The 144,179-nt window shown below is 38.5% G+C and overlaps 3 protein-coding genes and 1 long non-coding RNA gene across 4 annotated transcripts in view; all 4 read left to right on the forward strand.

Annotated features, from left to right (window-relative positions):
- The window catches only part of slc25a24l (solute carrier family 25 member 24, like), a 15,239-nt gene extending 11,871 nt beyond the window's left edge, over positions 1-3,368 (forward strand). Inside the window, exon 10 of the mRNA XM_082174043.1 lies at positions 2,572-3,368. Coding sequence (XP_082030169.1) covers positions 2,572-2,762 — 191 coding nt within the window. The 3' untranslated portion in view covers positions 2,763-3,368. The remainder of the gene's footprint in view (positions 1-2,571) is intronic.
- A 1,438-nt stretch (positions 3,369-4,806) lies between these two features.
- On the forward strand, positions 4,807-13,561 carry cope (COPI coat complex subunit epsilon). Its single transcript, XM_082174094.1, has 10 exons — positions 4,807-4,953; positions 5,153-5,215; positions 5,455-5,555; positions 7,640-7,792; positions 7,878-7,931; positions 8,749-8,830; positions 10,487-10,642; positions 12,983-13,051; positions 13,200-13,274; positions 13,384-13,561. The coding sequence occupies exons 1-10, from the start codon at positions 4,852-4,854 to the stop codon at positions 13,429-13,431; spliced, it is 903 nt and encodes a 300-aa protein (XP_082030220.1). The 5' UTR covers positions 4,807-4,851; the 3' UTR covers positions 13,432-13,561.
- A 14,245-nt stretch (positions 13,562-27,806) lies between these two features.
- Positions 27,807-102,141, forward strand: st6galnac3 (ST6 (alpha-N-acetyl-neuraminyl-2,3-beta-galactosyl-1,3)-N-acetylgalactosaminide alpha-2,6-sialyltransferase 3). The gene is made up of 5 exons (XM_082174092.1): positions 27,807-28,018; positions 55,472-55,666; positions 76,136-76,545; positions 97,422-97,529; positions 101,427-102,141. The coding sequence occupies exons 1-5, from the start codon at positions 28,001-28,003 to the stop codon at positions 101,614-101,616; spliced, it is 921 nt and encodes a 306-aa protein (XP_082030218.1). The 5' UTR covers positions 27,807-28,000; the 3' UTR covers positions 101,617-102,141.
- An 11,533-nt stretch (positions 102,142-113,674) lies between these two features.
- On the forward strand, positions 113,675-117,275 carry LOC309501876. Its single transcript, XR_014207024.1, has 2 exons — positions 113,675-115,556; positions 116,289-117,275. It is a non-coding gene; the product is annotated as an uncharacterized lncRNA (long non-coding RNA).
- The last annotated feature ends 26,904 nt before the right edge of the window (positions 117,276-144,179 follow it).

Here is a 144,179-nt window from a genome sequence, read left to right on the forward strand (position 1 = left end):
ACGGATGCTTCCCTCACGGGTTGGGGAGCGATCCTAGAGGGTCGCTCATCTCAAGGTCTGTGGGAAGACCATCATCGTTCCTGGCATATCAATCGGCTAGAGATGTTAGCTGTTTTCCGGGCTCTGAGGAGCTTTATCACAGATCTCAGGGGACACCATCTCCGAACACGTCGGTAGTCGCCTATATCAACCACCAAGGGGGTTTGCGCTCGCGCCCATTATCCAATCTGGCACGCCATATCCTCTTGTGGTCCCAGGGGAAGTTGCTGTCACTCAGGGCAGCCTACATCCCCGGGGTCCAGAATATAGGAGCAGACACTCTGTCGAGACAGGGGCCGAGGCCCGGGGAATGGAGGCTCCACCCCGAGGTGGTGGAGCTGATATGGAGGGAGTTTGGCCAAGCACAAGTGGATCTGTTTGCGTCTCGAGAGACGTCTCACTGTCCACTTTGGTTCTCCCTCACGCATCCAGCTCCTCTGGGACTGGATGCTATGGTACAGACGTGGCCGAGGCTACGTCTGTACGCCTTTCCCCCAGTTGCTCTGCTCCCGGGAGTTCTGGAGAGAGTTCGCAGGGACCGGGTTTGCCTGCTTCTTATAGCCCCGCGCTGGCCGGGAAGAGTATGGTTTCCCGATCTTGTGTCCCTCCTCGACGGGCATCCTCTGGAGCTTCCTGTCAGGAGGGACCTTCTGTCCCAAGCAGGGGGCTCGATTTTTCACCCCCGACCGGAACTGTGCAACCTGTGGGCTTGGCCTCTGAGGGGGCCCAGCTCATAGAGTCAGGTCTCTCAACTGAGGTTGTTGAGACCATTCTACAGTCCAGAGCTCCCTCCACGAGGAAACTTTATGCCCTGAAGTGGAGAGTGTTCACTTCTTGGTGTAGTGACCGTCGGTTGGATCCAGTCAACTGCCCAATTGGTACAGTTCTGGAGTTCCTGCAGGACCGGTTCACTGCAGGTCTGACCCCGTCCACTTTAAAGGTTTATGTGGCGGCTATAGGTGCTTACCACATTCCTTTGGGTGGAATGTCTGTGGGGAAAGACCCTCTGGTATCTTGTTTCCTTCGTGGCACTTGGAGGCTGAGGCCTGCAGTTCGCTCTAGGGTGCCACCTTGGGATTTGTCCATTGCGCTGCAAGGCCTTTCCCTGGCCCCATTTGAGCCCATCGAGGAGGTTCCTGAGAAATTCCTAACTCTGAAAGCTCTGTTCCTTCTCGCCATTTCTTCTCTCAAGAGAATAGGGGATCTCCAAGCATTGTCGGTTGCTCCGTCATGCTTGGAGTTTGCTCCGGGTATGGTTAAAGCTTTTCTTCATCCTAGACCAGGTTATATCCCCAAGGTCCCCACTAATGTGGCTAGACCTATTGTTCTGCAGGCCTTCTGTCCTCCTCCTTTTCAAAATGTGGACCAGGAGGCGAATAATTTGCTTTGCCCTGTTCGGGCGTTAGACGCTTATGTCCACAGAGCTGCCCTGTGGCGTAAAAGCGATCAATTGTTTGTATGCTTTGGGTCCCCTAACAAGGGAGGTCCAGTGTCTAAGCAAAGGATGAGCAAGTGGGTGGTTGAGGCTATCTCACTTGCTTATGAGGCGGCTGGGCAGCCTTCTCCTTTGGCTGTCCGGTCGCACTCTACTAGGAGTATGGCGGCCTCTAAGGCCCTTTTATCAGGGGTATCTTTACAGGACGTTTGTGATGCGGCAGGCTGGACCTCACTGCACACCTTCGTCAGGTTCTACTCTTTAGACCTAGACTCTACTCCAGGGTCTCAGGTTTTGTCTTCCTAGTGCTGCTCACTTGATTTCACACAGGACAGACATTTGTAGCTATGGTGGCGTTGGTATAGACGTTCCCCATAGCGTCAATTTCGACGCAACGCGAGTTCCCTTGAAAGGGAACGCCTCGGTTACGACTGTAACCTCGGTTCCCTGAAGAGGGAACGAGCGTTGCGTCACCTTGCCATATCTCCTTCATGCCTGTCAGCACGACTTCAGACTCTACGAAGCTTTCGTTTTCTGTTTCGGGCTGGCTTTTATAGCTTCCTGGTACGTGACGTCACCCGCCTCTGACGTTCCGCCTCACCATTGGACTGATTTTACATGTGCTTCAAGACGTCATCACGCAAAGCGTTCCCCATAGCGTCAATTTCGACGCAACGCTCGTTCCCTCTTCAGGGAACCGAGGTTACAGTCGTAACCGAGGCGTTTTGAACGCTTATATCTTTGTCGTTGTTTTGGAGCACACTAGCTTATAGATAACCTTAGGCTACCATATTCATACTAAAAGCCAAATAACGTCCATTTTGATTTCATGGGAACTTTAACGTTCATAATTATAAAAAAATAAATAAAAAAACACGTTTTTAAAGCATTTAAACAAACTAAACTGACTAAATTAAACATTCAGAAATAACGTTTTCATAACTTAATTGGGACATTAGCTAAATGTTCTTATGCAGGATACGTTCATCTCAGACTGCGTGAATGTATCAGTATTTGTCTTGTGAATCTCTTAGGCATTTACTAAATATATCTGTAATTTGATCACTGTGTTGTTGTCTTTTCTCTCACAATCTCAGCTTTCTGTTCGACCTCACAGAAGACTGCGGATGCTCTTCAAGGACTTGTCGGAATCTATGAGAAAAATGGAGTCCGAGGTTTTTATAATGGGATGGGTGCTAGCTTTGTGAGAGCTGTTCCTTGTGCTTTGCTGAATTACACCCTGACCTCAAAATTTGAGACATTGCTTTCTTCATTGTCCATAATGTAGAATAATGGTTTTGAGTCAATGTTTTTTTGATTGGTTTTTATTTATTTGAATTAATTCAGATCACATACATTCTTGTGTTACCCAATGTTATGGTGATAACATATGACTATGAGTATATTGTGTCAGTTTTTGATATCTGAGCCTTTTAACAAGTACACAAGCACCATATCAGTATTTTGTTCATCCTTGTTGTCATTTGGGTTAATATTTTAAAGTCTGCAACCATATGTTTTTATGTCATGAAATGTTAATCATGTTACCAACCTTCCTGACATCAAAAATCATTATTTGCTTGGTGCTATATGATGTACTTAATTATGACACAGGTGGTAAAGTGAAAAAGTGTTTTTTTTCTTTATAATTTGTATCTAAGCCCTGGACGTCACTAAAGTCTTGAGACACCTCTGCGGAATATGTGCAAATATTAATTTCGCTGTGAGTAAGTTTAACTTGTTGCATTTAGACTTCTGTGCATACGTTTAAATTGTTGCTTTTCCTTTTTATCTAATTATGTATTAAGAAAATTTGAACTTGCAGGAGAAGGGAAATATTCACAGTGTTACAAACTGTAATAAAAATCTACAATTGGCAATATTTAAACATCCCAAAAAATTTTCAGTTTTCCATTTTTTTCACAAAGAACCAAACTATACAGTTAATTAACTGAAACGAAAGAGCGATGGTTGATGATGGAAGTGGAGTGAGTCTCAATGAGTTTCAATGAGCAAAAAAATTATAAAATAAAAATAAAACAAGAATAAGGAGTCGGACTAGCGAAATCCAAACTTGTAATATAGTCACATACGTCTGAAGATTTTTAGAAACATTAAATTTGAATTATTTGGACAGAAATTAGTCTTTATAGGATATAGGGGAGTCTGGGGCTATAGGCTAGGCTACATCGCAGTATAGTTTTGAGACAAAAGTCCAATTACATAAATTCTGGTTATCTTTTTTTGGATGTTTGGTACCTTGTCTTAATTTATATATATATATATATATATATATATATATATATATATATATATATATATATATATAATTTTTTTTTTTTTGTGTGTGTGTGTGTGTGTGACTTCAACACAATAAACACAATAAAACCAGTACATTCAGACAAGAATCAACTAACTTCAAGTTTAACTGTGTTAATGACAGTGTTCATAAATTTAAAGGGATAGTTCACCCAAAAATGAAAATTCTGTCATTACTCACCCTCTGCAAGACTTTCGTTCTTCGATTAACTTCGCTCAATTCATATGGATTAGTTTTGATATCTCTTTAAGAACTTTCTGAAGTGACAAAGTTGTAGTTGCGTAGCTGTCATTGGAAGGTCAGAAAGCGCTCACATTTCATTAAAAAGATCTTCATTTGTGTTCCGAAGATGAGTGAAATTTTGGGTTTGGAACGACATGATGTAAATTATGACAGAATAAAAAAATTGTGTGTGAAACTATCCCTTTAAGGTTGGGGCAAGTTGCATATGTTTTATTTTAATATTATACAAAAGTAGGCCTAAATTAAAAATCACTTTTACATTACTTTCCAAAATCCTTTAAAATATCGTCATTTGCAGACAGTGAGCACCACTGGACGGAATAGTGGCTTTATCCACAAATGTAAAACTATGAAAGTGACCCCCAATTTTTCTCATTTTCAAGAAGATGTTAAGGTATATATATATAAATCCTTATACCTCCTGTAACAAAAAGACTAGGCTACTAAAACTTTGAATGTATCGGTATGCTCACTTTTTTATGTTTTTGTAGGCTATAATCTTTATTTAATATTATTATTTTATGTTTTGTGGGAGGATTGTATATATATATATATATATATATATATATATATATATATATATGATCTGTTTAATCAATATTTCCTCATTTATTTATGTATTTATTATTATGTATTCTGTAAGTAAATGTTTAATAATCATAAAATTGTGTATATATAAAAGACGGAATAATAGCTGTTCGCCTATTCCTTACGACGCCACAAGAGGACACCGTACACATTCATCAGCGAAACGAAGCAAACTGTTCTGGTTACGTGGCCATAGTGACGTCGACAGAGTTGACGTTTCACAAACATGGCGTCGCAGCAGAATGAAGTGGATGAGCTGTTCGATGTTAAAAATGCCTTTTACATCGGCAGTTATCAACACTGCATTAACGAAGCCCAAAAAGTAAAGGTGAGTGTCCTGAACATATTCTCCATGGCACGAAAGCAAGTCTTACTGAAACGCTTAACGTTAATGTTATTGATTCTAGAGTAACGTTATGTCTGTTAGCCTTTGGCTAATTCATTATAGTTTCTCTATATTTAAACAAGACTGTAATTTACAAAATAATGACAACCAACCACGTGTAAATGTCTTATATTTCTTTTAGACATCAGGGCCAGAAAAGGATGCAGAGAAGAACATTTTCCTGTACAGAGCATATATTGCTCAGGTAAGTTCTGTTAGCATCAGTCTGTTGTGGTGCGATGTTGGTTTGATGTTAATGAGAATAAACTAATCGAAGGCCAACACCAACCCATGTTAAAAATAAGATTGATTTGCATTTATAATTCGGTGTGTGTGTGTGTGTGTGTGTGTGTGTGTGTGTGTTCACAACATATACTTATGTTTTTGATTTAGTGCTGATCATTTTGAGTTGTAACTAAATGATGATTTGTGTTGTCTTCTCAGAGGAAGTATGGTGTGGTTCTGGATGAAATCAAGCCCAGCGCCTCTGAGGAGATGCAGGCTGTTAGGATGTTTGCAGAGTACCTGTCTGATGTAGGCAAGAGGTTTGTGCAGTACAACTGTGACATTTTGATTTATTGTTTCAAGCTATATATAACAAAAAACCTAGATACATACAGGTTTGCCATTTGGTCCATCAATCAAAGGTATACGCTAGTTCACCCCAAAAATGAAAATTCTATCATTCATTTTCTCATCCTCATGTTGTTCCAAACACGTAAGCCATTCATTCATCTTCGGAACACAAATGAAGATTGTTTTAGTAAAATCTGAGAGCTTTCTGTCCCCATTGACAGCCTATGCAACTACCACTTTCAAGCCACAGAAAGGTAGTAAAGACATTATTAAAGTAATCCATGTGACTAGTGTTGCTTTCGTCAACGAAAATTATGACGAAATATTGTCGTCAACGAACCGTTATCACCTGACGAAAATGAGACGAGACGTAAATGCTGGTCATGTGACGATGACTAAAACACATGTATAATGCAATATCGTTGACGAATAAAAACGAGACTAAATGTGGTTTACAAAATAAAAACTATGCTAAAATGTCTCTTCATTTTCGTTGACCAAAACGAGACGAGACGAAATGTTATAACGTCACGACGAATGAGAGAGTTGTGCGTGAACCCATAGCTTTGTCGGCTTTAAATTCTGGTTTGCGATCTGGTCACCCGATTATCAGCGAATATAACAATATTACTATGTTAGTTATTCTATTAAAATGTCTCATTGATATATTTGACACATTCATAATCATTACTTTTGCCGGTTCTTTGTGACAGCTGTATGTTGGCAGCGTCTCTGGTTACATGAACGCGTCACCGCATCAGCACCAGAACATGGAGATTTTATTTTAGAGAATAATCGCACAACCTATTCGATATTCTATAATTAAATAAACTAATCGAATATCCAAAATTCGTGACTCATCCCTGCATGGCATCTCTTGTTTCTTTTCCCAAATCTTCACTCACGTCTCACGCATTTTCTAAAGGGATTATAAACGTTTCTTCATTGGTTCGCTTTTAATTAGGCCTATTATATTCGTATTCTTTACTGTGGTAAAGTAGAAAAACGCTGTATGACAGCTAGCCTTTGTACTTGCATGTCAAATTCTTTTTAACACAGTTTGTGCTTTTTAATATAGACATAGGGCGCGTCATAGTTGTAAAGCGCGTTTCACACGCGCGGGTGATTTTTAGTTTCACTTTCTCTGGCAGCGCAATCTCAAACATAGCCTAAATATTTCGCCCTTGTGGAGGATAAAATGCACTCTTCAGACCAATTTACATAAAGTAGAAAACACGAAGATATCATGAAGAGATCGATGGTCTCTTTCCTGCTCGTGTCCCACATCCCTCTCAGAGAGCAGAGTATAGGCTATATCACGCGTCTTTGTGTGGAAATATAAAACGAGTTTAAATTTTTTTTTTTTTTTTATAACCCCCCAACCACCGCCGGTAGTTGGTCCATTACCGCGGTGGTAAAAAAAATGCCACCGTCACAGCCCTAAATATACTAAATATAATAAGATAACCTTGTTTGAAATTCTATATTGACTGGGTTAAATAGAATTGCATTACTAAAAAGAGACTAAAATACAATTTGCATTGACTAAAACTAGACTAAAATGTCATCAGTTTTCGTCGACTAAAACTAGACTAAAATGTCATCAGTTTTCGTCGACTAAAACTTGACTAGACTAAAAAGAGTATGAACGTGACTAAAACTAATAAAAACTAAAACGACAGCTTGACACAAAGACTAGACTAAAACTAAAATTAAAACAGGCTGCCAAAAACAACACTACATGTGACTACAGTGGTTTAACACAAGTGCTTTGTTTTTTACTTGCCACAATGCATGGTTGTTGTGTTGACGCTAGAGCAGACGTTGCGTGAACGTGTGTTTGAGATTGATTTTTTTTTTTATAAAAAAAAAAATCTCTAAGATGTCATTCAATAAAAAGATCTTCATTTATGTTCCAAAGATGAACGGAAGACTTGCGTGTTTAGAATGACATGAGGGTGTGTAATTAATAACAGATTATACATTTTTGGATGAACTATCCCTATAAATGATAAGGCATGAAGTGAACTATACCATACAATGCTTTTCTTAGGGATGCAATAGTGGCAGAACTGGACAAAAAGATGGCTAAGAGTGTTGATGTTTCCAACACCACCTTCCTGCTGATGGCGGCCTCCATCTATCTGCATGAGACGAACACAGATGCTGCGTTACGTACCCTGCACCAGGGAGAGAGTCTGGAGTGGTGAGGCTGGAGTTTTCATTAATAGTTTATGAGTGGGATTACAAATGTATAAGTTGCTCACTGTCTATTTGTATTTCTCTAATAGCATGGCCATGACTGTCCAGGTACTTCTGAAGTTGGACAGAGTTGATATGGCAAGGTATGGTTTGTTTATTCATTCATTTATTTTAGGTTAATGTGTGTGCGTGCTTAAATGCTTAGCTATTTGCATGTTTTATTAAAAATACCTTTTAACCTGCTAAATATTATTTGACAATATATTATGTAGCCTAAGTTCTGACTTTAAACCACAAATATGTAAGATTTTTGTAAGATCCCAAAATTACTAGAACAATGTTATATATTTTGTTGACTTGTATACTTACAGTATACCAAATGTTTCCAGCAATGTATTTATCATAAATATACTATTTTAACCAGTGTAACATCCCGTATCATTACGTCTCCTGTCAATGATGTCATATCCAGTTTCACTTCCGTAGAAACCATGGAAGATGATTTAATATATTATGTTTGTTATTAGACAGGTGAGCAACTGTTTGGATAACTTTATAGACAGAAAACAAATCATCTTTAAATAGTCTTCTTGCCATTTAGCAGCACAAGTCATCCAGCTTTTATTAATATGATACCGATCAGCCACCGATCTAACGCACATATAATGTTATAACGTTCAACACACTCAAATATAATATTTAGATTTTTATTCGTCAAATAAAGTGACCTGTACGAGTAGTAATTCAGCGAAACTTTCATACATTAGCTCATCCATGAACAGGAGTTTGCATTCCATCGACTGTGGAGGTGAAGACGACAACTCCCATGATTCCACGCTCATACATCAAGCTACGCCTTTGTTATTGTTTCGAATAAGCGACCTCTAGCGGTGAAAACTTGCATACTGTGCCTTTAATTCCTTTAAAAATGTTATTTTCATGGATATGTGGTGTTCACAGAAAGGAGCTAAAGAAGATGCAAGACCAAGATGAAGATGCCACTTTGACTCAGCTTGCTACAGCCTGGGTCAACCTTGCCATGGTGAGTATACAAGTCAATGTGGAATTAAAATAATTGAATTTCTTAATGGGCTTGGTGGACTGCCTTTAAAAAAATATACAGTACCAGTCAAAAGTTTGGAAACGTTACTATTTTTAATGTTTTTGAAAGAAGTCTCTTATGCTCATCAAGCCTGCAGTAAAAAAAACAAAAACAAAAAAAAAACACAGTAATATTATGAAATATTATTACAATTTAAAATAATGGTTCTCTTTTTTAATATACTTTAAAATGTAATTTATTTTTGTGATGCAAAGCTGAATTTTCATCAGCAAGTACTCCAGTCTTTGGTGTCTTATGATCCTTCAGAAATCATTCTAATATGCTGATTTATGATCAATGTTGGAAACAGTTGTGCTGCTTAATATTTTTTTTATAACCTGAGATACTTTTTTCAGGATTATTTGATGAATAAAAAGTTAAAAAGAACTGTATTTATTTAGAATATAAATCTTTTGTAACAATATACACTACCGTTCAAAAGTTTGGGAACAATAACTTTAAAAAAAAAAGAAATTAGTACTTTAATTCAACAAGGATGCGTTAAATTGATAAAAGGTGATGGTAACGATTTATATTGTTAGAAATGTTTTTATTTTGAATAAATGCTGTTTTAATGAATAAATGCTGTCAACGTTTTACTCATCAATGAATCCTGAAAAAAGTATTCCAAAAAAATATATTAAACAGCACAACTGTTTCCATCATTGATAATAACTGAGTATCAAATCATCATATTAGAATGATTTCTGAAGGATCATAAGACACCAAAGACTGGAGTACTTGCTGATGAAAATTCAGCTTTGCATCACAAAAATAAATTACATTTTAAAATATATAAAAAAAGAGAACCATTATTTTAAATTGTAATAATATTTCATAATATTACTGTTTTGTTTTTTGTTTTTTTAACTGCAGGCTTGATGAGAATAAGAGACTTCTTTCAAAAACATTAAAAATAGTAATGTTTCCAAACTTTTGACTGGTACTGTATATATATATATATATTTTTTTTTTCTCTTTCATCAAAATGTAATAACTTTGCAGACTATTGGGTAAAGTTAACTAATTGCCAAATTGATATTTAAGCACTATTTTAGCTGATTTTATCTATCTAATCTCTAAAATCTATGATTTTCTTTATTTTTCCCACCAGATGGTCTTGCATGCATTGGATTTTTTATAAATTTGCTATATTTTTGTGTAAACATAAATTCATATTTTGTGTAGACAAATGCTGCATAATTTAGAGGTGATTATGAGGTGAACATGGTCTAGTACCATAAAAGATTTTGCCTCAAAATATTAAAGTAAATATTATTAAAACAAAATATTGTGCATTAATTTAATTAAAAAAAAGTATTACTTATTGTCTTCAATCTGTTTTGACTGCCGAGGTTCAATAGCCTTAATCATGAACAAATACATACATGCATGCTATCCAAAAACACCCATTTACTGTACATTTTTGCATTTAGACATGTGCATTGTTGTAGCGAGCTGAAACATTTGAGATGATTTTGTTTTCTTTAACATCTCTCTGCATGCCTATTGCCTATTCAGTGTTTGCTGGTTTTGCTGAATGATGTTTTTTCCTTGTCGACTGGGAATAAAATGTGTTTCTCCTTCTGCCAACAGGGGGGAGAGAAATTGCAGGATGCGTTCTACATCTTCCAGGAAATGTCAGACAAGTACTCGCCCACACTGCTGCTGCTGAACGGTCAGGCTGCCAGTCACATGGCTCAGAATAAGTGGGATGAGGCTGAGTCAGTACTACAGGATGCTCTAGACAAAGTAAGAGCCTGGGTTTCAGAACAGCAAATGCCAGGAAGTTTTGTCTCCCACTGCAAACAAAAGTTTAACTTTTTTAGACTTTATTTCCATGGTCCACTTTAGACATCCTACGAACTATAAGTAACTTTGCAACTACATGTCAACTAACTCAGAGTATTAGTAGACTGTTAGGTTAGGGTAAGTAGAATATGTTGACATGTAGTTGTAAAGATACTTAGCAGATATTAAGCAGACAGTCTACTAATACTCTATTGAGAGTCAGGGTGTGTTCACACTTGCCAGGTTTGGTTCGATTAAAACGAACCCTGGTGTGATTGCTCTGTTAGTGCGGTTCATTTGAATAAGTGTGAACGCTGTCATCTGAACCCTGGTGCCATCAAACAAGCGGATCGAGACCTCTGAAAAGATGAGTCTCTGTCCACTTCTAAACCAACTCTGGTGCAGTTCAAATGAAATATGAACACAATACGGACCAAAGACATGTAAACGAACCACAATCAGGACATGATGTCACAAGATGGGACCCTAAAAAGGACAGAATGCTCAAGCAAACCTGTTTTTTCTCGTCATTGTCACTGTTGCCCATCACAGATCGGTACAGGCATCAGAACCGCGTCTCCTCACAGCAGATCTGTGTTTGTGTGTGTGACGGAGGGATTCCTGCCGCTGTTTTGACTCCTTTACACATTTCATAAGCTCTTCACGAGTTCTCAGCTGGTCAAAATACCATCATATGTGCACATACAACGAGCGCATTTATCCCAGCAAACAGCATTGTTTCGGATGTCCGGTAAGTTTCGTCACAAAATAGGCAATACGTCATAAAAGCCGGATAATTAGGTTGTGAACGTATCCCTATGCTTTTAGGTTCTGTATCTTTAGGTTTGGTGTTAAAATGCCAATATGAACACAAAGCGAACCAAGACTAAAAACGTTTCTTCTTTTTTTTTGGTCTGGACCAAACGAATCAAGTGAACCGAACTACAAGTGTGGACACACCCTTAGTTGACATGTAGTTGCAAAATTACTTCTAGTTAGAAGAATGTCTAAAGTGGACCATCAAAATAAAGTGATACCAGATTGACTTCTTGGCTGAATTCAAGACAACTTTAATGCTGACCAAACATCCCAAACTCAGACAATACTAGAAATGATATCGTTAATGCACACTTTTTCTGATCTGGGACAATTCTGTTTTATTTTTCCATTAGTCAAGTCACTTTTATGTATATAGTCCTTCATCAATTATAAAACACATTCATTTTCAGCTGCCAAGCAGCTCTACAGAAGATAATAGTGTCTGGATTCAAGCTTAATTCAGTTCAGTGTTGAGTCAATTCAGTTCAATAACAGTGTCAATGTTGCAAAGTTGCTGTCATTATCCAGCTCAATTCAATTCAAATTGTCTTCTCATCTATCAGTGCAGTTACATCGATAATATTATTGAATATACATTTTCTTATAAATCCCATTAGTCTCTTATGCTGACCTATACAAGGTTGTAAATTGGATGCCATGGAGGGAAAACAAGCATTTCCGGTTAAAAACTACAATCACTGTTAAAGTCCCCCTGTAGTGAATCAAGTTTTTAATGTTGTTTATGTCTATGTGGTGTTATTTCATATGCTTTAAGACAAACCATGGGCAAATTCATCACCATTGCTGAGTATTTTCTCCTTAAAACTGCAGTGAAAGAGTCTTAAAAGTGCGGTTTGAAATTGCAGGACTTTCTGACGTCACACCCTCACCCTTCTTACATCACAAACTAATTTGAACCAATCACGTGAACGTACGGACAGCTTTAGCATATCAATAACTATGCTTTGAAGCAGGGGAGACTCAAAGAGATGCCAGGTTATCCTAGTATATTTTTCTGTTGATATGAAAAATCATGTACATTTAGCAATTTAGTGGGTGAATTATGTATATGATGATGTTATGATGAACTATATGCCTTCCACTGACTTTCTAAGTATTTCAAAGCGTTTCTAAGGATACTGATTTTTAGAAGGCAGCTGACTGACTCAATAGCAACACATTATTTACATTTACATTTATGCATTTGGCAGATGCTTTTATCCAAAGCGACTTGCATTGCATTTCAAGGTACACATTTACATTCTTATCAGTTCTTACTTTCCCTGGGAATCGAACCCATGACCTTGGTGTTGCACGCGCCAAACGCTCTACTGTTTGAGCTACAGGAAAACTTAGCGGTTCGATAATGTAGTCAATCAAAAGGCTAATCATGGCTAATAATTACCGTTACGTGTCCAGATCTGTCAGTGGTCCAGGTTTAACTGCAGAGAAATGTAATGATCTGTCCTTTCTCCTCTATAGGACAGCAGCCACCCGGAGACACTCATCAACCTCATTGTGTTGACACAGCATTTGGGCAAACCTCCTGAGGTAAGCTCCATAAATGTACATGTTAACATGTCAAGATTTCTTTCTTTTTTTAAATTGCGGTCTTCAATGTATTTCAATGAGTTTCATTTTACACCCTTGAGAAATCAACACAGATGCTTATATTGTCTGTGTTTGTGTTTCTGCACAGGTGACAAATCGATATTTGTCTCAACTGAAAGATGCACACAAATCACATCCTTTTATTAAGGATTATCTTGCTAAGGTAAGGTTATTTAGTATGTTCTGTTTTGAAAAATGTATTGTGAGAGCATTATCTAAGTAACTGTGAAAAATAACTACTAAGTTTAATGTGAACTCAATTGTTTCCACAGGAGAATGAATTTGACAGACTTGCCATGCAATACGCACCCAGCGCCTGAAAGAAGAATGGTTTCTATTTATGTCTCCTACGCTGCAACACAATGTTATTTCTCCTCCTCTTTTTTTCAAACTCATTTTGACACTCTACAAACATTCCTGTATCATGGTTAAATAAAAATGTTTATCTTACATGGTGATGTTTCCTTATTGAATATTCATGTTGTGTTAAAGAAAAGAAAGAGGAGGTGTAAACGGCTTTCATAACACATCAGTTCACCCTATTGATCGCCTGTTCATAGAAAGGGTATATATAAATATGGGGTAACATTTTTTGGTACTGTACAGCCGTGGCCAAAAGTATTAAAATAATTTAGTGTTTTGCAAAGTTTGCTGCTTCGGTATTTGTTCATTATTGTTTCACGTTTCTGTGGTATACTGGCAAAAAAAAAAAGCATTTCATAAATTTTAAAGGCTTTTGTTGGCAATAAATAATCAATATATATGCAAATAGTCAGAGTCAATATTTACAGTGTTGACCCTTGTTCATGACCCTTGTTCATAACACCTACAGTGTTGACTTCCTTCTTCAGAATCAGATTTCAGATTCTGGAACAAATCCTGACTGATGGCAATCCATTGACTTGCTTGTCAACTCGCCTTTTGAGGATTGAAGACAGGCTTTCTACGGGCTCTCCCGGGGAGTTTCCTGGCCACAAATTCAACATTTTAATGTAATGATCTCAAAGCCACTTCATTATGATTCTTAGCTTGTGACATCATGCTGGAAAATGCACAGGTCATGACCAAAGTGCTCCTGGATTGTTGGGAGGACATTTTGATACCATTCTTTATTCCTTGGAGTGTTTTTTGGCCGAATTGTGTGAGAGCCACTCCTCTGGATGAAAGGCAACCCCACACATGGATGGTCTCAGGATGCTTCACTGTTGGCACGACAGAGGGCTCATGGTAGTGTTAAACTTTTTTTAACCAATTTTCCACATGTCCCAAACAGTCGGAAGGGAGCTTCATCATATAAACTAACTATGTAAACAATATGCAAACCTTAACAATATGCTAAATAAGTGTGACCTTATTTGTAGGCAGAACAGAAAGTGTTATAGGACACAATGCTGACTCAGTTTATCACAGTGAGGAGGAAATTATATCTTGTCTTTTTTATTTATCTAATCATGACGATTTTTGAAGGAAAATCTCTCGTATTACAATTTTGTCCAATGTAATCGGATTCCAAAACAGCGAGTCGCCCAAAAATAATTTCCTCTGTTTTGCTGACGTCCAAGTCTGTTTTAGACCTCATTCATCACTGATGAAACAAACAATAGTGGTGTCATCAGTATAAATTTGATGATGTGGTTGCTGAAGTGGAGACACAGTCGTAGGTGAATAGTGAGAAGCTATTATTTAGAGCTGAGGCAGCAGCTCTGTGCAGTGCAGGTGCCTGACAAAAATGACCATCTATTTAGTTTTAGGACTCAGGTTAAAAACAATGCATTTTTATTGTAGTCAGAGCCGATCAGCCCTATACGCACACTACGCAAGGTGCGTAGGGCCCCGCAAATTACTCAAGGCCCCGCCTCCTTTCGTGTCAAAGCGCGTCAATCAAAGTTTACAATATCGATGAGAAAATGAAGCGGAACTATCTTTCTGGTCACGAAAAGAGAGAGAAAAAAACACCATGAGAGTTAATTGCGGCAACAGTTATCAGATAGACTTGTGTGCTCTCCTCTCAAAGTTTGATGTCAGCAAAGAACAGTAGGCTAAAGTTAAGTTGATGTGCGTTGATTTATTATGTTTAATAAACGACAAAGGACAACGATGTTTGTTTATAAACTGCAGCTCGGAAAAGATAACCGCGTCACGCGTTAACATGCGATAATATGCACGTGCATGAAATGAAACGCGCACTTTCCAGCAGAAACATCTGTTGTGAGTCGGGACCAGTACAATATGGGCGTGATGGCACTCCTCATTATAGTTTTAAAACAAGACGATGATTATTGCTAAGTCAAGGTTTAGTTACAACTCTGCACTAATGCAATATGGAAAGCAATGTATTGACATTGACTATTGATAGGCTCCATTGAATTTAAAATGTTGATTGGCTGGAGATTCTGGTCAATATGGATGCACATCCCTCAGTAAATAATAACCATCAAGAATCAAGAGTATCAAGAATTACTTTTATCATTTAAAAACACAGTGACATGCTATGGCGCCATTTTAGCTTTTATTCATTCACAGGATATGCATTTTTGATATCAATAATTCAATTTGTACTATTTAAAATGTGAATTCTTGATATTAAGAATGAACTTTTTACTTGTAACAATGTCTTCTGATATCAGGAATTACATTTTCACTAGAACTAGTTAAAGGAGGGATTGTAATGGGAACACTGGGGTGTCAGGTGTGACTGTGTGGCAATGGCAAATAGTTCATGGCCCACGGGTCAGGTATGAGGGCCCCTAAACAGAATTTTGCTTAGGGCCCCAGGGAGGTCAGGATCGGCTCTGATTGTAGTTATTATATTTCAGTCATTTTAGAGTTTGGATGTAGGCCTACAGGGGTCCAAACATCCAAGACACGAACACAGCTTAACCCAGTAAAGAGACAAATATGAACAATCACAACCATAATTCAGAACTGAAGTTCAATCAATTACCAGCAGGGATTAAAACAAAGTTTCATTCTGAGCAAAAACTGTATTTTTTTAGGTCTTGTTTCCAAAAAGGTTGCCGGTTAACTAAATAAAGTACATACAAAATAACAGTATTGAATACATCACTGCTGATTTTTTTTCTTATAGCTGATTTTTTACTTTATTTTCATATCTTTGCCTTTGAAGGCTGAGTTTTGTCAGGACTTCACTGAAACAGTGTGCAATACATCCACACAGAGCAAACTAGAGCTGATGTTCACTTCTGTTTAAGATTCATTGTCATATATTAACATATGCTTATGAAAGAAAGTCACAGAATTTCATTTGTTCTCTGGTTTTTGGACTTTACAGGTATGTTATGTACCTCCAGATAAGCAGCCAATATTTTAAAGTAATATTCCAGTTCAATACAAGTTCAGCTTAATCGAAAGTATTTGTGGCATAATGTTGATTACCACACACATTAATTGATGTACCTTTACACAGAAAAGGTTTAGTAAGCAATTTTTCACATTAAAATCATGCTAATGTTTGCATGTGGATACTTTTGAAATGGTGAGTAGTTAAACGTTTATGAATTGGCCATATTCATTTTCATTGTAAGTGTCCCGCTGTGTATCACAGATTTTTGGAGGGGATTTTAAAGCAAAAAAGGGAACCGGTGGAGATTTAGCCTATATCAACATTATCCCACAAGTGTTTTCGATTGAGCTTAACTTTAATTGAACCTGGCAGGGTTATTATAACTGAGACTAAATCTAAAACCATAGGAAAAACCTTGAAACAAAATAAAACGTTAAAAAAACATATACAAATGACAAAAACACTCAACAAATTTATTAAACCTGTAAATGAAATTAAAATTAAAATGTAAAGATCTAATTCAAAAAAATAAAAACTATAATACTGTAGTATCTCGATGATGCTAAAATAACACTAGAACCTGGAAAGACACGTGTCTGTAAGACAAGAATGACTAAACGTCAGGTTATTCTCACCGATGGGTCACATTTTAAGTGCTCCTGTGATTATGTTTCCCATATTGACCACCTGGAGGCTGCCTGATAAAAAGTCAAGTGCCCAGTTTCAGATAGATTTACTGAGCTCCGGAAGTTTTAAGGCCGGTTTTGACGTATTTATAATGTTGAAGGAGGAGCTGTAGACAATAAATCAGTACACACATCCCAGAATATGTATGAACAGCTCAAGGGCTGTTTGCAAGGCTGGAGAAGCGGTGTCATGCGTTGATTTGTTAGTTCAGTATGCAACTGCTGAGTGTCTAAGGGTTCATGAATGATGCGGTCAGTAGAGGACATTACTATTTATAGTAGTTACATACTACAGAAGTAAAACTGCAGAAGTAACCACAGTTTGACAGTAGTTACAGTAGTCTGTTTGAAACAGACTGAAACCTCAAGGTGAGTCAATGAACTCTTGAATATGTCAGTGTCCGACTCCTTTACATGGGTTTTGAGGACTAGTTTTGAGGACAAATGTTGAGAACCCATTTGGTTGCATTACTTGTCGTTATATGAAATATTTCCGCCACAGAATAAAAAAAATAAAAAAGGTAATTGCTACGTTTTGCAATTTTTTCTCAGAATTGGGTGATATAAACTCACTAGTGTTGTCAATCGATTACAAACTAATTAATTGTGATTAATAAAACCGAACATTAAAGTTTTCAATGTAGTTTTATATTTTAATAATTTCACATTTACTCTCCAAATAATATAGAAACTACATAAAGACAGTAGCCTTTATTAAATTTTTTACGAATGAAGGCCAGTATCACTGATACCAATACTGTTACTGACATCTCAATGAAATATATATATATATATATATATTTAGTAGTAATAGTAGTAAGAACAACAGACAATCTGCATTAATAGACAGTTTTAGGCAATAGTGGCCCACAGGTGATTAGCAGAATATTTTGTATTGGCGGTTTAGAGTCGATTTTTTTTTTTTGGGAGACAATAACTTTAGTTACAACTTTGCAGAACATTTACTTTCACAAACAGCTATATTACACACTGCATGAAAGGGAATATTCTAAAAACCATAACAGGGTTACTTTAAGTGAACTTAAAACAATCTTCACAAAACCCATTATAAATCTCACATTTACCAGTAGCCTATACTTTAATATATCAGGGCAAATTTTTTTTCTATTGGCCCAGTCAGACCAGTTCAGATTTGTACTTGCCCTGTCAAAATGCACAAAAAAAGTTCTTGTTTTTATTTTGACCCATGTAACCTCGTAAACAGTGCTTTAAGATTTTCAGGTCTAACAGGTAGGATATAGAAATTGAATAAAGTTATCAAACACTTCACAGTCTTCACTGCATAAATTATAAGTAATTTAGATTTAGATTAATCCTTATTAAAGCTACATAATTTTCAGTCAAGAGCAGTGAGCGATTTTCTCTGTCTTTTGTTCTTTTGACAAGCAACACTAAGTAAAATTTTTTACCTTAAAATAATGTTTCCAAAATCGTATCAGCGGTTCATTAAGTCGTAACAGGGTTAAAGGCACTTCTGGATTCGCTTTGCAGCCCTATATCTGCTATAACCACACTATGCAAGTTTGCCAAACCGGGTCGCGTTTCTGTAGTTCGAATGAGACATAAGAAAACTACAAATTTGACTTGCTTTACGTCAAGCGTTACAATAGTCATTATTTCGTTTTTCTTCGTTTCTGATGTCGCAATACATCATACTTTCATGAAATCATGCAACATACTCTACCTTGTCTGTGGACATCGTTCATTCCAAAGCCGGTGCTAGATAAACAGCGAGCGGAATTATTTACGACAGCGGTAATGGACAATTCCGCTTCCAACCTGTAGGGGGACCGAAGAGGAAAAGTTCCTTAGTGTTGCTTTAATGACAGACTTTATCACTTTAAGACCTGCCGCACATAATGTGGATCTGACACGCATCCTATTTTCACACAACTCTTTACATTTAAGACTTCATTTAACTCATTTAAGACTGTGCTTGGTAGGATATTTGATAAAACGGGCATTTTGGCATAATTTTGTATTTTCGTCTGTTTAAGTGATGTCTGAAGCGGCTTTCTGTGCGAACGAGTCATGTGTCCCACAGACAGGAGATAGATCAGGCTATCATATAGATCATATAGATCAGGCTATTGTAACTCTAGCTAAAGGTTGACGGAAATCAAAACTGATGCTGCGTTAATTATTTTTAACATGTTAAAATGAAAAAATTAATCACGTGCGTTAACGCGTTAATTTTGACAGCACTATAACACGACATTGTGAGTTTAAAAGTCAGAATTGTGAGATATAAACTCGCAATTCAGACTTTTTTTCTTCTTCACTGTGTCATTTTTACAGTTTACCCACTTTTTACAGTTTACCTACCTGTGTGGGTACAACTGAAAAAGAAATGGCTGGAAGGAGATGAGTGTGTATAGAATCAAATGGACAAGTATGGAGACTTCTGTCTCCGAGAGCGGAGAGAAGGAGGGGAGAATGTGTGTGTAAGCTGTTAAGATGTGCGTGTCAATTTGTGGTGTGGAAAATTGGCAGCTGATGGATATTTTATTTATGAAGAATGTGGCAAAGCCGTCAGCTGATGAAAGGAGGAGGAGGATTGAGAAGAGAAGGTTTTGAAAACCGTGCAAGAGTCAGAAGAATTGTTAATTTTGTTGTGGTATAAGTCGTTTTAGCAATAGAGACATTAGCAGAGAAGGAAGAGAGGAGGGATTTATATAAACCAAGATCAGTGGAATCTTTCGATTTGCGCCACTTCCTCTCAGCAGCCCTGAGTTTAGAACCATGCTCTGGGAGAACATCAGATAGCCAGGGGGCAGAGGGGGTGGCGCGGGCTGGCCTGGATGAAAGGGGGCAGAAGCTGTCTAAATAAGTGGAGAAAAAAATGTCAGTTGCATTAGGGGGAGGAAGTGTGGATGAGACCAAAGAGGATAGGCGGGAAGTTGATAGGTTACGCCGAAAGGTGACTTGTGGAGGAGTGTTTTGTCCCCTGAGACATATTGAGGTTTAGAGTGAGGACAGAGTGATCCAAGGTGTGCCGTGTAGTGACCAGCGTATGGTCAGTGGAGCAGTTGCATGTGTAAATAAGGTCCAGTTGTTTACCTAATTTGTGAGTAGCCACAGTAGACACTCGCTTGAGGTCAAACTAGGGAAGCAGAGAATGGAAATCAGCAGCCAGAGGTTTTTCTAGGTGGATGTTGAAGTCTCCAAGAATTACAAGAGGAGTACTATCCTCAGGGAAGGATGAGAGTAACACATCCAACTCCAAGAAATTGCCATGGTGACCTGGGGGACGATAAATAATTACAAAATGGATTTTAATAGGGCTGGTGATAGTAATTGCATGCGATTCAAATCACACAGAGATGGTAAATGATTAAATTTCCATTCATTGGAGTTGAGCAGACCAGAACCCCCACCCCTTCAAGTTAGGCGGAGGGTGTGTGAAAAAGTGACATTTGTGGAGTGTGTTGCAGGTGTGGCAGTGTCCTCTGGACTGATCCAGGGTTGAGACCTGAATGACTAGAAATAGATGTAATGAAGTCTGCTTTGTTTACTCTGGACTCACAGTTCCAGAGACCAGTTGAAAAAGAAAGTAATGTACTAGAAGACAGAAGGTTGGCTTGGAGAATGAGATATTCTGTTTAATATGAAATGTAAAAAAAAAGAGAAAAGAAATATTGAAAACTAGAAAAAAAATCCACCTTATTGGGAGCAGACAAAAAAAAAAGAAAAAAAAAAGGTATAGGCCTACTATATCCTCTCATCATTTACTCACCCTCATTCCGTCCCAGATTTATATGGCTTACTTTCGTCTGTGGAAAGACAAACAGAGTTGATGCCTCAAAAACCAAACAAAAGAACACCTACAGTAATCCATACGACCCCAGTTGATGAACCAATGTCTTGCGAAACAATATTAGTCTATGCTTGGGACACACTTATTCTAATCCCACATTTAGGATGGATAGTATGCACATTAGGATGCAGAGCCCTGCTGTCTGGAAAAAGCCTGCTGACAGCCACCACAGTTGTGGGCTTTCCATGGTACTTGCCCTCCAAATATTCAAGAGGGCAGTGTGCTGTTGTCCCTGGATGAAAGAGTTTGTCATTTTTATTAGGTTTTCTTCCCACTGTACTCTGGCTGAAATGACATATCATTGTAGGGTATGTTTACACAACAACGATGTAGGCCGGCCTACTAAAAAAAAAGTAAACGTTTTTCCTTCGCGTTTTGCGTACAGCCAACAGCTTTGTCAAAACGAGTAAAAGTATGTAAAAACTTGCACTTAGAAACATGTTTTTAAAAGCTTGCGTTTTCAGGCACTCTAAAACGGCGTTGACGTGTAAATGAATGGCAAAATGCATAAAAGTTTTCCACCCCTTTGTTTTATATATCATCATGATCCACCTTTTTTGTCCACTTTATCTCTGGTAAAACTAAAACTTTTGTCAACAAACATCTTTGTCAGTCCTTTTGTTCATGAGATTAACATTAGGTTATGAAAAAAAACTCACATGATGATGTATGGGACAAACACGGTAGACTCATTTGTGTTTTTCCAAAAATCAAATGTAATGTTTTTAACAATCTTTAGAAGCATGATCATATGCTTACCAATGTAGGTGATTTATTTCGTTTACTTAAAGTGGCTGGTGAAAGTGGTTGTGTTTTCTCTCACCGCCACATGAGGGCAGTAGATCTCGCTTTCGTGACACAAAAGTCATGATCATGATCATTAAAGATTTCACAGCAAAAGACGTATACCATGAGGGGACATTTTTATACTAAAAGGCATTTTACCATCTAAAAAACTATAAACTATTAATCAGACATCAGAGGGCATGTAGTAGATTTTTTTTCAGCAAAGTTTTGATTATGTTGATAGATTTAAAGGCCTTTGAGATTAATGTATCAAATACTGTATGATAGGGTTAAAGCACTTCTTCAAAAATTCAGATTCTAAATGTGATTTTGTGTGTTTCAGAAAAAGATACTTATTTTTAACTGCTTTTATAGCGAGCCTTTAGGTATATGTGAGATTATATTTCTGAATATATATATACTGTATATATATATTGTTGAGATGTGAGTGGAAAATCTCAGTTGGTCGTCAAACACTACCGCCAGGTTCTTTGCTGTCCTGGATGATGTTAGTGTTGTAGACCCCAGTTGCATAGTGATGTTGTCAGGGATTACAAGGAACTCTGCTTCGCAAGGTCGAGCTGCAGGTGACGCTCCTTCATCCAAACAGAGATGTCTGAAAGGCAGGCAGAGAAACGTGTTGAGACAGTGTGGAAATCAGGTTTTTAAAAAAAAGATAGAGCTGTGTTTCATCTGCATAGCAGTGAAGCCACGTTCCTTTTAATCATGCCCAGCGAGGTTGTGTAGATGGAAAAAATAAGAGGAGCGAGCACTGAACCTTGAGGCACCCCGGTGATTAGCTGATGTGACTCAGACACACCTTCTCTCCATGAAACCGTGAAAGATCTGCCAGTGAGGTATGACTGAAGCCGCTGAAGTGCAGTAACTTTAATATTATTGCATCCTTTTTGAAACTCCAAAAGTTTAGTCCCTATTAAGTGTAAATGCGCGGAAAAGAGTGACCAGCACATTATTCAAAAGTTCTCTATTTAGTTTCACAGAAGAAAGAAAGTCATACAGGTTTGTAATGACATGAGGGTGAATGAATGAATGGCAGAATGTTGTTTGAGTGAACTATCCCTTTAATTGTTGTTGACGGATTAGGGATGCAGTCCTAATTAGTGGATGAATAACTTCAAAGCAAAGTTCAAAGTGATAGTTGCTTACCCTCTTTATTGGATAATCCAGTTTCCAAACATCAAATAAACAACACAATACTTCAGGCCACAAAGTGTCTGATTATGCCTTCACTCAGAATATCCGCTTTATATTTGACAAATATGCTGTTTTATTTGTATCATTTGTTTATAATGTATGTTCCTTTATCCAAGAATCCAAACCCATATGAAAACATACACTGTAAAAAAATTTTTTATTTTACTGGGAAATACTGTAAAAAGGCTACAGTAAAAACCTGTTAATTAGTTAACAGTAAGTTCCATTACTGTTTACAGGGAAAAACAGTAATTTAGATAACCTTTCTTTCTTTTTTTTTTACAGTAAAATACCATTAAATGTACAGTTTTGGAAGTAAAAAAGAACTAATAATCTTATAATTTACACTAAATTGGCATTTCCACCATTCCTTGTGTGACACTTGACATTTGAAGCTTTTTTAATTGTAATAATTATATTTCTTCTTAGTTATTGCATTAGGTTGTTACATCTTATGTTGTTAAATTAATGTTTGCTGCATTATTTTAGTGTTGTGTGTTTTATTTGTGTGTACAGTATACTCTGAAACTTATATTAGTATTTACTTCAACTTGTGGAACTTTGATTCATCATGTGGTTTTCTCTACCCTCTGTGTTATTATGGAGGTTGTCAGTATATGCTAAAAACACTTATTACATGGCTCTGTGGAATACTTGATTCTGATTGGTCAATCGTGCCATCCAGCGGTATGCCGATAACAACCGGTAAAAACACAGGCTCATCCGGGATACTGTCACTGAAGTCGGCGCTTTACACTTGCTAGGAATGTTTTTTTCCCTGTGGAAGTTTTGCGTTTGGTGAGATAATAAAATATTGAAACTCAAATCAAATGTTTTGTGTACAGTTATTTAATTATGTCACCCGGTATCACGGACTCTCTTGTTTCATACAAACGCAGCTGCTGCCATTTTGCGACGATTGTTTTGTACGCTGTAATGGATTATAAGATAACAAACAGGTATGATTTTAAAACAGTTTCTCATATCAATGTCTCTTATTCCCATAATTATTTATGTGGTGAAATGTTGTGCAATAAGTGGTATGACTGAACCATATCCCTTAAATGTCTGTCTAGTTTGAACTTGCCGCTTGCTAGCAACTGCTCTCTCCGCGGAAGCTTTGTGTTTAAAGAGCTAATAAAATATTTCAACTCCGATCAATATTTCATGTCTAATTATTTACTTATGTGGCAAGTAGCCGTGTAATAAACGGTATAATGTACTTCCAGCCGATTGTTATCACAGAATAAACCCCTTCAGGCTGATGCAAGACAGTCCTGATCACCCTGTCAGGGTTTATTCTGAGATATCAACCGGCTGGATGTACATTATGCCTTACAAAACAGATATTAGTAGCATTACGGCCCTGCTAATTCAGCAGAAAAGGGGTTTTGGATTTACCGTTTTTAATTTCTCTAATGTAAATTACAGTTTTAATTTGAAATTTACAGGTTGTTCTGTAAATATGTATACTGCATTTTTTTTTTCAGTAAAATCAATAGGATTTTTTGATAACACTTTATTTTAGTCTCCTGGTTACAAGTTACACGTTACACATGTACTTGCTATAGTAATAGCAGTAAATTATACATAATTGCATGCAACTAACCCTCAACCCTATGGAATGTACATGTTATTTGTTCTTAATGCTCAGTAGTGTACTTAAATGTATACTTGCACTGTAACACGGATACCTTAAAATAAAGTGTAACTCTTTATTTTAAGGTGTCTTTGTTACAGTGTAATTATACATTTAACTAGTAGTAATATTGATTAACTACATGCACTTTCTATAGAGTTAGAGTTGGAATCAGGGTTTGGTTTAGGGTCAGTTGCATGCAATTATGAATAATTCATAGTTATAATTATAGTAACGTGTAACAAGGAAGGACACTATAACATAACATGTTACTGGAAAGCCTAATATTTCTTTTGATCACAATTTAGATGTCTGTATTAAAAATGCCTGCATGTAATTATAGCTGTTATTGATTCTGCATTTATACATCTATAATTACACTGTTGACCTTCCCTTCACCTTAACCAACCTTAAACCTACCCATACCACCAAACCGGTCCATAACCATACCCTTATCCCACCTCAACAGCAGCAAAAGTGTTTTACAATACAACAACAACACAAGAAATACATTGTATCAAACATATTTTTTGATGTAAGAGTATATAAATAAAGACACCTTCTTTTATTAGTTTGAGCAATTGCAATATTCTTAAGTTATGTGCTTATATTGCAACCCGAAATGTTGAAATGAACTGCGCAGGCAAAGAGGAAAATGGAACAAGTGTGTGCTAAAACTAGTCTATCTTATGATTTAGTAGGCTTAGGAAGTGACTAAAAATAATTGTATCTGCTTATTATGCTTGGTAGGTGAGTATAACCAATCAAACGGAAGACAACCTTGCTGTTTTTATGCATTTCCAACCATACATAGTAAATATGTGTTATTTTTTGCAGCAGTTTAGTTTTTTTTCTGAAGTGACTCTCTGCTGGCCCCTATAAACCTTACCTTATTCCTGTAAAGAGTAACTTGTGGCTGGTGTCAAGATGCTGCTGGAAGGGAAGCACTAAAGATTCAAGCACTTATATTGTCGACTGAGACAGTGGCTTCTTCCACATGGGTTAGGACCACTTGAATAGGCAACGGAAGGTTCCCTGAGCACATTAAAGCCACGATGTAACAGAACAGAACATTTCTTACATATTATAACGTACTGTACATCCGAGTGTAACTGATTATTGAAAAAAAAAAAATGAAAAAAAAAATAGTGGGATCTTGGTTTTATCCATCCGTTGTTGATTGGATGGAGACAGAAATTAATCTGAGTTTGTAGTTGAATATAAGAAAGGTGCAGGGCTGACTAAACGTGTCTGGCACACGTCACCAGAAAGAAGTCTGTCGTTTCACTGGAAGATCCAGTTATGGCATTTTGATTAAGTAAACATAGGCGGGACAACCTGTCACTCACATGAGATCGACCAATAGCAAACCACAACCATTCAGTTACCCAATTAATTCCCCATGGACAAAATCCAGTCCCGCCCATTTTTTATTTATTTTTGTATTCCAGAGGCCGTTTCACTCAGAAATACGTCACAATTTAGGGAAGAAAAGATTCGCAACTTCTGCTTCATGCCGACTTTAAACATTCATTGTCACTGAGATAAATCAAATAGATTTCATGCTCACTTTAAGTGAGATAGAGTGGATAATTGAATATGTCTACAACAATTTTAGTAGTTTCCATCTCTTCTGTTAAATCTTGACTAAGACATGATTCAAAATGCAATTCCTGTGAATTTGTTGTTGCTTAAGATTTTCTCATTGATATACACTTTCTTTGATCATTTTGAGTGCATAATAAAACCAAATTTTAAATAGCCTAAATCAGAATTGGCCAGCCATGTGAGCTGTGCCAACCCGATCTAATAATATCACATCACACACACTCACACTCACACAATCACACGCACATGCAAACTCACACTCACACTCACACACACACACACACACACACACACACACACACACACACACACACACACACACACACACACACACACACACACACACACACACACACACACACACACACACACACACACACACACTCACACTCACACAATCACACGCACACTCACACACAAACTCGACTTTGTGCAAGCTGCTACTGAGAGAGTATTTTGAAAAAAAATGAGCATTCTCGTGCACTGTTTGTTTAAGAAGGGCCTGAAAACTTAAGAAGGGAAGTTTCTCTGGTCTAGCTTTGTTGAGTCTGTCAGTGCCGGCAGAGAATTACAGAGCCCAAGAGAGACCATCATTCAGAATCCATCTCACACAGCCTCACAATGCCCGAATTAACGCAGAGCCAGAGCTGCATTGTGCTGTGCACTTCATGACCTTCAGTGCTGTGTAATCATGTAGAATCAAGCACAATTCTCACTGTTTCATGTTACTGTGACCTAGTTTAGCCTCAATAAACATTTGCACATTTCATCAAAACTTTCACCATTTTGAGTTATTTTCAGCATGCGTTACATTGTCTTCATATGTAACTGTTTTTAATGGTGCTGGTAAATTTTAGATTCTAGGCACTATTTTTTAGAGAATGATTATCTATACATGATGTATATTTCTTTTATAATAATGCATGTATAGTGTATAGTAATGCATGTATAGTACATGCATGTATAGTAATGTATATTACATGTATAGTAATGCATGTGCCTCAGTGTCATATTTTATGGGGACTTTCCATAGACATAATGATTTTTATACTGTATTCTCTCCTAACCTATCAACCACAGAAAACTTTCTGCATTTTTACATTATAAACAACAACAACAACAACAACAACAGCAAAAAATGTATAAGCTGTTTCCCACATGGGACAAAAAACAAAATTTTCCCACGACATTCCCAAAAAGGTTATGGGAGATTTTGTCAGGTTTAGTTTACTTCTGAATACAAATTTGAACAAATTTACAAACACATAATGTATTCACATTTTGTATCCACATCTGACAAAACATTTTTGAATATCCTTGTGACATGATGCTTTAGACCTATAACAATAACTGTTTGTATTTACAAGCGATAATACTGTGAGCACATTGGTTTTTCTAACAGCAACAAAAAATGGTCTCATAAAAAGACAACGATTGTGTTATATATGACTAGGCCTATATATTTTCTTGAGTACAGCATAAACACACTCTCTTTGGAACAATAGTGAAGTACATCACTGATCACCATTGCACTGAATAACACAGGGATGAGAAATCACAGTCACATGATAAAGGGGGCGGGGCTCTCGTAGCCACGAGCCAATAGGAGCGCACGTCAACCCGAGCTCTGTAGATCAGGGAATAGAGCATGAATAACGGTACTCCACAATATTTACTGAAATGTTTCATCGCCTCACCGACGTCGGGCATCCATGGCGCATATAATTAAACCATTAAACAGCCAATACTGGTCTTTTCGCGTGTAGATTGATTCGAGTACTTCAACGCTACGAGCTATTTATTCAGTGTTAAGATGGCCTGGATCTGGAAGGTAAGTCGAGCAGCTGGTTGTTTGCCTCGCTTTATATTCAGTAATGTATGAAAGCGCATTAATGTGCTGCTCAGATTACATTATTCGCATTGTTGGTATTTTAAAATCTGAAGTGTGCAGCGAGAAACGGAGGGTTAGTGCAAATATCTCGGTGCTTTTTTATTGAATGTAACTGTGGGAGAAGCTTCATGTCTTGAAACATTGTTCAAGTGCGACGACACGTGTGATCTTCCAGTTCACTGCTTACACTTTACAACCACATTTACTTGATGTATGCTGGTTTATGCAATGATGATGAGACTTAATGTATCCGAAAACACCAATGACTGTCTGATTCTGCAAAGACTATTGTTGTAAGAGGCATCAAATGCAACAAAGTTTCCCCGTTACATGCACTTTATTACAACCAGTGATGTAAAGTCACGCTTTTTATATCGTCTCCTGGAGGTTTTACAACCTTCTATTCTAAAACAAGTGAAGACCTTCATGGATTATGAGATCATGTTTTGTTAGGGTGAATCATTTTGTCCATTGTGATTTGAAAAAGGACAGTAAAAGCTTCCAGACCGAATCTCTGTTCTTGATTTGTCAGTCTGAAGAAAAATCACACAAAAAAAAAAATCACAAAAAAGATTTTGCTTTGTAAAAAATTGTCTTTGCAAACTGTGAAACTTGACATGGCCAATAAATAGTTTGAAGAAAGTTAGTTATGTAATACCAAACAAATGATAATATTTCTTTAAAAAATAGAAAATACAATTAATTCAATTAGAGTCTGGACACATTGATAAAAAAAAAAAAATAAAAAAAAAAGGAATTTTCTGCAGTCGAAGTTGACAGATTTTGCAGAAAATCATGTGATTTTTTTTTTTTTAATCTTCAGACTATAATTCCATAGTCTGAAAACATTATTATTGAGCTGATTTTGAGCCGATTTTAAAACACTTTGTCCTGAAATCAAATACTTTCCTACTATATAGTAAAAAACAGTACGCAAAAAGATTCTGAAGTGTGCATACGATAGAGGCCCTGTCCCAAATGGCACCCTAAGCACTCGCGGTCTTCCTACGAGTCCGCACTTTCGTGACGTAATGCCGCTTTGACTGTCGGGAAGAAGTCTGCTGCGGAGACCGCATCAGTGCAGGCTCGGCAAAAGTGCGCATCGGGGGCGCATATCGACTTGCGAGCACCCTTCTGAGGCCTAAAATAACAAATGGGACACCCTACGGTCTTAACGGACACGCGCACACGGCAGCCATTGTAAGTCCACAAGACCGAAAGTGCATATGAAGTATGCCATTTGAGACAGGGCCTCTACTATCCCATGAGGCAACGGAGAGGATGTATGAATGGCGGTGAAGCGACACAACTGATGCTAGGTCACGTGACAGTAAAAACATGGCGGATGAAGTACGTCAGAAATTCATTACTATCCATATTCATATCATACTATATATAATGTACTTTGTAACAGTCGTTAAGTAATTCAAATTAAAATTTTGTACCAACTCAGACAGTTCGTGGGTTTGCTGTGTTGGGAACGACTTGAAAGTCTGGCAGTGTGTGATCCTCTGTTGTTTAGTGTACGATGCCCAGTTTTTCTCTGTAACCATTTACAAAGTCGGCAATGTGCCTAGCGTTTTAAAATCTGCTTAGTTTATAAAAGTTGTGTATTCCAGCCTTAAATCCCAATATTGTATCACTTCTAATTCCCTTTGTATAACCATCTTGTAGTACTTAAATAAAAAAATTAAAAATGTAAACACTAGTTTTGTTCAGCTAGTGTTGTTCATCATTGTGATCCAACCAGTATTAAAGCAGAAGTGTATTTTTTTCTCTCAATGTTTTACCATCGTAACAAGCAAAGACAACCTTTCGTAAGTTTAATTTGTGATAACAAAACATTGCTTTGTTTGAGCATCCCAACCGGCCCGACAACAGCATCATTGACCCATGTTAGGGGCGGAGCTATCTGTGTGTCTGACCAATTGCAGATGAGAGTTGTGTTCAGGAAACTTGTTTGAAAAGCAATAATTGTCTTGCGTTTCTTTTTGGTGACACTAGGGGTGCAGAAATCATTTCCAGGGAACCAGCTGTGTAAAATTGTGCAGACTATGCATAGTAATTTATTTTGATTTTGTGATTATTCACAGTGAATGCAAAGCCGTGATTAACAGTTTGAAAGAAGCAGTGATGTCTTACATGCGAAGGGTTATTTGCACAGAGCAAGCATGTTCAATAAGTAACAATTTCGGTTTAAATTACAATGTTTTATGCCATTGGTGGAAGCTGAAGACATATAATCAGGAGATTCGTGTGCCTCAGTTGATTGAACTGTCTGATAAAGAGGTGCTTCTGTCAGCGCTTTATCGTCACCCTAAATCTGTACGTCTGCATCAGACAGCATTCAGTAAACAGAGAAGAGAGACAGATTAACTATTTAAAGCTGCTCATATAAAATGTATGTTCCTGCTTATGTAGATGTGAAGTGCTGGAGTTCTGTAGGAGCACACTGCTGTACTTCTGGACAGTTTGGACGGTTTTGTGATGGTAATGTAACCTTCAAGAGCTGGTCAGAGTGCAGTGTGCCACTGAGAGCCTCTTTGTAATCGCTGAGAATCAGTTCCAGTGTTGTCCACCTCACATGGCTGCAGTGGTCAGTTCTGCACGTCTGCACAAAAGACCTTAAGGAGCAATTTCTGCTTTATCTAACCAATTCATTTTGTTTTGTTGGTGTAACTTTAACTTAATATATTTAGGTTGATTCAATAATAATTTGGTTATTTAGCTAAATCAAGAGCTCCAAACCCTCTGCAGTGAAAACTGAACAAATAGAGTCTTCGCGTTTACTTGGATCTGGACTTTAAAGTGGTCTCAAACCTCTTTTTAGTTGTTGATGAATCAGAAAGAGATTGTTTTATCATTTAATCAATCCTATTTTATGTAATCATATAATGTGTTTATCATTATTATCATTTGAAATGTATGTTCAAAGCAAGATTCTGAAAGTTTGCACTAGACAGATCACAATGGAGCGAATGTTTTAGTTAAAGTGATAAAAGATGTTATCTTAGCTATCATGCTTGCAGAAAAAAATCTTGCATATGGGGGAAAGAGAGGCAAGAGCAGTTTCCCTTTTTGTATTTGTATTGAGATAACGGTTTTACTGACGTATTTGGTCCAGAACGACATATGGTCTCACCCTCGGGTGCGAAATCGTAAAAGCTAGATATGTTTTATATCTGTTTCTCGTGGGGCTGCTTCGCTGCAATATACTATGAAAAGAGGAACTTGGCTCTGTTCCGCTAAGTAAGAGAGAGATCAGTTTCTGTACAGGTCAGTCTGTCCTTTGGACCTTTGGAGTCTTTTCAAAAAGAGATCTCTCAACAACTTTTCCTCTGGCAATACTCAGAGTGTGACTTACATTTTATTTAGAAAGAAGTGATTTTAACATGTTATGTTTCTTTATTAATCCTCATCATGGATGATATATATTAGTATTTCTCATTTATTATTTGATCGTCTGCTGCTGAGAAAATAAAATAGATTTTACCATCTGACTGGATCTCCTCCTTGCATTAGTTGTGGTAGTTTTTCAGTGCACATTACATTAACACTGGTGTTTTTAAGCCAAAAAAATAGACTAGAATAATACGTAGAATAATTATTACTATCCCTACTTTCACTATTACTATTGAACAAATTTTTTTTCCTAATATGTATATTATTTATTTTATTTTACACTCTTAAAAATAAATGAAGTTTTATGTAACAAAGTTCGGGAGGAGCATGTTCAGGTATTCATCCAATCAGCACAAGAAGAAGCCAGTATAAATAAAGCCTTCCCTTACCTCCTGTCTCATGACTAATTTCTCAGCATCCCGCCACCACCCCATCACCTCACTTTCGGCTGGGTCTACTCATAGATACCTATGAGCTATACATTCATGGGGGGAGTACTCTGGGGTCGGGCCGAATTCCGAGCTCGGAGCCCTCCCCCCGGACAGCAAGCCAAATACGCATTATAATATTACATCAGATTTCATTAACATGTGAACTCGTGAAAGGTTCTTTATTGGCATCTATGGTTCCATGAAGAACTTCCATTTAACCTTTTTATTGCATAAAAGGTTAGTTATAGTGGAAAAACTGTAGATCAAATAAAATGTAATTCACACCGAGGGGCTGTTAACACGACACCGCTTTCAACTAAAAACGTAAAACTTTTTATGCGTTTTGGCCATTCATTTACTTGACAACAGCGTTTCGGCTGCCTGAAAACGCAAACTTTTGAAAACGGGTTTCATAGTGCAAGTTTGAAAACGGTCTCTGTGTAAACAACAAAAACACGAAACATACGTATTACATGTTCAGTCTATAGTGTGTCATCGCCATCTACTGACCTGGCAGCAGAATACAGCATTTTTAGTCGTTTTCTCGGATCCGTGTGAATGGGGATCGTTTTGACAATGGTGTCGTATGTATGCGGAAAACTCAAAGGAAGAAATTCTCAGTTTTAAGCAAATTGGTGTCGTGTAACGTACCCTAAGACAACCAATTGTTCTTTTAAGAACTGTTCACAGAATGATTTTTTGGGGAACCAAAAATGGTTATTCAATGGAATCACTGAAAAACATTCGATATTCTGCTTTAGACATTCTACTAACTATAAGTAACTTTGCAACTCCATGTCAATTACCATTCATTAGAGTATTAGTAGATTGTCTAAAACTTTCATTCTACTGACTATGACTTTGTAACTACATAAACTTGTCAATTTAACACAAATCCTAACACCTAACTGTCTAATACTAGTTAGTTGACAAAGTTACTTAGTCAGTAGAATGTCTAGTGGACTATCGAAATAAAGTGTAACCAAACCCCTTTTGGAAGATTTGTTTTCAAGAGTGTATTGTGGTACACTTATACTTAGCCCTGTATAGCCTAGTTTCTTCTATTTTCTTTTAGCTTTTATTTTGGTGGAAAACACTATCATGAACTGCACAGGTGTAAATGAACACAGTGGCACGCTTCACTCTGAAACATGCAGCAAAACAGACTATATTTATTCAACTGAATTAAGTATAATAAACTACAGCCTTTTGTGATTTGATTATTACACTATAAGCCATATCGTGATTTCAGTTTTAGTTTTTGCTGATTATGAAACTGTTATGGTATACAAATGATGTAGGTGATTAATGGGAAACACTGGTGTATAGCAAATCCATATTAGATTATTTTCTTAGTGTTTATTCTGACTAATTTGCTTGAAATGACCCACTGATCTTAATCAATAGATTATTTAGACACAACAATTGTAATGTGTTTCAAATAGGAAGGATGTCTTGTATGGATCTATATCTAAACACAATGTTTATCTAATATCTACTCTAATGTATGTTGCTAGACATTAGTTGTTTTAGACTTAAACAAAATCAAACTTGGGGTTGCAGCAAACAATGTTAAACATTTCAGAAAGTATTAAAGACCCAAAGAATCTAAGTCCAGAGATTAACAGTAAGATGATGAGAAACAGCCAGTTTGGATGGGATTACACTCAATTCTATTAGGCTAATTTTAAGAGGTTTAAGTTCTGAGTTGTGCAACAGCCAGAAATAAGCATTGTATTGACCTACACAAAACCAGAGAAATGCAATTTGAAATTATTCAGCATTGCAAACTTTAATATATATATATCTTTTTTTTTTTTATGGCACTGAGTGTAGGTGTTGATAATTCAGAAAAAAAAAAATTATGGCTACCAATGTCCTATTTATTTGATAAAAAAATACAGTAAAAACTGTAATATTGTGCAATATTTTTATTTGAAAAATTATTTAAAATAAGGAGTTAGGACGATTCTAAGGGCCCACGGACTTTTGGGCCCCCAGAGATTGATTTTATAAATGGACTGGGTGCTAGGGGGCCAACCTCATATTCTTTCATAGGGCCCAAAATTGCTAGCAGTGCCCCTGCTTCAGAATCACATGATCCTTCAGAAATGATCAATAGCTGTGCTGCTTAATATAAAATGTTTTTTTTTTTTTTTTTTTAACTGTTATACTTTTTTTTAGGATTCTTTGAGAGTTAAATATAATCTTTACTGTAACTTTGGATCATTTTAATGCTTACATTTATTAATTTCTTAAATCTTTAAAACTACATAGTTTACCCAAAATGAAAATGTACTCACTTTCATGTTGTCCCAAACTTAAATGCTGTAATATTTTCAGTGGTACACAAAAAAGGCATTTTTTAAAGAACCATTACATAGTTCTTTCCCATGCAGGTTGAAGGTCAAGCTCCATAAATTACCAAAAAAAAAAAAAGGAAGAAAAAAAGACTTGTGTGCTCTATTAAAATTGATCTGACACCAAATGATAGATTTGTGTGATAAACTGAAATTTTATGGTTGTTATTCATGGGAAATGTGAAACATGTATATGTAAATATATTACAATTATAATTATTATATTTTTTTTCTTTTTACCTATGATAACATCAAACTGTCTCCACCAAAATGCTTGGCCCGTGCAACACTTTAAAGCACTTGTTTAGCTGTTTATCAAAACCAAGCTTAAAAGGTTGCAGGTAAAACGGATTAGCAAGCACTTTACACATTAACCTTCCTGGAAGACGGTTTACCCTTTATTAAGTCCACTTTGGCCCTTCTTTCATTCAGATGTCCAACGAGAACTCTCTGTTGTCTGGGTGTGTTTAGTTCTGTAATGGTAGCTCGGCTTTGTTTATGAGGTGGAGAAAAACAGCTAGGCCAGGAAGTGAATGACATCTCATTTGACTGGTAATCTGGCTTGGAATGGTAACAGTGTTGATGTGGGTAAGTAGCTTAGCAGGAATGTGAGGAGGCCAGGGAGAGATATTGTAGGCATCTGCTTGTGTGGCTTTTTGAGGATTTACACTTCTGATCCATGCGCACACAACAGATGTGAATCCAGACCAGAATTTCGTTTACCTTCTTTAATAAAGTTTCATATGTAATGGATCATTTTGGATTGTGATATGCAAATCTGGTGTCATCATTTAGTGTTGACATTGCAGCTCACTTTTATTGTTTAATAAGATGCAAATCAAATATTAATTTAATAAAAATGAGATTTTTAATATTTCTTGTCCTACGTGGCTTGACTCAGTTAATCAGCACAGAATTAATCAACCCCATAATATGCAGTGAATGACGCAGATCAGTTATTATTGCTATTATTGTACTGTATTTTTCCATCCACATAATTATAAACAGTATGTGATGAATTATGGTGACATCTTGGACTGTCAACCCAAGTGTCACTTTTGATTTAGATGAATTTGTAAACAGTATTACTCAATGTCCCTGCATGCCTATGATTTGAACAAAGAGTCTTACAGATAAAAGACAGGCAAAGAAAGGCTTTTGGATACCAACAATTTTTTCATTTGTGCTAAATCAATGTTTTCTCATAATCTGGAAGTTTATAAAGCTATTTTGATGAAGTAAGTGGTGTAATTAAGTAATCAAGTCTTCTGACTCATAAGACAAGCATCAATGGATCAAAATGTAAAAAATGCTTTCGATTAACCGGCGAAATACTGGAAGTGACGTATTCCACAGACAAGAATCCATAAACCAAATTAGACCGTTTTCAAAGGCTGCAGGAATCGATATATTAAAACCATTTAGTAAAATCAATTTCTTTTGTCTCAGAGCGGCTCCACACAAGTTCAGTCTCTGCATGTGCTGTTTGTTTGGGTTCCCAATAACATGCATTTGGAAACGCATAAAGTCTGATGCGCTATGGGTTTCATAGTAAAGTGTGGCACTGTTAACATGCATGAAGCGTCTCTCAGCAGCTCGGTTAACAAACTCCTTCTCTGCATATGCTGTGAGTTTGGGTTGCTTATGACGTTCATCTGGGAACGCAATGTGCGCCATTTCATCATATTTGTTCGGTAACTAATTTATAAACCCATGCCAACACAGGAGAATACATCAATACTATGTTTCTAAATATGCAAACTGTTGTTCATCGTGATTTCAAAGTAGTTTGCATGTTTTGATGTCCACATGTTCTTGTCCAAGAAATTACAGTGGCTGTTGCATTTTTATCGTAAAGAAGTGGCCAAATATTAAAGATTAAGTGGATGTTTGAATTAAATGTTGGTTGGCCAATATTAAACAAAGATTTGATCTTGCTCTAAATTGTAACAACAACAATCACAGTTGGCACTTCATTTGTTATAATATGTAATGTACATAAGTTGATTAAGTTTGTATTATTTATTATTACATTATGTATTTTAAGTGTTGTTCAATAAAACCATATGATTACTTGCTTTTTATACTTTATCTGAAACAATTATTATTTCCTCATTGTTATTATACGTGTGTTGGCCTTTTTATTGTTCGCTTTGGTCTATTTTTACTACCACTAAAAATATCAGATTCCTCGATTAATCATCAAAATAATCGACCGTTAGTGACAGCCCTAATTTCATTAATTTAATTCAATTCACATTTATTTGTATTGCGCTTTTCACAATACATATTGTTTCAAAGCAGCGTTACAGAAAATGCGTTATCATGAGGTTCCTGGTGAGATGTTGATGTGCCTTTAAAAAAATAAAATAATAATAATATATATGTATATATATAAATGCATCTACGTTCAAGCTTTGTTGGTGAGCTTTGCACTTTTATATTACATTTAAGATATTTTCACTGCTATCACTGCTATCTAGACTTGGAATATTAGTGAGTCATATGGACTACTTTAATTCAATTATTCATTTAGCAAATGCATTTATCCATAGCAACTTCAGGGGGCCTTTAATATTTCTCCTCTTGTTTGTCAGTCCATCATGACCTTTTATTTGTTGATTATGCTCACCTGTTTCTAGTTTGGTTCTTTTTTATCCTGTATATATATATATTGCCCTGGGTAGCACGGTGGCTCAGTCGGGTTCCACTGTTGCCTCACAGCAAAGAAGGTCGCCGGTTCGAGTCCTGGCTGAGTCAGAAGGACTTTCTGCGTGGGTTTCCTCTGGGTGCTCCGGTTTCCCCCAATCCAAAAACAGTTCTGAAAGTTCCGATCAGAACCGATTTTTAGAAATCACATCATGGTGTTAAACATGTTACCTAATGCATTAAATCATTAAACTAGTTTAAATCTCTTCAGGTACTAAATGTTTTATAGAATATGAGGGAACCTGTCCTTGAGTCCTCAATGAAAGGAGTCTTTTTGGAAGAAAACTATGTGTAATTCTATATTCACAGGGTTAGAAATCTTCATTGACTAGACTGACATCTAATACCGGGACCTTGACAGAGAAAATGCCAGTTTGTGTGTTTGAATTTAACATTAAGTACGTATGACTAGATGTTTGTTACTGTACTGTTGCTCAAGCTCCTAAGTGACATGGCACTATTTTTCAAAGGAATAGTTTGAAATGTCTATTTAAGCAGTGACACCATGTGAATTTTCCAGAACAAATCCAGATGCTGTGGTGTTCAAGCCTTAAAGCAGCACTCAGTAACTTCGGGACTTCTTCGCTGTATTCTCGCTTTTTGCTCGCAGGTTTCTCGCTAGAGCTCCCCCCACAGCTTCGGAATAGATATTTGACAACACTGTCGTAAAAACTCGTTGTTGATTCTCAGACACCATGGCTAGTAGATCAACGACATCAAAGCAGATGGGACATTCTTTAAAACGTCTTCTTCATTCGGGTTCGGACAGCGTGAGGGAGCGCAATAATGACAGCATTTTAGCAGATTTCTTTTTGCCGTAAAGCAATTGTTTACATCGCGAGACCTGATATCACGCGAGACTTCCTGACGCAGCGGCCGGCGGCCCGCCGGCTCAAAGTTGCTAGTGCGTATTTTCCGCTCACGGGCACCAGGGGGGTGCGAAACGACCACCATTCAACCCGAAATAAGTAATACAACCATTCCAATGACTCCGAAGTTGTTCAGTTAAGGTAAAAAAAGTTACTTAGTTCACCTTTAATCTCGCCCTCAGAGAATAAATAGATTTACTAACTTGACTTTTCAATCTTTTAGTAGTAAGAAAATAGGAGATTGGCTGGAGCCATTCTTAACCCTCTATGTTAAAAAATATATATTTGAATCACTTATCTTGGATTAAATGAGTCTTGACATTTTTACATTTTTGTGAGGGTGTTGCTAGAAGGCTACATAGTGTGACAATGGGAAACTACAATGTTTAAATGTCTTGTTCACTCAAATTTTCTATATCTGTTTCTCGTCATGGAAAAAGTCATAGATTTCAAAACCTGCACTAAAAAGCATTTGAAGCATTTGATATCGCATTGCACTTTGTCAGATATCATACAGTGTTTTCAGAATCGGCTTAGTATCTCTCTGACAGTGTAACTATTCCCTGAACCAGATGGTCATTGCCGGGGACCTGCCTCGAGTACACGGCGTCCTAGATCTAAAAATGCCACGATAATTTCACAAGGCAGCAACTGAGCTGATATATGTGTCCGGGCAAAGTTCCAGGTCATACCGAAACACAAAGCCTAGGAAGTACATCAGTGAACGTGAACCTTTTTTGTGTGACCGTCACCAGGAATAATGGTGCTCAATTGTTTTAAGTGCAGGGTGTCAGAGAACAGCTCAGTGCTCACATTAATCACACACAGAGCTGACAGACATTGTCTTGGCCTTGGAAAGCACAGCACAGAAATCACTGACTGTGTCGGCTGTAGTAAGTTATAAGGTGACTGAGATTGTTGTAGGCGGCGGATTGACTAAGACATAAAAAGGCTATAGCAAACACTTTTGAATTTCCAATTTGTTTTGTCATATTTAGACTAAACCCTGAAAATGTCATAGACTGCAAAATGTTTTGTCAGGCAAACTAAAATGTGATTCTTATGGTCTAAATTTACTAAAATATTAGCTAAAATGTTATTTAATATGACTAAATCAACCTGACTGCATTAGGCTACACAACCAAAAGTTGCTTTTAAATAAATGCATGAAATAGATACACCAATAAATAAATTACAAACTGATTTGTGAGGACAACCACACGTGGGAATGATTGTTGCAGAAATTGGGAAAAAATTAAGTTAAAATGCAGTGGATATTATATTTAGGGTAAAATGGTGCTTTGCAGGCTGATTAAATCGGGAAATATGTCAATGACTTTTTGCTGCGTATGAAAATGACCATTATATCATTTTTTACATCACTTTCTTGACACTCAAGGGTGCTGTAACTGCAGTGACACAAAAACACAAGATGTAAATTTAAATCGTACCCCAACCAATATAACTATTCTTTTTATTGAAGAAGATACCAAATAAGATCCTTGATTCTCCATGGATTAACAAAACGAATTGTGGTTATATCAACAACACTTTAAGTTTCTGTTAATAAAACAAGTGGTTACTCTTAATTTTGATGGTCCCCTTTAGATATTCTGTTGACTATACATACCATTGCACATACATGCCAACTAACTCTTCTTAAGAGTATTAGGTGAGTAGACTTTTAGGGCTAGGATTAGGGTTAGTAGAATAAGGGGTTTAAGGGTTAGTAGAATAAGGGGTTAAGAGTTAGTAGAATAAGTTGACATGCCGTTGCAAAGATACTTAGTCAGTAGATTGTCTGTTGAGGGAGCATCAAAATAAAGAGTTAGCGGATATTAAGTAGACAGTCCACTAATACTCTAATAAGTTAATACAAGTACTAAAAAGTTGCAAAGTGACATGTAGTTGCAAAGTTAAAGTCAACAGAATGTCTAAAGGGGACCATCATAAAGTGATACCAAACAAGTTTGAAAACAAACAGAATTGTCATAATTACAGTAGATATTCCAGTGGAAATATCTTTACCAAATCTACACTGTGGTGGAAATTCACCAATAAAATTAAAGTGAGGACACTCAATGGTAAAACAATTTAATACAATTTATTTTTCTTAAATCAAGATCCAGGGTAGTCTCTCTTACAACCGAAACAAATCTCTGCGAGCTACAAAATGAGCTCTAAGCAAAACAGAGTATTTATTCAGTAAAATCATACATATTTATTTATCATTGAACAAAGTTGATTGGATAAGCAAAATTACAGTTTCTCATAAGGCCTCCTACTTACTTTTATCATGTACACTCTCCGGTTCACCTTCATCCACATTGGTCTTCCTCAGGATCCCATAATATGCCCACCTAACATACTGTACATAAATATTTTTTAATAGAAAACATTTTATCGGACTCCCTAGACTGTTCCCAGGCCTACTGACCTTGACTACAGAAAGAAGCAATATTCACAAGTTGTTTCTCGCAACATTTGCAATAAAACTTGAAACGAGAGAGAGAGAAAAAAAGAGATAAAAGAGGCAATATATCAGTCTTCTACCAAGAGTGTGATGGAAGGAGGGGGCTTGTGTTCGGGAGTTATCTTGCATTTGAGTGCCTCAGATAATTTACATCATCTCCATACTTATCAGTCAGAATATAAACCTTACATGCATGCCTTATCCTCCGTTGGGCAGCGACCTTCAGTTTATCCCCTTACATTCTTACGGTACGCTTACACGACAACGATGTACTAAAACGGGACGTTTTTTCTTTGCGTTTTTCGCATAAAGACGACAATGTTGTCAAAGCGATCCCCGTTTACACGGATCCGTGAAAACGACTAAAACACTGCATTATTCATGCCAGGCCAGTAGTTGGTGATGTCAGTTTGTAAAGAAACACTGCTCGCCTATATTCAACACGTAATACGCATGCGTCATGACGTTGCTCTTTGAAACTTTTTCAAAAGTTTGCGTTTTCAGGCCTCCAAAACGCTGTTGACGTGTAAATGAACGTCCAAAACGCATACAAAGTTTTCCATTTTAGTTGAGAACGGTGTCGTGTAAATGGGCCCGCAAACTGTTAACATTTTCTAGAGGCAATTACTTTGTCCTCCTCCTCTAATCCCTCTGTCTAAAACATCATATAATGAGTAGAGTGTCTGTTTTCAAAACATACAATAAAAAAATATTGATTTACACACACATATATGTGTCTATGTCAAAACGAAATGCATCGTTCATGATTAAAAGTTATGCAAGGAAATCTCGGTAACACTTTAGTTTACAGTGTCCATTTAGTTCCTGTAGTAATTATTATAAATTGTGCATAATTACACACAACTAACCCTAAACCAAATCCTATTCCTAACCCTAACCCTATAGTAAGTACTTAGTACAGTAGGTACCACTTTCTATGATGCTTGTATTTATAATACATTATAAATTGTACATTATAATACATGCATAATTCCTCAAAAAACACCTTATAATAAGTTGTCTTATCTGATAAATAATCATAACAGTTACAGTATTATAATACTTACCTAGGCCTATTTGTGGTTATAACTTTTAAGAGTACAATGCATTATAACACCAGATGAAGCCTGCATTTATGATGCATCATAAAGGTATTCTTAATGAGTTATAATGCATAATAAACAACCTCATACACAACATTCACAACACAACATTTAGAGCATGCATGGAAAACATACAAAATGGATATACTAAAGGACAACTAAACTTTTGAAAGAGCATCTCAAGGTTTTTGACTGGGAATACTGTCTTACCAGGAACAGCCTTCACACATTATTGTGACCTAACAAGATAAATCATTAAAGTTGTTCCACACTATAATCTGAATTTTGAATGAGTTTATTTTTAGGCATCTCTATTATAGGGATTATGCTTTGACGTCAAATACTGTGATGATCCGTGAGTATGAAACGGTAAACAATGAGCTATAGTTTATAATGTTTTATATTTTGAAAGCTTAAAGCCACAAACTCTAGTCTTTCTCAGTTTTACTCCCCCTAATGAAGTTTTAATTTGGCTGATTGGTGGAGAATTTGTGACAGACTGGCTCAGAGCTCTATAGTGATGTGTCATGTCACCAGGATTATATCTTCAGTGACCTCGTTTATGAAAGCCCTTTAAATGCTAAACAGGGTGTCATAGTGAGCATTCAGTCTATGAAAGAATGTGATATGAAAAACTGAATAAAGGAAGAAAAATGCATTGGATGACTTCAGCATGTAGGGGTTTGTCACTTTTTACAAGGCTTACATTGGTATAGTTTATTGAATTTATATTGTTTAAAGGTAACATTAACAGTATTGCAAATGTAATGTTAAACACACAATACAGAGTAAAATAAAATAACATTTCTAAACTTTTAATATAGACTGAATTTTCTTTTATAGTTTGGCCTCCTGGGGTGTTTAAAAGGGGTTTAGTGGTCCAAGACACTCTCTTTGATGCAGTCACTGAAGGCAATGTGGTTATAAATAAAAGTATTCATTTTCATCTTTTGTTGTTTAATGCACTGGATCACAGTGGACTTAATTTGTTTTGTTTTCTTTATAAAGTGATCTGAAACAAATAATTAACAAAAGGAAAAAGTATGACACAGCTGTATCTAGAACACATCCTCAAAAACTGAGTGACCATGTGATAAAGATACTACTGAGGGAGCCACCAATAAACCAGTGACATCTCTGAAGACAATTGTTGCCCGGGTGAAAATCATAGGAGAGGATCTGTATGTCATCTAATTTGCTAGAATGCATGTAGGAGAAGGGTTCATGGTCTGGTGAAACCATAATGTGCTGACCATAATCAGACTAAATAACGAGTTTGGTAGAAGCCAAACACTGCTCATCACAACAAACACCTCATCCCAACCGTGAAGCAATGTAGTGAAAACATCACATGCACTGTGAGGATGCTTGTGGAATTCTGTCAGAGTTTTAAACTACAGAAAAATACAATTTGGACAAATTTGGGTCTTCATGCAACCTGACTAAGCAGTTGAGCAGTTTTGCAAAGAAAAACGGCCAGGACTCGAAGGTTGAAAGATATTTCCGGTGTTCCTGCTGTAATTATGACAAATCTTTATATATACAGACCCTTTCCAAAAAATTAGAATATCATGGAAAAGTTTATTTATTTCCATAATTCCATTCAAAACGTTAAACTTCCATAGATTATAGATTCAGGGCCCACAACTTAAACGATTTCAAGTATTTAGTTGTTTATTTGTACATAATTTGGGCTTCCAGCTCATAAAACCCATGAAAACAGGATTTCAAAAAATTTGAATATTACATGAAATCACACAGTAATTGCACAGTAATACCATGGTCATTGAACCAGGTTTTGGTTCTTTTGGCAGTGTGGACAGGTGCAAATCCTGCTGGAAAATGAAGTCAGCATCTCCATAAAGCTTGTCTGCTGAAGGAAGCATGAAGTGCTCTGAAAATGTCCTGGTAGATGACATGGCTCCCCAAACCAACACAGACTTCACAGACTGTGGAAACTTCACACTGGACTTCAAGCATCTTGGATTGTGTGCCTCTCCATTCTTCCTCCAGACTCTGGGACCTTGGTTTCCAAATGAGATGCAACATTTCTCATCAGAAAAGAGGACTTTGGTCCACTGTGCTTTATTAAACCCAGAGTCAACGCAGCCGTCTACCAGGACATTTTCAGAGCACTTCATGCTTCCTTCATTTTCCAGCAGGATTTGCACCTGTCCATTACTGTGTAATTACTGTGTGATTTCATGTAATATTCAAATTTTAGAAATCCTGTTTTCATGGGTTTTATGAGCTGGAAGCCCAAATTATGTACAAATAAACAACTAAATACTTGAAATCGTTTAAGTTGTGGGCCCTGAATCTATAATCTATGGAAGTTTTGAATGGAATTATGAAAAAAAAAAAATATATATATTAGTGCTGTCAATCGATAAAAAAAAAAAACTTGATTAATCCAAAAATAATTCTGTGATTAATCGCAATTAATCGCGTTTTTAGGTTTATATTTAGCTTATATATTTTATAGTGTAATAATTTCACAGTTAATCTCCAAATTAATGTAGAGACAACATAAAGACAGTATATTTTAAATACTTGTTTAATGGCATCTTTTTATGAATGAAGCTCTGTATCACTGATGCTAATACAGCTATTGATGTCTGGATACAAATTATCCCACATTTTAAACATTAATTAGCCATTCAACATTACAGTGTAATTGAAAGCTATCATTTTTTTTTTTTTTACATTTATTAGGCTTCAAAAAATATAACGACTTTACATTTAAGTGAGCTTCAAACAATCCTCACATAAACTCAAGGAAATTCCCTCGTGGACCCACACCATGCAGGCGTGCCTTTATCTTCGCGTTGAGGCTTGAATGGTAGAAGACACTCAGCAATTGGTCAGGGTCGGTTGGCCGATCGAGAAACGCATGGGAGTCTCGAGGAAATTCTTCTCCTGTCTATTAAGTCCATTTTACAGTTTGATCCGTCTTTCTGTCTCGTGTTAGTTGCAATAAGGAACCGCAAGGCTTTGACTCGGAGAACAATGAGAAAACAACTAAACTCAAGTGGAAGCGAGGACGGACAGAGAATAAGGGAGAACTCAGGGTATAAAAGCAATGACCAAACAAAGGGAACTAATGAGATGATTAATTAACACCAAGTGAACTGAATGACTAATGAAAACTACAATCAAAGGAACAAACTAGAAACTGTGTCAGATGATAAGGAAGACAGACAAACAAACATGTTACATGTTCAGTATGTTTTACAAGAACAAACTATTTCATTCTTTCTACTTTAAACATTTCACGTTTGATTCAATGTGTTGCTGTTTCTTTGCAATTATTTGTAATGTGAAAAGTTTAATTTTTGTATGGTTAAGTTTTTAATTGTGTGCTCTGTGAAAGTAAACGCCAAAGTTGAGGGCCTTTAACACAATCTTGCAATAAGTTTCAGCATTCTACTTTATCCAGCGCCACATGACCCTTTTACTAAAAAGGACAAACTTAACTTAAATAGCAAAAGCAGGCATATATATTCTCCTCTTTTGTCTCAGATGGAATAAAAACTGAACTCTGCTTGTGTTCTCTGGTTGGCAAAGCATGGCATACAAGCAGAGCAGGGTTCCCTCTGCTGATCACTGTCAGTACAGCACTCGGGCATTAACTGCACTGTACACAGCTCTAGAACTGTATTTCAGGGCAGATTTCTCAATACTATTCACACAGTTAACACAACAGCAGTCTATGCGGGCTAAACTGTGACAATTTTCCATTGCAAATATCGGCAATGTCCTACTGTACGTGTAGGCTACTATTTTTGACATCTATTGTTGTCCAACATATAGGCTAAACAGACAGAGTAAAAAGCAGATGCCTGTTAGTAATGGTGTGGCTAAAGACCTACTTTAGTTGTTCTAATGCGCTGTATTCAAAGTCTTAATATTCACTTTCATTGCATAAAAAAGCAGGGTGAACATCCTCCCTAACATCTCATTTTGTGGTCCTGAAGAAAGTAAATCTAATGGGGTTGTAATGAAATTCGATCAATCTCTGCAATGCAATCACGTGATTAAATCCACTTCATTAGAAGACGAGTTTTTGTTTGCGAGTTGTGCCGTCTCATTTCCTTTGAGGGCTAGTAATGATTCTTGAGAACTAGTTGGGGACTGGAGGAGAGGATAGTTCAAAAACACTCACTAAATATTTCGAGAATCTATTATTAATTGAAATTGGACTTTAATGGCTCACTTTGCCATGGGTGTGGAAACAGTTTGCCGGGGAAACATCTTTGCATTGAAAATGTAATTTCCATGCTTGCTATCACTGTGAAGAGCTCTGGAAATAGATTCTGTGTAAAGCTTGTGCTCTTTCTTTGTCTAGATATCCAATGTAACACCACAAACCTGCTCGAGCAGCTAATTTAATTTAAAAATCATCTGTTAGTCAGATGTATTCCATGAATACATTAAAAGAAAAGTAATGAATAAATATGGCAAATGACAATAATATAAAAAATACAAAAAGCATCCAACAGCCTAGACTTTTTATTAATTATGAGCAGAGCAAAGCTGTAAAAGTGTAGAATTTAAACAAAGTAATAAATATAGCTAATTAATTATGAATAAACCACTGCTTTAGAGTCAGTGCTTTTAATTTGATCAGTTACAGTATGTGCTTGTAGCAGTACATTGTTTCGTCACAATCTCAAAAATCTCACATCTCTAACAATTGTGTTTGAAGTTCACCTTTCATTGTCATTATAGCGGCTTTATTAGAAAGATTTGGACTCGTTCTACATAAATATTTCACTATTTCTCAAACACATGATAAAAGAAATATAAATGCACCCGTCAGAATTCCTCTCATGCATTATTAGCATGCATCTCAGCATGCCGTCCATGTTTTTGCTCCTCCAGATGTGTTTAATTTCCCACCGTATATCTGGGAGGAATCCAATTTCTCTCTCCCTCTCTCTCTCTCTCTCTCTCTCTCTCTCTCTCTCTCTCTCTCTCTCTCTCTCTCTCTCTCTCTCTCTCTCTCTCTCTCTCTCTCTCACTCTCCTTCTCACACATACTTACCGGGCTGACAGGATGATTCTAGTCAGTGTATGGGATTGCTGTGCCGCCTAGTGCTCGGTCTGTGAGCGAAGATCAATACTAGGTGAAATGAGTCTGGTCGTGGCTCTAGAAATAGCCCTCAGCAGAGAGATGTTCCACGGAGAAAGCTTTGTTAGCCACAGTGTCAGCTGCAATCTCCAGCACTGTAAAACTCCCTGTCAGACCCAGTCGTAAAGACGCTTCATAAAAAGAAACAGAATATATCCAAACGAGAGTCCAGCCCTGTAGAGGAACCTTGAATTTTATGGTGTCTCTTCATACTTGGGTGATTGGATATCCCTCGAAATAAGGAATTATTTCTTTCAGGGTGTATTTATACTTCTATAGGTCAACATTTCATGTAAATTTACACATACACACTAAAGTTGCACACACAGTTAATTGTTAAAAGATGGCGGTCACACCAGTCTTTTCAACCGCACAGTTATGCTATTTCAGTGTTACAAAAATTCATATTATCACAGAAGTATTGGGATAATAGTTGATAGTTCGGATATAATCCCTGATATCTACGGAAACGATCAAGATGGAGCAAATCACCTTTTATCGTGGAGCTTCAAATAACAATGGTGTTGACTACATTGTTTCACAATTAGGTGGCGACAAGTGGCTGTTAAAAGCATTAAATCACTCATTAAAGAGATTTGTTTAAAAATGCTGATTTATTCAGTAATGAAACAAGTGAAGTATTTATGAGTGAGTCATTGAATCATTCATTTGAATAATTTGGTTATTAATAAGAGTGAATGGGGAATGGGGTATGTGCTTTTTTGACTTAAGCAACCAACCACTTAGGAACCGTCCAAAGCACCCTAGCAAACACCTAGCATTGCCTTATAGGGATGGGCGTATTGATACGAAGTATCGATATATCGATACTAACGTCGAGTAGCTACTTTTTTTTTTTTTTTTTACCAGTGATTTTGTTTATTTGACAAGAAATTGAATGCGTACAATATGCATTGAATTGGATGAATAACCTATGTTAGTGAATAATTGTGTAGTAAAACCACTTCCCTGCTCATCTGAACTGAACACACGCAAATGCTGCAAGTCAGAACCAATCAATCACAGAGAGCGTTCACACACTGCCGACAATGCATTCACACAAGGGCTGCGTTTCCCAGAACATTGCTTAACAGAAGACAGAAAAACATATGTTTGAGCTATTTCACAATAAACAAATTGTAACCTACAAAGTTTGTGCAATTACATTGTTTTAAATTGAATGTTAAAAGTTCATACTGATGTTATATTCTGTAATTAATTTGAATATAAATCATACACTGTCAGAATAAAAAGGTCACTGGCTGTCCCTTATGAAAATGAACATTACAGTGACCATAGTTCAGATAGGCCTATAATATTTTGTAGATTGCCATGGTTTCCACAACAAGTAAACATTTTAACTATGTGTAAATACAAATATAATCGAATAAATTCCAATTAAGGCATATTGAATGTTAAAATCCCTTTCAAATATAATGTTAAGTGGGTATCATTACCCATTTTAATCTTAGTAATTAAATAATTTAAGAATTTTTTTAATTTAAAAGTTCAGTTTAGAGGTATCGTATTGGTATCGACGATACTGGCCTTGAAAGTATTGGTATCGTATCGAAAACAAAATAAGTGGGATTGCCCATCTCTAATGTGCCCTATCAATAACCCAGAATTACATAGCAACCTCATAGCAACACATTTATTGATATATGTGAATGTTATTCAGTTGCTAACTAAAAATTCACACAGAATACCTTATCAGTCACACAGCAACACACTAGCAACCAACCAAAATACCTTAGCAAATGCATAGCAATGGCACTAGCAAACACTTAGAACAACTTTACAACTACAAACCTCACAGTAAATCTTAGCAACTGCATAGCAATATCCTTGCAACAACCTAGCAGACGTTGACAGCTGTATAGCAATACCATAGCAACAGCTTAATACACATTGCAACCACATAGCAATAGAACTGCATAGCAACTGTATGGAAACAATCTGGCAACTACTTAGAACACCTTAACAACTACAAAAAAACACACCATAGCAACCTCTGAAAGTGCCTTAATAACTGTATAGTAAAGCCCTATAAGCTACCCAGAAATGTTTGCATAGTTTCTTAGCAATGTGCTAAGGAACTATGCAAAACAACAACAGTCCAGTACACCTAACAACCACATTGCAATGTGCATAGAACACCGTAAGAACTGCATACCGATATCCTAAAAAACACCCAGAACCCCTTAACAACTGCATAGCAATGCCATAGCAACCACTCATAATATCCTAACAACCACAAGCAATGTGCTAAGAAACCACCCAAAACAACAGCCCAGTACACCTAACAACCATATTGCAATGTGCATATAACACCTTAAGAACTGGACACCAATGTCCTAGAAACCACCCAAAACCCTAAAGAACTGCATAGCAACACCATAGCAACCACATAGAACACCTTAATAACTGCATATCAACACCACAGCAACCACTCAGAACAGCTTAGCAACCACAAGCATTGTGCTAAAGAATTATGCAAAACACTTTACAATTGCATAGCAATGCCATAGCAACCACTCAGAACACCTTAGAAACCACAAGAAATGTGCTAAGAAACTACACTAAACAACAACAGCCCAGTACACCTAACAACCACATTGCATTGTGCATATAACACCTTAAAGGAACACTCCACCGTTTTTTCATATTAAACTATGTTATTCCCTTAAAGGTGCTCTAAGCGATCCCGGGAGTCGTAACTTCTTGTTGACATTCGAATTGTTGTCAAACAAAACGGAGGCTAGCTAGACCCTCCCTCCTCCTCATCCCGTCTACTCCCTCCTCCCCTCCCTTCCGGCATTAAGGAAAGTCAAAATAGTCACTACAAACAAAGTTAAGTTTTACTGATATTTCATTCAATGTGTAATGTCGCCAAGTTAGATAAATGCTTTTATATATTGCAGAACAGAGTGCAGAAAAAGAGAAACATTATCTTAATCGTTTCGCCACCTGAGGTTATAACTATAGCTCCTGTAAAAGGACGCTATAATAGCAAGATAACGTTAGCTTTGCGTTTCCCAGTGAGCATAAACAACTGCGACGGCGTAAACAAATTTAGTCAAAGTTGTCAATAGCCTATAAATGAACATTCAAATCCATAACAAACCGTGGGTGAAAACAGTCATTCACACAAATTGTCGCCCTACTGTGAATTTGCTTGATCATTTACAATAGAGATTGATCGCTAGCTGAAACATATATGTTGTATTCACCAAAGTTAACGCTGACTGCATAGTTCTAGCTAATTACATGCTTGTGTTGGTTTGGCGAACATGAACGTCAGTTTAGAAAGAAAGATGGATTTACCTGTTCTGCAAAAACAGAGCAACTGAATGTCGGATTGGAAGCCCTTCTGCCGGCGGAGTTCTCGCCACCCTTCGAAGGTTTTTCCGATGTAAATTTGGGACTTCACGCGTTCCTTATCCTTGTCCCTTATCCTTGTCCCTCTTCTTTGCAATTTGTTCATCGAAACGTCGTCTCTTTGGTCGTTTGTCGGCCATAATTCAAACTTCCCTCTTCATGCTTCTCTCTCCTCCACACCCCCTTCATGTGCACGTGCACTAACCCCCAAACCCCACCCTCCAATGCTTCTTGTCGGTGATTGGCTGGAGCACTGTTTGTTATGTTTCGTGGTGCGGGTGAGCCCAGTTTGTTTTTGTTGCAGTTTGTGGAGCCTGTGGTGTCTAGAGAGACCGCGTTTTTTTACAGTGTGTTCAGGGGACAGGCAGCTAGCGGATAGTGAGGAGATGTTTGCTGTATGTGACAAAAAATGTTTGGGCCTAAAAAACGCGTCGCATCACTTAGAGCACCTTTAACTAAGACGAGTTGATACATACCTCTCTCGTCTCAGTGCGTGCACTCAATCGCTCTGGAGCGCGGAGACACTTTGATAGCACTTGGCTTAGCCCAGTTCATTCATTAGGGGCCAAACAGAGATGAAGTTAGAAGCGACTAAACACCTCCACATTTCCCTATTTAAATACAGTTACACGAGTAGTTACACGACCAAGTATGGTGACAGAAAATAAAACGTGGCGCTTTTCTAAGCGGGTAAAAAGGATTACTATAATGTATGGCAGAATAGCACTTGGGAGCACTTCGACTCGGCGCAGTAAAAAGTCATGTTGGTTCTAATGACAGGAGGGAGAGGTGGAGAGGATTTTTCAGGAGTGACTTTTTGCTGCGCCGAGTCGAAGTGCTCCCAAGTGCTATTCCGCCATACATTATAGTTATCCTTTTTTGGTCCCAAATGAATGAACTGGGCTAAGCTAAGTGCTATCAAAGTGTCGCTGCGCGCCAGAGCGATTGAGTGCACGCACTGAGACGAGAGAGGTATGTATCAACTCGTCTTAGTTAAGGGAATAACATAGTTTAATAGGAAAAAACGGTCGAGTGTTCCTTTAAGAACTGCATACCAATGTCCTAAAAATCACCCAGAATCCCTTAAAAACTGCATAGCGACACCATAGCAACCACCCACAACACCTTGATAACGGCATAGCAACCACATTTAGAACACCTTAGCAACTGCATAGCTACTCACTAATCACCCACAACACTTTAGCAGTCATATAGCAATGTGATAAAACACTCAAAACACCACAACAGTCACTCCCACATTGCAAGCCCTCAGTTTTTTTTTATTTTTTTATTAGTAACAATATATGAATGCCCTAGTATAAACCCAGAATGCCATACATAAATAAAAAACTCTAAACACCTTAGCAACCACTTAATAAAGCAGGAGCAGCCGCCCACAATACCCTGGCAACCACATAGCCTCTCAATCACATTTTTACATTGTCACCACTCACATTTTCTTCAGAAAACATGAACATCTAGTTTACCAAGTCAAGTCAAGTCACCTTCATTTATATAGCGTTTTTAACAATATGGATTGTTTCAAAGCAGCTTTACAGTGATAATAAATTACCGTAACAGATTGTTTTGGCTTTACAACAGCTCTAGGATAAAGTTATTGTCCAGCTAAAGTTAGTTTTGATTGACTCACTTCCATTGCGAAGATCATTAGTTATTAACTTAGGGGCCGCTAACACAACACCGTTCTAACAGGAAAACCCTTAACGCGCCCCGGTGACCATCCGCACAAAACAGTGCCTGGTGTCTCGAGAACGCACTCCCGGAAATAGGTTCCAAGGTGCAAACGATTATCAGTTATCTCTGCGCAAACCTTAAAAACGCAAACCCGCGAAACGCAGATGTCGCGCACATGCGCATTGCGTGTTCAGTCCAAAGATGCGCGTTTGAATATATATGTGCGCAGGCGTGTAGTCCTTCTTTACAAATCAACCCTCAATAAACTACTTGTCTGGCCTTAAAAAAATTATAATACAGAAATTCACTATTTTCTTCTCCTCTTTTATAACTAATGTCTGTAATAGCTCTCTAATGGTAGCATTGGTAGCATTCAGGATTTTTTCTATTAATGATCTCTCAGTTGTCCATAATTTGATCATATTGATCCCTTTTTATTTTGAGTATCATAATAGTCCTATGATGGCGCTGTTATCCCTCCTCTCTCTCTCCCTCATCTCTCTCTCTCATCTCTTTCTGTTTGTTCCTGCTTTTGAATAATTCCTCTCCACCGAAATGGGTGAGATTGTGCAGAACACAAGGCCTGTGCAATGATTATCCTGATGGATAGTACAACGATGAGATGAGTCATATGCTGTTGCTGATGGAAGTTCTTCGACTTACTCCCTTCTCCCATGAGCCTTTTCCCGAATCTGACACATCACTTTGCCAAGATTTGTGGCCACAGATTCAAATCAAGGTGGAGGGATATTTTCATTTTATTCCCCCTTGCCATGAGAACAGATGAGATGAGTGGTCAAGCAAATGTTTTTTTTCATTTCCTTTCCCTCTCTGTTGGTTGAGTACTGAAGTGCTTTAGGGGGTACATCGGTTTTGCTCTATGACTTGGATGCTTGGAAGATTGTCAAAACCAAACCAAATCAAATCAAATATATATAAATGCAAAAATCTAGTTCTATGCAAGGTGCATTAAACAGGGATATTGGAAAGGGTTTTAAAATGGTGTTCTTTTTCAAAACACTTTAGTGAGAAATAAATATACACAAATATTTAGATTCTATCCAAGGTGCATCCTTTCCTTTGAATCTTTACTGTTCATCTCAATGACACGATGTGAGTGTGAGACCGTTGATAATGATGTAACATTCAAGCAATCTATGCAATGCCATTTTTTTAGTCTGAGCTTTAAATGGTCATTTTTAGAAATCATCTCTTCATGTTTGATGTCTTCCAGTGAAGTGCAAACCCAAACACCATCCCTGAGATGTTTGATGTGTCAGATTTGAGCCCCACTGGCTCAGAAAGATTTGCTGACAACCACCTTATTATTCCAGACACGATTCTATTCTAGATGGCAAATTTCAGGGCCATCAAACTACATCAAAGAACATAGACATCCACACCTTAGCAGTGAAAGAAGGGGCTTTTTGCTTTTATATGTCCCTATTGCATGGAGATGCATCCGTTTCATTGCTTTACACATTTGTTGCTTGAGGCATGATGCAAAGATAAGTACTTGAACTAATAATTCAATCATTTTAATCCTATTTAAAGATGCAGTCGTATCTAGTGTTGTTTGGTGAATTTTCTCTGGGAAAACCAAGTCATTTAGGAATCCACTGTATCTGGAATTGTCCATGAAAGATTTCACCATGCAGATTTTGCTTGGTGATCAGGTTCAGTTGGTCATGAAAATTTGCAACATTGACAGGCTACTTTGGTTTGAAATGGACTTGTGAGCTGTGCTTCATACATCGCTACACTATTGACAATAGACAATGAATGGACCTTTTTTGTCCTCAAAATGTTACTAATTAAACGATCAAATGCCATTTCACTTTTACTTCATAGGGTTCTTAAAAGTTGAATTGCTAAACTTTTATTGTATAAGATGTTTAGACAGTGTTATTTCGAAGAGAAATTATTCAACCCTGTTTATATTACATAATATGTCATGTCTAGCATAGGAATGTCCATAATATTCCAAGTACTTGTCAAGAAACTGTATGCATTCAGTCTAATCGAGATAGGCATGTTTTGAGTAATTTTTCTCAGAGTTTTAAACATTTCATATGCATTATGTCCGCGGGCACATCATTACGCAGAGACAGCTTTGAAAGTTCTCCATCTTTCACTGTGAAAAGAGAACAGAGAATGTAAAAAGTCAAATCTTAAGTGCTTTCTGACTTTTGAATACTCCGTGGAGAATGTGTCATATCAGATAAATGTAAAGGAGGAGAATATTCCGTTTTAATGGGCAAAAACTGAACAATTCATTGGCTTGAATTGTCTTCTGTGATCAGTCGAGTGCAAAACAGAGAAAAGAGCTTTAGTTTCTGTCAAGTTTAATCCTCTTTAAGGAATACAGACAGATTTCTGCAGTACTTCTGACCTCTGTTTGCAAGGGTTGAATTTTTTGCACTGCTTAGACCATTAGGACATGCAGTGAGAAATAAGAGCTTTGTTCTATTAAGATATTATTGATTTGACTTATTATCATTTCACTTGTTTCGTTGTATGGCTGTATAAAGTATTATCTAACATATAAATAAATGTGCATAATAAATAGGTTGTTTTAAATACATTCTTTCTCACCTCTAGGGTAATGAACTTTTCGATGATATATTCAACAGTTAATATAATACAACTTTATATTTTTATTAGAATAATCTGATATGAATTGATACAGTATTTCATTTGTATGACCAACAACATAATATTTAAATGTATCCTACATTTTGCATGCAACCCTTTTACCTCCTCCCTAACTAAAGTTAAACATTGACTATACATTGCACCTTTTAACCCTATCATTATTTGTCTTTAATTTGTGAAAAATATATCCCATCATATACCAACCAACATTTCATCTCAAAAGCTTTGTTGCCATCCATTTTTAAAATTTCATTAAAACATTAATATATTAATATATTTATATAATATATTTAGAGGGAGATAAAGATGAATATCATCAGCCTAAAGATGATAGGATTTATTGTGTTTTGGACAAACATGAGCCAATGGAAGCATATATAAGGACAATAAACTGGGCCCAACATATAGCCTTGTGGAACACCTCAAATAATAGATTCAGGGGAATAGGAAACCATTTCCCAATTCTACAGAGAAAGTTATTACATTAAAAAGGAGGGAAACCAATCAAGAAGTTCCTTAAATTCCTGCCCATTGTCATGAATTTACCAGCAAAATTGCATGAGCTATGGTGTCAAATGCATCTGTAAGATCAAAAAGAAGTAGAACTGCACACTTTCCTAATTCATTAACCAGCAACAGGTTGTGACACACCTCAAGAGGGGCTGACTCAGTGCTGTGATGTGCTCTGAACCCAGATTGCAGTTTATCAAAAATCCCATCTCCATAAAAAAGAAGAAGATGATAATAAACCTTTTTAGGGTTTTTGATAAAAAAAAAAAAAGACAGTTTTAGATCGGTCGATAATTATTTAGCACTGCCGGATCCATTTTTAGAAGAGGTTGAACCACAGCATGTTTAAAGCAGAATGGCACGATACCACTTAATAATTCTGATGTTTATTTGGTGTTTATTACTTTGAAAAAAAGGTGCTTTATTACCTTCAATGAAATGAGTAGAAATGAAAACAGCTAATAATCTATTTAATTTGAATTCTTGAATTATATTTATTTGAAATCTTAAAAAAGAATCTTGAGAGGCCAAGCATCTCTTTTCAAAAAGAATAACCACGACTTTCTGACTGTGACTATGACTAATTTGCCTGAATGTTTCAATGCTTCATTTTGCCCATGAATCAGAAAAGCTAAATGATCGTGTTTTCTGTTCTTCTTTCCCTCCTCACAGAAGAAGTCAGTGATAGTGACCAGTCTGATTGTGGTGGTGTCTCTGTTTTTGGTGGTGATTAATTACTCAGAGAAACCCTACTTCCTGCTGCAGCCTGTTTTCGGCCAAAGCTTCAGTAGAAACTGGATGTTCTCACGGCCACCGCATAAAGCCTTCAAACCCCACCGCGGCTACCTCAGCGTCCCCAACCAGGAGGTGAGACTAGAGCACTTCAAATATTTAGTGATTTGTCCTTGCTTTACACTTTTGAGCTGCATTATATTTCAAATGGTACAAACTGGCTAGTCTTGCAGTCAAAGCTGCATAAAAATACTGTACATTTCACTTATTTCACCAATTATTAAACAATTATTAATAAATTAGTATCAGGTTATGAGTTACTCATGCTAAGAATTTTCTTAGGTGATTATTAAAATACTCTTAAAGCCTTTTTCCACTTAAAAGGTTTACAAAAAAATGCTTTTTAGTGCTAATGAGTTTGTTGTAAAGACTGAATTCTAGTACTAAATATTTTTTAGGATGTTAACAATAGTTTTAGTCTATTTTGCTTCAAGATGTTTTCAAGGATCTGTGGATGATGAAAGAATCTGCAGAAGTGAAGTTTTGCCAAGTCCTCTATCCCATATTCAAGGTCATTGAAGAGTTTTCCCCACACACATATGAGGCTTTGACTCATAACTGGCAAGTTCATGTAGTTTCAACTGCTCAGGTGATTTATTGGCACAATTAGCGCTGAGAGGCAGGCTTGTTCTCCTACTTACAAAAGAAAAAGAAAAAAGAAAAAAAAATATTAAAGAAATTAGAGGACATAATAATTTGAATTTATTGTTCCAGTCTGGTCTCTTAAAAGCATCCAGCTTTTTGAAAGCAATTTAGTATAGATGAAATGCATCAGGAGGGTTGGAATTATTTAGTTGTTTGTGCTTTTGTGCTGCTTTATGCACAAAAACAGGGGCAGAGAAGGTCCTAATGCTAATGCTCTGCTTGAATACTTCTTTCAAGGTTACAAAGTGCTGCTACAACAGTCGTGCCTGAATGAAAGATCTTTTTGGTGCTGAGCAGCCTCTCTAACCTCCAACTAATTGAGCTCTTTCACAAGTCACAAAACTCTCCACACCAAAAAAAAAAAACTGTTTATTTTTGACCATTGAAAACCAGAATGAAAATAATATTAATAATTAAAGCTGCTTGAAATCTACACCGCTGTAATTTCACAGACACCAGTGATTTCACCACAGATTGCTACAAGGCAATTTTGAAACGCTTCAGTGAATCAAATCTTAGTGAAATGGGCTTTATTATATAATGTTTTTTTTATTTTTTATCCTTGACTGCTCTAAATAAAACTAACTTTTCTCTTGAAAAGAACTCCTCATTGAAATAATAATCTTGAAAACTTCTGAATGTTGATAGTTTTTAAAGGGTCACAACAACTTTTTTATTGTTACTGGTGTAGTGAACAATTCGCTCTGCCTATCTTTTTGTGTGTGTGATAATGTCTTTTATAATGCGTTTGCATGTACATATATATATATATATATTAGACGTGTCGATATACTATATTACGGTAATGGACATGCACTGCATTGTTATCGTGGGCACTTCAAAATACAGTGAAATATAGAATTATACAGATTTTTAGAATGCATTTTAAGAATACTTTTCCATCAACCGGTTAAAATGTATAACACAGTGTATATGCTGCATCAAAGAGGCATCTGCAATCTGATGTAAACAAGCCCAACATGGATGAGAAGCGCATAGCGGAACGAGTGAAGGAGAAATGCACTTTCCCTCTCTGACAGCAGATGGCGCTGATAGAACAGCAGAAATGCAGCCGTTACCCCGGCAACCCCGTAAACAAAGCATCTGCGCTACTTTCTGTTTCTGAACAGTATTTAAATGTTTTAAACAGACATTGACAATGTCCCTTCTATCCAGAATGGCAGCACAGAGGTTTGTAAATTTGGATTTCCTTAGCCTGAGGCTTATTCATTTCATTTTTGGTGCAAAAGGATCTTTACATTTAAACAAACAAGCAAGCCCAGCCCAGGTGAGAAAAAGTAACGCAAAAGTTACGTAATGCATTACTTTTCATAAAAAGTAACTAATACAATTAGTTACTTTTTTAGGGAGCAACGCAATTTTATACTGCATTACTTTTCAAAGTAACTTTCCCCAACACTGATCATGATAATACCGTATAGCGTGATAAAAGCTTCAGCAATTATCGCAACATGAAAACCATCACAACACTAATATACATAATATATATATAGTATCTCACAAAAGTGAGTACAATCCTCACATTTCAGCAACCATTTTAGTATCTCAAGGGACAATACTATAGAATTGAACCTTGGATATATTTTAGAGTAGTCAATGTGCTGCTTGTTTAGCAGTATATATTTACTGTCCTCTGAAAATAACTCAACATACAGCCATTATTGTCAAAATAGCTGGCAACAAAAGTGAGTACACCCTAAGTGAACATGTCAAAACTGTGTCCAAAGTGTGACCATTGTTATCTAGCACTGCCTTAATCCTCCTGGTCATGGAGTTCACCAGAGCTGCACAGGTTGTTGCTGGGACCCTCTTCCACTCCTCCATAATGACATCACAGAGCTGATGGATGTTAGACACATGGCGGTTCTCCACCTTCTGCTTGAGGACGCCCCACAGGTGCTCAATAGGGTTCAGGTCTGGAGACATACTTGGCCGCTCCATCACCTTCACCTTCAGCTTCCTCAGCAAGGCAGTTGTTATCTTGGCGGTGTGTTTGGGGTCGTTATCATGCCGTTCGGCCCAGTTTCTGAACGGAGGGCATCATGTACTTCTTCAGAATGTCACAGTACATGTTGGAATCCATGTTTCCCTCAATGAAGCACAGCTCCCTAGTACCAGCAGCACTCATGCTGCGCCAGACCATGATGCCACCACCATGCTCGACTGAAGGCAAGACACAATGTTCTTGGTACTCCTCACCAGGGCATCGCCACACATGCTGGACACCATCTGAGCTTAGTCATAACCATCTGATAACTATGTTTATCTTAGTCTCATCAGACTACAGGACATGGTTCCAGTAATTCATGCTCTTGGACAGGTTGCTTTCAGCAAACTGTGCAGGCTTTCTTGTGAGCCAGCTTCAGAATGGGGACGACGGCCATGCAAACCGACTTGTTGCAGTGTGCGGTGTATGGTCTGAACACTGACAAGCTGACCTTCTGCGACCTCTAAAGCAATGCTCGCGGCACTCATGCATCTGTTTTTTGAAGGCAGCTTCTGCACCTGACGCACAGCACGAGGACTCAACTTTGATTGACCCTTGCAAGGCCTGTTACTAGTGGAACCCGTCTTGGAAAACCTCTGTATGACCCTGGCCTGTACTGTAACTCAGTGTCAGGGTGTAACCAATCTTCTTATAGCCTAGGCCATCTTTGTGGAGAGCAACAATTGTAATTCTCAAATCCTTAGAGAGTTCTTTGCCATGAGGTGCCATGTTGAACATCCAGTGGTCAGTATGAGAGAATTGTACTCAAAACATTCAATTTTAACTGCTCTAATACAAGATACACACATTTGTATGGTCCTGTCAAGCAGACAAAAACATGAACATGATGAATAGGACATGTGGCTTTGCATGGTTAAACGACGTACAGTACAGCTATTATCACTTAGGGTGTATTCACTTCTGTTGCCAGCTATTTTGACAATAATGGCTGTATGTTGAGTTATTTTCAGAGGACAGTAAATATATACTGCTATACAAGCAGCACATTGACTACTCTAAAATATATCCAAGTTTCATTTCTATAGTATAGTCCCTTGAGAAGATATACTAAAATGGTTGCTGAAATGTGAGGGGTGTACTCTCTTTTGTGAGATACTGTGTTTATATATATATATATATATATATATATATATATATATTATGTATGTGTGTGTGTAGAGATAGTGAAGCTAAACATTTCTTGATCTTTTGTTCTTTTAGTTCTTTAGTACTTTTTGTACTACTGTAGCCCCCCTTTTTTTTACATTTACAAAACTGGCACCCCAACAGACACATCAAAAATACATATTCAGGGCATTCCTTCACCGACACGTTCCTTTGCTATAATTCTTGCATCCTTATCCTTATGATTTTTTTGGTACTCATAAATAGAACTCAGAAACCGTCTGTATGTTTTGGTCTGAAATGATGGAGTGTGGGCGTTGTAGTCGAGCATCTCACATTTACAGTGGAGCAAGCTTACCTGTCAGATCAGTGTCTGTCTGTCAGCTCAAAGCGAGATGAATGCCTCTCATCTTCCTGCTGATGTTCTTGTCAATACTTTGCTCTGAACTTCTGCCATACAGTGAAATAGATTGGGTGGGTAAGTTTGTTCCAGCACTCCTATCATTATTCATTGAAATCAAGGCATCTGCTGTAGTATTTGTCTAGCACTAGGATAGAATTTCATATTACGCGTGCAACCCCCAACTTTTATTTAATGTTATACTTTCTACTTCCTGTAATATTTCGGCGATAACATATTCTGGATATTGGCAAAAAACTGAATTTCATCCTGCGTTTAAATTTTTCAAACCTTTCCACTTCACAATTTCAAAGCTTAATGAAATGGCTGTGAAATTAAAAAAAAAAATTGCAAAATGTGTCTGTTTTAATACTTATTGGAGCAGACTGTTTGAGGAGGTATTTCAATTTCCCCCGTGTTTGATGTGCCAATAGTTTCTTTTTATATTTCTCTTTTAATTATTTGCTACTGTACATTAAACTTTGATCATGACTGTGTCTGGCAGACTATGTCTGTCTGTTGGCTTATTAAACATTTCTTGGCTTAAGTTAAAATGGACTTTCTGACGTCAACTGGAGCAGAGCACATTTTTAAGATGATATTTAGCTATTGTTTAAATTCCTATAGTTCTAAAGGGATATCAACATTGTCACAATTTACTCACCCTCATGGGGTTGCTAAATCTTTCTTTTTGGGCGAACTGTCCCTTTAATACTCTTTAGGATTTTTGATTTTACTCTTTGGACATCATCATTTAGGTTTGGTTTAACTTGAACTCTTTTCCCACCATTGACCATTGACCATTGAAAGCAATCCATGTTTTCACTGCTATACGGTAGCGGGCGGATAGAAGTTTATTTCACACAAATATGCTAACATGATCACCAAAAATTAGTTAAAAAAAAAAAATAAAAAAAAAATTAGTAATTAGTAATAAAAAAATTACTAGTGATGCTGAAAACCGTTAAAAATAATCAAATTAATTTAGTAATCAACACTCAAATTAAAATGGAATATGAATTGTATGTAGTTTCACATCAACTTTTTAATTAAATAATTATGTTTCTACTTCAAAGCATTGTTGAAAAAAATGGTGTCTGCAATAAAAACGGGTTTTTATGACATATTTATTCAAACATACATTAAATAATGAAGACAACAGATTAAGTTAAGAAGTAATACATATGTAATAAAGTGCATATATTTAGCAAAATGCTCCTTTTTAGATTTTTTTTCACTAGATTTAGAACTCTTTTTTTCTAGCTAGGATACAATACATTAACACAAGTTGTACAGTTTCATTCAATATACCTTCTGATGTTCATTCACGTTATTTTGTGTTATAACTATTAAAGAGGACTATCCGCTTAGACTATCGTCTAAACTGAAGCGCTACAGCGATCTGTCACGCCACATTAAAGAACGTCAAAACGTTTATTGGGCCTCATTCATGAAACTCTCGTAAATATGGAGTAAATTTGGAGTAATTTGCACGTAAAATGGACTATACCCCGAAAACTCTCCTACGAATTTGCAAGCGCTTCGTAAACATCAGATTTGATTTTTAAATGTGTGTATGTTAATGAATTCCAATCATTCGTAAATAGGGCGGGTGTGAACGCTCATTCGCAATTAGCATAATCCCCATCTATGAATTACAAAAACGTAATTTACGTGTTTAGGTACGCCGTGGAATCTTCAGGACTCACTTCTCAGGTTTGGCTCCAGTATATTGCATCATGCTAAAGAGACTAATTGGCCAAATGCCCAACAATAAACTTTCAATTAACGTGTGTCTGCCAAAGCATTTTCAGCCAGCTAAAAAGAAAAAGCCAGGCGCTCTTCTCAAAACGGCCAGCTGGTGGCGATACAGAATATTCCAGTCAGTAATGTGTCACTAGTATCCCATTTTGAAGAATATTACTGAATATAAAAATGTAGTAACCAGCAATAATAACTCCATTGTTGTTCAGTTGTTATACGAGTAGGATGATTGGTCAGTGAGGTATTTGTCCATCCCCTCCTACACTGTGATTGGACGGCTGGATGAAAAGTGACAGTGCCAAGCACTAGTTGAACAGTTTTCAACTCTCAGCTACAAAACCCTCCCCAAAGAAAATAATAATAATTTAAAACAACAGGGCAAACAAACTCGTGAAATATCAAAATTCAGTGTCACCAGAAAGAAAAACTGAAAATGTTCTAATGTTTTACGCACCATTTACATGTGGTAGGGAGCAGGTGTAAATTTCTTTCGGACCAATACCTATTTTAAAAAAAACAAACTTTTTCATGAATCAAAACATTTATGTCAGAACGGCTTTACGAATGATTTACACACAAAATTTGTTTTGCACCTTTCATGAATGAGGCCCATTGTTTGAATTTCATGATAAAATTGACAGATTATGGAAGCTCAGACTTTGTTTACTATCAAAAGTAACAAAAACATTGACTTTTTTTGGTCTTTAGAAAGAAAGCACAGTCCGTCCAAAAAAATAAATTTTTCAAATATTGTTTGTTTGCATGCTCATGCAGTCCTGCTGTAGCCTGACAAAGTGAAGTCGCGGATGCAGCATATTCTTCTTGTTTTTCCTCATCTCAGCTTTAATGAAAAAAATGCTGTCTTATTTTCTCTGGGCTGTTGGGCTAATGTGGTGTATCATTCACTTTCTTTCACGAGTTCCACAATAGCAGCGCCAATGAACATTAACTTATTCTAACATCCGAACCATCTACACAGCTGCCCAGAGCCTAACCATATCAATTTGCATTTCAAGCAACTTTGCTTTTCTAGCCCTTAGAAACACACATGAACCACAAGTAACTGATCCGGCTCAACAGGGACCCGGTCCACAATGGCCGATCTGCCACGCAAACAACACAATCACTGTTCTAAAAGCAACCCAGACTTCAGAGCGCTTTTTTTCAATCTGTCTCACAAAGCCGTAGGGAGCGAGTGAAGGCTTTTAGCTCTTAGAAAAATGTCCAACATCAGTACATCTCTCTCCTACCCGCAGGTAACATAAGGCCAAGTGTCAGCAAAATTTGTGTGGTGTGTCCCATGAATCATTCATGGTGTCCCATGAGGTCAGAAAGGTTAAGATTGTGGCCCTCTGTCAGGTCATGTGCTTTCAGACAGGTTGCTGTGTAAGCTGTCAGTAACTCCGCAATAATCGTTCTCACACGTTCTTGCGTGCATTTCATCTGAATGATGGACTTAAGGAAGACCAGGGGTGGCTGTGACAGAGGACAGCTGCACAAGGGATGACCCTTTTTCAGAGAAGACATTTTGTATAAAACATTGTTTAGTACTTTGCTTCTGCTGTCTAAAATTAATGTGCTTTTGAATTTAAAGTTACTGTCGGATCCAGTGGCCTCAGCACTGAATCCTCTTTTATTTATGTCTCTCTAAAAAGCCTATGTCAAACTTAGAGTTATAAAAAAATTTTTTTTTTTTTAATCGGCAGTAAAACAAAGCAAACAAATGAACAGAGTCTTACTGACATGATCTGGTTTTATTGAACTTCATTAAAAATAAAGTTCATCCGTACTTTCTTAATGTTAGGATTACAAGGAAGGCAAAGGCAAAGACTTGGCACTTCAAAATCACTTGTAATCCTCAGAGGCATCTCTATTATTTTGTTGCTGGAGTAATCCTGTGTTTGCACCTCTCTCTCGTATTTACTCCCCTCCTGCTACGTGCGTGAATCAGTGGGCAGGGCTTAAGAGGCAATGATGCAGAAGTGGGCGTTGATCTTCTGCAGAGGCGGTCTTTCGTTGCACTATGATGTCACACTGAGGCAAAATCCGAAATGAGTTGTTTTCAATAAAAGCTGTTTTTGGACTTACAAGGAAGTTTTGAGTTCTGAAAATTACAGGATATTTTTTATAGTATAGTGACCTCTTATATGTCAAAAGATCAAGGAAAATTTGATTTCTCAATTCATCACCCCTTTAATCTGTCAAGGGCAACTGTAACACCAGTTGTGAAAATAAAATTAGGTAACACTTTATTTTACAGTGTCTTTGTTACACACTTTACTTGCAGTTACTTTAGTAATTACTATAAATTGTGCTTAATTACATGAAACTAACCTAAACCACACCCTAACCTTAACCCTATAGTAAGTACCTCAACCAAATCCTAATCCTACCCTAACTCTATAGTAAGTACATGTAGTTAATTATTAATATTACTCAGTACTTAAATGTATAATTGCATTGTAACACGGACACCTTAAAAAAGGACACTGGAAAATAAAGTGTTACCGTAACACCTTAAAATTGTAACGTTTTGGGGAGGATAAGCAACATGCACAAACTAGACTTTAATGATGAACACAGAAGTAACACAACACATTACATAAGACAATAACCAATAGAGGACTCAATTTAACAGGCAGTATATATGTAGGAACTAAATATGACCCAGCTGATAATTATAAGTAACCATAGGGACACGATCAGAAACCAAGGAAACTGAAACTAAACAGTGCAAGGAAACAGGAACTAAAGGAAACCGAACAGGATATCAAAATAAGAGTCCATAGAACTAAACATAATCGTGACAAAAATAAAGTGTATAAACTTCTTCTCTATTAGAAATACAAAGGGATTTACAGCATAGGGATGCAGGCAGAGAGTTTCTCAAGGTGTCCATCAGTTGAAACCTATGAAAGCATTCATATCAAAGCGCCCTTTGAAGTGGTTTGGGATCAGCAATGATTATTCTCCCTTTGCATCATGCGTTTCATTTGGAAAGTAGTGTTAGTCTATTATCTGGGTTGAGCCTGTTTTTGGTAACTATTCTTTTTTGTCCCTTTCTATTCTATTTGTGTCCTTGTTTGCAGGAAACCCAGGGTGTTTGATTGAGTATGTCATTAGTGTATATTGTCAGCACAGGATTATGTTCCTATACATGACTTAATCTAATCAGAGACAATAAATGTGCCTCTACTGACATTTATTTTGACAGAAATATGCGACTTGCCCTTTAACAATGAGCGATGTTTAGGGCTGATAGCCATGCCAAGGACATTGTGCTATAATTTTAAAAACGGGGTTCTGCCGGCAGAGGACGTTTTATCCAAGATTTTGTGCAAAATATTACCTTCACATATGCATATCAAGATCACTTTTTTGGCCTATAATGAAGTGGTAGAACAGAATCCCATGGAGGCCCCTGTTTGGCACAAATAGATATATAATTTTCTTTATGAATAATTTATAGAATAGTTCTGAAGCATCTTGATGAATTTCAGGGTTAGATGTAATCCCGTAAGATTTATTATTATAGTTGTACGTTATCACTTAGTATGACTTTAAGCTGTTCTAGATTTGATTTCGTGTTCATATTGTCTTTAATGCTTATTTTGAAGCCCTTTCTTCAAGGATGTATGTATAATACTCTATTAATGTAAGATATAAGAACATGTGAGATTACTAGAATCAACGGCAGATCCTAGAAAGGTTAAAACAGAAATAAAAGAGTAAAACTCAATAAAATAATTATACCCCCTTAAATTAATGATGAAGATCTGATTCAGCAGTCAAGCAGTCTTAAGATCAATATGCTTTTGTTAACTGAAGCAAACATTTGATCTCAAATTGACATAAGCATTTGTCTTCAGCAGCTCTCTCATTAAAGATTCATTTGCTTAACATTTTTACACAATTCCGTCAGCATATTGCTGAGAAAATATGCACATTTTTACTCTAAACAAGATGTTTACTAATTAAACATGGATATAAAATGTATTAAGCCTTCTAAAGGAAAGTGGAATTACATTTTGAAAATAAATATGCCTTTCCAAGCAGTGGAAACTAAATTGATGCTTCACCATATAAACCAACTGAAGTAAATTAACAAAAGTAATTTTCTTAGCTAGTAATTGCCCATTCATCATAGTTTATCTTTATTTTCACTTGTTTATGCCTTTTAGTTTTGGCAAATATTGTTTATGCTTTTTAGTCTTGGCAAATAGAGCTTATGGGAAATAAAGGTTATCCAGCAGTCCTGTAGCCAGTCATTTATGCATCATCTCTTCTGCATCTTGTCACAGAGACTGTGTTTGTTTTGACAGGTGAATCCGGACTAGTTTTTGGTTTTATTATGTTTACTGGAGTTAGGGTACTGAGTGGGGGAGACAACGTTAATTCTGTGCTTAAAATGCCACACACATACAAAATTATAATAATAAATAAATAAAAACTTGAAGAGTTTATCAAGGCTTGCAGTGGTCTGAAGTATTGTATTCCATCTCTTGAATACCAAATGGAAAATGAATTATTTCTCTCTCTCCCCTTCTCTCTCTTTCTCATTTGTCTGTCAGCATTGTATAAGCAGTGTGCGTTGAATATTGCAGTAATTACAGTAACACGTGCCATTTCTTCCGAACAAAATTAAATGAGTATGTAAATGAATACATTTGATTCAAATAGGGTTCCAGGCTTGACACGTGTGCATATTTTTAAAAGCCCATTATTCAGTCTCTTAGTAAAATGCATGTGTTTGTGTATCCATCCCTAATTGAGGATCCCACAATGCAAACCATTTGTTTCTGTCTTCCAGCAATGTTGGGTAGATTAGATTCAGATTGGGTAGATTTAGTTAATTTAATCTTGTTACTTAAATCTCCCATGAAATCCTGCACAAGAAGATTTCTGTAATGTTTTGATTTAAAAAAATTGCAAAGAGGAACATATTCCCTAAACCGCATCAAAACAAAGTGGCAGTCTAAAAAACAAAGTCAATTTTAAGTGCATTAATTAACACTGCTTTTATTACATATTAATAAACTACAATAAACTACCCAACTGAGAAATCTAGGACAAATATGCAAATGTCTTTAACCAGCTGGACTATTTTTATGATAAAAGCTCTGGTCTGGGGCCGTGAGAGAATGGCGCGAGGCCGGTGGTATGATTGATAATGAGCGACACCTCTCGTATCCCTCACGGAGGAGCGGAAGCATAAAGGAGGAGCGACGACAGTGAAGATCGAGAGAGGAACAGGCCTGGACGTGTGTTGTGTTTTGTGTTTTATTATATGTGACAGCAGTCGTCCGTGAGGGGCTGCTGTCTTTTACTTTCATTTTGTATTTGTTTATTTTATTATTAAATTGTGTGTTGAACATTTGGCGGTTCCCGCCTCCTTCTTCCCACAACATCTAACTGCGTTACAGTCTGCTTTGTAACTGTAACGGTCACCATCAGACTATTGTCATTCCCTCACAAACTACATTTCCCATAACTCACTGCCCGGACTCTTCATCCATTATCACATTCACCTGTGTATCATTATCTTGTTTAGCTCACCCCATATAAGCCTGGTATCCTCATTCATTATCTGCGAAGTCTTGTTTAGTGTTACACTGCAATTCTGAGCATTCTCCTTGGTTTCATGTCTCTTGGTTTTTGGATTTCTTGACTGTTCCGTGGATTACTCTTTTGCCCTTGTTCCCTGCCTTGTTGTGTTTGTTTGTATGGACTGCCTGCCTGTGTTTGACCCTGCCTGCACTTTGGATTACATCTTTGGATTACCCTGTTCAGTGTTCAATAAATACTGCATTTGGATCTCAACCTTTGTGTCTCAGAGCAGTTTGTAACAGTAACACACTTACTTAGTCATTGCTATTTGCATTTGATGTGTGTCTCTATCTCTCTCTCTCTCTCTCTCTCTCTCTCTCTCTCTCTCTCTCTCTCTCTCTCTCTCTCTCTCTCTCTCTCTCTCTCTCTCTCTCTCTCTCTCTCTCTCTCTCTCTCTCTCTCTCTCTCTCTCTCTCTCTCTCTCTCTCTCTCTCTCTGTTATGACCTTGTTTTCAGTCTGGTTTAACATATCCAGAGGTGCTGAACTCTGCATGAGGCTTTAGATCAAAAGTGCTAATGCATGAAGCCTAGTCATAAAACAAAACAATGAAGTGATAGCATAAACATTACACATAAACTATGCTATTCACTTATCAACATGTTTTATTGTAACTGTCAAAACAAGCTTGTGTAATGTGCATAATCTCCTTTACTGTTGATATTTTTAGCATAATATTTTATTAGGTGCACAATAAGTAAGCTTTTATTTTACATGCTAACTTATTGCTTAATATACTGTATATTGCTGCACAGACTTCCCATTGTAGATGAAAATATGATGTTGAATAGCAGTGCATATTAATTCATCTGTTATATGACAAATCACACTCCTGTGTGTTTTTCCATGTGCGCATATATTACTTGTTATTCTGCCCAGATTGGCAAATGAAATCTAGGCACAGTCCAGATGCTCCAGAACGGTTTAATGACTACTAACTATGATGTGACAGTGTGTTCCTGCTCCAACCAACCAATTAATATGTGTACATCAGTGCGAGTTGTGAGTCCAGCAGCAGAGACAGACTGGGTTTAAAATAACAAGTGAGAGTCTATGGCTGCACTGAAATGTTCCTCAATCTCCCCAAAATGATTTTGTGCTGGTTGTGTTCCAGGCGTGCTACTGAATAAAAGACCCTTGAATTTGATGCAGGCTGACTGGTAACTATTGGAGAGAGTCCAAAAAGGATTTAATGTGGCAACTTGGATTAAGTTTAGAATGTGTGTGTTTTTTTTAATTCAATTTCAATTCAAGGTTTTAAACTGAATTGAGATGCACATTTTTAATTCACATTGAATTTTAAAATATAGAATGGAAAAAATATTGCTTTGTGAAACTTTTGCTAGTTTAATGACGGTCTAAAAGGGTTCTCCCTATTCTCTTAATGAGTAATGGGTGTGTTTTGGGTGTAACGTGCAATAAACCAATCAGAGTCTCATCTCCCATTCCCTTTAAAAGCCAGTTGCGTTCGCGCCATGGCGGATTCGCTATTTACATGACGGAATTTGCAAGCGGTAAAACTGAACGCTTCTCTAGCGAGGAAACAGATCTGCTCGTGCGCGAGGTTAAAGCGCAAGCAGAACATATACGTGACAGGCCGGATTCCACCATATCTTTATGTACACAATAATAATCTTTTACATTTGAATCATACATTTGAATCATATTTAAAAATGTTTGTGCTCTGCTGCACGTCCCTGTGTGTGTAATAAGCAGAGTATACGCGTGTTGTGGACCCACCTATAGGCGCACATTACTAATGCGCCCTTTAAATAACAAAATAAAAAAAATATACAGTAGCGCAGTTAGCTCAAAATAGCAGCGCGCCAACAGTGCGCCTGAACACACCTCGTTTTCAGACCAGCGCATGGGCGCAAATGCATTTGCTATTTAAACAACATGAAACTAGCTGAAACTAGCAAAAAACACTTGCGTCGCGCCTGGCGCTGCATTGCACCAAGTGTATTATAGGGCCCTTAGTTTTTTCAGTTATTCATACAACCTCTGATGCACAAACACATCATAAGTGTTGTTTCGTGGCGTCATTGAGTGTTTCGGGTCTTTCAACAAACCCTTCAGGCGACCTGACCGAGGTTGATCAAACCTCTGTCTGTGTCCAAGTGGCATTTTGCAGTCCCACGCGTTACCTCTTTTCAACCATAGCCATCTTGATGCCCACTGTTGCTGATGGCTCTTCTCCTGTTTGCACCAGTTATTCCCAGCAGTCCAAAAGACTTGTTGAGGGAATAACCTGCAAATCCTCGCCAACCCACCTCCACTGGCATGCACCTGGTTTTCCACCCATTACAGCGGCAGGCCTCCATGCAGCAGTCCCTCATACTTCTCCTTCTTTCTCTCCTGCGCCTATTCCATTCTCTCCTCCCAAGGCACAGTTAGCTCCAGTAGGAGAAGCTGTTTGATAGACCAGACATCATCCTGGTCTGGGGGATGTGTGCTGGAATTTTCAGCTGCCTATCCAGGTCCACTGTCATCACCCTGTCTCGTGCTGTGTAGAGTAAGCCAACAGGGTTGTTTTTTCCTCATGGGCTGCTCTCCCTCCTTCATGAATGCAATCATCCTGGCTGTAGTGTTGGTGCATCTGCTCTCATGATCCCCTTACTGATTGCCTCAGCTATGGTCTTGAGGACTCGATCGTGTCTTCAGCGATAACGGCCATCGCTCAGGGCCCAGGAGCAGCTGCTCAAGATGTGCTCAAGAGAGCCTGTCTTGGAACACATGGGGCATATTATTAGTTTAGTTTGAATCTGGGTTCATTTGAAGTGCTCAATTTTTTTTTGCAAATCGCTATGATACCCTTGAGTGTTAAAAACGTTCTTGACTTCTTGCTTATTTTTGTAAGGAACACTCGAATATTAATGTTTATTTATTAATGTTTAAGATAACATTTCGGCTGCAGTAGCTGTCCTTCAGTTTTCTGTAATAATGAAGACTGGTGGGTTTAATCAGACTTCAGTGTTGTGTGATATGCTTCCTGATGCAAGCCAGCACTGAGTGTAAACTTATGCAGCAACCAATCCAATCCTAACCTGCATGTCTTTGGACTGTTGGGAAACCAGAGCACCTGGAGGAAACCCACATGGATAAAGGGAGAACATGCAAACTCCACACAGCTGTCTCAGTTGGGACTCAAACCGGTGAGGCAACAGTTCTCTCCACTGAGCCACCATAGACAAGAGAGACAATAACGTTCTAAATAAAAGACACAAGGTGAGAATCAAAACAAAGATCAGAAAAACAAAATTGTTTGGGCATAGTGAAATTGTGTATATTGATAAGAGAAGGGGGCTGTGCACTGAACCCTGAGGTACCCCAGTGGTTAGTTGATGTGATTTAGACAGTCCTGCAATAAACCTTGGCTATCTCATGAGGCACGACTCAAGGTAGCTCCGGTCATCTTTCTACCCCACAGACCTGAACTGTTTTTGAACATGACTGGCTTTTCTAAATAGGGGTCATGCTCTAATACCTACTGTATATAGTATTTTTTTTTTTTACTTTAATTTACTTAATTATTATATTAGTCAATGCAGTATGGCTTTAGCCAATATATTCTGTACTCCTTTATTTAAATACTTAATACAAGTATTTATTTTATATTTGAGGCAAATTAAGCCCCTTTCACACAGAGATTCCGGAAAATACACTAATAATGTGTCCCGGGATTTGTCCAGGGATCGTTTGATTTTGGTTCATTCACACTGCCAGTGATTTTCCAGAATCTGTATACAGTGCGTTCACACATCCCGTAAAGATTCCGTAAAGACATGTGACATTGATGTGATGTGTAATGTCTCTGCAGCGTCTTATGCATATTCTTTTCTGATTCGATCATAAATTAGTGCATCACGTACCATTTCACTAACCTGGTGAAAGATCTCAGCATCAGCGTCATCACCACGCCACAGCCCTTTGCGGCATTGATCCTGCCTTTTGTTCACACAAAACCTTTTTTTTTGTTCTGGGACTGGTCTCCGCAATGTTACGAGGTCCCCATCCCGGGATCGATGCCGGACTCAATTCCGGGACGTGTTCGTGTTCACACAGAAGGCACTCTGGAAATCTTATGCCAATTTTCCGGGATCAACACGCTGTATGAAAGGGGCTTTAGAAAATCGACTTGTGGATCTTCTTTACTTTAATTTCCATATATTTCTTTGGTCTGATGATACACATAATCTCATTTAAATTTTTGGAAGCCAAATGTCTATCATTTGCCAAGCACTAAGTGTGTCTGAAGGCTTACTGCTGTTTTTTTTGTTTTTTTTTTTTACAGTGATTCAGTGTTTGTCTTATCAGTTCTTTGTTCCCAATAGAATAATGTGAGTAATGTTACATTTAAGGAGGCGTAACTCAAATTACTTCCTAATTGTTACTGATCTGCTGGTCAGCCATAAGCTATTGATCGGCCCCTGCCACCATTATCCTGTCTTGAGCAATAGCAAATTGTTCTCAGATTTGCAGATCAGCCAAGCAGTGCAAACATGCTCTAATTTGTTAGGGCAATCTCATGGCACTCAGCATCCCTTTGGTATTCTAGGTGGATAAATAGAAAGACCAGGGTGATAGATTTAATGCCATGGTGTTGATGATTAGTCATTACACTCCTGGTTAGAAGGGGTAAATGTTTAAGGCTCCTGTCAAAAGGCTTGTTTGACTTGCAGTGCTGCGCAGACCGATCAGCGTCTGACTTGAAGCGGTGCAAGCCGGTTAGAAATTTTGTCTGACTTGAGACGACGCTGACACCATGTAACTGTGACGTATGCCATCAAAGTATCGCAAGAGTGATTCAAGAGCAGTCGGCAGACTCAGCCGGCGCAGCTTCTCAAGAGTGACTCACGTCCTCTAATGACGACACAACCGTTCCACTAGTGGCCGAATCCACCGCATGACAACGATCACGTGTTTCGTGTTTATTCTGACACCTTCAGTTCCACTAATGCTTACAAGTATGTTTTTTTAATTATAGTAAAATCTCTTTTCATGTCGCAATGCTATATTGTGTCATGTTATCATAATGAAACTGATAAAACAACATAGATCCCACTTCATTGGTATTTAAATAGTATAGGCTTATGTTGAACTTTATTCTTGTACAAACACATGCTGTATTAAGCAGTACTTAAAGTATTGAATGAAAACGTCTCTGAAAAGTCTTTGAATTTGACAAATATTGCATTGATTTCACTTCAGCTGTGGTAAAGTATGCAAACACAGCGCGAGCGTCACTACGGGATGCAGAAAGTGTCCGACTTCACGTCTCCGTTTTCAGCTCTTCACCGACTGCAAGCGTCAACTCTCGCTAATCCAGCATCCAGCATCGAACACACCTTCTGTATGCATTTCACACTCTGCATACTCTCATTTTTAGTATATTTAAGCAGACTACGCAGATGTAATCTTTTACTGTGGTTCTCAATTCAGGCTAAGTACCACTTTAATCAAATCAGATCTAAAATGTAATTTGTACGAATATGTAAATGTTTTAATTGTGAATTTTCATTTAATCTCATGCAGATTGAGATTTTTCCCCCTCACATGCTGTTTTCTGTATTTTCGTCCAGTATGCTGCTTCATAGATGGTCACTGCAGCGCTCCATCATATCATGTATCACGATTGGTTGTGGTTTTGTTTAATGTTGTCCATGTTTTCATGTCTTTTGTTTTGAAGTTTTCCCATTGTCATGTTCCTGGTTGTGTCATGTGTTCCTTATGTGATCCTGTCATGTGCCTCCTTGTTTCATGTGTCATGTCCTCATTGGTTGTTTGGTTCATGAGTTTCTCTGTTCTGTTCTGTTTTGTTATTGGTTCATTGGTTGATTACTTTCAGGTGTGTCTTAAGTCATTAGTCCCCACTGTTCTTTTGTCTAGCTTTGTTCCCTGTTACTGCTGTTGGTGTGTTTAAGTTCATATTTTGTTCATGTTTATCGTCAAGTCACGTCTTTGTTTATTTTTGTATTTGTTCACGTTTTTGTAAATAAACTGCATATGGTTTCTCATCAAACTTGCCTTCAGTGGAATCGTTCCGTGCTTTTCCAGATAGATTTTTGTTCACAAAATTCAGAAATGTACCATGGACCACCTGACTATATGAGAGCCATAAAAGTGGATTCTCAAAAAAAAAAAAAAAAAGTTGTGGTTCTTTCCACCATAAAATGGATGGTCATCCAGTGGTATGCATGACACTAACAAGAACCGAATATAGCAGCAACATTCACAATAATGCCACACTTGGCTGCACTTGAAAGCACACAGCATCACCTCAAACGTCATGTACCCACAGAGACACTCAATAGATTTAGTGCTAAGACTGAGATTTAGGTGAACAATTCAATGGGAAGGTATATCTCATTATTGCTGAAAAAAGCCTTTTGTACTTTATTCTTTTTTTAAAGCCTTATAGTGGCATAGATTTTTCTGTTATGAGACCTTTTTGATATGTTTGTCAAACTATTTTCTAACAAAACATGCATAATTTATATATATATATATATATATAAAATCTAAATGATCAAACTTACTGTAAAGACATTTTTAATGTTAAAAAAGACAGATGGTCCAAATTTTATATTGTTTTAGTAAAAAAGTTCAATTTGGTTATGGGTCAAGAGAGTGTCCATGATAACAATTCTATTTATATAGCACATTTACAACAGTCACTAGAAATCTAAAATCTATTCTCTGGTGAACTAGAGATCTGTGAATGAGCCAGTGTAGAGATCTGAGAATAGAAGAGATGTGATCATATTTACGACGCTTTACGAAGAAGTCTGGCCACAGCGTTTTGTACTTTTTATTTTTATTTAAAAATTTTATATAGCGCTTTTAACAATGTAGATTGTTCCAAAGCAGCTTTACATTGATAATAGGAAATTAAAGTAAAGTGTTTTGGCTTTACAGCAGCTCTAGAATAAAGTTATTGTCCAGCTAAAGTTAGTTTGATTGATTCACTTCCGTTGCAACGATCATTAGTTATTAACTTAACTTGTGCTAACACGACACCGTTTTAATAGAAAACTCTTCAGTTCTTTCTGCGCAAACTTCAAAAACGCGAAGTTTCAGACATTTCAGGACTGCGCTGTCGTCGCATACTAGCTGAAGACGAGCACTTTGAGACTTGGATTATACCGCAATATAAAGAATTGCATTAATCTAGCCGAAACGTAACAAACAGCCATCTCCAAAGTTTTCGGAGTGAGAAAGCCTTTGATTTTAGACAATAGATGAAGTTGATAGAAGCTGGAACCGATTACCGACATTTTGGGCTAGCCATGATTTAACCTCCTCTGAGCATTGCAGAAGAGATGTAATCGCTACAGGGTTGTTTCTTTTGATTGGTGTATAAATTAGTGTCATCCGCATACAAATGAAAGGAACCTAGAGTGATTGAATTCAATTAAGTTAGAAAAATAAGCATCTTTTGCAGACTTGGCAGCATTCTGGTAAGACATTAGAGAGTCTTTGAACATTTGGAAAGAGACATGCAGCCTGTCCCTTTTCCATTTGCGTTCTGCCTTTCTACAAATTTGTCTTTGGTGATGGGTGTCAGAATTTTGCCACAGTTCATATTTTGGTTTGCACTGTGAGGCTTAAGGGGAGCAGGTATTTGGTACCTTAAAGGTGCATTGTGTAATATTTAGGAGGATCTGTTGACAGAAATGCAATATCATATACATAACTATGTTTTCAGTGGTGTTTAAAGACCTTACATAATGAACTGTTATGTTTTTATTACCTTAGAATGAGCCGTTTTTATGTACATACACCGCAGGTCCCCTTACATTGAAATAGCCATTTTGCGCCATCATGTTTCTACAGTAGCCCTAAACGAACAAACTACTACAGAGCGCGTTCTTCGTACAAAGAAGCTAGCTTAAGTCAGCGAATAAAACACTGACTCAATCATGAACAAGTAACAATAATTTTCGCAATAACATCGTTTTACTGAATAATTAAGTAAACGTAATTTCTTAATTTATCTTTGTAAAGAAACCTCATTGCTTAACTGGCTACTCTCTGCTGTCTCAGACGACGACGTCTTTTCCTGTCGGCCACCGTAACTTCTGTTGGTTGCAATTCGTAACCTCACCACTAGATGCTGCTTAAAATCACACACTGCACCTTTAAGTCAGGGCGAATATAAAAGGATATTTAAAAACCACATATGTAAGCTTAGCAACAAAAAAGTAACGTCTCTTTTTCAAGATACTGTAAGTTTAAAAATAACTTTACTGTAAGTTTTGATCAATTTAATGCATTATGTAAGTTCAGCAAAAAAAAAAAGAAGTAACGTCTCTTTTTCAAGATACTGTAAAGATAATTTTGTAAAATTCAAATAAGCCTCACAGATCTTTATTGGAAAGGGTTTAAACAAGTTTTTGATGCTTGTTCAGTGAACCATAAACAGTTATTGCACATGCACCTTTAGAACAGTCCTTAAGACACTAGCAGTTTACAGGCTGTAGACAGTTAAGGTCACAGCTGTAACTTAGGACACTAAAGAGACCTTTCTACTGACTCTGAAAACACCAGGAAAAATATGCAGAGGATCCGTGATCATCTGTGTGAAATCTTAGAAAAAGAATCATGGTTTTCACAAAATTATATATTATATATATGAATAGTTCAGATGCAAAAGCCTCTAAGTGCCATCTGAAATTTGAATGATCATTTTTATCAAGCTCGTATAATTCAGTAATTTCACTTAAATGGCAATGAAAATTACCTATTAATTGTCATTTAAGTGAAATTACTGAACTTAAATATACAAGCTATTATTCTAGAAGAAAATTTCAGATGGCACTTAGAGGCTTTTGCATCTAAACTCTTCATATATGTATATATATATGATTATATATATATATAATTGATATATAATTATTTTGTATTATTTAGTAAAATAGACTATGAAAGCTTGCGATGCATGATTTAAATGAACCTCTAAGGCTAATTAACCCCATTTCTCTTCTTTTCTTTTAGCCGTTGAAGCTGCACTGTGAGGTTTGCAGTATAGTGTCCAGCTCTGGCCAGATGTTGGGGCGTGAGGCAGGGACTGAGATCGACCAGTCCTCCTGCATATGGAGAATGAACAACGCACCCAGCCGGGGCTTTGAGAGGGACGTGGGCCGCAGGACGGACCTGAGAGTGGTGTCTCACACTAGTGTTCCTCTGCTAATCCAGAAGCCCCAGCACTTCTTCGGCCAGGGGAACGAGACCGTCTATGTGGTCTGGGGACCCTTGCGCAACATGAGGCAGGATGGCAAGGGCATCGTGTACAACATGCTGAGGCAAGCGGTGGAAAACTACCCACAGGCTCGCATCTACGTCACCACAGAAGAGCGCATGAATTACTGCGACACGGTTTTCAAAAAGGAGACAGGCAAAGACAGGTGAGAGTTTTGTAACCACCTCATGTAGTCGGCGACATGTTTGTGATGCACTCTGCGTATGGAGGAGGTAATAAATCTGGCCCGGATTCTAAACATTAAGCATCTTTGGCCACGTTCACACAGCAGCAGAGTCCTGTATTTGAGTCCTTAATACGTTTACATTCACACACAGACCAGTTAACTATTTACAGGAGTGACAACCTCATTCTATAACCGAACTCACACACATACATTTTCAGGACTCACACCCGCATTCTCTGAAAACTTGCACTGTTATTAACAGAACTGGACTAGACAACTATTATCCGTCACGTCATGCAGTGCGAGAGAGATGCTCTGTCTACCTTGTGTTGCTGGTTTTCATGTGTGGTTTTGCTTTTAGTATCTTACTGAAGGTTTTAGATCCAGTCTCTGTTCTCCACCGGAGCGTCTCCCGTCAGTTTTGTGTTCTATGCGCGACTCAAATGCTCCGTTTTCCACCCAGATATAAATCTGCTGTCGGTTAATGAAGATTTGAAAAGAGACAGTATTCGAGAGGCTACTGTAAGTTGCTGTGTGAATGGGACATTTCGAAGTAAATGCGTTTGTCAATCCCAAACACTGACAGCTTAAACATAGCCTTAAAGCAGCACTCAGTAGTTTCGGGATTTCTTCGCTGTATTCTCGCTTTTTGCTCGCAGGTTTCTCTCTAGAGCTCCCCCCACAGCTTCGGAATAGATATTTGACAACACTGTCGTAAAAACTCGTTGGTGATTCTCAGACACCAGAGGCTATAGATAAACGACATCAAAGCAGATGGGACGTTCTTTAAAACGTCTTCTTCATTCGGGTTCGGACAGCGTGAGGGAGCGCAATAATGACAGCATTTTAGCAGATTTCTTTTGGCCGTAAAGCAATTGTTTACATCGCGAGACCTGATATCACGCGAGACTTCCTGACGCAGCGGCCGGCGGCCCGCCGGCTCAAAGTTGCAAGTGCGTATTTTCCGCTCACGGGCACCAGGGGGGTGCGAAACGACCACCATTCAACCCGAAATAAGTAATATAACCATTCCAATGACTCCGAAGCTGTTCAGTTAAGGTAAAAAAAAAGTTACTTAGTTCACCTTTAAAACCATAAAACTTATTACATAACTGTACATTAACCCAGGAGGTTCCAGGCAGTGGCTCATATCTGTGGGTTGTGCACCATTCAGAACTAAATTGAGTATACCTTTGAAATTGCAATTTTGTGAATTTTAATATATCTTTAATTGAGTTAACAAATAGGATGGAAAATTGTTATTTAAATTTACTAAAGGTTAGATTTGTTTACGAATTTCTGTAAAAAAAAAACAAAACAAAAAAACTGCTTAATAATATTTTGAAAACTTTTGTCCACCAATTCAAAGTCATGTGGTACAACTAACATGCAGAAACAGGCAGAAAAACATAAAACAGGAAATAATATTAATCAATAAGTCTATTAATTTTTTTATGGCAAGGTTAGTTCAGTGTTCACGCCACCTACTGTCAGTTTTAGTTTATTATTTAAAGTATAATTTAATCAATTTCCATATAAAAAAACTAAAACAAAAAGGTATAGTTCACCCAAAAAATGTTATTCTGTCAACATTTACTCACCCTTATGGCTGTTGAAGCCTAAAAGTTTATGTGTAATAAATTCTATATTGAATCATATCAAATATTTTTTTTCTAAAGCTACTTTTTGTAATGTCTATTTGATGCTTCTCTCATTTAACACAATAATGACTTTAAATGATCTTTTGGGGGTAATTTCTCAGCCAGATTTTATGTGTGATTAATTTGCGATTAATTAGATTAATTAATCGCCACATCATGTAATTAATTCGATTTTTTTTAAATTAACACTTGAGAGCCTTGATATTTATTAACTAAAAAAATTTATGGTTACACCTCATGACATTTTATTAATTAAATTGAATTATAAATTGTTTTAATCCATGTGAAACCAACATGAATACAAAGATTACATTTCTAAAAACTTATTTATCATGGACACTCTCTTGACCCATGACCAAAAGTGTTTTTACTTTAAAAAGTCAGTTCATAAATTGACTTAAGAGCCTTGTTTGAAACTTAAAAGACAAAAAAAGAAAAGAAAAAAAGTCTTCTTTTTTTATAGGACTTACTGGCAGACATGGATAAATTGATTGAGACAAACTTATGCACCAACATGAATCCCGGAATGCCAGTGATTTAATTTGACCGTTTCACGTCTGAAACCAATGTGTTCTTTGTGCTCTTTAGATACGCAATAACTGTAAAATCTGTAGCCTTCTCTAAAATGCCACTTCAGTAGCTCAATGTTCTCAAGAGGCAGAGTAGGTAAAAATCTTCCTTGTGTTGTCGTCAACATCCCCGCGGTACCAAAGGTGAGATGCCGTCAGAAGAAATCAATGGATTCTCAAGGTTATTTGAGTTCTGAAGAGCACTCGCTGTGTGCTAATGAGTCTGGCACACTGTGCACTCGTAGCGCAGGAATTAATCAGCTGTTGATATTACTCATTACAGTCATCAGACCATAACATAACACCCTCATGAATGTTTCATTTGAAGTTGAGCGCTCACAAAGTCAGCAGGTTCACTGTTACTCTCTAAAAAGTCGCCCAAAAATCTCTATTTCATGGAGAGGCTTAGATTGCATTTGATCAGTCTGACTGAAATGCTGAGATAGTTCTGCCTTTCAAGAGTAATCCCCACATGATAGTCCTAATGCTGTTGTGTTATAGCACAGATAAGAGATATTCCTAAGGAGGGCTGGAGAGGATTATCCTTTATCCTACATCAATTCCTTTAGCGGAAAAGCAAGCAGATAGTGATGTCTCTAACAGCGTGCTGAGGTTTGTACATCCGGTAGGTGAAATGCGGCCATTTACCGCATAGAGAAGAGCAACTTATAGCGTGAGTGTGAGTGAATGCGTGGCCATGAGCAGATGTGTGTGTAATGTCACTAATAAATCAGCCTTAATAGAGCAGATCGGCATGTCAGGAAACAGTTGGCAGGCAAGCTTTTGTTTTGAATCACATTTTAGGAGCAACCTCGCTCGCAGACAACACCTGCGATTGGACGGTGTGGATGAGAGGCAGCAAATTATCGCTAATAAAGTCTAAATTCACAGAAGACTGCGGAAGAATTCAAAAAAAGAACTTGTTATATCAGATACTGAGAGTTAAACAGTTAAAAAAGTAAAACATGAATCCCACTTTATATTATGTCTTTAATAACTACTATGTAGGCTACTTGCATAAAATAATGTTATATTTTGCACTTATTGTGTTCATGTTGTATTGTAAAACACTTGCTGGTATTGAAGTGGGATGTGGGTATGGTTAGGGACCGGTTTCACGCTCTGGTTAGGTTCTCCTGAGAACTTCAGAGTAGGGTTTGGACATGAGAGACTGCAACCTGTCACTTCACACTTTTGAATCCTTTTGAGGTCTACTCAGACGGTAATGGATTTAATGGCTGTTCGGTTTTGGCGGGAGTGTGAAATGAACAGTATTGATTGTCTTTTTGGTGTGTCAGTATATGTCTTTACTGGATTCATTTCAGCACATACAGACTGATGTCGGATTTAGGATTGTGTTTTAGGGGTCAATGACATGATGCTAATCAAAAAAAAAAAAAAAAAAATGTTTAAAGAGGTCTCTTATGCTCACCAAAGCTCAAGGCTCACCAAAAATTACGGTAACACTTTACAATAAGGTTTCATTTGTTAACATTAGTTAATGTATTAACTAACTTAATGTATAATTAATGTATTAACTAACCATGAGCAACACATTTCTTACTGTTTTTGTTAATCTTTGTTTTAACATTAGTTAGTTCAAATACAGTTGTTCATTGTTTGTTTATGTTAGTTCACAGTGCATTAACTAATGTTAACAAATACAACTTTTGATTTTAAAAATATATTAGTAAGTGTTGAAATTAACATTAATAAACGCTGTATAAGTGCAGTTCATTATTAGTTCATGTTAACTAATGAAACCTTATTGTAGAGTGTTACCAAAAATACAGTAAATATTGTGAAATAATATTACAATTCAAAATAGCTAATTTCTACTTTATTTTCTATGCTACTTGTTTATTTTTATTTTATTTTATTTTTCACTGATGTCAAAGCTACATTTTCAGCAGCCATTACTCTAGTTTTAAGTGTCAGATGTTTAATATATACGTCCCCACCAAGTTTTGCCAAAGTCAATATTGTCCCTACTACTTTTTTAAGCAATTGAAAAAAATAGCATGCAGAAGTCTTACAACGCCTCTTCAATCCATCTTTCTTCATAATTTAATTCATGCATGCAACACAAAATACATTTGTGCCGCCCAGACAAGCCTGATCTATAAACCTTTCCACTCACATATCGGGATTTATAGCTACTTATAATTTTTTGTGAAACCATGATACTTTTTTCTTTCAGGATTCTATGATGAATAGAAAGAAGAACAGTAGAACAAATAGTTAAAGTCTTTTACAACAGAGGTATCCCCAGTAACAAGGACCAGGAACTGTTACGGTGGCCAGACAGAATGCAAATGCAGAAACTGGGCTTGAATAGTGAGTTCAACACCTGGTATTAAGATGTGTTTTGAGTGAGTAAATGAGTGAGGCAGTGCAGTGGTGAGTAAGGACCCGGTGCAGTCGTGACCAGTGTTGGGGAAAGTTACTTTCAAAATTAATGCATTACAATATTGTGTTACTCCCAAAAAAAGTAACTAATTGCATTACTTAGTTTGTATAGAAAGTAATGCGTTACATTACTTTTGTGTTACTTTTTCTCACATTGGCTGGGCTTGCTTGTTTTTTAATAACAACAAAAACAGTTATATTTTTGGCAAATGTAAAGGTCCTTTCACACCAAAAGTGAAGTGAATAATCCTCAGGCTGAGTATTCCTGCACAGTAGAGTACAGTAGAGGTAGAGTACAGTAAAGGTAGAGTACAGTAGAGTACAGTAAAGGTAGAGTACAGTAGAGGGCGCCGCTCAAACAAACCTTTCAGCTGCTGTTGTTCTGGATTAAAGAACAATAGGATACAGGAGAAGGAAGTTCAACACTCTTATTTCTAAATCTAATCTAAAGTAATATTTGCTTATTAGTATGGTTGAATTAGATCATTGAATGTCAGCAGCAAAGACATTGGTTAATGAAGTGAAATTAAATACATAAGTATATTTGTGTAATTTATTAGTTAATTATAAAAGTTTTGCCCAAGATTCTGAGATTGCATTTGACTGTTTTTATTCATTTTGAGGAATACTGAATGTTTTTGTTCAAGTGAGATGAGTAAATGCATGTTCACATTTAGTCTAGAACTAAAATAACCATTATGTTCAACACACACACACACACACACACACACACACACACACACACACACACACACACACACACACACACACACACACACACACACACAAACACCTCCTCACTTTATTTCTCTCAACACAGAGACAGGAGAGCTGTCAGTCAATAAATGTGAAAAAGTAACTAGCGTTACTTATTTGAAAAAGTAACTTAGATATTTTGTTGTAAATTGAAAAAGTAATTAATTACTTTACTAGTTACTTGTAAAAGTAATCTGATTACGTAACTCAAGTTACTTGTAATGAGTTTCCCCCAACACTGGTCGTGACAGCGTCAAGGTCAACAAATCTGGTAAAATATTAGATAATTTGACCTTTTTTATGACAAGTCAAGGTTAGTTCAGGTCACATGGCAATTTTAGAGTCAGTACATTTAATGATGTAAATGTTTTAAACTGTATAGAACCAAAATAAATACAAAGAGTGCTATTATAGGAACTTGACACTTGTTTTAAACTAGATTTTAAAACGTTTTTATACATCTTCTTTATCATGGATACTTTTATCTGGCATTGCCCTTCAGGCATAGATAGACTTATGATTTTGTCACATGATTTGTGATGGAAGACTAGGAAAGTGACACCAAGCACAAACTCAGAACACCCTAGCAACTGCAAAGCAACATGCTAAAAGCCTCTCAAAACCCCTTTGCAACAACACCCTGGCAACCTTTTTGGACTTCAGAAAATGTAAAACTCTAGTAAAACACTGATGGTTTGCTCTTGCATTATATGCTTTGGACATTTGTGTGCTTTATTATTAATCTCTCTTTATTATTAATATCAGTTTTCACATTGTTCAGCACCTAATTCCAGTTTTGAATGACTGTCAAACACTGAATGAAATCCCAAGAGTACATCTGAACATCCATTTCTGTCTCATTAGTCCATTGTGAACCATCAATCAGGCCAACAGTGTGAACCAGCAGCAGGGGAAGCGAGTGACAGACACTCCATTATTTTGAGTGTCAGACATCCACCCATCTGATTGTGAGAAGCAGTGACATTTCAGATATGTGTGATGGCAGCGCTAATGTTGCACATGATGAAAGAAAGCTTAAGGATTCCAGGAGAATGATTTGAGCAATTGCGATCTCTCCTGATACTTTACTGTTCTAAGTGGAAGCAATCTGAGGCTGACTGTCAGTTTCTTACAGTAGCCATTACAAAAAGTGCTATAGTAAAATCACTGTTTAATCAGACTTAACACAGGAAGTAAACAACCCAGCTCATTGGGAAAACGTGGCGACATTTTTGCAAAATGATATATCATTGCTGCTTGCACAAATGTCCTGTGAGCATCGCTAAGAAATGAATACAGATGAATGTGAATCTTGTAACATTTTACTATGTTAGTTGTTGCACTTATCGTAGCAGTTCGTGAAAGAAATATCCAGTGAATGGCGCTTAAAGTTTAATGCTCTATCACGTTGTAAATAACGTACACCTACACTAAACCCTACCTGAAACCTAACTGATAGTTGCTGTCTTGCTGAGGTGTTTTTTACTGTTCCCAAACTGTACTCCTTACAGGAGCATAGTCTGGGGGTTGCCTTTTTTTTCTCCTCACCTCTCCTCATGTTATGCTGTATTTTTTTTCCTCAATGCTCTGTCTTCCTGTCCTGTCTACCCCCTTGTCATATTGTATGTATGTTTGTATGGACAGGTTGATGGCTAATTTCGCTGGTACTTGTGACTAAGTGACAATAAAGAACAACAACAACAACAACAATAGTGTTAATGAAATAAAACATGAGATAACAGCACATAACTGAAGCAACCATGCCATTGTTTGCTTGCTTCTACAAGTCTTTGAAGTCTTTTATTGTGATCTGTGTTTTGCGGGACTCAAATCCAAGTACTGCGCATCCGCAAACGGAATAAAAGTTGTTGGTGTTTTTCTGCCAATAGAGTTCAATTCTGCTGTGAATTTTTTGTATAGGTACGTTTTTGGAGTTTTGCAAATGAGGCATGCATTGGAAGTCAAAGTGAAACATGATTTCAGCCGTGAAAATGTAATATGTAATATGAATGTAGAAGACTCTTGGATATTGTTGATACAATGCGAGCACCACGGGTTCAATGGCCATTTTATACTCAAGGCTTTAGCCCAGACTTCTGTGGATGCAAATGAAGCATTCCTTTGATTCAATATTGGAATATTTGCCATATACTTTAAAATACCACAGCCAAAGCGGGACAAGGAGTCTGCAATCCACCATTGAGCGTGCTGAGAGGGTCTGGAGCGGAGAAGCTGAGTCTCAATGGTTCTGAGAACGATCCAGTGATGATCGGCCGCTGCTTTGGTCCGTCTGGAAGCCTGCAACAAGTCCTCCTTAGCCCTCTTCCAGGTGCAGGACAAAGCAGATAGGTTCCCGAGCAGGGAAAATTGGTGGTGATAACCACTAGAGCATTGAAAAGGAGACATGACAGTAGATGCTACCGGCAGGGAGTTGTGGGAATATTCAACCCACGGTAGTTGTTGACTCCAGGAGCTTGGACTATGTAAACCAGGCAGTGGAGAGCTCGCTCAAGGTCCTGGTTGGCTTGTTCGGACTGACCGTTGGTCTTAGGGTAAAAACCTGAGGACAAACCCATTGAGGCCCCGTTTTGTTTACAGAACTCCTTCCAAAACCGGGCGACAAACTGTGGTCCTCTGTCGGAGACCACATCCACAGGAAGGCCATGGATCCAGAAGACGTTGTCCACCATCTCCTAGGCTGTCTCCTTGGGGGAAGGGAGCTTGTGTCCCCCTGCCCCCGCTGGACATCCTAGGAAAGGGACCCCACCACCACCTTCCTGTAGATAATGGTTTCCGCCTCCCCCCCAGGATCATCGAATGGATGGAAGAGGGCATCCGGCTTGGATGGAAGAGGGCATCCAGGTAGAAGTTAAACCACCCAAAGAAGAGTGCACAGCAGGTCTGGCGAGCTTTCAACCTCTTGGCCGAAAGGACATACTCTAAGTTCTTGTAATCCATCTAGCAAAAGGGAACAGGGCTGCGCTGAGCAGAGCTCAGACAGTGAAAGAAGAAGGCACAGGGTGCACCTTCCCATCTCTGGGTGACAGCTGGGACAGAACTAGGGCCTGGAATATAGCTTGGGTGCTGTTGAGCCCGAAAGGTAGGACCCGGTATTCAAAGTGTCCCATTGGGGGTGTTAAAGGCTTCCACTCATGCCCCTCAAGTAAATGGTTCAAATGGTAGGCAAATCCTGTAACAAATTAGAACTCAGAAATCCCTGACCAACCATGTGAGGATTGTGCTGCCCCAGCCACGGGTGCCCCAGGACCACCGGAGCACTCTGGGAATCGAACAGGTACAGCTCAATCATCTCATCGTGATTGCCTGAAATGATCAGACTTACAGAGGGAGTAGAAGGGTGATGGAGGGGATGAGAAGGCCATTGAGGGAACGGACAGAAGAGGGATGGCTGTAATTCCCCATTGCACAGCAATGGAAACATCTAAAAAGTTCCCATCGATCAGGTCCAAACTGGAGTGGACAGTGCCTTTATACTGGAAAGAGACAATGAGAAGGGAACGTGAAGTGGGGGAATTGAGAAAAGAGTGGCACCCACTAGGATCCCCTGGTTTACTGATGCTTGAATTTTTTCGCTAGGATTGGCATAAAGTTGCCCAACAGCATTGTGACCGACTTATAGGGAGCACTCCAAGACGCATAAAAGATGCGATTGGAAATCAGTGTTATTCCACAAAATATTGATTTCTGAACTCTTCGTAAGTTTTATCATTTTTTTTATTATGTTTTCTTTGCATTATTCAAGGTCTGAAAACATTTTACTCAAACAGATATAAATAATAAATCCAGAGGTACTTCTAATTTTGCAGTGGTCTCAATTTTTTCCAGAGTTGTATTTAGCCATTTATAGTCACCTATATGTATACGTGAATACACAGTGTTTACTTGAATACAAAAATATCTTTAGTATGCTTCCTAGCTTTCTTTTTCTTTAAGCGTTCCTTCTGATCTTTCTTCCTATCTGCTTTCATTATCCTTTATTTCTACCTTTTTTTTTTTTTTTTTTTTGCCCTTTCACCTTTATTGGTTTCCTCCCAGACAATGTGTAAACTTTTGTGCAATCTCTGTATCTAAACAGTACCTGCAGTGCCTTGGGCCAAGCAGAATCTTCCAGACTGAGTTCTTTTATCTTAAATGTCGCACATTTACCGGTTCACTGTCATGCTGTGTGTGGGGGTGGCCTGGTAAACTATGTGCAGATAACAGAGGACAGTCCTCCTAAATCACACTGTCACATTACCTTGTTGCCATGATAGTCCTGTTAACCTCTGTGTTGACACGCACGGGTTGCTAAGTCACTGCAGATATTACTGATAATCGGAGACTCAATTTTGTGGATTGTTCACTTTGCTTGCCACCATTTTACCTGTTACATCTTTTTAATTGCTTTATTACAACTTTATTACACTGTAATACTTAGTTGTACTTTCTGGGAATGTCTATAAAATATGCATCTGGGTGGCTTTTATTATGAACAGTAATTGCTATCAATTGTTCAAAAAGACTGAATTAAAGCTCCTTAATGAAGAGAAATTGCACATTCCGCATCAGTGGATATGTACTGGTCTATGGGATTTTTATAGTTACCAAGCAATGTAGAAACTTGCCGTATTAGTACATAATTAATTTACCTTCACAGAATGCTAACCGTTAGTCCTATCAGAATTTGAAGTCTGAACTGTCCATTTTATATCATCATTTAACAGGCAGGTTTAAATGCTACATTTAATTGCCTAGAAAGACTCTTGTTCTCATCAACAGTTGTCAAGTAGTCACAATTTTGCCTCGGGAAATCATTGGTTGGCTTCCGCTCTATGCCTAATTGAATCAGACCCTTTTACCCGCTATATTAATGAGTGCACCTGCACGTCGCACAATATAACGTGACAGTATAATGCCATTAGAGATGATTAGATCTTCTGACTGTTTAGTATGAATTAATTAGGCTAAATACACTTTATGTTCAAACACACTGAATGGACTTCAAACATAGCCATGATGAGCAAGTTGCCAAGATGCCGCTCTGAAAAAACAAAAGCATATCTGAAACACTGTAGACACCATGTTGTAAGAGTCAATGGTGCTCTTTTAGGTCATAATGACTCAAAGTGTACATATAGTAGTTTTAATTGGAACTGGAAGCTTGGAGGCATTTTAAAAATTATACTATAAATAGTCCTTTCAGGCTTTGCTTGACTTATTTACTTATGGAGGATGAGAATAAAATGCAGCTGGCTTAGGAGCATTCAGAAATGTGCTGCATTAAATCAGGCTTCATTCTTTGAATGCTGTTTAATACAGCCGAGATGATAAGCCATATAGCGTCATTCTGATCTTGATAATTCCTTTCTGGTTAATTAGATTTTTCTTTTGGTTATTGCAATGTGACTCATGCTGTTTTTGAGCATCTTACACCATGTTTGTTGCATTTTTAAGACAACATGTTAAGTTAAAATTAGTTCTACTTTTAAAAATGAGTTCTGGTCTATTCCATTGTGCTCCATTCATCTTATCACGGGAAGTTACACATACGAAGCACACAAAGACAAATATATCACTAGAACAGTCTTTAATTCACAACTCACAGTACAGGCAGGAAAAACTCAGGGAATCACAGGAGAAACAAACCACTACGCGTTAAGACAAATAACTGAACAGAACAGGGAGTATAAATACACAGGAGCTAACAAAATTATGAACGAGACAACAGGTGAACGGAATAATCAATCAAGGGAACAAACAGGTACACACTAGGAAACTAAATTAAACAGAATATACTAGCAGTTTTGCACTTAGCATGGCCTTATTAGCCCCTGGTGGTAGTTGCAAATGCACCACCCATTGACGGCCATTCAGAACGTCTTGGTTATTTATGTAACCCTCGTTCCCTGAAGGAGGGAACGGAGACGTAGTAGACATGTCGACTGATCGGGATCACGCTTAGGGAGCCTGTCATCTTCAAGTATTGTAAAAACGAGCCAATGCACATTGTCGTGCGAGAATTGCATCACATGCTCCGCCCCACAGCGCGGGTATAAATAAAGAAGTGGATGCATGCACCAGTTGTTTTTCGTTGAGGAGCCGAGCGGAGCCCTGAGTCAGCGGTGGTCCAGCAATAGTGGCGATGGGACTACGTCTCCGTTCCCTCCTTCAGGGAACGAGAGTTACATACGTAACCGAGACGTTCCCTTTCAGTCGCTCACATTCGACGTTTTTTCAATACTCGAAGATGACAGGCTCGCTAAGCGTGATCCCGATCAGTTGGCACGTCGACTACGTCGAACGTGAGCGACTAAAAGGGAACTAGCTTTATGTTGTTGTGACAAAATACTTTTTTTGATGTAATTGTTCTGCTCCAATATAAACCTCTTTGGGTGAACCCGAAACCGGGTTACAGTGATTGTACACTCTTAAAAATAAAGGATCTTTATTGCCATCTATGGTTTCATGAAGACCCTTTAACATCAATGGGACCATTCCATTGCATAAAGGTTTTTTTATAGTGGAAAAAGGTTCTTAAGATTATTAAAATATTCTTAAATTTAAGAAAAATAAATGGTTATTTTAAGAACTGTTCATTGAAAGATTATTTAGGGAACACAGATTGGTTCTTCTGGCTCTATGGCTATCACTACGAAAATAATTTTTTTGACGTTTTATTTTTTAAGAGGGCTACTTTAGGATAGAGAAGTTAAGTAGTACTCAGAAAGTTTACAGTATGTTTTTTTTAAATTTATTTAGAAAATATGTCGTTTCTTATAGGCTCATTAGAATATGACAGTTCGACTGATGAAAAAAGTAATCAAAGGTAATTAACACATTTTGACTCCTCTGAATCCTGATGCGTATGTTTCTAGTTGATTTATTAAATGTTGAAATGTATAGGAAAGGCTCTGTGTGAATATGTCGCACTGCACCTTGGTTTAAAATACCTTTAGAAGTCTGAAATGTACCATGTCAACAGCATTGACCCCTATTCCAACTGTAATCCCTTATTTCATACTGAAGGCACAAAGGTATTTATTTTGATTAGTTCTTCAGCTTACTGTTTTCATTCTGAATGCTCACGGAGGATTTTTGAGATGAGATCTTTTCATTTATTTGTTATTTTGCTCGGCTGCACAAAGTCGCTCTGCATAATTTTAATAAATATATTCTATATTGACTTACCTAGCACCTATCTGACATATTACATGCTTATGGTATTAGGAAATCCATTTCCTCTTTTTTTAGCAGCCACTGTAATTTCAGCTCTTTATAGAATTTGGCTGAATGTCAGCAAAATAGCAGAAATGACCTACCATTATCCAGAGAGTGTTTCCTGAGGCACCGCCGTTTGTGTATTCTTGGGAAAGTTCTGTTGAATCAACCTAGTGTTGGGATAGATGGCTTTATAGTCCATGAATCCAAACGCTGCCGGAAAACTCTATGAATAGGACGAGGGAATAAAAGTCCTAATGCATGCAATAGGCCTCATCATTCATTGGCTATTATCACAGATCCTGGAGCCTTTGAAAGAGACATTACCGAGATGGGATGTGAGCAGAATTCAAATATTGAAATTTTTCATTCTCTTGCTCACTCATATTCTTTCCCTGCAGCAAATGCAGCTATGCCTAGATTAGATTTGTAGTTCAAAAAAGTCAATTTAGCCCTTGAAGATTGATTTTAGATAAAAAAAAATGTCAATTCTGGCTTTCTCTGTAACGCTTTTTTATTTGTTTTGATGTGTAAATGATAGAAAGAAGACATTTTGCTTGTGTTTAACATAAAAAACTGTGCATGCTTTGTGATAGATTAACTAAAACTGTTTAAATAGCATTTGACTTATTTTATACCTAGAAAACCTAAAAGAAACGGTGACTTGTTATATGACCTACAATTTGCATTTATATACAGTATGCAATTTTAACTGTTATGCATCAGCTACTCGCAAGCAAAAATTAATGAACTGAAGTGTAATTTTTCCTTGTTTATTCAAGTGCAGATAAATTAATTACAAAGAGATGAACCAGACTAGTAATACAAAACCTGCTAAGTTAGATATAATTATTTCATTTGCCAGATGTGTCTTTAAATTACAACAAGATACTGAGTTATATATAAATTCATAAAATAAATAGCATGAGTTTATAATATCAATCTTTAATCAATTTTAATCTATTTACAATATTAATCTCTATCTGTAAATGAAGATATCTTGATTTTTTAAAAGAATAATAGGCATCATTGACATCTTTAGTATGCCTTGATGCAAAAATCTGCACACGTTTATGAAATGAATCTGTTTAACTTCACAGTAAATCAAATCCAGAAATCTTTCTCCCTGCTTTAAATGCACAAGATGAGCTGCAACTGATGTTAAAGACATTAGATCTATTTCCAACCATGAGAGATGGTAAAATCATGCAATGCTGTTTCGCTGATAGAGATCAGAGCATAAGGCTTTAGCTGGTTATAGATTCATGAATATTTCTGCAGATGAAATCTGTTCTGTAAGCAGTCTAAAGTAGAAAAATTTAGTAGGGTGAAAAATTAGTTAATGCATCAACTCGACATATTTTGGAATTCTCCATTTTTCATTTATTCACAGAAACTTAGTCAATTATTACACAAAGAGTATTATTTGAGCTCACCTTATTCGTGCACTTATTTCCTTTGTGGCCATTCATTCACTGCCGAGACTGAGCGATTATGACTCATAAAGAGTTCTAGCTCTTGAAACTTTATGGAGCACTATTTACAGAATGCATAAACAAAACTTATGTCTGCCTAGATTTCCTTTGAGAATTTGTTGAGCGTTCAAAGCATCCAGGAATATGCCATTGCATGAAGCATGATGTTTTGATGAATGTATCTCCTGCATGAAAGCATCCCTTATGGCTAACTTAACTGTTTCTGCAAAGTGGGCCAAGACATCCATCAGGATTTACTCAAGCGGCTACATATGTGCCATTGCAATCTCTCAAGATGACAAAGGCTTGACCTATGAATATTAATGAAGTTATGCTTAATATTTAAATGTGTTGATCAGAGATCAGGTCCGTAGTAAAGTATTTGCTATGTCCAAGTTAAAACTTCAATGTGAACAATGTATTAACAACATACAATTATTAAAGTAAAAATTTCAACGTCAGTTTTTTGTAATTATAATGTTCTCATTACAGTGATTTGAGGCAGGAATCATTCTTGCTGACCAATTCAATTGCCCAACTTGACATTTGATTAAGCGAATTTAGCCATTTTGTAATCGAATGCATAAATGCATGAATTATTGAGCACGACTGCTTGAAAAATAACCTTTTTGCAAAAAAAAATTATGGAGTTCAGGGTTTTAACCTGCCCTGAGACAAGTTTTTGGGTAACACTTTACAGTAAGGTCCATTTGTTAACATGTCAATGCATTAGTTAATATGAGCTAACAATGATCAGTATATTTTTTTTACAGCTTTTATAAACCATTGTTAATGTTAGTTAATAAAATGTCCATATTCATGTTAATTCATGTCACAATAACTAATGTTAACAGATTTGATTTTAAAAACATATTGAGCTTGGCATTAACTAAGATTAATGCTATAAAAGTATTGTTCATTGTTAGTTCATGTTAACTAATGTAGCTAACTAAACAAATTAAACCTTATTGTAAAGTGTTACCAGTTTTTTGTTTTAATGAATCAAAATTGTAGCTCGACATCACAGAATGTCTATCTGATTTCACTTTAAAGCACACAAACAAGCAACAGAGAAGCAGAGAGCGTGTCTAAGAGCCGTGCACGGCACAGAACACTGTCGCTTTCCGTCACGGATGACAACTGTAACGATCACTCAGCAAAACATAAAACTGGACAGAGATTGCTTCTCAAAACACACACTAACAAACTGAAACTCCTGCCAGGCAATTGGAGATGCTTTTGTTGTTGATGCATTCAGTTGGCCAAGGCAAATAGTCTCTCCTGCCACTATTGTAAATGGCAACTATGGCTGTAATGGTTATTTTGGAAAATAAATGTTTGATTCTTGCTTTCAGCAAGTCATGATCTAATTTCCTTTTTTTCTCTCAACACATTTCCAGTCCACTCTCTACTGTAGGCTGTCTACACTCAAATCAATCAATAAATAAATGATAATTATCCCTACTTAAATTTAATTAAAGAAAGTTTTTTCACACAATTTAATTTATTTCATTCAGATTAAGTCAGCTCCATTGGGTCAACACATTTTAGTTGGATTAGGTCAATGTTTAGTTGGATTAGGTCAATGCGATTAGGTTAATGCATAGTAAGATCAAATTAATTTTATTAGGTTTGTCGAACTAAGCCTTATTACATCTGTGCTACTTTAATTAATTTTAATTTAGTTCACTGTAAATGATTGCTGGTTTAAAAAGTAAGTAACCTGGTTGCCTTAATATTCTGAGTTCAATGAAACTAAAGATTTGAGTTAATACAAGGAAAGAGATTAGTTTAATCAACAGAAACTCAAAATATGTTATCCGAACAACATTAGTGAATATAAGTTGATTTGACAAAAGAAAAATGTTGTGATGAATCATGTGCTATAATTGATTTAGGATTATTCACACTTACAAATAAGAACTGTAGAAGCAATTCAATTACAAGAGGGCAAAATATGAACATGCTGTGGCAAAAAAAAAAAAAAAAACGTTAAAAAAAAATTATACATTTTCTTACGTTTTATAAGTATAGTGTGTATATATGTGTGTGAGCTTGGACCACAAAACCAGTCACAATTTGCACGGGTATATTTGTGGCAATAGCCAACAATACATTGTATTGGTCAAAATTATCGATTTTTCTTTCATGCCAAAAATCATTAGGATATTAAGTAAATATCATGTTCCGTGAAGATATTTTGTACATTTCCTACCGTGAATATAAAAAAAAAAAAAAATTGTGAGTGGATGCAGCAAAATAACATAAATGCGATAACTTTAAAGGCAAATTTCTCAATGTTTCGAATTTTTTGCACCCTCAGATTCTAGATTTTCAAATAGTTGTAACTCCTATGTCCTATCCTAACAAACCATACATCAATGGAAAGCTTATTCAGCTTTAAGGTGATGTATAAATCTGTGACTGGTTTTGTGATATATTTCACAATATATATATATTGTGTTTACAAGTAGCCTACAAATACAAGTGCATCAAAAACAAGTGGCAAAATAAAAATTCGCCCATCTTGGCATACGTAATTTTTTATGTCATTTCAAACCTTTTATTGCTCACACACAGGAATGAGTTCAGCAATGACTGAGGTAAAAAGTTTAAATAAAGAAGTGACAAACTCTCTTTATATTGGCATGACTGAAACCTGATACGGCACCATTAGCTGCTGGTGGATAAACCACTTAAAGGAGAAGTTCACTTTTAAAAAAACTTTTGCTGATAATTTACTCACCCCCATGTCATCCAAGATGTCCATGTCTTTCTTTCTTCAGTCGAAAAGAAATTAAGGTTTTTGATGAAAACATTCCAGGATTTTTTCACATATTATGGATTCCATTGGGACCCAAACGGTTCAAGGTCCAAATGACAGTTTCATTGCCGCTTCAAAGGGCTTTAAACGATACCAGACGATGAATAAGGGTCTTATCTAGCGAAACGATCGGTCATTTCAAAAATAAAATAAAAAGTTGACGTTTTATAAGCACAAATGTTCGGCTTGCTCTGTTCTGTGATGCGCGTTCGTGACGTCACGTAATACGCAATTACGTTGAAAAGGTCACGCTTGAAAAATTGAAGAAAATGTTCTTTTTGGCTTTTTAATATTAAAACACTCAGGATGCGCACACGAAATGGGCATTTTAAACGATAAACTGACACAAATACATTTGAAAATGTTTATATGGTCCTCCTTCCGCACATTTGTAAACACATCAAACTTGACCTTTTCAACGTAATTGCGTATTACGTGACGTCACGAACGCGCATCACAGAACAGAGCAAGGCGAACATTTGTGCTTATAAAACGTCAACTTTTTATTTTATTTTTGAAATGACCGATCGTTTCGCTAGATAAGACCCTTATTTATCGTCTGGTATCGTTTAAAGCCCTTTGAAGCGGCAATGAAACTGTCATTTGGACCTTGAACCGTTTGGGTCCCAATGGAATCCATAATATGTGGAAAAATCCTGGAATGTTTTCATCAAAAACCTTAATTTCTTTTCGACTGAAGAAAGAAAGACATGGACATCTTGGATGACATGGGGGTGAGTAAATTATCAGCAAAAGTTTTTTCAAAAGTGAACTTCTCCTTTAAGAACAGGAGCTGGTGCACTTACTAAAGGCCTATCATTTACTAGCAACTGCTGACAGCCTCGGGGTTATTAATAGATCTTGCCGAAATGAAAGTAAACACAACCTTAGCTTGGAGGAACTGTCTGTCTTCTTTAATGTGTAATAATGGCTGTACTTAGTTTCTTCACAGAGATAAATTGGCACAGACTAAGAGCGCTAGGCAACTCTACCATTCTGGCTAAATGAAAAATTCATCCCAGGGGAAGAAATAGTTTAAAACATCTTAGGGAAGCACTGTTCAGCTGTGTTAGTCAGCAGAACCGCACCATAAAAAATGAGCTGTTTAGATAAATCAATTAGGTAAAGAATAGCAGTGCATCTCCATTTCCGCAAGTTGTTAAGCTATTCTATCTCACTTGTGGCATCGGATAATGTTGTGCAATTCTTGTGGCTATATATTCCAAATAGTGTTATTTGAAGGTTTATTCCAGTGTCTTGCCTCATAAACTGCCATTGTAAGTGCATTACCGTAAACATGATTTTTGGTTGCATTTACTAATGCATGAAAGACAATTCGAAATTATTTTCTATAGCACAGATGAGCTTATATTTATATTTAGCTATAACAATTGTGTCCTCCAAAAATAAAAATGATGTGTTGTTCCAACATCCAATATCTCTTCTTAAAAGGATAGTAAAAAAAGGAGTAAAAAATGGCACATTTACTTTCAGAAAAGTAAGTTGAACTCTAGTTCTCATTCAGGGCCTGAATTTCATTTTGGAAAATGGGGGGGAAATCCCCCCTTAGGTGATTCTTATGGGGGGAATTTTTAATTTGAGGGGGGAGTTTAGACTTTTTTTTTTAATTACATTTATTTCGCCTAAATGTATGCTCATTCATCGCATTTTTACAATGGGGTAATTTTGTTCTTAAGAATTTACACAACACAAGGAATTCTTGATTTCAATCTTTGAATTAAATTGAAAAAAGTAGCACAAATAAATACAATAGAATAAAGATACCAATAAAGAGAAATAAAGAGAGAAGTTTTTGCTTACTGTAGGTCTAACACTAGTATTCAGAAATACAGAGACTGAATAAAGTAATCAAATGTAAAATAACACTGGGTAGTATTTTAGTCCTGACTAAATTAAATACATAGGCTATTAATCCTGATTCCTTAAAATGAAAGCCATGTTTTGTTGTTTTGACAACCAAATGAATGACAGACACATATGTCTGCTGTCCCTTTAAGAGCTAGTGCACGGATCCTGTGTTTATTATACGGTCACGTGCGATTTATGCTTATTTAAGACATAACCGACTGTGTTTAGAGGATACTCACCAAGACCGAAATTGACATAATTTTGCATGTTTTTGACTGTTAAAGCGATATAATCCACGAAAAATAACTTTGGTTACCCGCGAGCTGTGTGTGAGGCGGCTTTACTCTATGTATGTGTGCAGAGAAACATCTCTCAGACAGCGTGCACGTACCGAAGAGTTTAAAATCGCGTGAATGCTTAAACTGGTAAGACTTAAAAAGACGTGCAAATGGTAAACTTTAGTTACTCATGATGCAATGCTGGCCCGATTATGCAAGTGACAATTCCGTCTATCCCGACTCCCGAAACGCGAGAGTGTATCGCCGCCTGCAGCGCTTAACGATTGCCTTGTGCAACCCATTTTGAGAGACGAGAGATAGAAGACGCAGCACCGCTGAATCACTCGCGCGGTTTGAGAAATTGCGTCTCGCAGACAGTTTTAAAATTACTGATTTGATTTTATAATCTGTGTGGATTAATTTACTAATACAGCCTACAGGCTAAAGTGAATCAATGTTTGCGGGAATTTCCCGCATTATAAGTGGGAGACCTGCGGGAATTATCAAAATTATGCGCAATACCCGCAATCCCGCGCCGAAATTCAAGCCCTGCTCATTGAATGTTTCTAATGCAAGTCAGCACTGTAAGATTTGTTTTTAGCATAAACAAGTTTTAAAAATATGCTTTTTGCAGTATAACAAAATAAACAATGTTCTGTGATGAAACTCTTGACGGTGCAGGCTGATAGGTCCTTAACTCAATCTACTTGCAACCACATCATTCTCTGTAGGACACTGATGATTGGTTCCTGCTGTATCAATAGCCAATGAATTCGCTGTTCAACCTTCAAATGCTTGGTTAGCATTTGCCTTAGCAGTGAAGCGCGCTTCAGAAACCCTCCACCTTCCCCAGCTCCACCTGTATAGATCTGCTATGGGTAATTAATGTACGCTATATTGTACAGCAGCAGCAGGTCTTACTTTTTTGACAGTCATGTTCAAGATGAAAAGAGCTGCATAAATATTCTTCAAATGTTCTTCTTGTGTGTTCCACTTAAAAAAGAAAAGCATAAGGGTTTTCATTTTTTTTGGTGAACTATCCCTTTAGGTTTCTAAGCAGAGAAGCCGTCATTAAGGGTTGTTAAAGTATATTCAGCTGAACAATGTCTCAGAAACTCAATGAATGGCAATGTAATGGTGCACAGAGCAGAGGAAGGTAGATGGCTGGGAATTAATGCCTGCACTTTGAAAGCAGGTCTGCTCTTTCTGATGAAACCGGTGTTCTTTACAAAGCGCCTGGGAAATGGATTTTTCCACAGGTGCCAATAGCTTCTCTAAATGGCCACGTGCTCTAATATGTCTTGATGATTGACCACTTTCCTGAGCCCTGCAGGGGAGAGTTTCACAGGCTCAAGCTGCAGGGAATATAAGCGTCAGGACTGTTTGATGGAAGTACTGAGGCTGTGGAGGTGCTTTTATATAAGGCAAGGGAGCATGTGTGCTTTTAAAGTGTGATGGGACTTTATTTACGTCAAACTCATCTCTGATTTGGGGATTTCATTTCACACAAACTAATAGTTTCTTACCTGTTAAGCTCTTTTCTGTTCTTTATAGACCAGCTCCTATGTTGTTAGTCCTTCTGGAACTATCTATATACACCCAGATTATGTTCTACACACAGGTGCTTCATTTCCCTTTTTGAAAGAGGTATTAGCTTTTGGGGACCTATAATGTGGATTATTTGAATGGAGATCTCTCCAATGGATGTTTTATCAACCACTTCTTTTGGAATAAAGACATTTACCCAGGGTAAAATAGGGTCATTTGAGTACTGACATCATGATTTTATGTTGCAGGATTCAGTCGGGGTCGTACCTGAGCACCGGCTGGTTCACACTCATTCTGGCCATGGACATGTGCAAGGAGATCCGAGTCTACGGGATGATCAATGACACATACTGCAAGTAAGACTGGCATGCAATCTATCACTTGACAGTGGTATTTAAAGCAGTTTCGCTTGTAGTGTAATAGGACAGCAGAGCTGATACAAGAACAGTTCTATGAGTTTCGAACAAACCCCCTGTAATAATACAAACATACACACCAATACCTTTGCTTCAAAATTTTAAAGGGGTCATGAGGTGGATTTTTTAAAATTATCTTATGTTCAATAGATTCACTTAGAAGGTTTTTGCACAAAAAACAATCAAATATCCGCAAATTTTTTTTATTTTTAACTCTCATTCTCACCCTTTAAAGAGTTAGTTCACCCCCCAAAAATAATAATAATTAATTACTCACCCTCATGTTGTTCCTAACACGTAAGACCTTCGTTCATCTTCGGAACACAAATTAATATTATTATTTCATTCCTTTTTAATGAAATCTAGAACTTTCTGTCCCTCCATTGACAGCATACGTGACTACCTTTTTCAAACTCCAGAAAGATTGTAAAGACATTATTAAAGTAATTCATGACTCCAGTGGTCTTATTAAGGTTTGGTGGTATGGGTAGCTTTAAGGGTGGGTTAAGGGGTAAGGGAAGGTCAACAATGTAATTATGGATGTATGAATTACAGCTGTAATTACATGCAGGTATTTATTTAACTATACAATGCAAAAATGTATGGACACAATAAGTGCATTGTATCAAATGATTCATTTAAATGTTACTGCATAGTAGTTAAAGACACTTAATATAAAGTGGGACCAAAGTTTCTCTTCCACAAATGTCACAAACAAACAAGCCATTTTTGGACCTTGGTTATATTTTTGGACCTTGGTTATATAAAGGCTTTTTGTACTGTGGAGGACATTTTAAACTATGAAAATGCAGGATATTGTAATGGTACAAAGACATATTAAATGTCAAAAATTAGATTTCTCATGTCATGACACATTTTAAGACCATTGTAACGTTGCATTATGTTTTAGCTTACCTTGGACACCAAAACAAAGTCTGAACACATTATTTAGTACTATTTATTTAGTACTATTTATTCATTTACTGCAATCATTTTTGGTGTCAAAATATTAATTCTGTTGTTCTGTTTTCTGACACATTGCCTTGCATGTCTCCTGAGTCCTGATATTGTTATTCAATAGTTCTTTAGCAGTATATAAGCCCTTTTATCATGAATCTCTCACTATGATTCCATTTTGATGATAGTGTCCTTAACAACCTCACAACCCCCCTACTGCAGATAGACATAAGCAAAGCACGCAATAATGTGATTAGAGTGTTTGTAAAGTAGCTATTATAGTCTGTTTTCCCAACCATTTATTCATTCCGCTCTCCCTTTCAAAACAATGAGCAATTTTCATTCCACAGCAACTCCCAGTCACCTGTAAAGACTGGCAAATGAGAAAACAGTGGCTACAACAAAGTCATTTTGATGAAAGGCAGTTCAGCTGGGAAGTATCTATTTTAGCATAATGTGCTGAGCTGTTGTTGCAATTGACTTTGCTGGATCTCTTGTAATTAAAATTCAACAGGTGCTACTGGGAGAGAGAAATTTAATCTAATTGAGAGCAAAAAAAAAAAAAGTCTTCAGAGCTACCGTTTCTCAGTGGGAATTCTCCTTATGGACTCAGTCTTTGAATAAAAAAAGGAGCAATTGGTTAAAGCTTTAGCAAAATCAAAACTGCTACTGTAAGTGCTTCATAGACTTTATTGTGCATGATTCATCAGTGCATTCCAGGGAAAAATTTTGTATTTCTTTTAGCATATTTTTTTCCTAATGGTTTTTTCAGTTTCACTCAGAGATATGTGAAGCTGAAATAAAATACGGTTACACTTTTTTTCCCCGATGGTCCACTTTAGACATTCTACTAAATAACTTGTCAACTACATGTCAACTAACTTTAGAGTATTAGTAGGCTGTTAGGTCAGGGTTCGGGTTAGTAGAATACACTGACTTGTAGGGCCCTATCTTGCACCCAGCGCAATTGACTTTGTACACCGACGCATGTATCATTCCTATTTTGCACCCGACGCACAGTGGACTTTTCCCTCGACAGACGCATGTCGGTAAATTAGGGAATGAACTTGCACTCCCGGGGGCGGTTCAGCGAAAAGAGGAGGCGTGTTCCGGCGCAAACGTTCCCTGGTGCTATTTTGCAGTTCCAGAAAACAATTCCGCCACTGACCAGGAAAAACGATGATGCTCTGATTGGTTTATTTCACGTTACGCCCAAACCACACCTATTAGTAATATAGCTACTTTAGACCAACCCATTTTAGATTTGCGTCGAGAACCCCGAGATCCGCCCACAAAGTTACTTGCGTTTCGCGTTTGATACTTGCGTTTCAGATCGTTAAAATAGGGCCCGTAGTTTCTGTAACGTGAGTTGGCTGTAGAGAAGGGTGCACGACGAAGGGAATCCGGAAGAACAGTTTATTAATCCACAAAACAGGAGATGCATTAACTTTCCACACAAACTAAAACACAAACAATACTGGACAAAGGAACCTAGGAAACACAGGCGTATATACATGGGCAGTAATAAGCATGAAACAGAGCAGTTGTGATAGAACTAATTAACAACCAGGGAAACTAACGAAAACACAGAACACAACACACAAAATGGGAACAGAGAAAACAAAACAAAACCTGATCAAACACGTAAAGGCCCGTTCACACTGAGCACGACGCAATAAAGCTAAGCGAATCACAGACAAACGGAACATTCACACTGAATGCGAAACGATTGATTGTCTTCAGCTGATTCACGCCTGAACAATAGGTGGCGCTGACCGAGAATACATTTTCCTCATGCAAGCATCTCGTAGGTTTTCCTGTTTGGCTTTAACCTGCACAACACACAACAGTAAATGAAGATGAATAAAGTTTGGTACTACACAGAAACCATCATCGAGTGCGTGTAAAAACTTCCGACTGCGATCTAAAGTGGATTTTGGTTAAATAATTGGCATACTTGCATTATTTGTAGTGTTTTATAATAAACTTAGCATTTCTCATGTAAGCATTTCTCATTCTTTATTGTTATAAAAATACCCCGAGCTGCATGAAAAACACATTCAGAGCATATATCGTCATACTCATATATTTATTTGGCTTTACATTTCATCTGTTGAAATGTTTCTCTTATAGTTGTTTATATGCGGAACTCAGAACGAGGAAATGAACACAACTTCGTCATTCGGAAAGGCAGGAGTTATGAGCACATAATACGATTGACAGCTCTAGAGCGAATGAGCTCTTTGACTCATAACAGACACAGACAGAAGAAAACACCATTTCAAGCTCTTCAGATCATATAATTCGGTGGAAAATGAATAGAAAATGATAATCTGTATAAAGAACATGTGAGCATATCTGTTCTTAGACACCAATGATTAAAATAACTGAACATCCATTCTCTTCTCTCTTCTGGAACACTTTTCTTCTGTGTTTACACAATATTTAAAAACAGCGCCACCACTCGAACACTTTTTTGCAACAGTAGCGGCTCGGGTAAGCTCAAATCTAATTGGACGGATTGTTTCATCGAGGGCCACGGGGGAAAAAAATCGACACCCTGGTCGTAAAAAAGTCGTGCTTTGTCGCGCTGTGATTGATCGCGCCCGTTGTGAAAAGCTCCATAGCCATCTATTGTTTTGATTCAAGAACGCCATCGCAATGTACATTCGTGTCGCTATATCACACTTAGTGCGAAAGACCCTTACAGTGGCAAAGTTACTTATAGTCAGTAGAACGTCGAAAGTGGACCATCGAAACAAAGAGTAACTTAAAATAGTTGTTAAGGCCTTTTAAAATATAGGATAGTGAAAATGGCACTTTAATTGTCATGAAATAACAAAATAATACTTTCTTCCATTCTTTTCTTTTTTACTTTAGATCAGAAGGCTACCGGAAGGTCCCGTACCACTACTATGAAGCAGGAAGTCGTGATGAATGTGCCGAATACCTCTTGCACGAGAGCGCTCCTTACGGCGGGCACCGTTTCATCACAGAGAAGGCTGTTTTTGCCAAGTGGGCAAAGACGCACCCCATTAAGTTTTTCAGTCCGGAATGGCAGCTGTCATGACCAAGACTCCCATTCTTTCAGAATATTCCTTAACACTACGGCCTTGTTGGCTCTTTCCCCCTCCATCTTAAAGTAACACACATGAAACTTGTCATGCAGTGGCTAAACGAATCATTCGAATGCGATTTCAAATGGTAGCTGTGTCCCATCGTGACCATGAGGAGCGGTCTCTAATGAACCTGGTGTTAATCCTGGTGTGATCAGATAGTGGATTTAGCATGTTCTCATGTTGTTCACAATCAGGTAGTATATATTTCTTTCAGAGTACATACACTTATTGCAGAAAGGATGGGCTCGGTAGAAAATCACGTCCTTGTTTTATCTTTAATCACCTCGCATTAGGGCTGGCCGATATACCAAATTATATATAAAAATTAGAAATTAATTTTTCAGCCTTTTGATGATATTCTCTATTCATTTCTATTCATATATGTGCTCTGAAATGGCTTAGGGGTCATCCACTCAAATCATGTTTTTGCATTTAAAAACGTGAAGCGCAGGGCGGTGGAATAAAAAAACGGGACTTTTAAATTGAAATTGTTAAATTGTTTTTAGAATATCTTGTCACTTGCGAGACACTGCAAAATTCGTAAGAACACGCCAGACACACCCTGGAAACGTGTATGAACAGCCCTTTTCAAGGGAGATTTGTTTTATTATTATTTTCAATTATATCAAACAATTTCAACAGCGATTGTAGCCAATTAGACTCAAAATAACAGTAAAAATCGGTGTATTTTTTTTTTAAACTAAAACTCAAGGAAAATTTGTATTCATTTGAACCAATTTATCTACATATATTTTTTATAGACAGCCATTGCTGCAATTAGATTTAAATAATTAATGCAAGTAAAATACAGTAAAAATGTGTACAAAGTTTTTCATAAACCCAAAGAAGAACGACCATAACCATATATCTAAAACTAAAACAAATAGCAAACAAACTGCATAATCAGAATTTTGAATCAACCGATTTACAGAAACTTATGAACTTATGAAACTTAATGGCTAAATTAAAAGCACATTAAATTATGAATGTATTGTGAAAATTTGATATATCTCCCAGCCCTAGTTTATTTTCATCTCATAGACTGAACTGAAACCAATCTTAGGGCATTTTTTTGCCCCTGTCAAACATTTTACTTCAGTTCAAAACCCATAAAAACCATTAGCCTCAAATCCTAAAAATTCCCAAAGTGACTCGCATAACTTCCTTTAAACCGCTTAATAGGTCATTCAGAACTTATTATCTCCTGTTTTTACTTGTACAAACGAATACCTGAGTAGAATCCAGGTGGGTGTTGATCTGAGACAGTAGAATATAAAGTGATATTCTGTTGTTATGTGCCATGACAAGAAAGCAGCCGTTGCTTACGATATGTAGGTCTACTGTCGACAAAAGACACGAGGAACGATTCAGAGTGAGTGAATGTGGATGTCAAGAATGTGCCTGTATGAAGTGTAGCATTTCTGTGCAACTCAGCAACCTATCCTTCATTTTTATGCCTTATTTGCTTATTTAAAAATGACACTCCTGTCCACCACCTGTCAGAATCCTGCATTCCCGAGAGATGAAGGTACTCTGTCCCTGTTGTCAGATCAGCAGGTTAATTTGATCAGCGACTGTAGCTAAGTGTCGTAGCATCATATAAACCAGCAGACAATGCAGCGCCCTTGGGGATCACCTACTGCTTTGAGACTCCCTCTGAGCTTGTCGTTGTGTGTTTTCCCCGTCAAACACAGCATGCACTCTTTTTTTTTTTGCATGTATCAAGAACATTCATCGTCGCCGGTACTGTACGTAACACGTTTTCGTATCAGCTTGTGATTCTGACATCTTCTGGCAGCTCAGCCCGGACAGCCTTTGTTCTTATGCACCAATCTGTGCGTGTTTGACCAGCACTGCAACATCGCCTAAGCACCACCACAGTTTTTCCCTGGATGCACTAGCTCTGTGAAGAGAGTATTGTATATGGCATGAGAATATGAGACTGACACACAGAATGGAAAGGAGGCGCCACTGCTGGAACACACTGATGAGAAACTACTCACGCCTCTGGCCAACCTGTTCATTAAAACAATTGATGCCAGCTCAATTTCTCAGAGTGCTGACCAGGGATCATCAGTCTGTATTGATTTTGTTCACCTTCTGGTATAAAAAAAGAGCTGGTCAACAAACGGCACTTTCACTCTTCAATGTATTTGTGACTTTAGCTTTTGGTGTTCATGCCTCAGTTATTACTTGATGTTCTCATGATATACACTACATGACCGAAAGTATGTGGATGCACTGCAAAAATCATTGTTTATCAGTATTTTTGTCTTGTTTCCCCTAAAAAGTATCTAAAACATAAACAAAATACATTTGCTGGAGCTAAATAATGTAAGATATTTTGCTTATTTTCATATCGTTCTTACCCCATTGTTTGTTCATAAACATCTTTAAAAATGTCTTTGCGTTTTTCGCGTACAGACAAAAACGTTGTCAAAACAATTACTGTTCAAACGGATCAGACTAAAAAACGACTAAAATCGTTGCATTATTCACATCAAGCCAGTAGGTGGCGATGTTGCCTATAGGCACTTATAAACACAAAATACACATGCACATGACGTCACTGTTTATTTATTTTTTTTACATTTTTGTAGTTTACACAGAGACATAACGGTATCGTTTTTCAAAAACTTGCACTTTGAACTTTGAAAAGTTAACGTTTTTATGCCCCCAAAACGGTGTTGTCGAATAAAAAGTTTTCTGTTTTTAAAGTTTTTTCCGTTTTAACGGTGTCGTGCAAATTTATAATTGAAGCAAGGGAAAAACAGTGTGGTAATTGTGAAATAATACCAATATTTTATTGTTAATATTTTGTCGTTTCAAAATTTTGCCATTAACATTTTATGTAAACATTATTTTTCTATTACATTTGGACAATAATAATTATTATCATTATCTTATTATTTGAATTATTATATTTTCTGAAAAGTCTAAATGTAGTATGCAGTTTTATTTCTTAAGCTAATTTTCACTGGCGTTCAAAATTTTGGGGTCAATAAGATTTTATTATTTATTTATTTATTTATTTATTTATTTTTGGAAAGAAATGAATACTTTTGTTCAGCAAGGACATTTAATCGATCAAAGGGGACAGTTAAGACTTTTACATTGTAACAAAAATCTTATTTTAAATAAACCAAAGAATCCTAAAAAATAAAATAAAATAAAAATCATGGTTTTCACAAAAATATGTTTTCAACATTGATAATAATAATAAATATTTCTTGAGCAGCAAATTCTCATATTAGAATGATTCAGTAGGATCATGTGACACTGAAGATTGGAGTAATGATGCTGAAAATTCAGATTTAATCACAGGAATAAATTACATTTCAAGATATATTACAATAGAAAACGTCTCTGGTTACTTACGTAACCTATGTTCTCTGAATAGGGAACGAGACGCTGCGGATAGCGCAGTGGGATATTCTCCGAATGTGCCGATTGTCTGAAGCCCTATAGAATCACGCCAATTCATTGGCTGATGGCGCCCGCGCAGTCTGGCTCCGCCCCGACGCTCTTACGTCGCATCATTACATATTCGCGTGCGCCATCTGCTCCTCAGATTTCTCTGCCGAAAAGAAAACTGTCAGCAGCGCGAGGAGCTTGGCAGCTAACGCAGCGTCTCGTTCCCTATTCAGAGAACATAGGTTACGTAAGTAACCAGAGACGTTCTCTTTCATAGGTTCACTCAACGCTGCGGATAGCGCAGTGGGAACGGACTACCAAACTCGCCAAGCTAGAGCGCTTTCCATGACTGGTACATAAATGAGACAACGACCAAGATGAGTTCAAACAGAAAGAACCTGGGAACCCGGGGTCATGTCAAGATCCAAATTATAGAACCTTACAAAAGTGTGCGGAGAGGACCAGCCTGCTGCAACACAAATGTCCTCCAAAAGTGCTCCTCTAAAAAGAGCTTGAGAAGATGCCACACTTCTGGTGGAATGTGCTCTAATGCTAAGAGGTGAAGGCAAGCCACGCACCTCGTAAGCCAACGAGATAGCTTCTGTGACCCAGTGAGAAATCCTCTGCTTTGATGCAGCAAGCCCACGGCGGCCAGCACCGAAGCAAACCAGAAGCTGGTTAGATTTCCTCCAACCGCCTGAGCGGTCTACATATATCTTAAGAGAACGAACTGGGCAGAGCAAGTTAAGCTTCCTATCTTCCTCAGAAGAAAATGGAGGAGGGTGGAAAGCGTTAAGGTTAACCACCTGCGAGCGGAAAGTTGTGGAAAGAACTTTGGGGACATACCCCGGTCTCGGCCTCAAGGAAACCTTGACCAAGCCAGGAGCAAAGTCCAAGCAAGACTCGCTAACAGAAAGAGCTTGTAAGTCTCCTACCCGCTTTAATGAGGACAAGGCCAACAAAAGAGAAACCTTGAGAGTCAGAATCCGCTCCGGAGCTGACTCCAAGGGCTCAAAGGGGGCCTTCGTCAAACCCTCTAGGACAATAGAAAGGTCCCATGAGGGAACTCTAGGGGAGCGAGCCGGTTTCAGGCGCTTAACCCCACGCATGAAGGCCGAAACTAACCTTAGTTTCCCCAGGGGAATCTCGTCCGATTCCCTATGTGCTGCAATAGCTGCGACATAAACTCTGAGAGTGGTAGCAGCTGCTCCAGAAGCAAACTTCTCCTGCAGGAATTCCAGTACTGAACCAACAGGGCAGTTAACCGGGCTCCTATCATGTGCTAAGCACCATGTCTCAAAAACCTTCCATTTGGAAGAATATAGCCTCCTTGTAGAAGGGGCTCTAGCACTCGCAATGGTCTCCTGAACGTCAGTTGGGAGATCAGAACTTAATGCTAACGGCCTCTGATCGGCCAAACATACAGCTTCCATATGTCTGGGCGAGGATGCCATATCCTGCCCTGCAGTTGGGACAGCAGGTCTTCCCTGACCGGGATCTTCCAGGGGGAAGATTCCAGCAGAGGAATTAGCTCTGAAAACCATGGCTGAGACGGCCAGAACGGAGCTACCAGGAGGAGGCGGACTCCGCTCTCTCTCACTCTGGCCAAGACCGCCTGGATCAGTTTGATGGGCGGGAAGGCATAGAGTTTCTGCGTTGGCCAAGGGTGAGCAAATGCATCTATCCCTAATGGAGCCGGGGGACTCAGGGAGAACCAAAGCGGGCATTGGGACGACTCTTGACATGCAAAGAGGTCCACTTCCGCTTCTCCGAAAACCTCCCATATCAGGGCCACCGTCTGGCGGTTCAACATCCATTCTCCCGATCTGAGTTTCTGCCTCGATAGAAAATCTGCTGCGAGGTTCAGAACCCCTGGGACATGAACTGCTCTCAGAGACAGGAATCTGCTCTGAGACCACAGGAGAAGGTGACGCGCATGCCTGTCTAGGGTGCGCGACCGAGAACCCCCCTGCCGGTTCACATGAGACACCACTGCCATGTTGTCTGTTCTGACAATTACATGGTGTCCTTCCAGAAGAGGGAGAAAATGATGCAGAGCCAGAAAAACGGCTCTTAACTCCAGGCAGTTTATGTGCCAAGAGAGAGTCTCGCCAGTCCAGACCCCACACGCTGGTCTGCCCTCGAAAACCGCTCCCCAGCCGGTGAGAGAGGCATCCGTCGTAATCATTTGACGACGAAATACCGTACCCATGCTGACCCCTTTCCGAAGAAAAAGAGGGTCCCGCCAAACTGACAGGGCTCGAAAGCAACTGCGCGATACCTTCAGTAGACGAAGGGTTGGCCCGGAGGGCCGAACCCCTGAGAGCTTCATCCACCACATGAAGGGTCTCATGTGGAGCAGGCCCAGCGGTAGCACAGAGGAGGCCGCAGCCATTAGGCCCAGCATCCTGCGGCAAGTGCCCACAGACACATGATGGCCTAGCGAAAAACGGGCCAAGCATGTCGTCAGACTGGAAATCCGTGCAGGAGCCAAGCGGGCCTGCATGAGAACGGAATCCATGTTCACCCCCAAGAAAATGGTGCTTTGAGCCGGAGCAAGAACACTCTTCTCCGAGTTCAACCTCAAACCGAGAGACTGGATATGACTCAGGACGATGTCGCTGTGGTGGGTCACTAGTTCCCTGGACTGGGCTAAAATGAGCCAATCGTCCAGGTAATTTAGAATACGGATGCCCTGGAGCCGCAATGGGGCCAGAGCTGCATCCATACACTTCGTGAATGTCCTCGGGGCCAGAGCGAGGCCGAAGGGAAGGACCCTGTACTGGAACGCTCTTTCTCCAAAGGCGAACCTGAGGAACTGCCTGTGTCGCCGTACAACCTGGATGTGAAAGTAAGCATCCTTTAGGTCTACTGTCACGAACCAATCCCCTGGCCGAATCTGAGATATGATAGCTTTCAGCGTCAACATCTTGAATTTCCCTTTGTAAAGGGCGAAGTTCAGTCGGCGGAGGTCCAGGATGGGACGCAAACCGCCGCCCTTCTTCGGGACCAGGAAATAACGGCTGTAAAAGCCCCGTTCGGTTTCTCCTGAAGGAACCTCCTCTATTGCTCCTTTGAGAAGGAGGGATGAAATTTCCTGCTGAAGTACAGAAGCCTGAGTGGCGCTGTCCACTACAGTAGGAAAGACCCCGTTGAAACAGGGGGGATTGCGGCAAAACTGAAGAGTGTAGCCGAACCGAACTGTGCGGAGAACCCAAGACGATACCCCTGGTAAGCGCTCCCATTCTTGAAAGAAATGTGAAAGAGGAAGAGGGATGTTGTAATGCAGACGACATACCTGAGTGAGGGTGCCGTGTTGACGTTCGTGGGGTAGAGAAGTTGACTGTGCAGGAGAGCCCTTGGCGTCCTGGCACGTGATGGGAGGCATCGATGCTGGGGTCATGGTGACCAGGTCTGCCTGCTCCGGAGGAGAACAAAAAGTGCCTCCGAGGATGCGACCGGCAGTTATAGAGAGTGTCGGGGGTGAGGGGAGAAAGCAAAAAGCGTCTCCTTCCTCCCGCGCCGGGCTGAGTAGAGATGGTGAAAAATGGCCTGCACTTCGAGACACTCTGAGTGGCGAAGGTGACAGGGCAAGGAAAGGAGAGCTGGGAGGTGGGCAGAAACGCTTGCGCGGTCTGTCCCAACCTTGAGGAAGCAGAGGAGCTCTCCTTTTTCCGACCGGAGGGTCAGGAACGGCTCTGGGCCGCCGGAGCGGTCGGTTTGTCGGACCGCTTCAACTGGAGGCGCTTGTGAGGCCGTTGACGGGGAAATGGGCGACCGCGGGCTCCCCAAACCTGTGTAGGTGGGGGATGCACCGGTTCGCTCCTCCTGGAAGAGAACTCCGGTCTATAAGAGGGACGTTCTCTGGGTCGAACAGGGGAGGGAGCAGAAGGTTCCCTAACCCTCCTGGGCATGAACTGTCTGAACGCGGCCGATTGGGATTTGGAGGAGCGGAATTTCTCAACCACTGTGTTGACCGCCTCACCAAACAACCCCGTTTGAGAAATGGGGGCGTCCAAGAGGAAAACCTTCTCCTTGTCACGGATCTCCGTGAGATTAAGCCACAAGTGGCGTTCCACCGCAACGGAACCAGCCATAGAGCGACCTATGGCGCGTGCAGTATGTTTGGTGGCTCTTAAGGCTAAATCCGTAGCCTTACGAAGCTCCTTGACCGCTTCGGGGGTCACGCCGTCGCCCTCATCCATTTCCTTCAGGACGTCCGCTTGGTAGGCCTGAAGAATGGCCATAGTGTGCAGGGTCATGCCTGCCTGCCCAGCCGCCATGTAGGATTTCCCAATGAGAGAGGAAGTAGTCCTACATGCTTTAGAGGGGAGGAGGGGGCGCGACTTCCAGGACGGCGCAGACGACGGAGCAAGATGGTCGGCTAAAGTCTCCTCAATCGCCGGAATGGCGGAATAGCCCTGTTCCACAGAACCTACTAGGTTGGTGAAATCAGCAGCTGCCGCATTAGTGAGGCGCGCAGAGAAAGGCTGCTTCCAGGATCTGGAAATCTCGTGATGCAGATCACTGAAAAATGGCAGCTTTCTCCGTTGAGGCCTAGAATTAGGGCCACTGAGAAGTCTCTCGTCGAGTTTCGACGACTGAGATTCGCGGGGCTCGTCGGGCCAATCAATAGCGAGCTTCTCCGTAGCGTGCGAAAGTACGTCAACGAGCTCCGCGTAGGCCGCAGTAGGCCGCGCTTCCTGGCCGCTCGGCGGGATAACCTCGTCGGTGAGAGGAGGCCCGAAATCCTCGGAGTCGGAAGCCTCGGTAAAAAGTACATCCTCCAGCCCGAAAGAAACCGCGTCGCGTGCTCCCGGGCTGGGGCGCAAATAATCGTGCGAAAATTCGACTGGCATGCCTCGCGCGTGCCGAGGGGAGGGAGGGAGAGAAAGAGCGGGGCTCGTCTGCTCGAACTCCACATCCTCAAGCTCTACATCCGAACCCCAAGTCGCGGATCCTCGAGCGGCCTCGGGAGCGCGACAGGGGGAGACGAATGATTCCCTCTCAAAAACCGCGAGCCGCGATTTGAGGGTTCTGAGCAACAAATTTTCACAGAATTTGCATTTAGACGATCCTATGACTGCCTCGCGCGCATGTGAAAAACCCAAACATTTAACACACTTACTGTGTGGGTCGTCGTCAGCGATGTAACGAGCACATGGCGGAGTACAGCGTCGGTATTCCATGGCAACTTCACCGTAAGGAGAAACAGAGTTCCGCTTGAACAGTCGCAGAAGCGCCGAGAATAATCCAGAAGTCGTATTTTTTGAGCTCAGAAAAATCACGAGCGAAGGGCAAACGTGACCGCTTCGTTCTGAAGGCAGAGAAATCTGAGGAGCAGATGGCGCACGCGAATATGTAATGATGCGACGTAAGAGCGTCGGGGCGGAGCCAGACTGCGCGGGCGCCATCAGCCAATGAATTGGCGTGATTCTATAGGGCTTCAGACAATCGGCACATTCAGAGAATATCCCACTGCGCTATCCGCAGCGTTGAGTGAACCTATGAAAGAGAACAGGCATTTTAAATTGTAATAGTATTTCACAATATTACACACTATTACTCTTACATAAGAGTCTTCTTTCAGTAACATTTAAAAAATCTTACAGACCCCAAACGATATGATGTTCAAGTATTTTCAATGGAAAACAAGACAAAAATACTCATTGGGAGAATTATTTTTGCAGTAGGCTACAGATGTTGAACATACCCAAAATGTGCTTGTTTCAAAGCCATTGGCATTAATAGAGAGGTGGTCCACTCTGTGCTTTACTCTGGAAAGGCTTTCCGCCAGATGTTGGAATCAGGATGCAGGAATGTACTTCTATTTCAGAAGCGGAGCATCTGTGAGGTCAATAGCTGATGCTGGACGACGGGGTCTGGCTCACTCAGCTTTCCAAATTAATTCCAGAGGTGTTCAGTGGGATTCATGCCACACTTTGTGAAGGCCAGTCAAGTTTTTTCATTGACCTTTCTTTGCTCATGTGACTTTGTAATATTGAAACAGAAAAGGTTTTAAAATTCTTCTAAAAAATGTTGGTTTTAGAAGATTTCATGGCTGTATTTTTGATTGTATTAACTTCTCAGTAATGGGCAACACCAGTCCTGTTAACTGGAAGTGTATGTCCATATGCTTGTGGCCATGTTGTGTATATCAGAGCTTGGATAAGTAGAGGTCATGACTCTTTGAGCTCGGTTATCTCAGTCTCATGATCTGCCTGATGCATTCGATGCCTTTCCACAAATCTGCAGCAGCTTTAGCAGTGTAGCACAAGCTTGTGAATGTTGACTTGTCACCCAGATGCCCGACTGAGTCAAAATTCAGCACTTTTTGCGTTCTTTTTGTTTGTGTGAAAAACCTCCCCGCAATACTGACTTTAGCATTGAGCTTATCCTGTCAGGTCGTTTCTTTATCAAATGTCGCAAAGTGCTTTTCTTGAACCTTTTGGATTTAAGTGTGTACTTGACACTTGATCACTTTTCTCTGCAGCATAAAGTGTCCTTTTTATCTTTCATTTCGTTGTGTTTTTGCTGCATTTCTGTTTTTTCATGTCCTCACATAATTAACGTTTTGGCCATTCACTGCAATCAGAAATGTTTCCTGAGTGTTTTCTCTCCATTGTTAGTGCAATCTACTAAGAGTCAAATACAGTGCTTTCCAAAAGTAACAATCCCACTAAAAAGGAAACAATTGCCTTTCAATTGGCCTCCAACTGTGAATCATTACAGTAATTTCCACATTTACGGTAAAAAAACAATTTAGAATCATCATTTAAATTTCCGACAGACAAAATTAACAATGCGCATTACATTTAAAATATGAGAATGTAAAGCAAATTTCATAGATGAGGAGAATATCCCAATATAACAAGCTATTACTTATTTTTACAGTGGTGTTAGTACAGGTAAAACCCGCCGCCATCTTTCTAAGTTAGATTGCTAAGGTGTTCTGACAGATTGTTAGCATGTTGGTTGCACGCTGATCTAAGCCAAAAGATCCCTGACAAGTTTTGTTTAATGATATTCAGATCCTTATTTTGCTTTTTAAATACAATTTAGGGATTTTTTGCAAATGTTTTATCATCTGATGGGTAAAAATCATAAGATCACTTAATACGTACTTACTACTTACACTGTAAAGACGTCAACCCATTAAAATGGAAAACTTTACATTTGAATTGCTGCCTTGAATTTTTAAGTAAAATCAAAGTGGTGCCAAAGTCACAACCTGTAGTGAAAAGTACATTACACTTTGAATTGAATTAATGATAAAGAAAGCCACATCTAAATCAACTCTAAAAATGACATATTATTGGGCAAAGATATCTTCATATTGTCTATAAGAAGGTAGTGCAAACGAATGCATGAAAGAAATAGCATAACCGTGACCTAGCAGCAATATGGGAAAAGATAGGTGAATTTAAAAGCAAATTATAGTTCTAAAAATAGTTATAACACTTATAACTAAAATTAAACCCATTGAAGTGAACAATTACAGTGAAGTCAAGTCGTGATAGCATACTGCTGTGGGGCTGCTTTTCCATAGAAAGGACTTGGCATCTTGTTAAAAAAAAGAAATAAATCTAAATATCTGTTAGCTTGAATGATCAGGCTTAAGGCCGCTTTAACAATGGCGTGGCCTAAGAGGTGAATTTCCTACAATGGCCCCGTCATAACCCTGATCTCAGTTCAATTGTGCATCTCTGGTGCTATTTGAAAATCACAGACTAACCTGAAATATCAATCTGTCTGGGGAAAATGGGACAAAATTACACCTCAATACTGCTGTGAAAAGCGGTACATGCCACAAAAGACTTCTATAAAGCTATCATTGCTTCGAGCTCTATGATATCCTCACATGAATACACAGTTTTTCTTTTTATTAAAAATGTAACTCAGTTTAATTTGGAACTCAGAATAATGAGAGAAATAATGAAGGGTCTGAAAACCTTTTCAAAGCACTGTATCATCTTGTGTTGTGATCTTGAGTGTTTTATGAACCTTGCCTTGAAAGTGTTTCACAGTATTGGTCTGTACAAATTAATCTTGTTATCTGTGTTAACTATGTTGTGGTGTGTACAAAAGATGTCTGTGTCTCATTGCAAAAGAGACCAAATGGATTCAAACTGTTTGGGTGTAGTCCTCTGCTATAATATAATTATGTTATATGTTATGTTTATTACAAATAGGGAGCATCAAGTTTGACTTACTGATTCTTCATGCTCATTTATGAGTTGAACAGTTGAAGTTAGGTGTAATTCGTTTGTCTCGACATTTCCTGTTCGTTCCTGCTGTCTGAGAATGTGTGAATATCATCATAGCATTAGAGGGGATTGTTTTATAGACTTTACTTTACTTCTTTAATCTTGATTGGAAAAGAGACACGAAAAGACTGATTATATATATATATATATATATATATATATATATATATGGTAGTAAAAATGGTAATATTGTGGAAAATGATTACAATTTAAAATAACTTATATATAATATATAATATATATATATATATATTAATATTTTTGTAAATAATTAATATTAATATTTTAGTTATATATATATATATATATATATATATATATATATATATTAATATTTTAGTTATATATATATATATATATAACATTTACTTTATTCCTGTGATGCCAATCTTTCTCATTTGCTGCTCAATTATTAATAATGATTCTTATTACTATTCATGTTTTTGCTGCATAATATCTTTGAGGGAATCGTGATACTTTTTTGACGAAAAGATAGTTCAGTGAACAGCATTTATTTGAAATATAAATCTTTTTTAACATTATAAATGTCTTTACTGTCACTTCTGTTCAATTGAATGTGTCTTTGCTGAATAAAAGTATACATACATTACATTACTTCCCAAACTTTTGACTAGTAGTGTATAACACTTACCACAAAAATATTAACCAGAAAAATCATTGATTATAAAAATAAATGTTTCTTGAGCAGCAAATGATTTCTGAAGGATCATGTGACACTGAAGACTGGAGTAATGATGCTGAAAATTCAGCTTTGATCACAGGAATAAATTACATTTTAAAATATATTAAAATAGTAAACAGTTCTTTTAAACTGTAATAATATTTCACAATATTACTGTTTTTACTGTATTCTTGATTAAGTAAATGCAGCCTTGGTGAGCACAAGACAGTCCAGGTTGGAAAATGACAGAGTACAGATTATTAGTTATTAGTGACATGTATTAATGGTTCCCTGCTCTGTTGTTTCCAGACGAGGTTCCATTTGAGAAGTGGAAGTGATTATGAACAATGGTTACATTCCTCATTAAAATCTAAATGAACCATGGGACAGTGAGGGGAATTGAGCTTTAATACCCCATCAACCCCTGCTTGCATATCTCCTCATTTCAACATATCTGTCATTTTCACATTCTTTATATGTGCTGTAACTCTACAAATCCTGTAAGAACTGTAAGGATAAATGCCAGTGAGCACCGCTATGCCAATGATATTCACTCGACATTCTGTAGTTCATCTGAAACTTTGTTGAAGCAGGTCAGATAACTCATCACTTCAGTGTTTTTTTTAATCAAATGCACATTTTCCTGCAAAATAATTTCTCCTGGAATGTGCTGATGCCCTTCATTGAACAGATGGCATTGCCATATGTACTGTGCTCCCATCTAGGCTCTGCTCGTGCTCAAAGCCACAATTTCACTGCTGTTATGTGGATTTACAATGACTGTACGAAAAACTAGGTGTAAGGAAACACCCGTGGAGTATCAGCTGTTCTGCTTCCCTTTGTTGCATTATAAAGTAATTGTTTTCTAAGTTTTAAATCCATATTGTTGATAACCCTGCAAAAAAAAAAAAAAAAAAAAAAAAAAAAAACCCTACTAAGCTATAGTTTTCTGGTTCTGTATTGGCATTTGTTAGATCAGACTGAGAGACCAAATGCCAGCTAAGATCAGAAACCATCTTAGGTTAATTCAAGCCCTTTTCAGCAGCACATATTATTATGAGGCTGTAATTATATTTTTGGAAAATAATATATTATTTTCCCTACCAATTACAGCAGGGAAATCAGTGGTCCATCACACTCTTGTTATGGAGTTAAAATTGTTTGCTGTTGTGGAAGCTGATTTTTTCGTGTTGTTTAATATGATCAATTTGTCTTCTTTAACGTCTTATACTATGTATGCTGTTTTTTTTTCTTCTCCTCTCCTCATCATTGTCTGTTACGCTGCAATGTTTGTTTGTTTGTTTGTTTGTTTTTTTAAAGAAAAAAAATGTTACGCATTGACAAAATGTTGGCTTTTTAAGCAATGTGATTGTCTCACTCATTTTTGTACTTGCTGTCTGGCTGTTTATAATAAATGACAAAATAAAAAATGTGACTTTTGTGTTTGGGAGTCCTATGAAATGTGCATATTAACATTGCATTCTGAAACTCTTTAATTAATGGGTCAAGTCAGGGTTCTGTCACTTTGGTCTGGGCCGGGTTTCCCGATAACGATGTATCTTAGCTCTTAAGAGCGCTTTCTACGTGCTACTTAAGAGTCGCTGTCCATTCGTGAAGTGCTGAAACATAACCTTATATGGAACGTTTAACCTAATAATTGTCATCTGTTGTGGATTAGCAATCAAGACAAGTCTATATAAAGCACCTACAGGCGGAGGCACTGCATGACAAAATAGCTAAAAAAAAAAAATAAATAAAAAAGATTCCTTTCAAAAAGATGAAATTAATGTCCTTTTAGAGGAGATAGAGTGAAACAAAGATGTCATTTTTAACAGATTAAAAGGATTTCTTTTATTTATTTTTTGTTCATTCATTTAATTTTGATTAAAATTATTAGATTAAATTATTTCAATTTTTTGTTTTGTTTTCTGACCTTTTTAATTATTTAATTTATACATTAATTTAACCAACAACAAAAAAAGAACAATAAAGTACAATCAAACCTTATATTATAATCACATTGCATTTGAATAAAGTTAAAGGTGTAATCTGCCGGTTGTCCTGCAGGTGTCCTCATAAATCTGTCTTCTTACGATGAACTTGGTGATGTACGATTACTCCAGAGCACTCGTAGATCTACGAAGATTTTTAAGTGCTACTTAAGCTACGATGCTTTTGGGAAACAGACCGTAATATTAAGATCAGTCGTACGATCGTTTTTACGATCAACTTAGGCTTACGATGCTTTTGGGAAACGCAGCCCTGGTTTGTTCTGAGGGGCCGTTAACATGACACTGGTTTAAACTGAAAACTTTTTTTTGCTTTTTGCCCGTTGAAAACGTGCTTCAAAGTGCGCGTTTTTGAAAACGAACGGTGATGTCATGCGCATGTCTATTATGTGTTCAGTCTGTAGTCCGTAGTGTTTCTTTACAAAGTGACATCGCCAACTACTGGCCCGGCAGCAGAATACAGCGTTTTTAAATGTTTTCGCGGATCCTTGTGAACGGGGATCGTTTTGACAACGTTGTCGTCTGTACGGCAAAAACGCAAAAAAGAAAAACATTTCCATTTTTAGTACATCGTTGTCGTGTAATTGTACCTTTAGTTTGGTGACGGAGTCCTGACACTCCTATTGTCTTGTCTTTGTGTGGGCATGCAGTCCTGAGTTCGCTCGAGCTGTACGCTCTTACGTCTGTGTGTGTTGTACGTGCGGACCATGGTGTCCGGCTCCCGACACTTCCGTCTAGTTCGGTTATGGTTCTGTGTCGGGGTTTGGACATTCATACTCCTGGTTTGACTCTTGTTGTGAGCGCACAGTTTGAGTGTTCATTCACAGGCCTTGCATCTTGTCTCGTGTTTTTTTTTTTTTTTTTTTTTTTTTTTTTTGCGCCTGGTTTACGTGTTTATTTGCCCAGGCGTTCATCTGTTGTCGTGTTCAGTGTATTACGTGGTTTGTGTTTTTCATCGGCCGCACGCTTTCATGTCATGTTTTGTGTGGACATGCAGTCTGTGACAGCTTGTGTTAACTGCATGTTCATGTCATGGCTTTGTTTTGTTTGTTTCTATGTGCCACGCACTCTCCGGTTAACCCCGCTCTTCTGATTACCTATTGGTTTATTTGCCCCTCCTTCTCTCCCTTGTTTACCTCCTGATTTCCTTCCCTATTTATTCTTCCCATCTGCCATGTTTTTCCCTTACTGAGTGTTTTTTATTTATTATTATTTCGATAAAAGCCCATAACTCGTTATTCTGCCTCCTTGATTCATCGCCTCATCCCTTCCTACACAATCACATGATGTGAATTATTATTATTTTTTCGTCTGACAGTGGGTCTATTAACTTATTCAAAGAAAATTATGGAAAAACTCTTCAATAAAAGGACTTTTAATTAAAAGTATTTTAGATATTTTGGGTGGCCTAAAGTAAAAATTGTCAGGGTGATACAACTGCCTTGATATCATAATGAAGAAGAAAAAAGCATCATTTAAAAAAATAAGCTTCTTGACTGCTTATTGACATTTGAAAATGTTTGTCCACCACATAAAAGTCACGTGGTGCAACCAACATGCGGACAAAAAAGATTAACTTGATATATATAAGAATAACTTGACCTTTTCATGACAAGGCAAGGTTAGTTCAAGCTGTAAAATGTCATTGTGGTGCAACTCCACAAAAATGATATTTATTAATAATTCATGATATTCTGCAGGAGATAATACAGCATCTGCTGGCAATATATATATATATATATATATATATAGAGAGAGAGAGAGAGAGAGAGTGGCATATATATGCAATTACAAACATGCTATTACATTGTATTTGATGTTTTCACCCCCCAAAAAAACTATAAACCTAAAACTATTCTCAAAACAATATGAAACCAACCATGTGTTTTCTTTATTGTGGACACTCTTATTTGACCGTAATAGATTATTAACAATGAATCTTAATACTAACAAATAGCTGCACATAAGTAACATCAGTGTTGTTGAGCAGGCGAAGAAAACATAGACTTTTAGAAGGCGAGTTTCTGAAAAAAATAATGCTTTGATTCAAGGTTTCCCTTACAGGGGACTTGAATAACATCAGCTGTCTTTTTCTCTGCCACAACCCAATTAACTACTACTCTCTGCCTCCTGCAACAGATTGCTTCAAAAGATACTGTGAAGCAGACGCTGTACAATCACATTCGCCTGCAGAATGTTTACAATAAACGAGATCCTCCCCATTAAAGTTTTTATATCTTTTCATTGACTTCAGCCTGAGATAAAAAGCATTTTTGTTTTCCCATTTAAAGGTAGAACAACATGAGCCAAATGGAGAAACGATAAGCAGGCTGAAATATAGACTCTCGGAGCCAAAGCCTCTGGGTTCAGTGCTGCTGGTGGTCTGTTCATAGTTGATAAACGGCCTGAGTTTTTACCTGCAGCTGGTAGGAGAGTGAATATACAGATGCTGGCAATGATGACCACATGCAGGGTTTATGAGAAATATGTATTGTAAATATGCCATATTATGCTTCTGCTATAGGGAGTCTTCCCAGAGCAAAATGTTATTGCTCTGAGGTCGCTCTTTCATAGCTCAGGAGGCTTAATGGAGTTTCTCCCTTTCTCTTATGAAATTGAGATGAGATTAATTAAATCTTTGTCTCATGAGAAACATCTAAGAAAGAAGTAAAATCTATTAATTTGCTGCCCATTTAATCTCATTGTCTTAGAGACACAATTCTAATTTGTGATTTGTCACTCAGACTTTCTGCATATCTAAACTTATTGCTTATTTCCGAAATTCTCAGAAAGTATAACTGAGATTGTTCGATTTCTAGTGGTAGGTGGTCATCTTAAGTTTTGAAATAAAATTGGGTAGCATAAACACAGATTTCACACACCTAATAATGACATGGTATTTATGATGTAACTGATATTTTAATCAGATTTCTTAGCTTAAATTAATTGTCATTAACCCTAATGTGACAGAAGTTAAACATATTTCTGCATGAGTGCCAATTTAAATGATGGAGGCTATTAAGTGGTGGAGTTCTAATCACACTAATACCTTCTTTCCACAATATCAATCAGCTCAGCTCTTACTGAAGTCAAAGACCAAAGCGCCTCCAATCAAATTTTAATGAGGAACACGCTGGCAGACTGAGACTTGCTGGAGAATGGGCAACGGTTCAAAGAAACACTCGGATAACATCACGTTTCATCATGGGGACATTTCAAGCTACAATAAATGTGTCACTTTTTCTTGGAGTCATAGATAGATAAAGTTTGTTTTGTAGCTGATGAGCAAAATAATAAATTGTTATCAGCTGTAAAATTTCAAATGTCTAATGAGCAGGTCTGTGATACTGCTAACCCTTACAAAAAAAATATACTTCAAGTTATTTTTATTAAGTAAACTTAATGTTGATCTCTTTTAAGTACATAAAAAGTAGACAAAGTATTATAACTTATTTCTATTTTAAAATAAGTATTCTAAGTTGATTCTAAGTTCTTTATTAAAAGGTCAAAGACATTCTCTTTTGCATTATTACTCAGGCAAAATTTCAGTCCGTTCCTCACACATAGTTCTTTTACGAGAGTACTCTCGTGTTGCGTAAGTTTAGCTTACGCTACGGGAAAAACTCCTTTTCTCGAGAACATTGAAGCAAAAAATTATCCTTAATTTTTTATAATTTAAAAAACGCATTTGCTGCAGCAAGCAGACCTAGGCGAGGCAGCTCGCGCGCCTATTGGCTGCTCTGCAGCAACTGCTGCAACCTATCAGTGCGTCTGTAATGACTTCAGCGCCAATGGGAGGCTCTCCCTGCGCTACGTCATGGCCCGCCAATATGGGTGTGGCCTAGGCCTATAAATACCCATCGCCCAGGTTGCACTATGATTTCGTCTCCTTTCAGCGAGTGACTCACTTCGCTGGATCTTCTGAGAAGAGAAGCTGCGTCGTCGAACAGAACTCAGTGGGACGAGCTCGAGCTAGAGGACGCCGGCTGGATTATCGGTGCCTTCACTCGCTGTGCCTGCTGTGCTATCCGGCGCCCATATCCTTTTTACTCGCTTCTGTGTGTGTTCGCCGCCGCGACACACACGTTATCCGCTAAAAGAGCCGAGGCGTTGATTCAAATGCCTCGTTCCAAGTGCACGCGCTTTCCCAGGGCGCCTGCCCAGAAAGCGACACCATGACTACATCGACCCTGCGGGCTCGACTAGCCATTTCCAACGTGGACCCCGCTTCCGCCTCTCTCGTTCGGGTCGCGCCGAAATGCGCCGCCCGCAGAGACTACCGGAATGCGATCCTGTTCGTGAATGCACGCCGGTGGAATCCCCGCGTGCATCGTGAGCTCGCGGCCAGCTTTTCTTACGTACAGAAAGCGAACCCGCCCCTCACGCCCTCCCGTTCATACAGGGCGGCTCGAGCATTATGAGCGTTTTTAAACATATGAGCCCACGCCGGTGCCAACCCCGCGTGACTCACATGACGCTCTCTTATATGCTCACGCTAACTAAAATTTTATGTCATTTCCCTCAGTGGCGAAATCTAAGGCTTTGGCGCCAGAGACCCGTGTTCGAATCCTCGCTCTGGCGGCAGATATAAATTATACTGCACTCTCCTCTGAGCTCGCAGTACTCTTCCCAACGCTTCGCTCTCACAGTTTCCACACAGAGACTGGAGGAGTGTATTTTGCAGCCAACGAGCCCGTTATACAACCCGCTCGCCTGTACCCAAATGCCGTTTTCACGGCAACCCAGATAAATCTCATTATGTCTGTTGGTCCGGCTCACGCCGAAAGTGTTATAAATGTAGGAATTGTGCCCACTTCCCATTGCTCACCCCTACACATAAGCACGGCCCGTTCAGTGAAATTCACTGGCTGCGTGTGTTTCAAATGTAGGAAATGTGCCCACTACCCAGTGCTCACCCCTACACATAAGCACTACCCTCTCTGTGAGTCACACTCATCCAGGGTCGAAAACAATAAAGTTGGCTCATGCCATTCGACCGCTAAGTGTAGAAAAAGTGCCCACTGCCCAGTGTTCACCCCTACACATAAGCATTACCCACGCAGTGTCTCACACCACCCTGGGGTCCATATCAGTCAAACCGGCTCATGCCGTTCATGTTTTAAGTGTATGAAATGTGCTCGCTGTACAGTGCTCACCCCTACCTATGAACACGACTGTATCTGTGTTACGCACACACATAATGCCCCAGCGTATGAACCCAGCTCACGTTGGCGGTGTTTCACGTGTAAATCACGTGTCTGCCACACAACGCACACACTTTCTGAAAAGCACCTCGTGCCTCGTGCCGCGAGCTCACATAGCCTCGTCTGTAATACAACACGAAACTTCGGTGAATCAGGAAGTAGCACACATACTTTGCACCGAGATAGCGGATTTGCTAAGAAAAGGGGCGGTAGAGACCGTCCCCTTGGCCAAGAGCGAGTCGGGGTTTTACAGCCGTTACTTCTTAGTACCGAAGAAGGACGGCGGGCTCCGCCCCATACTAGATCTCAGGCGTTTGAACAAAGCGCTTATGATACACTCGTTCAAAATGCTCACAACCAGACAAATCCTCGCTCGAATTTGACCAGGGGACTGGTTTATATCAGTGGATCTGAAAGACGCCTACTTTCAGATTCAAATAGCAGCCCGTCACAGGCCATTCTTGAGATTCGCCTTCGAGGGCCAGGCTTATCAGTACACCGTCCTTCCGTTCGGCCTGTCTTTAGCACCTCGTACATTTACGAAATGCATGGATACAGCGCTCGCGCCCCTCAGACGAAGGGGCGTGAGAATTCTGAACTATTTGGACGACTGGCTGATTATAGCTCAGTCGAAAGAGGAACTGGTATTACACAAAGCGCTATTGCTGGACCATCTGGAACAGTTGGGTCTCAGAGTCAACTGGGCCAAAAGCAATCTATCTCCCAGCCAGGAAACGTCCTTTCTAGGGATAGAGTTGGACTCCAGGTCTATGTTGGCGCGCCTAACGCGAAAATGCGCGGCAGTAATCCAGCGCCTAGCAGCGACATTCATAACAGGGAGGAGTCTTCCCCTCAGAGTGTTTCAGAGAATGATGGGTCTTATGGCCTCAGCCTCGACGGTGCTGCGGCTGGGTCTGCTATACATGTGCCCTTTTCACCTATGGCTGAGGCAGCGTGTTCCAGCGCGAGCATGGATATCAGGTTTGCTTCGTCTCACGGTGAATCAGACATGCGCAGCAGCACTGAAACCGTGGACGAGGGCCGACTGGTACCAGTCCGGCGTGAACCTGGGCTAGGGGTGTGCGATATCACGATTTTTGATCGTGGACGATTAAAATGTCTCCATGATCTGCTTTTGAAGAAATATCGAAGTATCGTGGATTCTATCAGTTGCTGTTCTGGCGCCTCTGTCCCAACATACTGCACAACGCGACGTATATTCAGATCAAATGTTAACACGGAGGAACGGGACACTGCAGTTCACAAAAGTTCATAATTTTCATGTGCTTTAATGCCTTAAACATTTAATTTGGTTAAACATTTAATTTGCGTGCTGATGCGCTGTTCTAACGTGTGCGTTTCTGAGCTTGTACACGTGAAGCTCACAGGCACTAAAAGCCTGTCTAACAGCGCCTAGTTACTGGACTAAGTTATCTTTCGAGTCTTATTGTGCTAATACTGTCAAATACACACAAGGTTTACATAATCAAAGCCAGTTATGTCTAAAGTAAAAGCAAACAGAGAAAATTGGGAGAAAATCTGCTTGTCAAATGCGTGTATATTAGACGCGTCGCGTGCAGCTCTTAAAGAGACAGTAGCCTAATAGTAAACATGCTGCCGCTTGTCCTTAAAGAGATACTTCCCCCAAAAATATATACTATGGAAGTCACTGGGGTACATCAACTGTTTGGTTACCCACATTTTTCAAAATAACTTTAATTTTCAACAGAAGAAAAAGGAACTTATTCGAGTTTAAAACGATTTGAGAGAGTAAATTATGACAGAGTAAATTTTGGGAGAACTATCCCTTTAATGCTAATTAAACAACAAAACGCAAAGAGGAAATCACTCACTGCTCTTGACTGAGAACTTAAATAGCTTTTAAGTATCAATGTATAATTTATACAATGAAGTTGATGTGTTTTATTTTCATATTTGTTCATTTAAACACTTTCTTCAATGCTACTGTTAAATACACCTATTATAGCTGAAAACATAAAGCACTGTTTATTTCATTTGTACATCAGTTTGGCTGTAATGCTCAGTCACAAAATAGTAAAACCAACATGAAAAAGAATCGTGATAAAATCGTGAATCGTGATTTTCCTGAAAAAAATCGTGATATGATATTTTTGCCATATCGCCCACCCAAAACCTGGGCATAGCCTCAAAAGTCAAAGTAGTCTCGAGTCAGGGAGTGCAAATGCTCGATAATCCTGGTATCCCCACTCTGGGAGAATCAAGTTTGGTTCCCAGAGTTGATGGAACTGGGGAGCACAGTTCCATGGCCGATTCCGCTGATGAAAGACCTGTTGTCTCAGGCCAAGGGCGCAGTTTGGCACCCATACCCCGTGCTGTGGGCCCTACATGTGTGGGCGATCAATTATTACAATTTCACCTTGGGGTTAACTTGGGGTTGGAGTTCATTTCCTTTGCCCAGTAAGGACCTGGAGGATTTATGTGGAACGTTCTGCTGCCTTCAGGCAGACAGAGCAGCTTTTCGTTTCTTTTGGTGGCCGCGTTAAAGGGCTAGCCATCTCGAAACAGACCCTAGATGGATAGTAGACGCTATTGCGTCGGCTTACGCATCCAAGGGCTTGGATTGCCCCTTGGGCGTTAGGGCCCACTCAACTACAGGCATGGCCTCGTCGTGGGCCTGGACAAGTGGAGTCTCACTTCAAGACATTTGTATGACAGAAGGCTGGGCCTCCCGGTCTACATTTGTAAGGTTCTATAACCTAGAAGTGCCCACCCTACAGGCTAGGCTAAGTCTGATTATGCTATATTAACAACGTCTACCCAACTCAGTTCGCTTAGACTGTCGATATGTTTGCAACTTCCTGTGGGCCTATGCAGTTTCAAGGTTGATATATTGCCTTAACTGTATCTAGGTGTAAGCACCTATCTTTCATAATACAGAGTCGTCCCGCCCCGTTCTGCCACTTATGCGACTATTCCACTTATACATGAGCCCCGGGCAAACTGCCCTTGGGACATTAGTGTTGGAATCTTAGCACGCACTGTGTTTTACATGGGGTTCCCGTAGCGTAAGCTAAACTTACGCAACACGAGAGTACTCTCGTAAGAGAACGACACTCGGTTACTAACATAACCTCGGTTCTCTCTAGAGAGGGAACTAGTGTTGCGTAATCTGCCGTGCTTGTGCTGCATTTTGGTTTCGCTTCCAGTCGACTGAAATCATAGTGCAACCTGGGCGATGGGTATTTATAGGCCTAGGCTACACCCATATTGGCGGGCCATGATGTAGCGCGGGGAGAGCCTCCCATTGGCGCTGAAGTCATGACAGACGCACTGATAGGTTGCAGCAGTTGCCGCAGAGCAGCCAATAGGCGCGCGAGCTGCCTCGCCTAGGTCTGCTTGCTGCAGCAAATGCGTTTTAAATTATAAAAATTAATTTCAATGTTCTCTTGAAAAGGAGTTTTTAAGCTAAACTTACGGAACATTCGTTCCCTCTCTAGAGAGAACCGATGTTACGTTAGTAACCGAGTGTCGTTATTGTACAACTTGAAAGTGCTATATAGTGATTATATACATTTATGGTGCTTTTGAGTGACAATATATTATTTTACGGTGTGTATTTCAAATTCTTTACCTTATTTTTTTTTATTATTCTCAGGTTACGCAAGTAAGTTGAGTCTGACCTAAATAAACACTTTAAAATACTTGCAATTGGACAGAAGACTTCTCCATGGTCTGCATGTTCTGGCTCAAAGTCATAAATCAGTGCATTTGATGTCACTTTACTTATAAGTTACAACAAAGATGTAGCACGCACCACTAATAAAAAACTGCAGTTGAGGAACTGTTAAAACAGCTCCTGTTTACCACCATCAGGCTATAAGCCTAAAAGTAATTCCCTAACAGGGATTGTCATGAAGAACTAATTATAAAAGGAACAAACATAAAGGGAAACAAGTTGTAGTTGCTTTTTTCTTTTTTTGTCATGTGGATTAGGGCAAAATGTCTACAAGGCTTGCTGTGTATAAGCTAGCCATTGCATAAGAGCTGGGAGTCTCACAGCTCCTGTAGTGTAGTCACCCCTGAAACTAGATTCCAGCTCCATCATGCCTCGGGGAGCAATTTAATTAAAGCTCCGCTCCGAGCATAGGACAATCATTCGCTCTAACCAAACCGAGAGAGGAACAAGTGTAAAAAAGAAGAATATCTCACTGGACATTGCTCTTGCTTTGGACAGGGTATAGTTCAAACATATGAAAAGCAAGAAATAAGTCTAATTGGAGTTTATGGATCATGCCAAAAGAGTGTCCACAGAATAAAACATGGAAATGTGGGTCTGCCAACGAGTCACCCTTCCACCATGTTCTCGCACCCCCAGTTCCTTCTCGTTCACTGGAATGCACATCACCGTCACCTGTTCACTACTACCTCCTTCTTGTAAGACCTCAGTACCATGAGTGGTCCCTCCTAATCCTCCTCAGCTGCGTGTTTCTTGTAATAAAAGGGACTCTATTAGTATTCATCCATTTTCCTGCGTTACTGTGCTGTCTCTCACCTTGGTCATTGCTGTCAACAGGCCTCGAAAATCAATAAAGTGAATGACCATCAAGACAAAAGAAGCTCTTAAATTACCAGACATGATCTCAACATATAATAAACTTCTATTTCTGCTATATATATATATATATATACACACACACACACACACACACACACACACACATATATACACATATATACATCTTAGCCATTTTTATGCCACAGAGAAATCTGCAGAAATACAGTGATGACTTGCCAAATGAGCTCATTACAGCAGCTAAAGAATGGCTACACATGTCATTTCAGCATGACTCGCCTCTGGATGATTGCATCCCTGATGATAATGAGCATCTTCATACATTTCTTTTTTTACTCCACGACAAATTTAAGACTTCAGTGCATTTTCCTCATCAACCAGAGCTCTTGCCGCAGTAGATCTGAGACCTTGACTCAAGGCTTTCGCTGGCTCTTTGTCCTATATATAATTAGCAAGCACGCCCAATCCACCTCGTTCATTACCCAAACACCGGTGACAAATGGGAGGGAGGCCTATTTTCACTCCGGTATCTGTTCCCTGCAGAAATATGGCACTGCTGAGGTGATGGACGATACTGTGTCGCTGAACATTAGAGAACACAACAGAGCTAGTCTTTACATTTTGTTAATAAAATACTCTGTTTTAGATTGTCTTTATCATTCCCCTTTAGGCCTGTCACGATCACAAATTTTGTGCTGATGATTGTCATATAAATCATTTTAATTCGGATATAATATAATATAAATTAAAATTATAATAAAATAGACCCATTATTTACTTTAATGCTGTGAAAATTTATATTTATACAATTAATTATAATATAATTGTCACGTATGCTCTCCATCTGCCCATCTTCAGTCATATAGTCAGAAACTACATTTCCCAGCATCCCTCCTGTCCCTCACTTGCACTTACTCGGCCATCACCCGCACCTGTTCCCCATCAGCAGACCAATCTGCACAAGGATAAGAGCACACACCTGACTTCCAGTCGGAAGTGAGCATCCCTATTCCCTACTCACTCCGAAGGGCAGAGCCCTAGAAGTGGGGATTTTGGAGGGAGCAGGGCACTTGTGTGTCATAATGAAACTGATTGGAATGCACTTGGCAAAGGGAGCAATGGAAATGTCCTCATTGCTTCACATGGAACACAACAAAGTTAGGCATTGACAACAGGAATATCTTATTATTGCTGTTAATATGATACAATGTACATTTAAAATGATCTGTTCTTAACTTTATAATTTAAGCATTAAACGCATAAAGCAGAAGAAGGGATTCTATTGTTCACTTTAGTTTGGAACGCCTCTACAAATGGCAGCCCCTTTCCAAAGTGCCCTTCAATGGTGTAAAAATGCTGTTTGGAATTTGCCCCTGTCTCCAATACGGATTACGCACTACTTACCCACTCTACTTAGCCGTGATACATCTCCTTGTGAAACTCCAGCGATCTCCTTGTGATACTCCCAACAATCTCCTGTAAGCTATTGTTTGGAACATTCTACTCACCTGTCTAATCGCCATACTCTGAAAAGAGGTGTGTTCTTTCTCTTCATGTTCCAGTTACCACCGGTCTCTGAGAGACTCTGTCTTTCAGTATTCATCTGCTCCTTACTCATGTCATCTGTCAATACCTGTTTGGGTTGAATTAACTCTCTTGTCTCTGAGTCTGGTATATCCTGACTACAATATACTATTACATACTGTAATAAAATGTGATCTGAATAAACCCCGAACCTTAATTTTTCCTTGAAGACATTTGACGATCTTTGTATAGCCTACTTTTTAACAGTTCAATCATGACTGTTCTAGGTGGAGCTAGGGAAGGTGGAGGGCTTCTTGAATGTTAAGCAGCAGATGGGAACAGGAACCAATCAGCTTGTGCCATGTAGAGAACAATGTGATTGCAAGCGGATTGAGTTAAAGGGATATTTTACCCAAAAATGAAAATTCTGTCATAATTAACTCATTTACTACTTACATCAAGTTGTTCCAAACCTGTTTGAATTTCTTTCTTCTGCTGAACACAAAAGAAGATATTTTGAAGCCTAGTACGTTATTTATTTTTTACTTGGAATTGAATGTAATATAAAATAAATTTGATAATAAAATAAGCCAATATGATTTACTTTAATGCTGGGAAAATTATTATTTATACAATTAATTATAATATAATTGTCACTGTGTCACAGGCTCCTCCTTCACACGTACCCAGTGATCACTCTCATCAGAATTCTATAAGAGCACACACTTCTCAGTCACTCATCTTCTGGTTTCCAATGTGGATTACTGACTACTCTCCTTGATGCCCAGTTATACTCCTGAGATCTTCCTCCAGAGTTCTCCTAATTCTCCCCGTTCCACTATTCACCTGTTCCAACCATCCAAGTGTGTGCTCTCCAGTCTGCTCCTCTCACCAATCAGCGTCTCATCCCAAGATACCTCCTAAGGACTTTGTTATTTACTATTCATCAGTCGTCAATAACTCCGAATTCGGATAATATAATATTATATAACAATGTAATTAATATAATATAACATAATGTAATATAATATAATGCAGTCTGATTAAACCCACAAAGCTTCACTTTGTAATACAGTTTTTCTGAATTGCTACAAACACTAAACCCTATTCTCTAAACCGAATTCTCAATAGCCTAAACCAATTTGTCGAATAAATCACTCTTTCTGTAAAACCTTTAACAAGGTGAGTAAGTTAGAAACCATTTGCAAATCTTATGCACTCTTTTTGCTAAACTTTAAACACATTCTCTCTCACTAAAACACACATCGCTCTGTGTGTCTAATGAATAATCTGTGTTTATATTTTGACTGGATGTAAGATGTGAAAGCATTGTTTGATTTTGGGCACAAATAAAATGGTTTTGAGACCATTTTTTTTTTTTTTTTTTTTTTTTTTAATTGCCAGAAGAGTCAGATGTTTTCTGAATGTAGTTTGAAGATTTGGTTTTGTATTTAAAGGGTTAGTTCACCCAAAAATGAAAATTCTGTCAGTAATTACTCACCCTCATGTTGTTCCAACCCCGTAAGACTTTCGTTCATCTTCGGAACACAAATTAAGATATTTTTTGAAAGATATTGAAGAAATCTGAGTGCTGGATCACTCCTCCACAGGCTTATGGACACTATAACTTGCTGGCCCAGAAAATGTATTAAAGACATTGTTAATATAGTCCAAGTGATTCCAGTGGCTCAATCTTGAGTTTAGAAAGCGACGAGAATACTTTCTGTGCGCAAAAACAAACAAAAATAACGACTTTATTCCACTTTTCATTTCCTTCTCTCTGGGCCTCGAGTCTTTTCACGTAGTGTAATAGCGTAGCTAGTGAGCCCAATAGTGAGCCTACGTGGTGACGTGCAACACAGACGTGCTACGCTATTACACTACGTGTAATTACACTACACAAAGAGAAGGAAATGAAAAGTGGAATAAAGTCGTTATTTTTGTTTGTTTTTGCGCACAAAAAGTATTCTCGTCACTTTATAAACTTAAGATTGAGCTTAAGAATTACACTCAAATAATTGATTAATACACACGATTTACAATAGCAACAGGCAAATTCCCCTTATGTTTCTGCTTATGATCACGAGTTTCTAAGCCAGTATCATATAAAAAGGAATATTCTAGATATGTTGAATTTGAAATAAGATGTAAGACCCATTACAGGAGCAGGAGTATTTTTAGCTCTGAAAAAGGTAAAGGATAATTTGCATTTCTGTGAAAATCATCAAGTTTCACAAGGATCCCAATTAGCTATATTCACTATGCGGGAGTTCAGCAGTGTTTTTAGGTCCAGGTGAGAACACATCACTGACAAAAATCACTGGCAGTTTCACATCATTATCTCACATCATTATCCTGGCTCTTAGTTTAATGCTTTAGTACAAGAAGATATGGACAAATATCTTTATATGATCTTGCAAGCTAGCTCTTTTTTTTTAAATTTGAACCCTTCCCTTTAATAGGCCATAAAAAGGTCCATCAATGATTATTTGACATAATTGGGCCTTATTATCTGTAATATTCTCTATAATACCACAAAAAGGTTAAAGCTTTTAACATGTTTCTCGTGGATGTTGACATGCTTGTTGTTGCAAAGAGGCTTTTTGAATCCATATTCTGACACATTTGAGGTCTTTATAGAGATCTGAGCACACGCTGTGCTTTACAAGGCTCACATCTCACGGTTTCATGGGAACACATTTCTTGATTACCTTTTCAAGGAAAGCTCCTTAGCGATGGCCATTCCTGTAATGAAAAGATCATATGAAACAAAAATAATAGCCTGTGTCTCACGTTTCCCATTTAGATTTTATTGCCTTGGTGCCCTCCTAACCTCCTCCGGCTCCGACCCCAGTGCCATTTATTACTTTACTGTTTTATGTTCTTCTTGAACTTTAATTTGGTTCTCTTTAATATTTCACAGCTCAAACCATCTGTCTTGTTGATGACTTGTCAAAAATCTGTTTTGCTGTCTCAAACACCTGTCTCTTGATTTCTTGTAAGGAAGGATTTCTTGTAAGGAAGGATTACTTGTAACTTAAGGAAGCATTACTTGTAAGGAAGCTACGAATGTGTGAGGCACAAAACTAATCTTATTGGGAATATTGGTCTATATTTGACTGTTTTAAACTGAATATCTGAACAGGTGTGAAAAGCAAATAATAATGCCAAATATTTGTCTCCTCTAAAATTATGTGTAAGTTTTAAATAGCACCGAATGATAGAGCTGTACCTCTTCTAACCTTGTATGACTTTAAATAATGTCATTTTCACCAAGATATTTTCCATTCTAGTGTTTTAAAATCTGTTTATATATTCTGTGTATTCCATCCTTAACTGACAATATTGTCTCTAAACTGTAAGTCACTCAAAACTTCTTGTTTACTGTACTTGCATATCTACAGTCAATTATTAGTCAATTACAGGCCGATCTCAAATCTATCCTTTCTGTCAAAAATACTAGAAAAGGCAATATCCTCACAACTATGTTTCTTTTTAGAAAGAAATGATATCTGTGAGGATTTCCTATCAGGATTTAGACCGTATCAGTGCCGAGACAGCTCTCATTAGAGTTACAAAGGATTTGCTCTTATCATCTGATCGTGGTTGTATCTCTATATTAGTGTTACTCGATCTTAGTTCTGCATTTGATACCATCGACCACAACATTCTTTTGAATAGACTCGAAAATTATGTTGGCATTAGTGGAATCGAATTAACATGGTTTAAATCATACTTATTTGACCATTATCAGTTTGTAGCAGTAAATGAAGGGATGTCATATCAATCACAAGTTCAGTATGGAGTACTGCAAGGCTCAGTAATAGGACCGTTGGTTTTCTCCCTGTACATGCTATTCTTAAGAGATATCATCAGGAAACATGGCATTAGTTTTCACTGTTATGCTGATGATACTCAGCTCTATATTTCTTTGCGCCCTGACAAAACTTACCAATTCACAAAATTGATGGAATGCATAGTTGATATAAAACTTTTTTTTTTTAAATGGATGACTAGTAATTTCCTACTAAATTCTGAAAAAACAGAGTTTCTAAACAGGATTCAGACAAAGTACTCACAGGACTGTCACAGAGTTTAACACGCAATGTTTGACAATGTACCAACACAGGACAGAAAACATGAGGGGATTAAATAGGGAGCAACTAATCAGGAACACAGGTGTAAGCGATGATATAATAATTACAAGATGAGATAACAAGGGGGTGGGGTAAGGTGACAAGACAACGCAAGCACACAGCCCAAACAAATGGCCATGTGCTTACACATTAAACATGAGTCTGTCATGATCCTGCCTCAAGACAAGAGAAGATCTGGGACACGAAGGCAGAATCATGACAGAACTTGAATCTTCCATACTTGATACATTAGGTTCACTTGAATCATTCAGAACCGGACTCGAAGCAGGACTCGGAACAGGACTCGATTCCTTAGAATCATTCAGACTTGACACATTTGATTCTCTTGAATCCTTCAGGCTTAACACACTTGACTCGGGAGAAGCGCTGTCTGATGTCGTGGGTTCGTGACTTGAAAGTAAATTGGGTCCGGGTGGCATTTCAAGGATCTTGGCAAGAGCGGTAAGATAGTCAGATACGGTTTGAGCAGCTAAAACGAGCAGCATCTCCTTTTGGGCAGAAACTGTTTACAGAACCCCTTTAACAGCTAGATCAGCCGCAACTCTCTCAGCAGATTCTGGGACAGTGCTTGCAGTAACAGGCTCTGGGACAGCGCTTGCAGTAGCGGGCTCTGGGACAGCGCTTGCAGTAGCGGGCTCTGGGACAGCGCTTGCAGTAGCGGGCTCTGGGACACCCAGAGACGAAGGACGGGAGGCTCCCTTCCTCCTTTTCTTTCTCCTAGGTTGCAGTGCGGAAGTCATAGCTGGACTAGGCTGGTTGGAGAAGCTCCGCGGGGCCCGAAACTGGTGCTGGAAGAGCAGTCTCAGGCAGCGTTGACTCCGTCGAGGATGATTCCGAAGGAGAATCCCATGAAATCCGTCTCCCTCGTTTGCCACGGAGATCAGCGGGTGTGGATGAAACCTCGGGAGAAGAAACGGAGAGAGCCTGATCCCCTTGAGTGACGACAGCTAGGACTCGACCCTCCGGGACCACTGGAAGTATGGCAGGTGGTGAGGACAACCACCATTGTTCCCGGAGCTCCGATTGTCGCTTGAGAAGAGGGGACGACAACCACCATTGATCCCGGATCTCCGATTGTTGCTTGAAAAGGGAGGACATACTGTCAGCTGGGATCTTCTTTGGTCGGTACATTGTCAAATATTGTGTGATCTACCTGTGAGTATTCCTGTCAAGTGGATTGTCTAGTGAAGTTCTGATCTTGTATTTGCTGTTTGTTTATTGTCTAGTTTATTGTCTAGTCATAGTCTATTTTTTTGTTACTCTTTATTTGCCCTGCCTATGTTTTGCCCCCTCGTGGGTTTTGTTTTCCCTGTTTTCTGTCACCAATAAACCTTGTGTGTCCTGCAAACTGTCTGCGATTGGGTTCATCCTTCACCCTCATGACAAAAAACTTCTGCACGTCTTAAACCTAGAATACTCTCTAGCAATTGATGGCTGCTCTGTCAAGTCTTTGTCGTCGGTTAGGAACCTGGGTGTGCTATTTGATACCAAACTTTCATTTGAAAGCCACGTTTCTAGCATCTGTAAAACAGCATTCTTCCATCTTAAAAATTATGACATATGCTCTCAATGACAAATGCATCAGTTATTTCATTCTAGATTATTGTAATGCTCTTACTGTGTGGTTGCCCTGCACACTTAATAAACAATCTCCAGCTGGTCCAAAACACAGCAGCTAAAGTTCTTACTAGAATGAGGAAGTATGACCATATTAGCCCGGTTCTGTTAACAGTGCATTGGCTCCCTATTAAACATTGTATACTGTACATTTTAATATCTTACCGATTACTTACAAAGCACTAAATGGTTTAGCTCCCCAGTACTTGAGCGAGCTCTTAACGCATAGTCCTTCACATCTCTTGCGATCTCAAAATTCTGGCCAGTCGATAATACCTAGAATATAAAAATCAACTGCAGGTGGTATATATTCTTTTCCTATTTAGCACCTAAACTTTGGAATAGTCTTCTTAGCATTGCTCGAGAAGCAGACACACTCTGTCAGTTGAAATATAGACTAAAACACATCTCTTTAACCTGGCATACATAACATATTATCAATTTCAATAATTCAAATCAGTTAAATGATTGTTAGGCTGCATAAATTAGGTCAGCCCGAACCAGGAACACTTCCTATCTAATATTAGGACACTTCCTATTCCTTCCCATCTAATATTAGTATCTCTGTTTATCCCGAGGTTATCGTAGTCAGCCGGATCCTGGCACGACCACAACGCATCCCTGAAGTGTCAGCAGAGATTGTGTCAACTAAACTCTCCCCTGTGAAGACCTCATCGACACAACAGCCATCGGTACTTGATCCTCAACAAACCCGTCTCCATACCAGTGTGATGACTCCGATCTTCAACCAGGTGGAACTGGATAAATATTCTGAAAGTTGCAATCCAATCTGACTTCTGACCTGTAATGCTGCCTGAATCATAATCATACACAGTTCGTTCATTGGCCAGAGAAGAACTGGCCCCCCGACTGAGCCTGGTCTCTCCCAAGGTTTTTTTCAGCATTCTGTCACCTGATGGAGTTTTGGTTCCTTTCCATTGTCGCCTTTGTAAACTTTGGCTTTTGGCTTGCTTAGTTGGTGACACTCAATATTCAACAATATTATTGATCTGCCTGCATTGACACCATTATATGAGAACTGAACTGAGCTGGACGATGACATCACTGTCTCTCCAGAGAGGCTATACAGTATGTTAGTAAGGCTATACAGTAAGTATGTTTGCTTCTCAAGCCACCAGTGGCTCTCACACGGACATTGACTGCTACACCTCCTCTGTACTGGATTATATTAATACCACCATTGACAGTGTTACAACCCAGAAGCAGATCACCACATACCCAAATCAGAAGCCATGGATGAACGGGGAAGTGCGACTCCTATTGAAGACACGCAATACTGCCTTCAGATCAGGAGATGCACAAGCCTATAGCACATCCAGAGCAAATCTGAAAAGGGGCATCAAAGAGGCCAAGCACTGCTACAAGCTTAAGATAGAGGGACACTTTTCCAACGCTGACCCTCGGCGCATGTGGCAGGGCATTCAGGCCATCAGTGACTGCAAACCCACTCACTCCACCACCGCAGCCACTGATGTCAACTTCCTGAACGAGCTAAATTACTTTTATGCTCGCTTTGAAAGAGACAACAGAGAAACTGCCACCAAGCTCAAATCCTCAGCTGACCACCCGCCGATCACACTCTCCTCCACAGATGTCTGCAATGCACTGAGCAGGATCAGCGCGCACAAGGCTGCTGGACCAGACAACATCCCTGGACGCGTACTCAGGGCATGTGCGGAGCAGCTCGCTGGGGTTTTTACAGACATTTTCAACCTGTCTCTTGCCCAAGCAGCTGTACCAACATGCTTTAAATGCACTTCCATTGTGCCAGTGCCAAAACACTCCAGCCCGAAGTGCCTTAACGACTACCACCCTGTAGCACTCACACCCATCGTAATGAAGTGCTTTGAGCGGCTGGTCCTGGCACACCTAAAAGACTCTCTACCATCCACATTGGATTCACACCAGTTTGCCTACCGTAGCAATAGGAGCACAGAGGATGCAGTTTCCATGGCACTGCACTCTGTGCTCACACATCTGGACAATAAGAACACTTATGCACGCATGCTGTTTGTTGACTTCAGCTCAGCATTCAACACTGTCATCCCAACTAAGTTAATAGCCAAACTTGGAGACCTGGGCATTAACACCTCCATGTGCAACTGGATTTTGGACTTTTTGACCAACAGACCCCAGAATGTTCGATCAGGCTCCAACTGCTCCACGTCCATCACACTCAACACTGGTGTACCACAGGGCTGTGTGCTAAGCCCGTTTCTCTACTCCCTCTTCACCTCCGACTGCAAGCCTGTGTACGGATCTAATTCCATCGTCAAGTTTGCGGACGACACTACGGTGATTGGTCTCATCAGCAACAACGATGAGACTGCCTATAGGGAGGAGATCAAGCACCTGGCCACATGGTGCACTGAAAATAACCAGCTCCTCAACACCACCAAAACGAAGGAGCTCATCGTGGACTTCAGGAAAGTGTCAAGAGGCACACACGACACCATCCACATCAATGGAATGGCTGTTGAGCGTGTCTCCAGTTTCAAGTTCCTGGGGACCCACATCTCGGCGGACATGTCCTGGACAACCAACACCTCCTGCCTGGTCAAGAAGGCTCACCAGCGCCTTTTCTTCCTGAGGACACTGAGGAAGAATCAGCTTTCCTCGACTATCCTGGTGAACTTCTATCGCTGTGCAGTAGAAAGCATCCTGACCAACTGTGCTACAGTGTGGTATGGGAGCTGTTCTTTTGCAGAGCGCAAGGCACTGCAGCGGGTGGTGAAAACAGCCCAGCGCATCACTGGGACTCCACTACCTGCCATCGAGCACATCCAGAGGAAACGCTGTCTGCATCGAGCTCGCAGCATCCTTGACTCCTCTCACCCAGCCCACAGACTGTTTTCTCTCCTGCCCTCCGGCATGCGTTTCAGGTGCCTCCGGACTCTGTTTATAGTAATAGCCATCTATATATTATGCTCACATTCTGTTTATAGTAACAGCCATCTGTATATATATTCATAGTACATATTCACCTGTATACTCTGTTTATAGTAATAACCATCTGTATATTATGTTCACTGTACATATCTATCTGTAAAAATTCTGTTTATAGTAATAGCCATCTGTATATTATATTCAGTACATATCTTGCTGTAAATTCTGTTCACAGTAATAGTTATCTGTATATTATATTCATAGGACAAATCTATCTGTAAAATTCTGTTTATAATAGTATTAAACTCTATATTTATTCAGTACATATCCATGTCCTGCACTTATGGAACCACTGTATATCCTGCACTTGCTGCTATTGCACTTCTGGTTAGACCTAAACTGCATTTCGTTGCCTTGTACCTGTACTTGTGTAATGACAATAAAGTTGAATCTAATCTAATCTAATCTAATCTAATCTAATACAGTGGGGAGAACAAGTATTTGATACACTGCTGATTTTGCAGGCTTTCCTACTTACAAAGCAGGTAGAGGTCTGTAATTTTTATCATATGTACACTTCAACGGTGAGAGACGGAATCTAAAACAAAAATCCAGAAAATCACATTGTATGATTTTTAAATAATTATTTTGCATTTTATTGCATGACATATGTATTTGATCACCTACCAACCAGTAAGAATTACGGCTCTCACAGACCTGTTAGCTTTTCTTTAAGAAGCCCTCCTGTTCTCCACTCATTACCTTTATTAACTGCATCTGTTTAAACTCGTTACCTGTATAAAAGACCTGTCCACACACTAGGTTAGAAAATAGAAGAAGTTCAAGATGATGGTCAATCTCCCTCGGTGATGATCCAGAGGAGGAATGGGAGAAGGTCATGTGGTCTGATGAGACAGAAATAGAGCTTTTTGGTCTAAACTCCACTCGCCGTGTTTGGAGGAAGAAGAAGGATGATTACAACCCCAAGAACACCATCCCAACCGTGAAGCATGGAGGTGGAAACATCATTCTTTGGGGATGCTTTTCTGCAAAGGGGACAGGACGACTGCACCGTATTGAGGGGAGGATGGATGGGGCCATGTATCGCGAAATCTTGGCCAACAACCTCCTTCCCTCAGTAAGAGCATTGAAGATGGGTCGTGGCTGGGTCTTCCAGCATGACAACGGCCCGAAACACACAGTCAGGGCAACTAAGGAGTGGCTCCGTAAGAAGCATCTCAAGGTCCTTGAGTGGCCTAGCCAGTCTCCAGACCTGAACCCAATAGAAAATCTTTGGAGGGAGCTGAAAGTCCGTATTGCCCAGCGACAGCCCCGAAACCTGAAGGATCTGGACAGCCCCGAAACCTCTGTATGGAGGAGTGGGCCAAAATCCCTGCTACAGTGTGTGCAAACCTGGTCAAGAACTACAGGAAACGTATGATATCTGATTTTCTGATGTATCAAATACTTACAGTGCTATGCATAAATTTAGACACCCATGCTAAAGTTTACTAAAAGGACACCAATTTTCTTTGTGAATGAATAATGTATCGTAAATAAATAAATGTTCTTCCTTAAAATACAGGGTGCATAAGTCTGGACACCCCTATGTTGAATTCCCATAGAGGCAGGCATATTTTTATTTTTAAAGGCTAGTTAATTCATGGATCCAGGATACTATCACATAGCCTTCACCATACCTAGAGATTGGCATGGAGTACTTTCCATAAGATCATCTCTCAATGCAAATCAAACCAGCTATTAGGCTAACTGAAATAAAACCATGCCAATCTCTAGGTATGGTGAAGGCTATGTGATGATGTGGGGCTATTTTAATTCCAAAGGCCAAGGGAACTTTATCAGGATGCATAGTATCCTGGATCCATGAAGTAACTGGCCTTTAAAAATAAAAATATGCCTGCCTCTATGGCAATTTAACATAGGGGTGTCCAGACTTATGCACCCTGTATTTTAAGGAAGAACATTTATTTATTTACGATACATTATTCATTCACAAAGAAAATTGGTGTCCTTAAAGGTTGGATTTTTCCTAATTGTTTTTAATTAAGGCATTAAGTTCAATTTCCAAAAGATGATTTTTTATTCCTCTTTTTAGTCAACTTTAGCATGGGTGTCTAAACTTATGCATAGCACTGTATATGTAAATGAATTTAAGTTAATAACTTTTTTTTACAAAAGAAATGAACCATCACTGAACTTACTTAAAGGGATAGTTCACTCAAAAATGAAAATTGTGTCATCACTTACTCAACCTCGTGTTGTTCTAAACCTGTATGGGTTTCTCTGTTCTGTTGAACACAAAAGAAGATATTTTGAAGAATATCGGTAACCAAACAGTTGATGGACCCCATTGACTTCCATAGTATTTTTTTTCCCCACTATGGAAGTCAATGGGGTCCATCAACTGTTTGGTTACCGACATTCTTCAAAATATCTTATTTTGTGTTCAACAGAACAGAGAAACCCATACATGTTTAGAACAACACGAGGTTGAGTAAGTGATGACACAATTTTCATTTTTTAGTGAACTATCCCTTTAAGCTGGACTATGACACTATTTTCTTCTAGATCTGATATAGCCGAAACAAACTTTGTTGCGTTATTTTCCTGTTATCACTGTAAAGCTGCTTTGAAACAATCTGTATTGTAAAAAGTGCTATACAAATAAAGGTGACTTGACTATTACTACTAGTCTGTTCAATGGAGGCGAGAAACGCTGCTTTTCAAATTTCGCTTTTAGACAAGCTATGACTGAGACATTCGGATAAAATTCACAATATCTGCAATGAGCATAAAACTCACACAGAGCATATCTTTGTTTTTTGTGCTATCTGCCATTTACCTCAGCTGGACAAGCATCCCACTGCATTGCATGTGTCGCTTAGCCTTGTTGTTTCACAACTTCTCAAAGGGACTTAAAAAAAAAAAAAAAAAAAAGTGTTATATGTAAGCATGATCTTGATGACATACCAAATCAGTCGATCCACCTCTCCCTAGCGCTCTCTCTCTCTCTCTCTCTCTCTCTCTCTCTCTCTCTCTCTCTCTCTCTCCACCTAATGTGGCTGTCATAGCAACATCCACACGTGCCTTTTGGCAGCAAATGTAATGAGGTGAGCACACACAGTGTGTGCACGGTGTGTGGTTTGGCAGACTCATTCGGCATAGTGGTTCTCACAGAAATTAACATCAGCGAGGATCTAAAGCGAACTGTCTTGCACACACCTCTTCATTCTAGCATCAGACAGTGTCGGAGGACCAATCTGACCTTCCTCTTTTAAATAAGCTCTGAGAACACAGAAGATTGCCTTTTTGCAGAGGCTTTTTTTAAAAATCTAAATTGGTGTAGAGAACACTGACTGAAGTTGAAGTTCAGCTGAAGCAGTTAACTGCTTAAGGGAAAAAAGATGTTCTATCAGTAGAACTCTGGAATATAGGTAGTCTCTCAGAGCCAGACTTTTGGCTAGCGGCATAAAGTCTGATCCACTTAAGAACTCTCCAATAAGACAGGAACAGATCAGGGCTGGAAATGGTGGGGTGCGCAAGTCCTGGGAGTTAATGTCAAGTTAGTTTTGAGTGGTAACAGTAAATCATATAATAAATTGAATACCTGAATGCTAATATTCAACATGGTTGAATTCATTTTATAGAGAACTTTAAAAAAAGAAATAATGGAAATTGTGTGACAGAAATTTATTTATGGAATACCTCTCTATTTCTATAGTCTCCACCAACAGTTACTGACTGTCATTGGGTTAAACTCATTAAAAATAGTAGGCCTACAATAGTGACCTATTGTGTACATTTTAAAAGATTTTATATCCGTTTACAAAAAACAAGCTACATTTATGCATGTCATAACACAGAAGGAGGCAACACAGATAAGTGGCGAAACAAAGTATCTTTATTTGCAGGATCCGGAAGCGATAGCTGGAGAGATTCAATGGTGAGAACTGCAGTCAGATAGTTTGTGGATGACTTATAATGCGTACCTCGGTATGTTGCAGAAGCTGATGGCAGAACAAATCTCAGCTAACAGGTAGAAGCTGATGACAGAAGACGGGTACGGAACAATGGCAGTAGCAGGGAAGTAGATCGGGAAGTAGATCAGGTAGGGAGTCAGGTAAGTGTCCATAGAACAGACGTGAGTGAGTGAGTGAGTGAGTGAGTGAGTGAGTGAGTGAGTGAGTGAGTGAGTGAGTGATGAAGTGAGGATGGTGACTGCTGATATAGTGTGTGTGATGAGTGGATGCAGGATGCAGGAGCAAATACTTTGGTGATTGTGATCGAATGGGTGGAGCTGGGTCATATGGTGTTACTGATCCTGTGACAATAGGCTTGTTCTACTTCAGACAATGCTGTGCAGACCGATCGGCGGCTGACTTGAAGCAGTGCATGCCGGTTAGAAATGTTGTCCGACTTGAGACAGCGCCGACGCAACGTGGCTGTGAGGTATGCCATCAAAGTACCACGAGAGTGATTCGAGAGCAGCCGGAGAATTAAGCCAGCACAGCTTCTCAAGAGCGGCTGCTCAAGCTCTGATGACAACACAGCTGTTTCACGATTAGGAGGATTCACCGCATGACAATGATCACATGTTTCATGTTTATTCTGACACCTTCAGTTCCACTACTGCTCACAAATCTGTTTTTTATAACAGTAAAATCTCTTTTCATGTAGTCGCGATGTTATATTGTGTCATTTTTATCAAATAAAAAAACATAGACCCCACTACATTGATAGTATTATGCTTATGTTGAACTTTATTCTTGTACAAACAGATGCTTTATTAAGCAGCACTTCAGCTGTGGTAAAGTATGCAAGCACAGCGCGAGCATCACTACGAGGAGCAGAAAGTTTCTGACTTCACGTCTCCGTTTTCAACTACTCCCCGCCTACACGTGGCAAATCTCACCGATTGGTTACATCCAGCCGCAGCCGATGTCAAACACACCTAATGATAAGAATATAGAAATGTATATTACAATGTAAATTATAAACTATTATAATCATCATTATCTTTGTTACTGGAAGTTTAATGTGTGGTTTTACTGTAATAATATAACAAATTGCTATGAGACAGACTGGGATAACTATTTATAAGAGCATTTATTTGATTTATGTGAAAATTGGGGTTAGGGTGGACGTTCATGCTTGCTTTTTTTCTTTGTAGCCTACATTTCAGTACGAATCACATCATAAAAATTCATATGAAATCACCACCTTGTAAAATAGTGACATTTTCCTATGACACTCCAAATGAAAAGCATGTTACAGTACACTCAAAAAAGTTGTGCAACTGCCAAATCAAAGTCAGTGAGAGATCCTTTCGGCATCAAGATCCTCACTCACATGAAAGTGTTGGGGTTAAGGTTAAACGCCAAGAAGAGTGTGCTTTCTCTAGCACAGAGGACCACTTTTTTTAGGTGTAGTATGGGATTCAGTTTCGAAAGCAAGCACGTCTTTCCCCTGCGCGCATCGAATAGATCCTGTCTGCTGTAAACAGAATAAAGCTGACCAGTCACTAACTGTAAATCAGTTTCTGTCAGGACCACTATTGGTTATGGGACCACAGGAAATAAGATTGACGATTAGCATACAGTTTGGATTGGCTATATGTTTCCATTCTGGGTGAAAACTCCCTGCGCATCCATGCAGTCTAGCATGGATAAGAGGGCAGCAATAACCCTGCTGATAATACTGAAGGAGCTTATATATTTATACAGTGAAAGGTGTCGTATTCTTATAGGTAGACGTGGATCAGCTGATGCAAGGTTGACTAACGTAACCTGCCAGAACTGACGCTACACTTGATTTCAGACACTACTGGGTTTGATTAGAGCGTCCAATGTGAATCCATTTGTCCTGTTGTACATGAGACCCCTACAGTGGTGGCTCAGGACCAGGGGGTTCTTCCTGAGGGTCAACCCATTTCGCATGATCAAGGTCACGTGGTGCTGCTTACGTGCCTTGGTTATGTAGAAGAAACCCTGGTTCCGATCCCAAGGTCCCGTGCTGGGATCTCCTTGTCGTCGCAAGATGCTAACTACGGATGCTTTCCTCACAGGTTGGGGAGCCATTCTAGAAGGTCACTCAACTCAAGGTCTGTGGAGGGGGCATCATGTCTCCTGGCACATCAACCAGCTGGAGATGATGACTGTCTGTCTGTCTGTCTGTCTGTCTGTCTGTTACAAGAATTTCCTCCCAGATCTCAGGGGCCACCATGTGCTTGGTCAAACAACACATTGGTGGTCATCTACATAAATCACCAGGGGGTTTGCACTTACATCCACTGGTGCATCAAATCCTCCTGTGGTCCCAGGGGAAGCTGCTTTTACTCAGGGCAACTTACATCCTTGGGTGCCAAGATCAGGGAGCAAACATCCTGTCGAGGCAGAAGCTGAGGCCTGGACAATGGAGGCTCCACCACATCGAGAGATACCCACAGATATGGGGGGTGTTCGGCAAGGCAGAAGTGGATCTGTTTGCGTCTCGAGAGACATCTTACTGTCCACTCTGGTTCTCCCGTGGCCGAGGCTTCATCTGTACACATTTCCCCCCAATCGCTCTGCTCCCAGAAGTTATGGAAAGAGTTTGCCGGGACAATCTCAATTCCCCTGCGGTGGCCAGGCAGAGTGTTGTTTTTGGGTCTTGTGTCTCTCCTCAATGGCTCTCCTTGGGAGATTCCTCAGGAGAGACCTTCTGTCCCAGGCAGGGGGCTCAATACTTCACCTCCGCCCAGAACTGTGGAAGCTGTGGGCTTGGCCTCTGAGGGGGCCCATCTCATAGATTTCGGTCTCTCAACTGAGGTTGTTGAGACCATTCTTCACTCCAGAGTTCCTTCCACAAGGAAATTGTATGCCTTGAAGTGGAGAGTGTTCACTTCCTGGTGCAATGGTCGTCAGCTGGACCCAGTTAACTGCCCTGTTAGTATAGTGCTGGAGTTCCTGCAAGAGTGATTTCACTGCAGGGTTATCCCCATCCACCTTAAAGGTTTAAGTTGCGGCCATATCTGCTTACTACTTTCCTTTGGGTGGAATGTCCTTAGGGAGAAACCCATTGGTAACACGTTTCCTCCGTGGCACAGTGAGGATGAGGCCTAAGGTACGCACTAGGGGGCCGGCTTGGGATTTGGCCATGGTACTCCAAGACCTGTCCTTGTCTTCCTTCGAGCCTATTAAGGAAGGTTCCAGTCAAGTTTCTGACTCTCAATACTTTGTTCCTCTTAGCTATCAATCGACAGAAAACTCAATGAAGTTGGGAAATACCCTGAATTATAAGATGGAACAGGTGAGAACTAATTAATCAATAGCCATAGCAACAAATGAAGAGCAGGACAATGGAACAAAGGAAAACAGGTAACCAAAGAAAATACAAACTAAAGTTCATGAAATTGAAAACAAATAGGCAGACCGTGGCATGCACCTTTAGAAAATATATATTTTTTAAAGGTGCTGTATGTCGTTTTTTGACTGTTCAAATTACTGTTTTACCTAATAAAAATGACTGACTAATATACTGTTATATTATCTGTGCTTATATAATAAAGATTTTAATAGCTTGCTCTTTAAATATTTTGTTGCATTGTAAAAAGTTTCGGTGCATAGGACGGACCTATCCGCGGTCGCTCTCCATGGTTCTGACCAAAGAAGAGCGCTTTGGAATCTCCATTACGCACCACCTGGCTGTGCTTTATCGCATCCCTCTATAAGGTCTATAGACTGTAAAAGTGGTCAGGAATCTAATATTTCCCCAAAACATAGTTTAGTTCTGCTCGTATAACATGCAGAATATTTCACAATTGTTTTAAGTTTTCAACAATACAGATCAACAACACTGCCCGACAGTTTCAGTCAATACTCGGGCACAGAACTTTTTCATTGACAACGTCATCTGTCCATTCATTTCTTTCGATTTAATTGACAACAGACTGAGCTTGGCTTATTATACAGAGAAGATGCATTAAAATGTAGCCTATATGCTATTACGAGATAATAACTAATACAATAGGCTACCGCCAATTCACGGTCATCCACGAAGATTAACAGCCCTTTAACGCAAATCGGATCAAGCATCACAATATCGACAAAGTTTGCTGCAAAAAAAAAAAAAAAAAAAAACATTTCAGAAGCCTTTAACTTATCAGGCTAAAAAATAACA

Source organism: Leuciscus leuciscus (assembly GCF_965113295.1).
Source record: "Leuciscus leuciscus genome assembly, chromosome: 6".
In the NCBI taxonomy this organism is placed as follows: Eukaryota; Metazoa; Chordata; class Actinopteri; order Cypriniformes; family Leuciscidae; genus Leuciscus; species Leuciscus leuciscus.

Bases quoted from the DNA above. Each gene is read 5' to 3' on its own strand.
- cope (XM_082174094.1), top strand. From the start codon at position 4,852: ATGGCGTCGCAGCAGAATGAAGTGGATGAGCTGTTCGATGTTAAAAAT. The intron at 7,793-7,877 runs GTGAGGCTGGAG...TTTCTCTAATAG, and splicing joins CAGGGAGAGAGTCTGGAGTG to CATGGCCATGACTGTCCAGG. The intron at 13,052-13,199 runs GTAAGCTCCATA...GTTTCTGCACAG, and splicing joins ATTTGGGCAAACCTCCTGAG to GTGACAAATCGATATTTGTC.
- st6galnac3 (XM_082174092.1), top strand. The intron at 55,667-76,135 runs GTGAGACTAGAG...CTTTTCTTTTAG, and splicing joins TCAGCGTCCCCAACCAGGAG to CCGTTGAAGCTGCACTGTGA. The intron at 76,546-97,421 runs GTGAGAGTTTTG...TTTATGTTGCAG, and splicing joins AAGGAGACAGGCAAAGACAG to GATTCAGTCGGGGTCGTACC.